Raw genomic sequence first — 144,179 nt, 5'->3', positions numbered from 1 at the left:
TGGAGAGATAGGCTACTGGGGCAAAAGTTGGTCCATAGTTTTGTCCAAGGATTCCTAAACTTTGGCCTCCTTTTTCATGAACATAGAGAAGAAAAGGTTTTTTTAGGTCCGGCAGGTGGAGGGCTGGGGCCTGGAGAAGTGCCCTTTTTAATATGTGGAAAGGCCAGCTGGGAGTGGAGGGTAATGGCTCATATTGAGGGCCTTTTTGCCATGTCAAATAAAGGCCTTGCTAGGAGGGAGTAATTGGGGATCCACGCCCTAAAATATTCTGCTAAGCCCAGGAAGGATAAGATTTCGGCTTTAGTTTTGGGCATGGGAAGGGAGCTAATGAGATGTTTCCTGTCAGTAGTGATGGCTTTCTTTCTGTGGGAGATGGAGAACCCCAGATAAGTGACCATGGAACAGGATAGTTGGGCCTTTTGAGGGGAGGCTCTGTAACTTTTACAGGCCAGAAAGTTGAGTAGGGATATGGTGTCCTATTTTGAGATTTCCATGGAGGGGCTGCAGAGGAGGAGATCATCTACACATTGAAGGAGAGAGGAGTCAGGGCAAGTTGAGTGGAAGTCCTTTAGGTCCATTGCCAGGACTTGTCCAAAGAGATGGGGACTATCCCTGAAGCCCTGGGGAAGGACTGTCCATGTAAGCTGTTGAGAGTGTCTGGTTTTTGGGTCAGACCAGGTGAAAGCAAAAATGTCTTGGGATTCAGGTGCAAGGGGAATAGAAAAGAAAGCATTCTTAAGATCTATTACAGAGAAATGAGTGGAAGTAGCAGGGATTTGGGAGAGAAGGGTGTAGGGGTTAGAGACTAGGGGGTGGATGGGAATAACAGAAGAGTTGATGAGGTGGAGGTCTTGCACTAAGCTGTAAGAACCATTAGGTTTTTGACTGCTTAGATAGGGGTATTAAAAGGGGAGTGAGTGGGTCATAAGTATTCTTTCTTTAGGAGATCCTGTATGATGGACTGGAGGCCAATTAGCGGGGTGGTGGGTAATGGGTATTGAGCCTGATTGGAAAATGAGTGGGGTCTTTGAGTTGGATCTTAATAGGGGAGCAGGCGACTGTGGAAGGGTTACAGATATCTCGGGCAATGGGGTTTATGAGGGAGGTGGGGATGGGGAAGTGCTTGTGTTTAGGGTGGTTTTGGGTAGGACCTGTGCAATCGGAGCAGAAAGGGATTGTAAAATCATTAGCTAAGAGAGCCATTAAAAAATGTGGTGCGGGGGACGATGGAGGCTGTATAGAAATTGTAGCCTTGAGGAGTGAGAGGATATCCCTACCGAGAAGTGGTACTAGATGCTGGGGCATTACAAGGAAAGAATGGGAAAAAGGGAAACCGTCTATAGAGCAGGTGAGAAGAGGTGTTTTTAATGGGAGTATGGTTTTCCCTCCTACCCTGACAATAGGAGAGGATGAAGGCAGCGTGGGTCCCCAAAACTCCCTCAAGACCGAAAAGGTGGCCCCTGTATTTAGGAGGAAGTTGATGCTGTGCCCATCTACTTGCAGTTTCACCCTGGGTTCCTGCCTGTTGATGGTAATGGCCAGGGGAGGAGGACCCAAGGCCCTGTCAGTCATTAAGCGCAAGGCCCAAGAGGTCAGTACTGGGGTTTGTGGTCACAGCTCCCCTTCAGGAGGTGGGAGAGTCTCAACCCCAGTGACCCATTTGCTGACATTTAGGGCAAGGCGTGTTGGGGGTCCTAGGAGTAGGGCATGCTTTAGCCCAATGACCCTCTTTGCCGCATTTAAAACAGGCTCCCAGGGGATTGGTGTTTCGTATAGGCTGTTGGCGTTGGCCTGAGGGGCTTTCTGTAGAACCTGGGCAAGCATCTGAAATTTGTTGTTTTCTGCTTTTTTGTACCTATGGTACTTATGGCATTTGGCTTCCTCATCCCGGTTATGGAAAACCTTAAAAGCCATAGCCAGAATTTCAGTCTGAGGTGTTGCAGGCCCCTGCTCAAGTTTTTAAAATTTAGCCTTTATGTTAGGGTAGCTCTGGGATAGGAAATATGTCATAAGGACATGCCTGCCATTGGGGGTTTCAGGATCTAAGTTGGTGTATTATTGGAGAGCTTTAGTGAGGCGATCTAGAAATTCAGAGGGGTTTCATCCTTTTTTTGGATTATCTCTTGGATGTTTTGGAAATTTACTGCCTTGCAAGTAGCCTTTTTTAGACCAGTGATTATACAGGCAGCAAACTGATCTCTTAAATGTGGTCCGGCTGCCTTATTATAGTCCCATTTGGATCTTGTTGGGGACCACATGGAGGCCAGTAGGATGGTTGGGGTTGATTCTGTGAGTGTCATCTGCGTGAGCTTGGGCTCGTTCCCAGACCCGTCTGCGTTCCTCAGGAAGTAAAGTGTTAGCTAAGAGCATGTAAATGTCTTGGTGAGTAAGACTATAAGCCTGTAGGACCAATTGAAATTCACGGATGTAATTAGTAGGGTCAGTAGTGAAGGAATCTAGCCGTTTTTCCAGTTGAGTGAGGTCAGTCATAGAAAAGGGAACATGAACCCAAATAACACCTTCGGGTCCAGCAATCTCTCGTAAGGGTGTCATCATATGGGGCTGGGTAATTTGGTTGTGGGTGCGGGACCTGGTGGCTGGTGGACTATAGGAGGCTGAAGGGGAAGAAGAAGGCGCTGCGGAAGATGATGCTATGGAAGAAGAAGAAGGTGGAGGTGGAGAAGAGAGGGAAGATGGTGATGAAGCAGAATCAGGCGATGAAGGGCCTGGGGAAGTGGGAGCAGAAGGAGGGAGATGATAAGGAGGGGGTTCATCGACTGGGTCAAAGGAGGAGGAGGATTTAGAAGGGGGAAGTGAGGGTTTGCAGGCTTGAAGAACTTGGTGAGGGTTACAACAGGTGCAGAGGTCAGGGTGGGACCAGAGAAGGGAGAAAGCCTCGATGTAGGGAACCCCCTTCCACTTTTTTAAGTGCTGGCAATAGTTAAAAAGATCTAGCAGAATTTGATGGTCAAGGGAGCTTTCAGGAGGCCATTTATTTTGATTATCCAAGTGATAGGAAGGCCAGTCCTGAGTACAGAATTTGATGAGAGTTTTTGACTTAATGTCTGGGGTCAGTGAGAGGTGAGCCAAATTGGAGAGTAAACATTTTAAAGGGGAATTGCTCGGGAGGGAAGAAGAGGCCCCCCATTGTCCTCTGAAAATAGAGGGAGAGAGAAAGAGAAGGGAGGGAGGGAGAGAGAGAGAGAGAGAGAGAGAGAGAGAGAGAGAGAGAGAGAGAGAGAAATCTCTGGGCCAGAAAAGGAATGGATGACTCACTTAGGCATCCCCAAGGAGAGAAACCATTCATGGGGCCCAGTAGGGTCGGGGGCAAAGGGAAAAGTCAGGTTGTTACCTGAGGATTCCCTTGCCGGGAAGAAATGCCGGGGGCCGCAGAGAACCTAGCGCTAGGTTTTCATTGGAAAATGGTGGAAGGTAGGAGAGAGTAGAGAAGAGAAAGAAAATAAGAAGGGGTCTATTGTTCCCTCCCACCTGATTGGATAACGGATGAGGCACCTAGGAGTCCACTGAGGCCATAAAGACCGAGGTGAGGTGCGATCTCCTCCCTATAACCAGGCATTGGGGGCTGCTGGACAATCACGGTCAGATACCCCGTGATAGTCAAGTTAAGGGTGGTTGCCTCTTGAGGGGTGAGGGGTGACTACCTAGAAATTAGCCAGTGGTGGTTGCCAGGTAGCCAGCATTCAAAAAGGTGGACATGGGCAAGAAGCTTTGACCGTGCAGGGAGAGGGGGTCCTCAGTAGTGGTTTTCCCCCTTCCAGGTTTTGGCACCAATGAAAGAATTCCCCACGGAGACACGGGTCAAAGCTAAGCACCAGAGTAGTTCCGCTTTATTTAGAAAGGAGTGTGTTTATATAGAGCCAGGTGTGGGCTTATTGGTTGGGGCATGAAATGGGGTGAGAGTTGATAGGACGAGTCCTGTTACCACGGGTTTCAGGTGGAGGTGTTGAATACTGATTGGGTGTGGTGTGGTGCCGGTGGAAACAGCGATGGGAGGTAGAATCCGGAAGAGAAAGCTGATCAGCGCCATGTTGGGAAAAGTAAGAGCGGTGACCTTATAGTGACAATATGAAATACATCTATGATATTTTACATATTTTGCTGGAAAGAACCACCCATCTATATCAATTAGTGAGAATTTGGTGGCTAATTCAGGTTTAGTTGTAACAGGAACACTGGACTTCCTAAACAGACAGAATAGATCTGTTTTGCTGACTTTTCCTTCTGCAAATCGACTAACTTCACTCGCTTGACAAATTTTCCAACATCATGTGCACCTAATTCAAGCTTTCATCTCTAGATGAAGTCAAGTGAAGTTGCTGATTCATTTAATCTCTACATGGATGAGTCACACAAAAACAAATGACATTTTTTTTCAACAATACATTCATTACCCAAACTACTGTTTTGCTCAGGTCCTTTGTCTATTTGGTGAAATCGAACTAGACAAGATAGTCAGAAATGTCAAAAAGAAGTAAGATTTTCCTGACTAATAATGAAAAAGAAGGAAGAAAAAAACTTTGTGTTAACTCTTCTGTCAAAAGCAGATTGTTCCCAGCAGAGACATATATCAGCATGGATTCAAAAGTTAACTTTTGAGATGATTTATAAAGCCCAGGTAGGTTATCACTACCCAAAGTAAATTCATTGAGAAATATTGACAAAGCAACGATTTCCTACCATTTTCATCACATCCTAGTGCTTAAAGGGGAAGCTGTAGTTCTCAGGAGGACACTATCCACTGAACTTCTGGTCCTTTGAATGGAGTTATTGCTTTGCTGGTGTGAACACATTCTCAGCAATGATTTGTTATCAGCTATGAATCTCCATTCACTTCAGGGAAGTTGTAGTTCTTGAAGAACTAGATGCTGAACTTGAATGGATTGCTATTGACAACAAATCTTTTGCAAGAGGAATAAAAAGAAAAAAAGAAATCTCCCCTAGTCAAAGTAATTGCAGCTTAGGCTTAGTATGACACTGAAATCTGTATAGGAGACTGAATATTGGGTTCCTATCACTCCATTCCAGAACGGATAAAGTCACTGAATTCTTGGACACAACTTTCCTGTGTTCCTCACATTTTTTCTTGGACATGTTTTTGTTATCAAATGAGGTGTCTAAGGTCTTTGGAGTACCAATCAAAAAAAAAAAAAAAAAGAGCAAGACATATAGAAGTAACAAGGAAACTACAGATTTTTTTGAGGTGAGGGTGAAAGTAGCACTCTAATGTAGAACAGAAAGGGCTGAGCAGGAGAAAAAGGCTCAAAACATGGATGTGTGGAAATAAGTATCTTATATGCTAGAATATGAAGCATTCTTTTCCCTCTATGGGCTGATTAAAAATCTTACCCATTTGTTCCCTTACAATACCCGATTAGAATAGTGGTAAATTTTACCCCATTGGTTACTTTAGAAAACCTAATTAGAATGCTGTCCACTTTACCTCACTGATCATTTTAGAATACTGAACCTGTGGTGGGAGTTATCATATGCTATAAGTCTTCAGTGATGGGAGTTGTCATGGTAATGGGACTCAGTGTAAACAGGGATGTGATGACTCCTCTCCCTATCTTGTCCTCCAGCACCATTTTTCTTGTACTCTGCCTCCACCATCTTTGAATTCCTGAACCTAAGTTTGCCCTCATATGTCCATCTTACTACACTTTCTTTATCATATTTCAGAACAGCTGCAAGTTCCAGATAGAGTTGTTTCTAACTCTTAGTAGGGACTACCTATAACTATAGTCAAAGGCAACCTAAAACATGGTCAGGTACTAGTACAATTTCTATTCAATATGGTAACTATGGTCAAAGATAAATAGGAATACCTCCAAAGCTATGCATTTAAACTCATGGAAAATTACTAGAATATAACAGACCATGTTTGAAAGGACAAATAACTGTATTTACAGAAACTATTTTGTTAAAATGAGTCAGTTTAGGATATTCAGAAGATTATGGGATGCCTCTTTATGCAATAGGAACTGTAATAAAACTATCAACTGTAATAAAACTAAGTAAGTGTCTACACTTACTTAGTGTAAAACATTTTCATATGCACCATTATCTCTTTGCATCTTTATAGCAACCTCGATGACAAGTTAAACTTTCTAGAAGTGACTTTAAAGCAGAGTTTAATAGACCAAAGTTTGGTAAATAATTTCTCTTGGAGCAACACACTTGGAAAAGATGATGAGGCAGCAAACCTGGCAAAGAGAGATCCCAGCTACACAGCAGACCAAAAAGCAATGCTGTCCAGCACAATGGTAGCTCATAAACTAATGTGACTTATCCAAATTCTCTCATTTGGGCCCCAAATGGACAGACCTTTATTTCCCTGTCCAAAATCACTGAGTGTGAGTTGTCCCCAAAATTAGTTGTCCTTGGATAAGGTAACTATCTGCCATGGAGGCAATTGCTGAAGAAACTGACAGCCCAATGCTACCTGCAGATGTCACCACCATTAATCATAATAAATCTTTATTCGATGAGGTATCTGGGAATTACTGTTGGGGGCTAAGCCATGCGGACTATGCCAAGATGGCGCCTGGTAGCCAGCCAGAAGTTGTTTTGATCACATCAGTGGTGAGGAAGTCGGTTAACATAAACACACCCAGGTGCTTTATCATTGGCTGTATTCAAATAAGTCCATGCACACAACACGTGCACATGTGTTCCCGAGTGCTCCTGCTTGTGCCTGCTCATTTTGACCTTTACCATGATTGGACAGCTAGCTCCTCGCCTCATCTTCACTTAACTAACGTTGGCCCTACCCTCTGCCTCCTGGAGGGAATATAAGCCGGCTGTCCTCGAGCGCCGGAGTTCTGGGTTCCGGGTTCATGAATCTTCAATAAACCACTTCAAATTCAAGAGGCTTGCTGCCTGTTTGTCTCCCATGCCAAATTGACTCTGCTGGACGGCGTCAAGTGGTGACCTGTACGGGGAGCTCTGCATTCGTCTCCCCTCCCAAGAACCCAAATGGTAAGTAGCAAGGTAAGCTGTAACCCCTGTCTCTAAGGCAGTTAGGTGCTCAGGTAAGCTGTAGCCCCTGTCTCTAAGGCAGTTTGGTGCTCAGGAGAGCTGGCCAGGTAGTGAAATACAAAAATAAATAGGATAGTAAATGAGCTCCAGAGTGCGTGTATTTTGTGTTGCTTGTGTGTTTGTACTACTGTTAGTGTGGTCTTTGTTCGTCCTGTATCAAACTTATTTAGTAGCAAAAGATGGGTTCAGAAATATCACGAAATCAGTCTGAAAGGATAATTCAAATTAAAGAGGAAGTTGGCTGGAGTAGCCAAAAACAGGAAGAAAGTTCTGAAGAGGAAGGAGACACTGGGGAGGAACTAGAAAATAAGCGAGTTAACATTGCAAAATTGCTAAAGGGCAGGAAAGACCATGAGATAATTACCCCCTTAGCTCCCCCTTATGATGAAAGGTGGGAAGACCCGACATTTTGTAAGCACTCTTGTTGGCCATGTTGTAGTGGAGTCCCAAGTGATAAACAGACCGGGGATCGCTGGGACCCTGTGGAAGGCCCATTAAGACTGTCCTGCCTTGTCTTGGCGGACAATCAGGGGCAGCGATTTCATCAGGCCCTAGAATTTAAAACAGTAAAAAAATCTTAAAGAGGCAGTCGCTACTTATGGGCCCCAAGCTCCGTTTACTGTGAGTATGGTGGAATCCATCGTAACACTTAATCTGACTCCTAGTGATTGGGCAAGTATGTGTCGAGCAGTTTTGCATGGTGGACAATATTTAATGTGGAAAGTAACCAATCAAGAGCTCTGTGCAGAGATGACTCATAGAAACACAGCTGCAGGTTTCCATCAATGAAACCTAGATATGTTACTGGGACAAGGACTATACGCTGAACAACAGCAACAAATTATGTATGATCCAGCGGTCTATCTTCAGATAGCTACCACCACTGTTAGAGTTTGGAAAACATTACAAGGTCATGGGGACTTGCAAAGGCAATTATCCAAAGTTATACAGGGCTCAAATGAATCATATGCAGAATTTGTAGACCATCTGTTACAAACAGCAGGCAGAGTGTTTGGGAATTCAGAACAAGCAATGCCTTTAATAAAACAGTTAGCATATGAACAAGCTAATAAATGGTGCAGGGAAGCAATTAGGCCATGGAAAAATAAGGATCTCAATACCTATTTAAAAATATGCAGGGATATTAATGAGTTAGCTATATAGGGTCAAGTACTAGCAGCTGCTGTTGCCCAAGGAGTAGCTCAAGCTATGGGGCCAAACCCAAAATCTGTTTTTCATGTGGACAGCCAGAACATTTTGAAAGGGATTGTCCAAACCCAGGTCATAGTATATACAAAAAAATGCCCAGAGTATGTCCAAAATGTAAAGAAGGAAAACATTGGGCAAGTGAATGTCAATTTGTAACTGACATTGAAGGAAAACCACTCCCAAAAATGAGATGAGGGGCCCTCGGGCTCGGGCCCCACAAATATTCCGAGCCCTGAAGGAAGGATAACCAGCGGCGGATCCCATCAGAGTGATTCCTGGAACCCATTATCCATCAATTCCCTCATCAGACAAACAACAGGAAGCACAGGATTGGATATCTGTGCCACCGCCAGAGCAGTACTAACTCCAGAAATGGGGGTTCAATTAATACCTATGGGTATCTATGGATCTCTTAAATTGGGGACAGTAGGTTTACTATTAGGGTGCAATTCTGCTGCCCTAAGAGGACTCCATATAACACCAGGAGTAATCGATCCAGATTATGAGGGAGAGATAAAAATAATGGTCAGTTCCCCAAAAGGTATTTCTGTTATAAGTCAGGGGGATAAAATAGCACAAATATTGGTGATACCCAGTGAACATGACAAATATTTAGCAAAAAGGAATAAAATAAATAAATTGGGGTTTGGATCCACAGGGGAACCTATGACCATGCTTGCCTTAGACCTAAACAATCGCCCCATGTATACTATAAGAATAAATGACAAGGAATTTAATGGGTTATTAGACACTGGAGCTGATCTTAGTATCATAACATTAACCCAATGGCCAAAAGATTGGCCTCTTCAAAAGGCTGACCAGACCTTACGAGGTTTGGGGGTTGCCTCAAACCTACCCCGGAGTGCACAGTTATTGAAATGGTCAGATACGGAAGGAAATCACAGTACTTTCCGACCCTATGTCTTAAGAGATTTACCTGTTAATTTATGGGGGAGAGACATATTAAGACAATTACAGATCAAGTTGACTAATGAACATACACATATTAACCCGACAGCTTGTAATATCATGGTGAACCAGGGATTCATACCTGGAAAAGGACTGGGAGCACATTCACAGGGAATAACTGAACCCATCCAAGCTATGAGGAGAAGTAATAAAGAGGGACTGGGTTTTCAGAGGGGGCCACTGAGCCAATAAAAATTACATGGAAATCACAAAAGGCTGTTTGGGTACCTCAGTGGCCCCTCAATACTCAAAAGTTACAAGCAGCCAGAGAGTTAGTAAGACAACAACTGGTCTTAGGCCATCTACAACCCTCTACATCTCCTTTCAGCACACCTATTTTTGTAATTAAAAAGAAATCAGGAAAGTGGCAACTCCTCCAAGATCTTAGAGCAATTAATAATCAAATGGTAATAATGGGAGCAGCTCAATCTGGACTCCCTCAATTGTCTGCTATTCCAAAGGATTGGAGAATTATAGTTTTAGACATAAAAGATTGCTTCTTTTCTATACCACTTCATAAGGAAGATACCTGTAGATTTGCTTTTACTGTACCAGCTACTAACCATGAAGGACCCGATCAAAGATATGAATGGACAGTATTGCCACAAGGCATGGCCAACCTATGTGTCAGGTCTATGTAGACAAAGCTTTACAGCCTATTAGAAAATCTGATAAAGACCTAAAGATCTATCATTATATGGATGATGTCTTATTAGCTAATTCTGATCAAGGCAAACTTTTCAGAGTATATGATGGGCTGGTCAAAAATCTTCGATTTGGATTAGAGATAGCAGAGGATAAATTACAGAGTTCTTGCCCCATTACCTACCTTGGTGCCATTATTGACAAAAACCTTAATACAATCCCAAAAGTTTACCTTTAGGATGGATAAATTAAAAACATTAAATGATTTCCAGAAACTTTTGGGAGATATAAACTGAATAAGACCATATTTAAAATTAACAACTGAAGACCTTGGACCATTATTTGATATTCTTTAGGGAAGTAATGATCCCACCTCACCCCGGGAAATTACCACAGAAGCTAGAAAAGCATTATGTAAGGTAGAAGATGCCATTACTAAGGCACATTTAGATCGGGTAGGTATAACTAAGCCTGTATTGCTGATAATCATAGCCACCATAGGAAGTCCTACAGGAGTGTTCTGGCAACAAGGACCTATTTACTGGGTCCATCTTCACTATAGCCAAAAGACAACTCTAGCAAGTTATCCAGAATTAGTGGGAAAGTTAATAGAAAAGGCAATAACTAATGCTATAGGAATTTTTGGCATTATTCCAAAAAAAATTATCACTCCTTATAAACCAGAAACTATAATTGAGCTCGCATAAGAATCAGAAGTATGGGCTACCATTATATGTAATTATAATCCAAATTTTAAGAACCACTACCCCGGGGACTCAATGATCCAAATGTTCATCAGACACCCATTCATATTTCCTAAAGTCACCAGAAAAGATTCCATACCAAATGTTATAACTTGCTTTTCTGATGGCTCCAGTAATGGAACAGCTGCTATAGTCACGCCAACACAGACATTTACTTTTCTTTGTCCTCCACAATCTGCCCAAAAAATAGAGCTTCTAGCCATTTGTCAAATTTTCCAAATGTTCCCAAATCAGCCATTTAATCTGTTCTCTGACAGCAAATATATAGTCGATGCTCTAAATATCATAGAAATTTTACCAAAAATATCCTCAGCATCTACCATTCATTCTCATTATCTACAATTCAAAAGTTAATTTGGGACTGTAAGGAACCATTTTTTGTTGGACATATTAGGGTTCATACCGGGTTACCAGGACCTCTCAGTATGGGTAACGCTTTAGCAGACTTAGCTACTAGAGACGTACATATTTTTTCCACGTTCTTAGAAGCAGAAAATTTTCATAAAAACTTCCATGTTAACGCTAACACTCTTCAAAAACATTTTAAATTGACTAAAGGACAAGCTAGAAGTATTGTCAAAAATTGTCAACATTGTGTCACTTATTTCCCAGTACCTCAAAATGGTGTTAACCCTAGAGGATTACAAGCCAACTATATATGGCAAATGGATGTTACTCATATCCCAGAATTTGGAAAGATTAGATACATGCATGTGTCCATAGATACTTATTCAGTATTTGTTATGGACTCCTTACAGTCAGGTGAGAAAACAAAAGATATTATAAATCACTGCCTATATATCTTTTCTATTCTGGGCGTTCCAAAAACAAAAACAGACAATGGTCCAGGCTATACATCCTTAACCTTTAAACAGTTTTGTTCTACATTTAGTATATATCATGTCACAGGTATTCCTTATAACCCCCAGGGACAAGGAATTATAGGAAGAGGTCATCTAACAATTAAGACCTTATTAATAAAAGAAAAAGGGGGAATAAGGGAGTCATATCCACCTAAGAACAGATTACCCATAGCCCTTTTTTCCTTAAATTTTTAAAATTTGGATAAATCAGGAAAATCAACAGCAGATTGACATGCTGCAGTTGACACTGACATAAAGCCACAAGTTTTATGGAAAGATGTTGTAACAGGAGAATGGAAAGGACCTTCCCTGGTCTTGATCTGGGGAAGAGGGCATGTGTGTGTATTTCCACAGGAAGAAAAAATGCCAATTTGGATTCCAGAAAGGCTAGTCCGAGCAGTTAAAATGGTTTATCAAGATGCAGCCAAGCCCTCTGAAGATCCTGCCGCTACTAATGATGATAATGAATTTCATCCAAGGTGAACAGTTCTGGACAATGGTCAAGGTATTGTCTTAACTAGTTCCAGTCTCTAAAAATGATACAGTCTTTCCTCAGTTCTTTTCCACTAATGAATCCACTGGGCAAGCTACCCTTAGGTACACACCACCATTGGACTCCAAATTTACCCTAAATTTATCACTAAAGAATATATTATGCCTCACTTTTAGCAATGGCACACCTTGTGTACAATTGATTGATCGTACTTTGGCAGGTATTACCCTAAATAAAGAAAACAACTCCAATACAAATGTCACCGGTTACATGCCCAAAGCTATTAGTAGTAAGACTGATTTTCATATCCTTTGGTATGGCATCACCAGTCCTTCAAAAGGCCTATTACTTGGCCTCCTTTATGGGAAGCTTGTCAGCACCTAGGACCTGATAAAAAGGTCTCCAGTAATCTGGCTTTTGGACCTTGGTATTTACCTAATCAAATATATATCACATCTCAAAGCACAGAAGATTTTATAGAAAATTTGGAATATAAAGGTAATTTCAACCCCTTATCCTTCTGGTCCTTATGCGGGCCTAAGGTATGTACGGATATAAGTCCCCTGGCTTTTGTAAAAGGAGGGTCTATAAGTAAAGGAAAGTGCACTGATCAAAAGGTAAATGGAGTTAATACCGAAATATGTAGAGAGAATGAAACAGTTGTTTTTTCATATACTCCTGTGTGCCTAGTTCTCCCTTTCCTTTTTGTGACTTCTAATGAGAACTTCTCTAGACAGTTATCTTCACAGATCGCACAACAACGGACAGATAGATTCGACAAGCTAGTAACAAGTCTTTGACAACAAATCCTCACCATAAACTCCACTAAGGTGGAAGTTAAACCGGGAGAACTTATCACAGGAGCATTAGATAAACTAACACAATTTGGCACCAAATTTGGGGGACTCTTAAGTCTCACACTAATAAGCTTGGGTGCGCTTGTGTTAATTCTATTCTACATTTACAAATGCCTCAAAACCAGTCAACAGGCTCACAATGTGATCATAAAACAGGTCATGGCCGCCCTTGAAGCAGGACAATCTCCCAACATATGGCTTAGTATGCTGGATCGGTAGTCAAAGACGGGTAACCATGGGAAAGCACTGTACCAACCTAAGACAGAAGGGCCAACCCTGCTTTGGTATCCTTTGATGATGGGTAAGGACAGGATGTTGATTCCCGGGACCTAAGACAGACACAATCGCTGCCAGTTTCATTTTCATTTCATATAAGGAAGGGGGAGATGTTGGGGGCTATGCCATGTGGACTACACCAAGATGGCACCTGGCAGCCAGTCAAAAGTTGTTTTGATCACATCGGTGGTGAGGAAGTCAGTTAACATAAACACACCCAGGTGCTTTATCATTGGCCGTATTCAAATAAGTCCACGCACACAACGCATGCACATGTGTTCCCGAGTGCTCCTGCTCCTGCCTGCTCATTTTGACCTTTACAGTGATTGGACAGCTAGCTCCTCACCTCATCTTCACTTAACTAGCATTGGCCCTACCCTCCGCCTCCTGGAGGGTATATAAGCTGGCTCTCCTTGAGCGCTGGAGTTCCAGGTTCCGGGTTCATGAATCTTCAATAAACCACTTCAAATTCAAGAGGCTTGTTGCGCGTTTGTCTCCCGTGCCAAATTGACTCCCCATGGACAGCATCAAATTACATCTCTGTTCATCACAACATAATTTAAAAATGGAAGGACATGAGAATGAGAGAGGTGAGAAGAAGTTAATACATTGAAGGTCTCATAACAATTGGAGGTATGGAAGTCATACCATTGTTTGTTAACTTTATTTACAGAGCTCCTCCAGAGTTCCAAGTTGTCTTGAACTCAAACAAATCTAGAACTCTTTAATAGGAACGTTGTAGCTTAAAACTACCTTCCTTTAGTTCTCTATCCCAGCATATCAGAATGTTCATCATGTTGACTTCTTTTTCTTGTAACACAATAATTACCTCTGCTCCTTTTTGAAAAATCCACCACCTGAACATTTCATTTTATCTTGCTCAGTTCTCATCATCTCTGAAAACTTGACCAATCACTTATCCTTTTCAATTTACCATCAACTTCTCCCTTGTGGCTTACTTTTCCAATACACTTAAAATACACCTAAGATGTTCTATTTCTCTTTAGAACTTCCATGAGAGCATTTGTCATTTTTAATTTACACCTCCCTCTGGCTACAAATTCACCTACTCAACAGCAATTTCTAGATTCTTTACAATCCAGCTTCATCTCCATTTTCTATATTCAAATTGTTTCTTACAGTGCAATACTGACATGGAAATTCTCTAATGCAATACCCCTTCCATTTGTGCACTGGATCCCACACTTCCTCCTGAAACATCAGTCACCCTCCCCACTTTGCCTATTATATCTCTGCATCTTTAGTTGTGCCCCCATCTTCTTCTAATTCCCCTGAAAGAATATTTAAATTCCCCACACTTCTGTTCAGACCCTGTCTTTCCCTGTGGTTATGTTTATATTATGATGAGTTAATTTTCATCTACATCTCAAGCTATGGTAGTATTTTTTTGTGTTTCTGACATGAATTCCAACTTTAGAGTAATAGAGTATAGCTAATTTTCAAGCAATGAATAGTCTTGCAATCTTCCTATTCATCAACTCAGCAATCCCCTCTCATGGTTCAATGTTTTATCATCCTTGTGGCTCTTTCTCAATATTTTATTATGCACCTGTCAAAGTCCTAATAATTCTTTAGATGCTGAATATTCCAAATCACTTATTCTTATTTTTAATTTTTGGAGTATTTAATGATTTTATAAGATTTTTAAACTCATTCATCTTATACTTGCCAGAGTATATATAATAAAAAAGGTATGAAAGTTGTTCATTCAATTATTTATAAAAATTTAATAATACTGATTCTTTAACCAAATGGAGAGTTTCCCTAACTGAAGTTAGATTTAGACATTCAACAAACATTTTTAGAGTCCCCAGTATGTGCCAGGTACCCAGCTAACTGCAAAAGAAAAATAAGAATTCTCCTGAAATTCAGGAATTCATGAGTAGGGCGGAGGTAGAAAAATAATATATTAAACTGGAGTTACATGGTAAAAAGAGTACTGAACAGATATGAAACTATCTTATATGCCAGATTGTATAGTCAGCAAATTTTCTAATTATTCAATGGCAAGTAATATATCACATTGCTTCTGATTTCATTGTATGATTTTGATTTTATAATTTTTAATTCAAAATATGTATCCAAAAATGTTTGAAGACATTGTAAACACTCAAACACATGTATGCATAATCACTGAAAATATAGGTTATGCATAAATATAATTAGATGGTATTCCAACATGCATTGCACAATACAACCAAAACAGGTAAAATTAATCATTGACTATAAGCACAAAGAAAGAATTGGTAAACTAGCAGTGTCTTCTGTATACTACTTCATATTTCAAAGCAGTATCAAAACTGGTTTACTTAATAAGTAAAATGCCTAAAAGACAATTGACTGGTAAAAAAAATGAAAGTTAATTAAACAAAATCTCCAAAATTTGAGAACATAAAAATCATCAAAAGACAACAATGTATAGAAATATAGAAATACATATGTATGAATATAGTTAATATCAGATAAATATTTTTTTATTTTCTTTCTTATTTTGCCTCAGACTTTCCCTTCTGTTTAAAAGTTAGCATGTAGGCTTATTTTCTCCAATAATGAGATGAAACATATGTCTTAATTTCAAAGACAATTACTTAAATGATAGGCAGAGCCACACACAGGTAGAACTAGTATCACCTGACAGAGTATCATGAAAGCAGGGTGAAGGCCATCTCTACAGAAAGGTAATCAAAGCGTACTTGTGTTAGCCCCCTAGAATAAGTAAAGACTGGAAGCTACAAAAGAGTTTCTTAGGCAGATATGCCTGACAACTATCAAGAGAAACTTCCAGAATCAGAAATCTGTAGTCAGTTAAAGGCCTACAGATCTTCCTAATCTACACAGGTAGGCTCCATCTATGTTTGTTAGTATGATTATCTAGCCCTAAGTAACAGAAATATAGAGATCTCTACTAAACACAGGTTATACCAATAAAAGGATATTTTACAAAAATCAGGTGACTTTAAGAAGTTTAACTATATTTTCTGGGAACATCAATGACATTAAGAATTAAATGTTGTGTTTACATTCCTGATAACTCTGACAATGTAAAAGTTCCCAAATAAAGGCCTTGTTCTCTCCAGCCTTTGTTAGGCCTTGTTATGGGAACAACTTCTCAGTTTTTCCACCTCCTGGTGAGAGATTATTGACTTCTATCATGTTAATGATATTCATTGACATGTTTCAGATGCTGCAACATTTACTTTGTATTAATCTCATTTCAGTACTCATGTCTTTTTGTTTCTCTCTCATAGAAGCACCCACACCCAGATGACTCTAAAACCTCTTCTTCTCCAATCAGACTTCTACTGTGGACCCCTCAATTGACCCGATTTTCTAAAAGGGAACCCCAAACTGCTTGCCCCACGTGGCCCCCTTCCAGCTCAAAGCAGCCAGAGCAATCTTTGCCCCTTTCCTTACAGCAGTAAGGATTTCCTAAAACTAGAGGGGGAAATGAAGCCAGAATTGGGGACAGGTAGTTAGTACAGAAATAGGGAATCTGGTTAAATTGAGAAAATGGATGCCATGAAAGCCATCTGCATCTGGAAGTTGGAGACTGCCCTTCGTGGAATGGAAATTCAAGTATCTCTGGAGCCCATTGATTACCAAATGTACCTGTCCTTGTCAAGGACTACAGGCAGGGAGCTGCTAATTAATGCCCCCTGGACCCTTACCTGCCTGAATCACTTTGGCCCTCCCCTTGCCATCTGCTGTTCACCTTTTTTGCTATGTCACTGGCAACTCCGGGACCTAGGCAGGAAGGAGAGATAAGGGGGGAGAGAACAGAACAAAGGAGACCCTAATCTATATGATTTGCAGGGCATGCTTACTTCTTGGGACTGTAGAACATCAGCCATGGCCCCCTTCTTCCTCCCCAGATAAGTCTGTTTTATTACATTTAAATAAAACCTGCCTAATACACTTACCTTGGCAGGCTTCTCTGATGTTGTGATGGCAAAATCAGAACTGGTTGTGAAATGAAATAAGAAAAAATGTTATGGTAAGAGTTCAATGCCTGGGGAAGAGGTCAGTTCCCCTCCCCTCTCTTAGGCTTTCTCCAGTAGGGTCCCTACCATTTGTAGTGTCAATAACTGCACTAAGAGTGTGACTACTCCCTCCTGAAATGTAATAGGTATCTGTTAAAAGAGCTGTTTTTTCTTATCTGTTCTGTGAGCATGCTTTATGTTAGAGCATGCTTTATGTTAGGCCTTCAGTCACAAAGATTAGGAATTAAAAAAAAGGGGTGGGGGTAGTCCCAATGATTGGACGGGTCTAAGATGATGTCAAATAACCTTAAAATATTGTGAGTAACCGTGGATCAGGGTTCAGAATTTCAGAGTGCTTATCTCCCCTGGGCCTGCTGGTGTAAAATAAAGTTTGGTTTCTTCTACTTTCCAAGTTCCTTTTTGTCATTTCCACAACATCATACTTCAACACCTTAGGAAGCAGAACTCATCATCGGTAAATGGCGGTATCATTACTGCTCCCCTTACTTGGAGTGGTGGTCCTGACCATCAACCTGTTTTATTTTCTCTTTTCCCCCAAGAAAACTTTTTTCCTACTTTAATCTCTGGTGGTCTAAATACACGTCGATATCCGAACCCCATAGCACATTGGCAAGCTTCTCCAATGTTCAAATTTCAACATTTGAGGAACCAAAACTAGTTACTGGTGAACAGTGGTATTAGTGGGGAGAAGTGAGGAGAATGGGGACTAAAATACAATTCCATACATATGTGATTTTTGTCACAATAAACCCAAGTACTCTGTATAATTACAATGCTTTAATAAAAATAAAGTATGCCATGAGAATCTCTTTTTCTTTTTTTGGTTGTGCTGGGGATTGAACCCAGGGCCTTTATTCATGCTAGGCAAGCACTCTACCAACTGAGCCATATCTCCAGTTACTCATGAGAATCTTTATAGGGAAGTAATATAGCTACTTAAAATAGTTACATAGCATTCCATCAAATTCCTCTTGACAGACATTTGAGATTCTCCACCTCATTTTACTAAACAGAGCTTACAGTGAAATTCTTTGCATTTATTTCATTTTGCTCTTAAATGAATCTTGTATTAAAATACAATTCTTGGAAATAAAATTGTTGTTCCCAGGTTGTGAGTTAAAATTTTTATACAAATTGTCAGTTGAAGGCAATCCATTTTCCCTGGGTCCAAGGGGTCTAGAATGACTTGGAAACTATGTTTATTGATGCATTTAAAAATCATTGCACAATATATCAATTCAGGAAAAATAAAAATTTCTACATATTTTTCTTGATTCAAAATCAAAATTCTGTACTTTCATTTATGTAAAGAATATATACTCTTGTAAAATTGGATATATGCTCTATCCAATAGAGGGAAGCTGATAAAGAATGGCTTTACTTTTTTTTAGCAATCTGAGTATTGTAGTAGTCAGGGTTCTCTAGAAGAAGGGAACCAAGAGGATGTGTGTGTGTGTGTGTGTGTGTGTGTGTGTGTGTGTGTGTAAATGATTGTGAAGAGAAGATTTATTAGATTGGCTGGGTAGTCCCACAGTGGTCATCTGCAGACTGGAGAGCTGGAGGAACCAGTGGCTGTGCAGTCCAAGTTGTTGAAGACTCAGAACAAGAGGGATCATTGATGCTACCAATGCTGGTATTTATTTAACTGGTCTTATTTTGGAAGCCCTTGGCTCTTCCCATGTCAAGAGCTTATGTTGTTTTGGATCTTCATTTGACTCAGTTTTTCTGTGTCTTTTCTTTCTACAAAGTCAATTTATTGAGAGCTTTCTCTCCTGAAAACTGAGTTATAAAAAGGGGTTATCCATTTTCCAAACATCTTAGAAGTATTTATCTCAATCAAATGCAATTTTACTAAGAGAAGCATGTACCCTCAGGAGAAGAGAATTCTTCAGTCAATACAATGATGAGCATCAAATATTTTCCAGGCTCCTGATTCCACACATTATTGACCTCCTTAGTGCCAGAGGGAAAATCACTTTTTTATTACCCCCAAAATGTTTAAAAAGCACATTTTTAATTGCTGTTGTAAGTTGTCACAAATATTGATTATGCACAGCAAAGGATCAGTGATTGTGTTTGATATTGGAACCTGAGGTTGTAGCTCAGGGGTAGAGCACTTGCCTAGCGTATGTGAGGTATTGGGTTTGATCCACAGCACTAAGTAAAAATAAATGAAATAAAGTTTTTGTGTCCCTCTGCAACTAAAAATATATTTTTAAAATTTTGATATTAGATTTCTTGTCCTCTGGCTCAAAATATGATTAATACAAAAGTTGAAATGAAGGGTTTGCCCATATCTTAAATGTAGTGGTGGATGACTGCAGTTGGTACATACCAAGATAGGCTATGATGCCACTAATGGACTCAGACAAGTTTCTGTGTGGGACACACATACACTTAAATAACAAAAATAAAGAAGAAAGATGGAGGAAATGACCACAGACTTCTTTCTGGGTGCATAGTGTGGTGTGGAGCAGCCCCAGTCCTGTGAATAAGCCCCCCTGACATGTTGGGCCTCCCTCCCCCTCTGTTCATCTTCAAAGCCACCTCTCATTCAAGTCAGTGTTCTCTCCTGAGGGAGGAACTGCCTTCTTTCACCTTTGTGTCCTGCAATCTGCATTTCTCAGAGAGGTCAAGCGTTAACATAACCACCTGATTGAAACCACTCCAATTAGTACTGTGTAGTAGAATATAATGCAAACCATAAATGGGAAACACATATGTAATATTATATTCCATGGTAGTCATCAAAATTCTTAAAAAGTGAAAATGATATTAATTATATATTTTACTTAGCTCTGGTCAGTGGGTTGTAAAACTCTCTAGGAAGGGACATAGAGACACACAGAGGAGAAGGTCATATGAAAGCAAAGGCAGAGACTTGAGGGATGCTGTTACAAACTAAAGAATGCTGGTAGCAACCAGAAGCTGGGAGAAGTAAGAAAGGGTTCTTCCCTGCAGTCTGCAGAGTGAGCATAGCCTTGCCAACACCTTGGTCATGGACTTCTGGCCTCCCAGACTGCAAGAGAATAAATGTCTGTTGAGAATTGGATGGATTTTCTTAAAGGCCTGGCAGTAAGGCCTTCATTTATTCCTCACTCATACTGAATAAACTTACAAGCTAGAAAATTTAATTAAAAGGGATTATGCAAAGTGCATCCAAGCAGCACTTGGTCCACCTCACTGCAGTTTAGCAGTATGAATGGGATCCCCCTCTGCATTTCCACCACAGTTAATTAATGAAACCACCATCCTAGGCTTCCCAGGAATAACCTTCCTAGAGGGTATATTTGGTCTCACACATTGAGTGTTGCTGTATGTAAAGGCAGAATTTTGTGGGTCTGTACTAGTAAGGTTGAGCTCATTTGTGACTTAGGGGAAAACCCAAAGTATCAATTTGCCTTACTTCTTAAGGCAAGGTAGTATTACCAGGACTGAGTTTGCACCCAAGTTCATTTCTACATTAGTCTCCATAACTCAGATGACTTTTTCCCCCAAAGATCTCTCCAACATACACATCCTTTTCCCTTTGAAAGCAGTGCAAAGAGACTGGGTGAAATGGTCCAGAATTCTTGATCAAGTATACCAAGAATGTGGTTTTTAGGGAAAACATTAATTTTTTTTTTTTGCACACTGTTTTCAAAGCCTTACTTTTCTTTTCAATTTTAAAAATCCCATCCAAAACTTCTTTTTTGATGAAAAAAATGACTCCTTCTCTCTGAGACTAAAGGGATTTTGCAAGGGTCAAGGACACTGAGTCCACATCTGTGCCTCCCCCAATCCTCTCAGGCTAGTAGTTCCTAGGACAGACACACAGGGAAGGGGAATCCCAGGGGAGATGAGAGGGCCACCTGGAAGTAGGAAACTATGTGGAGAAAATGTGCTTAAGATCAGATCTAGCTTAATAGTCCTTTTCAAAACAGAGATCTGGAGGAAGGATTCAAGCATGTATGGTATTACATTTCAAATGTTAGCACATACATGGCCTCCTTGGGTCTCCACTTACAGAAGAGGGAACTGGGACTTGGGGAAAGGGAGGAGTTAGCAAACTGCATATCTTGCAAGTGCCAGGGCTGGGTTTGGTTGCTGGGTTTTCTGTCTTCATCTTGTGCTTTTCTCAGTGTAATATCATGTCAGGACCTCTCAGCACTATACATAGAGAGGTTCTAGTGAACTTGAGGCTCTTCTTCCTCAGCCCTCAGGGTAGCTAAACAGAGAGCTGGGGCATCCAACGTGCCCAGGCTGTATGTTTGCCAGAATTGGGAAAAGTTGGTACATTAGTCCATTTTTTGTTACTATAAGGAAATACCCAAGGCTAACTACTTATAAAAAAAAAAGAGGCTTATTTATCTTACAGTTCTGGAGGCTCCAGGCATCTAGGTCTGGTGAGGAACTCAGGGCAGAGGCATGTATGAGAGGGGGAGATCACATCACCAAACAAAAAGTCATAAAGAATTTAGGAGTTGTGCTCACTCTTGTAGCAGTTCACTCTCTCAAGAACTAACTTGGGGTCCCCTGAGAACCATCTTAATCCCTTCTGAGACAGCACCCCAGTGACCTAGGGACCTCCTACTATGCTCACCTCTTAAAGTTTCCACCACTTTGCAACATTGTCACAATAGGGACCAGGATTCCAGCACATGAACCCTTAGGGGACATGCTCAAACCATGTTCTAATTCCATTAGTTGAAAAGTACTGGTGGAGAGAAATTAGATCTTAGTCATGAGGTCAGAGGAAACTGCTGTGGAAGTTTTCCAGTTAGGAGTGGTCACTTTTTTACCATTATCACACTTAGCACTGGTGGTTCTGGGTGACACTTTGTCCTGAGTGCTTTGAATGAGTGACCTGCTCTCACTGGGAAACTGCACAGCTGGGGCTGGAAACTTCTTGGCCTTACTTCTGAGGTCCCTCTCTCCCAGCTTTTGAAGTGCACCCAGGATATGAACAAGCATGCCTGGCCTTGGCGGTTAGTGATAGACATGACCACTGATACACTGGCTCAGAGTGCATCACAGGCTAAATGCTGAGTGGGTCATGTCTCCTTCTCTTCTGTGGCTGTTTGAGGGCACCTTGCAGAAGATGGATCCCCACCCAACACTGGGTTCAGCTGTTAAGACTGATAATGCACACAAAAACCAAGAGGATACTTAGTAAGGCTTTTTTGAGGAAAGCTGTGAAGTCCCCAAGCAGGTCCCAAAATGTTTTGAAAGAGCAGATAAAGGAGATTGGCTCAGGTTTTGTGGCATTTAGGGAACACCGTCTCGGTGAGGGTCATACACATGGACAAGTTCTTGAATTGTTTGAATCTCTAATAGATGCCAAAGTTGACAACTCTGGGGTTTCCTGACCAGCATTGGGACAGAGAAGATTGATGAGTCTTAAAGGTCATCAGGAGTTAACTATCAAAACTTGGGTCCATAAGAAGTTATGGACTCCTTTTCCCCACCTGACTGCCTGTGCAGTGGGTGGGGATTTCAGAGCTACTTTGAGGTGTTGCAGATAGTGTGCAGAAGATCTAAGTTTATTATGGGATTCCATGAGCAGCTGTGTTGAGTCTTAGAGAGGGATGACCTAGCAGAGGTGTGGAGGGATGTCCTTCTTCTCCATAAATGAGCTTTACAGGGGTAAATGGCAAGGGTACGATGAGATATGTCTCAGTCAACAAAGACCTTCTATACCTAAGATGAAGGGATTTTCAGAAAAATGCCTGGAGAGGAATTGGATGAAATTTCAATTAGGTTCCTGGAAGGTTTGATTAGAATCTAGACTCATGTTTGTTTCACAGAACTGAGAAACATATTGCCTAGAGAATTCCAAGTCTCTTTTTTGCAATCAGTTGGACAAAATGTACCCACATGGATCTTTTCATGTATAGATCATGGCCTCCTTTCCATTCATAAATCATCCAAGTTTCTGACTTATCTGCTGGTGAATATTAAATAAAGCACATGCTCACTACCTTGGGTCTCACACCATAGTCCTGCATGTTTCTGAGTTGCATCTGCATAGCAGACTGGGCATCTCTTGCCCTTTGTGGAAGACTATGAGTGTCACTGGTGTGCCATCTGTTGGGCTGGATCTTCCTCTGGCCTCACCTCATGTCTTTGAATTTCCTACCTGTCAGTGCTAAGAGAAGGGCCCACTGACAGGGAGCCTAATACTGCCTCATGATCCATGCCTACCCAAACTCCACATGTGGCCAGGTGGTCTCGCATAGGGTGGGTCTAAGCACTAATATCTTCTTGATCCTTGACCCAGAGAGGGTCTATGTGTCTTACCCAGTCCCTCCTCCTGAAAGAAGCATTTTTTCTCAGGAGCTTTGATATCCCCTTTGAAATCTTTCATTGGCCACTGCCATAATGAATATCAGATGGGTCTGCTAATGTCCAGGTGCCAGCTGTAGATGAAGACTGAGAGTATGCTCCACTTATTACATCTAGTCAAACACATTCCACAATCCAAGACTGCAGAAAAAAATGATGGAGGAAACAAATCTCAACTGGAATAAGGACGCAACCCAATTAGTATCAGACCCTGACACATCTAGAATGTTGTAACCACTATGGTGACCACTGGAAGATTGTATTGAAATTAGATATAAGAAAAATTGAAAACAAAGGCTCTCATTAATTAGATGGGCCAACCACTCTAATTCATACAAAGTTTTTAGGTCAGACAAAAGCACAACATGACTGTATGGTTTTCATAGATTCACATCTAAAATAGGGAAAATACAGAAAGTTCAAAATAAAGGAATACACAAGATGTAACATAAAAACACCAAAAGTAAACTGGTGTTTCTCTATTAATATTACAAATATTATTCTTTAGGATTAAGTGTAGAATTAATACTATCATCAAGAGAGATACTTCAGAATAATGAAAGGTTTAAATTAAATAATAATGCTTAAATTATGCATATAAAATAACAGCTTCAAAATAGATAAAGCAAAATTTTATAGATTAAAAGGGAGTAAAGGACAAATTCACAATTGTTTTGGGCGATTTTAACACATCCTTTTCTCAGATATTGGTAAAACAAAGAGATTTAAAATTAGTAAGAATATAGAAAGTATAAACAATTGACAAACTTGTCCTAAAAACCATGTGAAGCATTGTATACTCAACAAATGCAGAATACACCAACTTCTAAAGGACCTAGTGACACATTGATGATATGCTGAAGTCTCCAAAGATTCTAAGTATTAAAATCATACAGAGGGGAAATTTTTCACCTCAATAGATTATGCTAAAAAGATAATCAGAAAATTTTTATTTGTTTGAAAATTAAGTGGTATTTCTCTAATGTACAGGGGAACAGAGAAATCATAATGGAAATTAGAAAATAATTAAAAATTAATTATTGTGAAATATTTTGCATCAAACCTTAAATCTTAGCTAAATTTATGCTTGGAAGAAATTTTATAACCTTGAAGGCTTAAATCAGAATAGAATAAAGACTAAAATAAATGAGATGAGTCTCTCTAAAGAGGCTTGAAAAGGAACAGAAAAATAAAGTCAAAGAAAGCAGAAGTTAGGATGAAACCCAGAATAAAAGCCAAAGCTAATGACTTAGAAAAGTAAACATACAAAAGAGGATCAAGAAATCCAAAGACTAATTTTTTGAGAAGACTAATAAAACACATGAGTCCCTGGAAAGACTGCTGGGGGCAGAAGAAGAAAGAAGAAACATAAATATCAGGAATTACAGGGGAGAATTTTTGTTAAACATCTCACATTCATTAAAAATATGTTATGCAGATCATGCCAATACATTTGAAATTTTAGGTGCAATGAACAAAGTGAAATTCATAGTGCAGGTTCTGCATTTAGTGTAGACTGAGACCATAACTTGTTATGTGCTACATTGTTCATCTCATGGTGTACTCTGGAACATTGTCTTGGCAATGCCCGACAGATGTGTTTTACATAGAGGACAATCAATGCAAAGTTCAACCTACAAGATGGACATAGTCACCGTCTAACAAAATTCTCTGGAAGTTTAGAGGCAGGAAGAGATGTTTACTCTGTCCTTAAAGGGCTCATTGGCAACATCTACCATGGCCTGACTTGGGGGGGTATTAAGGGGGAACCTATCTAAAGTCAGTTTATAGAAGGAGGGAAATTGCCTAGAATAAGACCAATCCAACCTGGGATGCATTTTCATGAAGCATGTATTTCTGGAGACAAGGGCTTTAGACTACTTTCAGACTATTTAGCAGCACATGCACAATTTGCCTCAGCTAGTGTTGTGAATCTTGCACAGTCCACCTCATGGTGCTGGCTTCAAACTTTTCCAGAATGTAGGCTCCCATGCAGTGCCAGCTTGCAGAGTGCTTAACTGAATGTCTCTTCAGTGTTCCTCCAAAGGGCAGGCCATGCTGGGGCAGTGACCTCCTTCTGTTCTGCAAAAACTAAACATTGAAAGCCGTTGCTGGGAGTTCACTGTGAAAGTCATGGACATCCTTTTGTGCCTGGACTAATCTCCACCTGACCAGGTGCTTTGGTGGGAGTGGAAGGAGGCACTCTCTTGGTAGGGCTGCTGGTGGGAGCCCCACAGATAGCTTCAAATTGCTCTTTCCCTATCTGATGTTTTCAGAAACACAGCAGACCATGTTCTAGCAGCCTAAGACCATTTGGGCTACAACTTGCAAGGCTGTAGAAACAGAGCTGCTGAAGCATTTTGAGGTGCACATATTACCACATGCCACAGATGCTGGATGTGAGCTACCAAATTTAATGTTCTGTTGGGTTTCTATCTTACTTTGTTCCTATCCTTCTGTTCTATGCCATATTCCTCCTTTTGGGAATGGGAATGTTTACTCTGTGCCATTGCATGTTGGAAGTATAAAATTTGTGTTTTGAATTTTACATGGTCTCACAGTTAAGACTGCCTTGAGTCTTAGGAGACTTTGGACTCAGACTTTTGAGAATTGCTGAAATAGGTAAGCATTTGGTGACTTTTGAAGATGGACTAAACATTATCAGGGCTGTGACCTCCTCAGTGGATTAAACCATTTGATCAATTAATAATTTGAGTGGACTACTGGGTGGTAACTGAGTGCATGTGGAGCATGGCTGAAGAAAGTAAGTCACTGAGGGCATGACCTTGAGAGATATTTCTGTCCCTGGCCTCTTCCTGTCTTTCTATCTGTCTCCCAGCTGCCATGAGCTGAGCAGTTTTCTTCAACCATATCTTTCTGCCTTAATGTTTCTGCCTTGGGCCAGTCAACCATGGACTGAATCCTCTGAAACTATATATCAAAATGAATTTTATCTCCTCTAAGTTCTTAACAGAATTTTTTTTGTCATATTGATGCAAATATGACTAACAACAAATGAATAGATTATATACAAAAATGGACTTATAATTCAAGATTACAGCAAGCAGCCTGACACTGACACCTAATTTATTATAACCCAACTGGGAAACCAAATTAGTATCTAATAAGCCAAATTTGTTGGAAACCAGACCACTACTCTAATAAGGATCTGTTTAAAATTTCTTCTAAATCAACACATAATAATTGACATATTTGTGGGGTGCAATATGATAATCTGATACATCTACTAACCAAATCAAGGCATTTAACATTTCCCTCTCCTTGAATATTTTATAATTTCTTGGTTTTAGGAAGCTTTGAATTTCTCTCTTCTACCTCTTTAAAAAACAGAAATTGTTGTGAACTATAGTTACCTACTGTGATATAGAATGTTAGAGCTTGTACCTTCTATTGACTGTAGTTTGGTATCTGTTATGCACCCTTTCTCTGTCTACCAACAAAGCCAAATAATAACTCCTGAAACCACTGTCTCCAAATAATGAAGACTTGCCCCAGGCTTTCCATTGAAATCCTAGTGGAAGTCTTGTAGCTATTAACCTCAAGCATCCTGTGTTCCAGTAGAATGAGTAACACATGAATGATGTCAAAGTCTACTTCCAGCTGGTGCAATATATGGGCTTCCTGGAATCAGGATGGCTGTGGTTTGAGTGCATCCACAGTTAATCATGATAAAACAACTTCCTAGGACCTTGTGCTAAGAGGTTGCCCCATTATCTCTTCTCAAAGGAATTTTCTCTTCCGCACTCTGGAACCTGTAGTGGGAGTGGTTTTGCAAATTCCTGAGATGCTCTAAAGTCATCTTTCCCCATTGCCTGTGTGAAAAGTACTTTGCATCTCCTTAGGACTTGTAATCTCTTCAACAAGGACTCTTTATTGGCCCCAGTTTTATATTTAATTTCTGGTCAAACTGAAAGTTTTAAAAATCCTTTAGTCCTGCTCTTTACTCCACATTCTTAGAGTTATACCTGACTAAAAACTGACACTATACATGCCACTGACTGAATGCTGTGGTGACTTGAAATTTCTTCTGTCAAATAAATTAGCCCATCATTTTTAAATTTAGCCTTCCACAAAGTGTTAGGATATGGCAAAATGTAGACAAGTTCTTTTCCATAATAGAACACAAATGGCCTCTAGTTCACTTGCCAATAAGGTCCTTATCTATGAACCCTCAGGAGCACAGTCTGCATTCATGTTGCAATTTTGGTCTCCTGATCTCCCCTCAGAATTGCCCATCAAGCAATGCTTACAACATATTAAAGCTTTCTCAGCTTGTACCTCTAAACTTTTCAGCATTCCTCTTAGCACCCACTCCAAAGACTTCTAAACCACATGGTCATGTTAGTCAAAGCAGTGACCCCACTTCTGGTACCAATTTCTGTTTTAGGCAGGTTTTTCATTACTTTGACCAAAATGCACAAAAAGAATATCTTAGAGGAGGAGTTTATTTGGGGCGTCTGGTTTCAGAGGTCTCAGTCCATAGACTGCTGATTTCATTGCTCTTTGCTCAAGGTGAGGCAGTATGTCATGGTGGAAGGAACCAGTGAAGGAAAGCTGCTAAGCTATTGTGGTGTCAGGAAACAGAAAGGTAGAGAGAGCAGAGGCCACAGGAAAAATGTGCCTTTCCAGTACATGACCTGTGACCCTCCTCCTCCCAACCATGCCCCACCTGACTATATTTACCATCTAGTCAGTCCATGCAAACTAAGATGGACTGATTAAGTTAGAATTCTCACAGTCAAATCATTTTAGCTCTGAATATTTCTGCATCAAAAGGTTTATTTTTGTTTGTTTGTTTTTGTTTTTCCCCCCATGGGAGGGAGGATCCTTGTATCAAAACCATAACAGATTGTTCTTGTTCTCTGATTATCCAGTTCCTGGCTCTGGAGTGGTTTAAAAAGGGAAGGTAATATTTCAGACAGAAAAAAAAAAACTGATAAAAAGAGGCATGTAGGAATTTGGATTTAGGACTGATTTGTTTACAATTCAAAGATGTGATCACACACAAATTGTTTGCTCTTTCTAAGAATTCAGCAGCCATGCAAAGTGCAATTGCTTCCTTGTAACACAATATTTCAATGTCAAAGTATCATAAAATATAGGAACAACCATCATTAATATGATAGTTGTGACACATTCTGATTTTATTCTTCATTCCTCAAATGGCTAATGATTTGAACACTTCATGTAGTTTTTGCATGTGTATATGTTATTTAGTGAAGTCTATTCAAGCACTTCCCCCTCTTTAAGTTTGCCTGCCTTATTATTCCATTGTATGCATTCTTTATATGCTCTAGGTTAAAGTCCTTTATGAGCTATGTGTCTTAAGACTTCATATATTATGTGCTTTTCTAACTGAAGAGCAGTTTACTTTTTTATTTTGATCAATTACAATTTATTATTTCTTCTATGATTAATGCTCTATATGTTGTGTTTCAGAAATCATTACCAACCCACAGTCACTGTGGTTCCTTTACTTCATGTTCTAAAGGTTGTATGATTAACACCCTTACATGAGGTCTCCTATTGAAGTTACATAATATTTTTACATTGTATGGACCAAGGTTTTTCCCCATACATTGCAGTGTTATGTATTGAGAAGATTTTCTTTCCCCAAAAAACGTATTTGACAAGTTTTTTCAATAATCATATAAACATGATTCTACTCTGGATCCTCGATTGTTTTGCTTTACATTGATTTGTTTGTCTTTATGGTAATAGGGTTGTTTTCATTAGTATAAACTGGCAGTATATTGGGAAGCATAAATCTTTTTCCTTTGTTTGCATTTTTCACACTTTTTCCCTAAATTCCTTGCATTTGCATGCAGACTTCAGAACTTGTTTTCAGATTTCTACATAAAATCATCAGAATATTATGTAGGACAAAAGGGATTATCTAAAATCCATTGAAAAATCGGTGGCTAAGTTATTGGCCAACGTGACAATGAAGGAATTGGATGCTAGTTCCTGCAGCCATCATGGTGGCGAGATCAATGCTACCTACTTCCTTAGCTATGTGGGGTACTCTGCCCCAGGTGGGGTAAGTGAACTGGTGGCAGGGACAGGCCTTGACACCTGCCCAGCAGATGCCCAGAGACCTGCTGTCTCTGCCATCTAGCTGGTCAGGGGAGGCTTTCTCTGGTCTTGGATGACCTGATGGTGGCAGCAGCAATAGCAGACTGTGGAAGTCTGCACCCTGCAGACTGCTTGTCTCCAGACCCAATTCTGTCCCACCAGGCAAAGCTGAGGCCTTGGGGTGGTGAGAAGAGTGGCACCCACTGCCTAGGAACTCAGCCAGCTGAAGCCAGTGGAATCTGTAACCTGGGACCTGCCTGACCTGCCTTGACCCACAACCATAGGCAAAGGCCTTTACTGCTCCTGGAAGGTAAGAAAACCTTGGTTCACTGAATTTGGTCTTGGTTCTACTCAAAACAGAAATTGTAGAGGGACTCACCACATTTGCCACTTCCAGTGCCCACTATCCTTTGGAAGGTTTACTGCCCCTTCGTAGACCTGTGTCTATAATATGAAAAAAATGCCTGCTCTCCACTTTTCTCCCAGCTTTAAAAAGAAGAGGACAAGGAGAACACAACTGTGAGGAGGAGTAAGTTGTCTGACAGCCTGCAGATGGGTAAGTTATTTGACAGTACTATGTACTTAGTGAACAAATATAAGTCCTTATTTGAAATATCTAGTGTTTCTGCATGATTAGAAGTATACAAAGTGTGTTAATGATAGAGCATTTTGTAGACTAATAAAAGAAATTTGATGCATAAATATGGCATATATCTCAACATATTTAGGTATTTTATTTGAGGAACATTTTATGGTTTTTATTACATAAATCATTCATATATTTTATAAATGCAGTCATGAATATTAGTATAAAAGTGTTTTCTATTTTAATTTGTGAATTTGATGACTACTGAATAAGAATAAAATTATTTTATGTATATCAATCATATATCTTTGAATATTACAATCCACACATAGATTTTGTAACTTTTTGTAGGATGCTAAAAATTTCTACAAGGGCAATTATATTTCATAGGCATGTTTTTAATGTTGTTTGTCCTTATTATTTGCATTGGCTAATCCCTGCAGAGAGGTGTTGGATAGAAGTAGATAGCTTTGCTTTGTTTCTGAGATGAAGGGAAAATGTCTCTTCCTTTACCACAAAGCTTGTCGTTAGTGTTATGTTCTCTTGAGTCACAATCTGGTTCAAAAGTTTCCAGGTTTTGTATGCCAAGAATTTTAGATATGATTTGACCTAAGATCTTTGTCATGTCTTTGTTTTGCTTTTGTGGATATTCTTTGTTGTTTTCTTTTTGTAAACATCTTAAGATTGTGAATGACTTTGACTGATTTTCAAATGTTCCCTTGACTTTGCATTCCAGGCTAAATCCCCAGTTGTTCCAATGCATTGTTTGTATCCTTTATTGGCATAGATTTTCTAAAATTTTGTTAAAAATTGTTGCATCTAGAATGATATATGTACATAATGGAATATTATTCCACCATAAAGAATAATAAAATTATGGCATTTGCAGGTAATTGGATGGAGCTGGAGAATATCATGCTAAGTGAAATAAGCCAATCTCAAAAAACCAAAGGTTGAATGTTTTCACTGATAAGTGGATGATGATACATAATGGGGGTGGGGGAATGGGGAGGGGTAAGAGAAGAATGGAGTGGAGGAACTTCTGATTGTGTAGACGGAAATGCGGGAGAAGGAAAGAGTGGAATGAGATAGACATTACCCTATGTACATATATGGTGACATGAATGGTGTGAATCTACATCATGTACATTCATAGAAATGAAAAGTTCTATGCCATTTGAATCAAAATGCAGTCTGTAAAAATAAAAATAAATAAAATTATAAAAAAAAGAATCGTTGCATCCATTTTCATTTGGGTGTTGATCTGTATATTTCATACATTACTTTACAAACATTTTGAGAAACATGGTAATTCCAACTTGAAATATGAGAAGTTTTCACACCTCTTTAATTTTCTGGAAACATTTGCATAAAATTCTGATATTTTGTTCTTTAAGTGTTTGTTAGATTTTACCAATGAAACTATCTCAGGTTGCTAAAAAGTGCCATTGAAATGCCATTATATATTGCAATGTGATTCCAGACTTTTATGTTCTAAATCATAATCCTGAATCATTCTCATTCTTTGCCATGTTATATATGGGTTACTATTTAATAGACTATTGATATTTATTGGACAGAATAACTCCATTAACTCTGATCTTGGTCATCAAATGCATCTTTGATATTTGTTTTAATTATATATATATAATTATATATAATTTTTCAATATTTTTGGTGCATGATAGTTGTATATAATGATAGGATTTATTGTTACATATTTGTACATGCACACAATATGACAATATAATTTGGTCACTATCATTCCCCAGTATTTTCCTTCCCCCCTCCCTTTCCTGGTCCCCTTTGTGTACTCTATTGATCTGCTGTTTATTTTCATGATATCCATGCACAACGTGCAAGCTTGGCTTATTTCCCTTAACATAATTGTCTCAAGTTCCATCTGTTTTCTTGCAGATGACATACTTTAATTTTTCTTTATGGCTGAATGAAACTCCATTGTATATATACACCACATTTTCTTTAACTATTCATTTGTTTATGGACACCTCGGCTGGTTCTCCATTGGCCAATTGTGAGTCAAGCTGCTATACACATGGGTATGAATGTATCCCCATAGTATAATGACTGTTCTTTTGGATCAATAACAGGGAGTGATATAGTGGGGTCATATGGTGGTTCCATGGCTACTCTTGTGAGGAAACTCCCTCCTAATTTCCATATTGGTTATATTAATGGGCAATCCCACTGAGAGTATAAAAGTGTTTCTTTTTTCCAATTTTCTGTAGCATTTGTTATTGTTTGATTTTTGATGACTTCCATTCTGACTGATGTGAGATGAAATCTGAGTGTAGTTTTGATTTGCCTTTCCCCAATGGCTAATGGTGGTGAACATCTTTTCATGTATTTATTGGCCATTTGTACTTCTCTTTTTGAGAAGCTTCTGTTTAATTCATTTGACCATTTATTAGTTGAGTTATTTGATTTTTGGGTGTAAATTTTTTTTCAGTTCTTTTTGTATTCCACATATTAATCCTTTGTCAGAAGAGTAATTAGCAACATTTTTCTCCCATTTTTTTAGGTTCTTTTTCACATTCTTAATCATTTCCTCTGTCTGCAGAAGGTTTGTAGTTTGATGCCACCCCATTTATTAAATCTTGGCATTATTTCCTGAGCTTTAGAATGGTCCTAGGTAGAAGGTTGTTGCCTGGGCCTGTTTGCTGGAGTGTTAACTCTACATTGTTTTTTAGAAGTTGCATTGTTTTTGGTCTAATTCCTAGATCTTTGATCTATTTTGAGTTGATTTTTGTGCAGGGTGAGAGATAAGGTCCTAGTTTTATTTTGCTACATAATGATAACCAGTTTTCCAAGCAGCGTTTGTTTAGATGTCTACTCTTGTCTACTCCAATGTGTATTTTGGCATCTTCATCAAGGATCAGATGACTGTAAGTGTGTGGGTTTGTCTCTGTGACTTCTATTCTGCACCACTTTTACTTGTACTTTCATATGTTTGGTTTTTAATTTGTTCTAGTTATACATGACAATAGAATGCACTTTGACACATGATACATAAGTGGAATATCAATTCTCATTTTTCTCTTTGTACGTGGTATAGAATTATACCAGTCATGTAATCATATATGCACACAGGGCAATAATGTCCAACGCATTCTACTATTCTTCCTACCCCCATTTCACCTCACCTCCCTTCATTCCTCTCTGTCTAATCCAATGTACCTCTATTTTTCCCTAGCCCATCTTTATTATGAATAAGCATCAGCATATCAAAGAAAACATTTGGCCTTTGTTTCTTTCGCATTAACTTATTTTGCTTAGCATGATATTCTCTAGCTCTATCCATTCACCTGCAAATACCATAATTTAATTCTTCTTTATGACTGAGTAATATTCCATTTTGGATATATACCACATTTTCTTTATCCTTTCATCTGTTGAAGGGCACCTAGGTTGGTTCCATAGTTCAGCTCTTGTGAGTTGGGCTGGTGTAAACTTTGATCTGGTTGTGTCACTCTACTATGTTGATTTTAAGTCCTTTGAGCATAAACTGAGGAGTGGGACAGCTGGGTCAAATGGTGGTTTTAGTCCAAGTTTTCTGAGAAATCTCCATTATGCTTTCCATATGGTTGCACCAATTTGCAGTCCATCAACAACGTAGGAGTGTACCTTTTACCTCACATCCTCACCAACATTAACTGTCGATTCTTATAAATAAATAATATTGTTAATAAAGCAATAAATACTTATAAAATGGTATCATTATTTGTTTGATTGGCAAATCAGAATTATATACGTTTATGGAGTATAATGTGAAGTTTTGATATATTTACACAATATCTCTCATTAAATGAAGCTAATTATTTCTATCCTGTTATTTCCTTATCATTTTTTATGGTGAGAGATTTGAAATTACTAGGTCATTTGCAAATAAATAGACATTCTTATTGTCCATAGCTACCTGATATGGAATAGACTCCAAAGCTTAGTGCTCTTGTTTCTCTGAAGTATTATACCTTGATGGACTACTCATAACCTCATGTCCATTCCCACAGCTTTGTTCTTTTCTCCTTACACTAGTTTGACTGTATTAGATTCCACATATAAGTGAGATCATTTGAGTTTACCTTTCTCCACATGGCTTATTCTGCTTAGCATAAAGTTCTACAGAGTCTTCCATGGTGTTTCAAATGAGAGGGTTTCTTCCTGTTGGAACATTAACTAACATTTCACTGTGTATTTGTCACATTGTCTCTATGAATTCATTTTTTGATGGACACTTTAGTTACATGTAAAAGTTACATATAAAATAAGATAAGAAAGCTAGAAAAATGTTTATTTAGAAAATACAAAAAGGTATATGAAATGTATTTTAAAATCTTCTATAACCTTAGATATGACCAACTATGCTATTTTGGTATATTTTTCTCAACATTTTTTAAAATGTATGATTATGCTATATATACAGGTATGTAGTTTTATTTTGTTCTTTTTCCTTGAGCAATATAAATATGTGCATGAATGACCATTTCCTGAATGTGTTAGCTTTTCATTGCTGTGACCAAAAGACCTAGCAAGAACACCTTAGAGGGAAAAAAGTTTATTTTGTCTTATAGTTGCAATCCGTGATCAGCTTCAGTTCATGGTCAGCCAGTTCCATTGTTTTGGGTCCATGGTAGGAAGTACCATTTTGGCAGAAGGAAAGTATAAAGGAAAGCTGCTTACCTATGATGCCCAGGAAGCAGAGAGAAAAAGAAAGGGAAACGGACCACAGGGAGGCTGAACCTGTCCAAGGCACACTTCCAGTGATCTACCTTCTCCAGTCACATTCCACCCAGTTACCACCCAGTTAGGCCATTCAAACTAGAATGGACTGATGAGGTTAGAGCTTTTATATTATGTGCATTGCACCTCTGAATATTCCCGCATGAACACAGGAGATTTTGGGAAACACTTCATATCTCAAACATAACAATTTATTATTGATAATTTTTAGGAATATACTTCATAAAAGTTAAAGAATATTATCAAATTTATCTATTAGAAATTAAATCTCCCTCCTTATATATTTAAATTGGTTTTGATTTGGGAAATGATTTGAGCACAAGCATCTTTGTACAAAAATCTTTACCTAGATATATTGTTTATTATTTCCCTAGGATAAACACATTTAGCATTTGACACCTGTCCATCCAGCAACTTTGATATTATATAATGCTAATTCTAGTAAGGTTGGAAGTATTCAAAGCCTCTACAATGTTTATCCAGAGACCACAGTCAATACCAATATGCTATAACTTGGAGAACTGTCTAATAATCTCCATACATAGATAAGAAATGAGATATCCCAGAGGTAAAAAACCAAAACAAACAAACAAAAAACACCCAGAAAAAAGGTATTCATTAAGTGACAGTGAGTCTACACTAGAATTCATTGTGTTACATACTGTCATGGTTAAGTTCACCCATACCATTTCCAAGGGTCCAAAGTAAGAGGAAAATGGAGGCCCTTCTGACTGTGGGCTTATTGTTTTGTGGAGGAACAAGGTCAAGTAAGGACAAGGATCCTTTAAGACAAATGACCCAAACAGATGTCTTTTTTGTCAGTTTGTAAGCATAATACTGTTCATAACATTTCTGAGGGAGGAGAAATCATTGTGCTTAACTGCATTCTGAAAAGGCTTCATAAAAGAGTTGATTGAAATATTGAAAAATAACCAAATATCTGTTTCCAAAGGAAGAGAAAAGTGGTCAGATCTTCTTTAGTAGGTAGAATTATGGCCCTCCCAAAATGTTCATGTCCAAAGCTCTAGTGTCTGTGAATTTGTTATTTACAAGGCAAAAATGGTTCAAGGTAACAGAAGGGATTAAGTGTGCTCATAAAGTGATCCAAAAATGGATTTTATAGAATTGTACAGACTCAAAAGCATCCTTAAATGTGGAAGAGGGAGGCATAAAAGTAAGAGTCGGATGAATGCAATGTGAAAAAGACTCAACCAGCCATTGTCAGCTATAAGGGTAAAGGTGAGCAAATAAAGGAGCAGACACACAGGATGGCATACAGCATGAAATGACTGCCATGTGGGATAGCCAGTTTTGTTTTATTATACATTCCAGGGTTATGTCAGGTTACATTAGTTCAGTAAGCTTTGCCGCATGTGCAGATCATATAACTTGTTTGCCTCTCAGAGTCCACTAGTACCAAATGTTTTTAAAATAAGCTAATGTCTCCATGGCTCAAGGAGGGAGGAGTTGAAGAATGTTCCTAAGTGAAGAAAACAGAGGGCCTTTATCACCTGAGGAGTGTGCTCACTCAAGGATTTATGATCCTCTGTACTTTTCCATGGCTTGAAACTCTGTAGTTACCTATGAAGGGACCTAGATGTAAAGAATGAGGACAGTCTCTAGAGGCTGGAATGGCAAGAAAATTGATCTCCTCTAAGGACTCTGGAGGGGAGGCAGTCCTGCCTATGCCTTGATTTTAACCCAGTCAGTTAGGTGTCAACTTCTAGCCTCCAAAACTGGAAGATAAATTTGTGATATTTTAAGCTTCTGAGATTTTGGTAACTTATCATGGCAGTCATAGAAATAATATACCATGCATGAAAAACAGAACTCTGCAGCAATGGTAGAAACTGAGAATGCATATGAAACAGGAGATAAGCATGAAGATTATACATTAGAATAGCAAGTGACAAGCTAAGGAAAAAAAGATTGAGACTGGAAAGGAGGAAATTATGAATGTCTTTCAAAATAATTTGAATTTTATCATGCAGATGGTAGATAATGTTTGAATAGGATAGCAGTGTAATGAAAGTGTGTCATAGAGCAAAATTAACCTGACATTCTTTAAAGCATATCAATGGAGACTGAGCAGTTATGGTTCTGCAATAATCCAAGTGTGAAACAATAAAAGTCTGGACTCTGGTGGAAGCTTAAGTGGAAATGGAAGATTATCCATGAGAACCTAAAGGAAAGTCACTTTCATATTTCGTTTTGCATATAGATAATTTTATGAATTTTCCCTAATTCCAAATTGCCATTTCAATGATGATCATATAAATTATGAGAAATCAACTAGGCTATAATACATCCTCTTTGTGTGTGTATGAATTTGTATTTAGATTGAAGGATTTAAAAATACACATGTAAATACACATACAAATATGTATATGTATATGAGAGAGACTGAGGTTTTCTCTTTTGTTTTTCCCTGCAAATCCAAAGGACTAAAATTCATTATTCCCTAGTGAAAAGGAATGTTCAACAAATTGCCTGCTTGAATGTCATTCCATTTATTTAAGCATATAATTGACTCCAGGAAATGGGAAACTTTTTTTTTCATTAATTAGTTTAGTTAGAATTTGCCTTCACATACAAACTATTTTTCAAGAAAAAGAAAATGATAAAACATTTTATGGCTTTTCGAAAGAGCCCTTGATAAGATGAAATTGAATATCCATTTGTTCTCTTAGGATTTTTTTCCAGTAGATATTGTCTACATAATATAAATTGCTACAAATATTCTCAATTTCTCCTTGTGTGTGTGTGTGTGTGTGTGTGTGTTGTGCAGATACATACACTAAGTCTACTTTATTTATTAGCTAAATTTATTATGTAAATTGCTTGAGAGCACTTGGGTTTTAACTTGTGAAAACAATCATAGTTTCCTTAAATGCCTTTTCTCATATTCTAATTTTACCCATTATTCTATCCTTCCTGTAATGGAAATTTTCTCCTTATTGTGGAATGCTGCCCTGTTAGACTTTCATAAAGAATAGACATATGGATCAATTGATAATTGAAATAGAATTATGGCATCAAGTAATGGTTGCATAATGAGTTTGTTATATACTGACAAAATGTATTATAAAATATGATCTAATTCACTAATGGAGCATTCATTTCACTTGACTTTACATGGATTAATATTGACTAAATTATTACAAATCTGATATACCCAGTCATTGAATACTGAGATTAAATATTCTCCATGTTCATTAATTATCATTTTTATTTGCTGAATTGTCTGTTCATTTCTTTAAAAAAAATTTTTTTTAGTTTTAGATGGACACCATACCTTAATTTTGTTTATTTGTTTTTATGTGGTGCTGAGGATTAAACCCAGTGCATCACACATGCTAGGTAAGTGCTCTACCACTGAGGCATAACTTCAGCCCCTTGTTCATTTCATAGGCCCACTTTTTGATAGAGTTGGATACAATTTTTGGATGCTGTTCACTGTGTACACACTCTTTTAAAATAATTCTGTTGTAAAAAATATGTTCATCATATTAAAAATCATATTTAAAATAAGTGATTTTAACGTGCAAACATTCTACATGTTTATGTACTCAGAAATTTCAACCTTGACACACTTTTCCTGTCTCTCCTCATTACTTGCTGTTGTCTATTAGCCCTTTTCCATAGCTTTCAACAGTCCCAGTTCCAATCCACACACAATCTCTGCAATAAATGTTCCCTCCTCTGCAATTTTTCTCCATTCACCTCTTTATTCCTTCTTCAAATTGTCTTCTGCACACTTCATATCTCATCTCCAATGTTCCTTCTTCAGGGATACTTTTGCTGATCCTGACAGCTAGTTCAGCAATCTTGGTCAATAGCCTTCAGAGTACCTAAGTAGTCCTCCCTCAGGATTGCCTGGCCCTGCTACTGAGAGGTTCATATATAAAGAAGATGTGGAATGTGGAATGCATCTCTGGTTGGCTAAAAATTTCACCAGAAACACTTAAGGAAGAGTAGCAAGTACTCACATCCTAGACAACATGTTAGGGCAAAGTAAGAGATGGTGAAAGCTTTTGTGCTCCTGCGCCTATTCTATGGAGCTGAAGAGGGTACTGGAGGATTCTTCCAGGGCATGTGCTGTGGTAGCTCCTCATTGCTCTGCTTCCCCGCTCCTCTAGTCATTGAAAAGGGTCTAAGATTTTAGCATGATATGGGCTCCTGTAGGTTCAGGTGCAGAGATTGACTATATTTTTGAGGCAGTACAACAAGAAAAAACAGAGAGCTATAGTGCAAGGAAAGTACATTCCCAGTAATGACAAACTAACAAACTTTAAAATTTTACCAAATTTAGAAATGATACAAAAGAAAGACTTGAGAGGTTGTTTTAAAGGATACTAATTATAAAAAAGAAAAACCTAGGGTAAATAGCAGAAAGACCAGTACAATAGAGGAAAGGCAATAGGGGAGGAAGGAAGAAAAAGAAAGGAGAGATACTGAAGACTGAATTAGAACAAATTATATTCTATTCTTTTATAATTATGTCAAAATGAATGCTAATGCTACATATAATTAAAAATAACCAATAAAAATCTAAGAAATTACATGTTTACCTACAGATTCTTGTCCAGTAGAGATTTAATTATTTCTGTCTACTATAAAAAAAATCCTGAATTTAGTTTTATTGATCTTTAGGACATTAGCTTTGTATGTAAGCTATCATTTTATTTTATTTTTTTGTGGTGCTGAGGATTGAACCCAGGGCCTTGTGCATGTGAGGCAAGCACTCTACCAACTGAGCCATATCCCCAGCTCCTATCATATATTTTTGAACACTTTTCTTCAGTACATATGTACTTATATATTCTCTTTGAACTGGCTTTACAATCCTCTTTGTTCTCTTATTAATGAATTAAGTGAATCTTTCACAGGTGTTCACTGTGTAATTGAATAAAAGTCATGTTTATAACTTTCATAATATTCTATTCCTACCATCTACTCTTCTTTTAAGGTCAGCCTCGCAGAAAGTCTCAGGAGGTGGGGAAAATGCAGACAACTTCTTAGGCAGAACATAACACTAATGGCCTCTACTCCAATTTCCAATAGAGTCCTCCTCTGAACCCTCTTGAGCCCTGTCTTCGCTGTCCATGGTCCTATAGGCATTCTGGTCTTCTGAGCTCCCAGCAGAATTAGCCATTAAGCTCCACTTACAACAACCTAAAGCATTTCCAGCCTTTACTGCTAGACATCTTAAAATTCCTCCACCAATTTCAAAAAACTCACAAAGCTTCTGAACCAAATGGCCATGTTTGTCACAGCAAGGACCTCACTTCTCAGTACCAATTTCTGTTTTAGTCAGCTTTTTCACTGCTGCAACTGAAAGGCCTGACCAAAACAATGGTAGAGGAGGAAAGATTTATTTAGAGGCTCACAATTTCAGAGTTCTCAGTCCATAGTGGCTGGCTCCATTTCTCAGAGCTCGAGGTGAGGTAGTACATCATGGCAGAAGAGTGTGGCAAAGGGAAGCAGCTCACATGATGATCAAGCAGCAGAGAAAGACTCCACTCACCAGATACAAATTATATACCATCAAAGTCACACCCCCAATGTCCCATCTCCAGGCACACCCTACCAGCCTTCAGTTACCACTTGGTTAATCCCTATCTGAGAATTAATTCACTGATTGGGTTAAGAATCTCATAACCCAGTCATTTCTTCTCTGAACCTTCTTGCATTATCTCATGCATGAGCTTTTGGGGGACACCTCATATCCAAACCATAACATATTCCATCCTTTGTGGGGGCGTCTGGAATTCCATTCAGTGCTTGACAAAGATCCTCTGGAGGATGATTGCAAAGGCTCATCCTAAAAGGAATTGCCGGATGTTTTGCTCCGAAGCATGGTGTTTTTTCTGCTGTGTTTTTCTCATAATATATTACTCATTTCAGTCTGAACGGATTACTTAAGGGGATGAGGGGAATACAACAAAAATTCCAGAAAATATTACCTACAATCTGAAAAACAATGGGTCTTTACCACTAACAAAATTAAAAATAATTTTACAACCGTGCAATGAGTCCCTGAAAGCCTCTGGAGAAAATAGTTATAGATCTGCCTTTGTCTCCAACAGGCTGGTTAAATTCTAACGATGGTGGTGGGGTAAAAGAATAAGGTTTCACAACATTCCTTCCTTCCTACAAAGAATAGGTCACCCCTATAATAAACGTTGGTGCACAATGCCCTGTTCTGGAAAAAAAGAGCTACATAAGAAAGGTAATCTATTCAGTAAAATGAGAACCATTGGGACCGCTGCCCTCCTGTAGCCCTCAACTCAGCAATTTAGATATTAACCAGATGGACCTAGTAGAGATGGTCACATGAGATTACTTGTCTATCGCTTTAACCACAAGAATAATAAGAATAGTCTTAGGTCACATAGAGTTTAGATATTAAGGAAATAAACATTGTATTAGCTCATCGACATAGTTAGATATTCTTAAAATAATTGTGATTAGGTAAGGATAATCTTGTAAGGTTACTGTTTTCTCATAATATTTCTGTTCCTTGTTAAAAACAATTTCTGCCTATGCTTTGAAAACTTCTTTAATATTAACCACAAGACTGCCATTATAGCCTGAAGAAAAATGTATATAAACCCAGCCTTCCCCAGAATAAAGTGGGAGTGATTGCACCAGAACTAGAGTCCGTGTCTTTCATTCTCCATCCATCGCCAACGCTGTCTCCCCACGCCCCATTTACCTGTGTGGAACCCATGGACTCCTGCTAGGGCTGAACCCCAGCAATCCTTCCTGACATTAACTTTTCTTTCCCATGCTCAATTTCTATAAACCCAATATATTTTCTGAATAAATTGTTTGGCCTTAGATTTCTGCCAATTCCATCAACATTTTTCCACTATTATAATCATATATATTTAACTGATACTTAGGTTGTAAGATTAAGTATTTTTCCCCAAAGTCATACCTGTAGTAAGTGAAAAAAATAACAAGAATATAGAATATAATATTTCTTTGGACTGTATGACCTTTGATCTTCACAACTCTATATTGTAAAAGTTCCAAGGCATCATTGAAGTTTTATGGATGGGAGACATATTTCAGCGGTAGAAGAATTTAAAGGAAGTGGTTGAGAATCCTCTTGCCTTCTTCCTTTTTCTCTTTTATTCCTTTCTTCTCCCTTTTCTTTCCTTCTTTTCACTTTCAGAACAACTTCATCCTAATACTTATGTCAAATGGACAGAGGAAGTTAGAGAGCTGGCTCAGGATTACTGGCACGCAGGTGGAAGAAAGGGTAAATCCACAGAGAAGCTCCCTGCATGAGGAGTCAGACATGACCAGGGTGAAGAGGTGATGGGGTAGCCAGCACCCCAGCAGAGCAGGTTCCTGCTCAGGAGGTGTGAGCCACCTGGGAAATAAAAAATGTGAAGCAATCAGTAATAAATAAAGACAAAGTCAAAGATTAGATTTCAAAAGTGGGGCTGCTAATGGTTCTTCCAGCCCTCATAGATACTGGAACTGAATGAATGAGAAAGGCCCCAATTCTTTATTTAAGGGGAAGAACATCAAAGGCAGGGATAAGGTTTCAGTGTGGGCAGTCTTGTTTTGATGCTTGTTTCCTGGTGTGGCAGGGATCTTGTAGTAAGCAGGTTGTTTGGTGTTTGGCAGGTTATGCTCATCTCAGGAGGTTGTTTGATCATAAGTGTTAGGTCAGATTTTGGGCAGTTGTAGGAGAGGGAGCAGAGCAACTGAGACAAAGGGCAGTGTGCCAAATGGTGACCAATCAAGCAGACAGGAAAACTCCACTGATCCTTAACTCCACCAGTCACTCAGCAGGATCCCTGCCCATTCTGGCCTATAAAGACCCTGGGCAACCGGGGTCACACATGATTTTCTCCAACTCCTTACCTGACCTGTACCCCAGGGACGCTGGGAGCTTCACCTGAGAGCCAAATTCCAATAAAGCTTGCTTTGGCCACTTTCTGTCCAATTTTATTTGGTTGCTATCCATGACCCCGAGCTTACAATAAGGCTGTGAGATAAGACAGGGCACTGGCATAATCTAGGCTTTCTTGAACCCAGGAATTTCACCAAGGGGTTCCTTGTAGAGTGGTTTCCCTGCCTTAATGGTTTGAATAAACCCATAATCCATATACAGCTTCCAACAAAGAGAACTGGCAAATGAATAAAAACAGACCCCTGTTTCCCTTGCTTCAACCCATACCTCATTTGCCTTATTTTCCCTCCTTTTTTCTTTCATCCTTCTTCCAGATTTTAGCCAACCTCCTTACTGTCCAACTAACCTTGAAAAACTGTAAAAACTGCCAAATAAAGAGCATTTGAAAGCACTGTTCCAGCAGTTCTTGGAAGGGATAGACCCTAAGATTCATCCTAAGCAAGAGGCATGAAAGCAAGAATGATCACTAATCAATAGGAAGTTTGGCAGCAGTTAAAGATGAAGATTACCTCAAACTGGGCTAGACTTACAAGTACACATACACTTCTCCTCCCTTCACCTTCTAAAACTCCTATCCTGCTTTGTGAGCAGAGTTACCTGATCTTCAATCTTTCCTGATATGCACAAGCTGAATAAACTTTTAACTTCGATTTGACTTGCACCATTTTTCCTTGACAATATGCATATGGAAAAGGACATCATAACTCAGTGTGAGATTCCAGACCCTGGTGGGAGCAGCATGATGTGGGGCATCAGAGCTTGAGTTGAGTATAGAGGGTATCCATGCAGATTTAGGGTTCTGATTTGTGATTCAGAATTCTGGAGACTACAAAAGTAAGGGATTTTATATGTTGTTCCGATGCCTCTCAGCATCTAAACAGTGCCTGGCACTTAGTAGACACAGTTGCTACCTAAGTATTTTGTGATAAATGAATTAATGAATAAATAAAGCATCTGAGAGATGATTAAGAGTGTAATGTATAAAGCTGCTCCCCTGCCCATCAGGTATAGCCATTTTCCCTGCCTCCTAACCACTTGTCAATCTCTGAACATCCTAGCTAGCTATTGGTTCATCAGTCAGCTTGCAAGTATCCTTCTCCATTATTGGTCCCCTGTTAGCCCAGCAGAATTCAACTGTTTTACTGTAGCTTCCCCGCCATCTTTTCCATTCTTCTGTCTGTCCTACTCACTTTTCTCTATCCTCCTGGCTTTCCACTCTCTCTAGCATGTGCCCTTTCTTTTCCTTTCTCTTTCCCTCTCATTTTCTCTCTTACCCTGCAGGGAGACACTCTGTTTGCTTAATAAATTCCCTTATGTTATTTCCCGTGTCCGGCGTGGTTTTGTGGGATTTCCTTCCAAAGAGCATAAACAGTCAAGAACACCAATCATTCTATCATTGCTGATATTTCTCTTTCTATACAGGGAAAATATTTTTGTTTTTTAAGGCAATGACGTTCTTGCAGATGTGTTTTGCTTGATGAGAGAGCTCTGCTGTTCCAAGGATGTTAATCCTTGTTATACAAAATTCTACTCTAAAGAAATACTTAGCACCACAAGAGTAAGACAAAAGCCCAAGTAAAGTCAACATTCCAGACGCCTTGAGAGCTAAGTGGGAATCTGGAAATAATTATCTTATTTCTAAAAGATAATAACATATGGAAAATTTAAACAGTGGGGAAAAACTTCCTCTTTTCAAGCAGTTTTGTACTCTTTAATGATTTAGTTGACAAAATAATATTTAGTTAAAGTATCTTAAAATGTGAAATGATAATGATTCTTTGATACTGAATATTATTACTTTTACCATCTAGCTTTATTTAAAAGTGTTCACCACTATATTAAGTGATGATAATCTTATTAATCTTCTAATTCTATAATTTAAATCAGTTCACATTATATATTTAAGCATTAAATTTAATCTATAGGCAAATAGAGATTAGTATATGTTTTGATGAGGGGCAATAGTGAAGCCAGAATTGGGGACAGGCAGTTAGTGTAGAAATAGGGGAGCGGGTCAGATCGACCAAATGGGGGCCATGAAAGCCATCTGCCTCTGGAAGTTGGAGACTGCCCTGAGAGAATGGAATGTCAAGGACCTGCAGAGTCTATTGATTATCAAATTTACCTGCCCTTGTCAGGGACTACAGATAAGGAGATGCTAATTTATGCCCCCTGGGCCCCTACCTGCCTGAATCACTTTGGCCCTCCCCCTGCCCATCACTTCTAACTTTATGCATCTCACCTGCAAAACCAGGCCTAGTCATGTAGGCAGGAAGGAGAGATAAGGGGGAAAGAATGGAGAATAAAACCTACAAAAAGGACAAGATTTGCTCATCCTATGGATTCCGCCTTTGGTTCCCCTTCTTCCACCCAGGAGAAGTTTGCTTTTACTTTTCTTTAATAAAGCTTACTTTCTACTCTACTCTTGCCTGGGCGTGCTTCTTTGGCGTTATACTTCAACACCTGAGGAAGCAGGACTCGTCACCAGTAAACAGCAGTATCAATAGGTATATACATATATGTGTGTGTGTGTGTGTGTGACATGATCATACATATATATGGCCACACACCTATAGTCATAGTGTGTTATATGGGGATATAAATACACACATATATATCTTTTCAGGAAAAAATGACTGTATCCTATGGTCTTATTTTGTCTCTCCCTTTCAGTCTCCTTCTTTTATTACTTTCTAAGCTTTCTGAAGAAGGTGTCTAGAATATCACCATTTCCTCCCTTCATCTTCCTCCCACAGCAGTCTGGTTTCTGTCTGTACTGCCCCACTGAAACTGCTTTCACCTGGAGACTGTCTTCTTGGTCATTAAATCACAGGGGAAATATTTGGTTCTTAACTTACTGGACAACTAACAGCATTTGACATTAGTCTGCACTTCCTAAAACTCTTTATGCTCTTGATGTACTTTTAATGTATACTTCATGGTCCTTTTTTCCCATATTGCTTCTAATTATTTGGCCCTATCTTCTTGATTTCCTTTTTCTTTTCTCCTTCCATTTTCACAGTTGTTAAGTTTTATTTCTCCAAATAAGAACGCCAGGTAATCTTTGATGCCTCACTTTCCTCCTGCCCTCTTGGCCAACCAGCTCTAGGTTTATCTCCACCCTTTGTCCTCACATCCTTTCCCACTACTGCTACCTTAGTAAACACTCTCATTATCTCTCACCAAATGTTTGCAAGAGCTTGGTAATTAGTCTTCCTCTTTCCATGCAGTCTCCTGGAATGCCATCTATCATAACTGCCACCAGTGAGATGGAATTGTATTGCTCTCTGCTAAAAACTTTCAATGATTTTCTATTAAGGGCAAGATAAAGCCTAGGCTCTTGAGAAGAGCTAACACACCAGATATTCCTTTTACAAATGTGCATATAGCCTGCCTCTTTAGTGTTACACACAACATTTGGGCATAAAACTCCCTCTTCTCCCACATTCACCCTGCTGTTCTATGTGCCTGAGTATCTGGCTCCCTTTGCCCTGTGGACTTAAAATTTATTTGTGATCTGCTAACTTGGCTTTCTGTAGTCTTCAGTTTTCTCTCATACTCTCACTGTACATTCACCTCTAATGAAACATCAGGGGATGTGCTGTATGTCTAAAATTTACTCTCATGTCTCCCCAAATATTCTTGTCTTTGCTGTTCAGCTAATGACTCAATTGAATTGTCTTCTGTGGATAACCAGTACCCTCATTCATTTCCTCCTTTTCCTTACTTGTCCATAGCTACATTCTATTAAGTACTATTGGCTCTACTTTTAAAATAAAACTCCAATTATTAAACTCACAGCATCTATACTAAAAAAAAAAAAAAAAAAAGCACTATTCTTAACCAGTTCAATATCTTTCTTCCTTACTTTTTTATCACATGACTCCCTTAATCCATCTACAAACTGCAGGAAGAATTACATTTCTAACCAAAAAATGGAACACATTTTACCCCTATAGAAACCCTCCAATAGTTCCTTGTTATCATCTAATAGTATCTAAATTCATTTGCATGACCTTTAAAAGCTTTCTCATAAGATACTTGCCTTACTTCCTGGCTCCTACCAAAAAGAGAGCTATTCTTATACTTTTTCTTATCTGTTTCAGAAACGTATGCATGATCATTGGATGTTAGAAAGTTAGTTCTTTTTTCCAACTTTGTGGCATAGGCCTGTATTCCTAGCAATTTGGGAAGCTGAGGCAGGAGAATTGCAAGTTTGAGGCCAACTTCAGTCACTTACCAAGACTTTGTGTCAAGAAAAAAAAAAAAAAAGACTAGGGATATAACTCAGGGATAAAGCACTGCTGAGTTCAATATAATTATTTCAAAATTGCTCGAATAAAATTGTTCATTTTTATTTCTATAAGATTAATTTTAATGACATGAAACTATTTTTAAAAGTGAAGTTAAAATAATAGAGTTTTAAATGTAGACATAGATAAAGAAAAATTAGAAGATGGCAGGGAGTTCTTCCTGTACAGTTAACAAAAGAAGAAATTCTAAGACCTCATGAAATGACTTGATAATTAAAGAAACACTAATATTTCTTAAAAAAAAAAGAATAAAACAACATTTTGGAATATAGTTCCCAATTTCCAAAGAATTATTATTAGTTCATTATAAGTTTTTTTTCCTAAATTGATAACAGATCATTACACTAAAATAAAAAATTCTAAAGTTGTACAGGGGTTATATTTTTTTGTTTATAAACTAACTCAAAACCATAGAGTTTTAAGAGTAAACTTATTTCTTCTCTGACATTATCCTGTCTTCACAGAATATCACTTGAAGCAAATTTATATTTTATAATGTTATTGCAATGTTTGTTTGTTTGTTTATTTATTTATATGTGGTGCTGAGGATAGAACCCAGTGCCTCACACATGCTAGGCAAGTACTCTCCCACTGAGCTACAACCTCAGCCCCAACAAATTTATACTTTTGAATTTTGGTGATACTCCATGGATAATATTACCAGCAATGAGTTTTCTTCCAAAAACTCAGAAAATGCAAAAATTAGGGCTCCGTTAATTATATGTTCGTAAAGCACTCTGCTGGTCTTCTTTACCTCAGGTGTTTATTTTTAACACAAACACACACATTCTACCTGCTGCAGTGCCACCACAGTTATATCCTCTAAATTTCATGAGGATTTACTTCTTTCATTTATTTATTCAACATTCCCAATAAATATTATTGAGTCTGCTTGAGGCAGACTTAATTCCCACCTTCATGAAACTTACATTCTAATAGCACTTACTGATTATTTACTGTATACCATGGGTTGCACTAAATGCTCTTTTATTATCATCATGTTATTTGTTTATTTGTTCTAATTAGTTATACATGACAGAGGAATGCCTTTTGACTCATTGCACACAAATGAGGCACAACTTTTCACTTCTCTGGTTGCACACAATGCAGTCCTACAATTCATGCAATCATACACATACATAGGGTAATAATGTCTGCCTCATTCCACCATCTTTCTCACCCTCAGGCCCCCTCCCCACTCCTCTCTGCCCTATCAAAGTTCCTCCATTATGCCCCCCCCATTATGGATCGGCATCCACTTATCAGAGAAAACATTTGGCCTTTGATTTTTTGGGATTGGCTTACTTCACTTAGCATGGTATTCTCCAACTCCATCCATTTACCTGAAAATGCTGTAATTTCATTCTTCTTTAAGTCATATTCCAGTATGTACCTATACCACAGTTTCTTTATCCATTCATCTATTGAAGGGTATCTATGTTGGTCCACAGATTAGCTATTGTGAATTGAGTTGCTATAAACATTGATAGCATCATCTCATTTAAACCTGAAAAGTCACCATAATGAGGTATCTAATTGTCACTATTATTATACTTATTCTTATTGTTTTATAAACAAGAAAACAGAAGCTTAGAGAAATGCGTAACTAAACATGATTCTGATGGAGGAATAACTATGTATAGTCAAAACTTCAAAATAGTCTTTTCTTTATCCAAAAGTTTTATTGGTGAATTATAATTCTATAAAATATTGGGATTTGTTGTTACATATTAGTACATGTACACAATATAACAGTATAATTTGGCCAATAGCATTCCAAAAACAGTTTCCTTGAATATAGAAATGATAGTATACACAGTATTGACCCCTGAGTTGTGAAAGACAATTTTAGGTGAGATGTCTTGAATAAACTGCTCAAAAAGGGTGTGAGTCATCTGATAGTAGCTTTTCCTATTCATTGGGTTTCCCTTTTTCTTTCTACTGAAAATTTAAAAGACCAGATATCTGGAGCTAATATTGACCATGAAGAAAAAGATCCAAGGAATTGACCATAGAGAGCTTCAGAAGTTCAGACTGGCTGTCTCTTGATGTTGTGTTATGTGAGATAAAGAACACTATCTTATCTAAGTTACTGTTATTAGGTTTTTTATTGCATGCAGCTAAACATAGTCCTTAATTGACCCTCCCAACAATCCATATTCTCCACATCTCAACTGAGTGATCGTCTACAATGTGCATCATTTAAAAAGCTACCACCTACTGTAGTGTGGCTTCCCAACACATTGAGGACATTGAGAAAGAAATCCAAAATCTCCTAGCCCAGTGTGAACTGCATTCTTTCTGACCTATGTGACTGTTACCCCGTAGGCTCTTCAGCTTTCTTTCTGTTTCAGGAACATGCCAAGCAGACTCTTGGACCTTCATAACACCTACTGCCAAGTATGCTGTAGGTTCTAGGCTTCTTTGATTGGTTGGCTCCTCCTTGTCATTCAACTCTTAGTTTCCTGTCACTGTCGCGTTCCCTCTGCCCGCAGAGAGAGACACGACACACTGGTTGTTCATCAGAGCTCTTTATTGTTCTTCTGTTCTCCTTCATTCTTCTTTCTCCTTTTCCTTGTTCTCCTTACAAGGAAGTCATGGTCATTATATATGAATCATGAGCCAATCAGGTTACAGAGCATGTGGGGAGAGCATGATAACAATGTAATACAATAAGGGCAACAAGAGGGTACGCAGCGAGCACGAGTCACCTTGTCCAATCAGAGCAGTCCATTCTGGCACTGTCTTAGTGCCGGGGCAACTTCCTTAAGCAGTGTCAGCTGTTTGTTGCAAACCAGGTTGCCCCGGCTCAATGCCAGGTGCCACACTGAAGTCCTTGTCAGCTGTTTGTTGCAAACCAGGTTGCCTTGGCTCAGTGCCAGTGTGGAAGTCCTTGTCAGCTGTTTGTTGCAAACCAGGTTGCCCCAGCTCAGTGCCAGTGTGGAAGTCCTTGTCAGCTGTTTGTTGCAAACCAGGTTGCCCCGGCTCAGTGCCAGTGTGGAAGTCCTTGTCAGCTGTTTGTTGCAAACCAGGTTGCCCCGGCTCAGTGCCAGGTTCTGCACTGTTGCAAACCAGGTTGCCCCGGCTCAGTGCCAGTGTGGAAGTCCTTGATGTTGCAGTTGCAAACCCGGTTGCCCCGGCTCAGTGCCAGTGTGGAAGTCCTTGATGTTGCAAACCAGGCCGCCCCGGCTCAGTGCCAGGCTAGGATGGGGTCCGCGGTACCCCGACATGTCACCACTCCAGAGAGGTCTTCCCTAAGCTGAACCTGTTCTAAGGAAGCTGCCAGTAATTCACTATCACAACACCCTACTTAATTATTTTCATAGCACTCTATACTATATTGCTCTTTTCATTGGGTTGTATTTTGTCTGTGTCACTGGCCATACTTCCCCAAAAATATAAATTCAATTAGAGCATGTTTCTTGTTTTTGTTTTCTATTGCTCTGACATCTAAATAATGTCTGGTAAATAAAAATTTGATAAGTATTCGTTACATGAACAAATGGCTTAATAAACCTCCACCTAAAAATATAAAACCTTGTAACTAGAATTCCTTACATTTTTTATGCTGGTTATTTTATGCTTCAGCATATTTCAGTGTATGAAACTTTATTTCTATTTTTATATTCTTTATGCTTTATTCTGAGAATATTGCTGTAAGATTAATGGGACAAGATAAATTAGAGGTAGGTCAATAGTAATAAAATGTCTAGAAATGAGACAAATAGATGTTGGACACAGTGGAAAAGTCAATGTTCAATTTGACACATTTATTATGTAACAATTTCTATATTCCTATCTTATCTAAGTTGACTTTTCAATTAATATTGTAATTTTTGATGACTAATGAGAAAAATAAAGTTGAAACATTTATTTTTAAGATTTCTCACATAGTATCTTGGGTTGAATGGATATAGATAGCATGCTATATTTACTTAGGAGAATATTGAGAAGATTGACACAATTTCAGAGTCTCAGTTATTGAACAATATGTGTTGTTCCCTCTGAATTCCTGTTTAATGTAGTAATGTGGCATATCAGTGATGAGGAGCTCAGGTTCTAGGTCCAAATTACCTATATTGAATTTAGTTTCTGCTATTTCTAGAAGTCCTTAAGTGTATTATTTAATCTCTCTATGCTTCTGCTTCCCCACATATATGATAGATGAAGATAATATTTATATACCTCATAGGTTGTTTTGATAATTAAAGGAGTCAAGAGAGGTAAAACTCTTGAAAAAGAGCCTCACATATAGTAAACACTTGGTAAACATTGAGTTATAATCCTAGGAAACCATCTATGAAACATACCAAGATGAAACATGGCAAAGGATGAAATTTTTCTGTTTGAATTGAGGAGAAAGGAATTAAAACAGGTGGATTGTGATCTATTTCTCTCCTGATTACCATGCTGATATTTCTGAACTAAGAAAGAAGACCAAAGACAAATTTTGCCTCCTTAGAAATAGAATAAGTCTCTGGGCAAATAGTTCAAGAATATATACGAGAAGGCATGTCCTTATGTATGGAATGCTCTTAATAATATGTAACTATCCTAGGATTGCTTAGGGCTCCTGGGACAAAATCATGTGATCTCTACAACTCTCTAGCATGTGAAAAGTAAATATTTCATAATCTAGTAAAGCATTCTAGAATGCTCCCTGGTGTATGAGCAATCAATGTACTATTTAGGGACTTCATAAAGAACTGAGTCAGAGAACATGTGTTTGATACAAGAAGAACCTGAGTAGGCAGGTGTACCAGACTTTACTTCCTTCTCCTCTGCCTCATAATTGTGTATTTCCAGGAAATTATTAGTAAAACTTAATACCAGTAAGGTCTCTGATTTATGTATCATTGGGCTTTCCAATCCTTTGACTCAAAATGAGCTTTATCTATTAAAAATTTCTAGAATACCTTTAAATGATTAGCATTCACTTGTATTTTTTATTTATTTTTCTCATTATTCTTTTGCAATTAATATTCTCTTCTTCTTCTTCCTCCTCCTCCTCCCCCTCCTCCTCCTCCTCCTCCCCCCTCCTCCTTCTCCTCCTCTTCCTCTCCCTCTCCTTCTCCTTTTCCTTCCCCTTTTCCTTATCCTTGTCCTCCTTCTCCTTCTTATTTTTGTTACCAGGGATTAAAGCCAGGGGCACTTAATCACTGAGGCGCATCCCTATCCCTTTTTAATTTTTCTTTTATTTTGAGATAAGTTCTTATTAAATTGCTGAAGGCCATACTAAATTGTTAATGCTACTTTTGAACTATTGATTTTCCTGCCTGAGTCTTAGGAGCCACTGGGATTATAGGCATGCTCCACTGTGCCCAACTATTATCTCCATTTTACAGAAGAGAAAACTGAAGTGTATATAAATTGTTAATTTAGAGAAAGGAATGGTATCCTTAAAACCAGTAAGTCACTGAGAATAGTGGGTTTGCTCCTTGCCCATATCCCTTTGCTCACCAATTTACAATGGCCCAACTTCTGCAAATGTTTGCCTGAGGGCTTCTCTTAGAAGCCTGATATACCTGTGTTCAAATTTTTGCACAAGGCAGAATTAAACAAAGAAGAATTTATTCAGTCTATTGCAAGAAGGGTCAGAGCTATTAGAATAATTGAACTCAACTCTAAATACAAGGACATCTTGGGATTTCTAACCACTGAGCAGTGTGAGAGAGTCAGTGGATGAAAATTACTAAGAGGAATTTGGTCAGGTGTCAAGGCAGAGACAAGAGGAACTTGAATAGATATCAAGGATGGAGTAGCTCTCAACATATGACTGACAGATGTTGATGTACAAACACCTCAGTTCCCTGACTCTAAAGGAGTAATCACTTGAAGCACTGTGCTCTAAGTTGTCTCTCAGGTTTATACAGAGAAAACAAGTTTAAGTTACCACAGTAGCAAATTCCTAGGTAAAAAATTTCAACCCTTTATTGCCTGTCTTTTCTAGTCTGTCACTTCCTACTCCTTGAGAATTTATTGGGAATGACCTGTCAAATGAACCACTAGTACACAAATCTCTGTCAGAGTGAACCCATGTTGCTCCTGTCGGGCAACAAGGTCCAATGTACCTCCTCAGGGCCGGCCTGAGGAGAATAGGGGCCGAACAGGATGATGAGTGTCGGAGGCAAAGGAAACACACCAGAGCCGGGAGGTCTGTCAGCACAGGAGGCACAGCAGGAATCTTGTTTATTGAGGAAATCACACAGCTTTTATGTAGGGTGGGGGCTAGGCGGGAACCAATTAGCTTAAATATGGCAAGCACAAGTTGATCACGTTCACGGAACTGTTGTTAACCAATCCCTGTTCAGCCATCGTGAATGAATTATTTGTCAAATCAGAAAGGTCCTTGAGGCCTTGACCTTGCTCACTCGCCAGGGAGTAAGGAGTCAGCCTGAGTTAGTTAACATGTCATTAGTCCCAACAAACCCAGACCAACACATATATATTCATGTGTTCTTTCTTAGCAGTTAATTTCTAAATAATTCCAACTGGGAAAATATATTAATATCATAGCTATAAAGCAATATAATATTGTCAATGTTTTAAGTACATTATATATATAAAATGTATGTAAATATATATTATGTGTTATAATTTTTAAAGCATTTTTGTATTTTATCTTATAATATATTCACATGGACCTTATGAAGAAGATACGAAGTATCTTGAATTCAAGATATATATATATGCATATATATATGCAAATAATTAGAATTTTCAAATCAGTTAGCAACAGTTATTCACTGTTACTTCCAGTTGCTACTGTAACAATTTATCACTAACACGGTCTAAAGTAACACAAATTTACTTTCTTACACTATGGAGACCTGAAGTCTAAGTGGATCTTATGAGGCAAAATGCATCTGATAAACAGTGTCACATTTTTTCTGAAGACTAGAAAAGAGCCCATTTTCTTGCCTTTTCTGGCTCCTAGAGTCCACTTGCATTCTTCAACTTATGACCCCATCCTCCATCTTCAGGGTGTATCTTTTTAGTCTCTGCTTCTGTTATCACATCTTTCTTTCACTCTGATCTTCTTGCCTCACTCTTAAAAGAACATATTGAGCCCACTGAGATAATACAGTATAATATTAGCATTTCAGACTCATAATTTAATTAAATAGTCAAAATTTCCTTTATCATATAATATGAAATATGTATTGGTATGTGAGTATCTTTGGGGGTGGTATAGTATTATACACTTTATAAGAGTTATTTCAGACAGAAGATATCTTATTTTAAATATGAGATCATAATTTTATGTGAACTAATTGCCTTTTTATGATTTATTTCATGATTATTTTTAAAAGACTGAAATGCCTTAAAATTAAGGCAAATGAAAGTTTTGAATTTCTTCATCATATCGATTGAGTGAATGTCTAATTATACTTACTTTCCTTGAATAGTTTCTAATTTTTCCTTAGAAAACTTTTAGTTTTTTTCTGATTTGACAAATAATTCATTCACAATGGCTGAACAGTTTTTTAGCTTTACATAATAAAAAATAGTATAGAAATCACTTTTTAGAGCTTTCTTTCATTTATAGCTTACTTTTCTCATTAGTTATGTTTACTTGTGTGTTAAGATCCTTAACCCTTAAAAATACAAAATTTGACACTCTAAATGAATACTATTCTATCTACCTTTTTTGTACCACAATTATCTGCCTATGCAGTTCTGTCAACAGAAATACATTGTGAGCTACACATGTGAAGCATATATATAATTTTAAATTTCTAAAAGTAAAAGGAAATAGGTGAGATCAATTTTAACTATATTTATATGTATGTGTACATAGGTTATATATACACACATGCACACAAACACACACACACACACACACACACACACACACACTGGAGATTAAACCCAGGATCTTGTGCATGTCAGGCAAGAACTCTATCACTGAGCTATGCACCAGCCCAACATATTTAAATCAATATAATAAAAATATTATCATTTCAACAGGAATAAAAATTATTGAGATAATTTACATTCTTTTCTCATGCTAAATCTTCAAAATCAGTGGTGTGTTTTATACTTTGTACATCTGTTTGGACTAGGTAAATCTAATGTGCTTTGTAGCTGCAGTTAACTAGTGGATACTAAACTGGATAACACCAAACTACATACACTCAACTCTCACAAAAATTGGGCACAAAAAACAATGGTATTAAGGCAACTGACATTTCTACCACTCCATGTATTTTGGCTCAAAAATTTCCTATTTTATTTCCATTCTAGAGTTGAAAACACTGAGATCCAGAAATACAGAGCCTTTCCCCATGTTTATGTAGCTTGTAAGTGGTAAGGCCTCTGGTGTGAACCATCCAGTCTGGGCCACCACTGGCCAACTCTGTAAAGCAACAATCAGACCATACTTTATGTAGATGGCACCTCTACAGCATAGTTCCAGATATGACTCTGAACTCAGGTTCAATCTCTTCCCAATTATTCTGAACCAAAATTCAGGAAATGCAGATGTATCTTTGGAAGTAGGTAAACATAAAAGTGGTTACATTCTCCCTAAACTTTCTACTTCTCTTTTGACTATAAGCTATTTTGAAATATATGTCATTTTTGGGTTTTTGCCTACTCAAAAAATCCCTGTAATGGTTATATGCTAGTTATTTTTATTATTTGTTTCTAACCACACTTTTAACAAATTTACACTTTGTTGTTTAAAACAGACTACATCAGTTACTCCCTGGTTTGGTTACCAAGAACTAAGAGCTTGGGAGGCCATGTGATTAGAGAGAGGCTCAGTGGCCATATGATTGGTCCAAATGTCAGTCACAGAGCCACTTTTCCTACTTTAAAGTGATATTGCTGATGTAATTGCACTTTGCATAAAATACCAGAGGTTTGCTTTTTTGAGATAATAATCTGATTTTTTCTGGTTCCATCATTTTTGCATATGTTACACTCCCAAATGAAACTTCTGAATAAAAAAAAATACAACTGAAAATACTTCCATATAGAAAACAGTTTTTACAAACTCTATTAGTTTCAGAGAATTGAAAAAATGCTCCTATCATAGTTTTATGTATTATTAAATATTGTTATTTATGTTTTTAGTAGTTTATGGTTTTCAGAGAGGCATGTTCTTGCAACTCCCTGTCTTTTTCTCGCCTCTTGTTTACCTTAAGGAAGGGAATGTGTGATCTGACAAAAGGAAAGGAACTTGTACAGAGGAAAGGAACTTCGCTGATTAATTGACATTCAAGTCATACATTTTTATCTGTGTGTTAAGTCACACTTCCTCAAACACATAATAATTCATCTTTACAAAAATAATTAAGGAGTACCCCATATAATCCAGTACTTGAGCAAGTATGAAGTACCTTTTCTTGTATAAAAAGTGATAGTAGGTCTTGAAGACTTAAAGCAGTTAAAGATGGATATTGTTTAATCTCATTGTGCTGTATAGAATCTCCCTGAATTTTTTAACCTTTTTTTCCATTTATTTGAAATAATATACAAGAATACAGTGTATAAAATTGAGGGGCAACATTATGAAGAAGTATAAATGAATTGAAATCAATTTTACGAATGTGATTCCTAACCAGAGAAAACATTTGGGGAGTAACATGAAAAGCCATAATTGTAGATCAGAGCAAAAGCAGCTGTATTGTCAATATATTTGCTATAATTTTGGACAGTTGGAGAAAAAGTAAAGTGCAAGTGTTCCACTGCAATAAGAGCAAAGTCTGCCTCCACCATAAAGATGATGATGAAATATATTTAGGATACATGGCTGAGGAGACACAGAACACAAGGTTAAAAAAATGCGATGGTGTAGAATGTTTAATAGCACCATTGCAGTGACTATATCCCAATGCTGTTAATTAACTTTACCTTGGTCCAGGGTACATCGCCACTCAAATAATGGATGAGTGCTGCCACTGGATGCATGAACTCAGCATCCCTATGGTAACTGCTGCAGTTGGCATTTTTCACTGGGACAGCCCCACCATCCACCTTCCACATGGTATGTAGTCTGTTGACACTGGCCACATTAGAGCACCTGTGTTTGGTACAGATGCTGGGCCACATGGTGGGTGCTCGCTGAAAGGCCAACTCCAGCCTCTGCTTCATTTTATCCTGTTGATAATACAGGTTAATAAGCACTAAGGAGCCAATGTATAAATAGCAGTTACACATTTTTAAATTCTCCTTTCATACAATTTAAAATGAAACAAATACACACTTCTCTCTTTCCACTCTACTTTATGGCCACAGGATATCAATTTTGAAGCCTATATTACCTGACAAACCTATATGAAGTTTGGAAGGAAAATAAGGCAATTAAGGCAATATAGTTTGCAATGTTGATAATTTTAGCATTCTTAATGCTCTAATGTAGAAAACAAATTCTCACTCATATTATTTTTTATTTGTTCTAATTAGTTATACATAACAGAATGCATTTTGAAACATCATACATAAATAAAGTATAACTTCTCTTTTTTCTGGTTGTACATGGTGGAGACTCACACCGGTCATGTAATCATATATATATGATTATATATATATGTGATACACACACACACACACACACACACACACACACACACACACATAGGCTAATAATGTTCAATTCATTTTACTATCCTTCCTCCCCTCATGCCCCATTCCCTCCCTTCATTCCCCTCTGCCTAATCCAAGGTACCTCTCTTTTTCCCTAGCCCTCCTCCCCCTTATTGTGAATTAACATTCACATATCAGAGAAAACATTCAGCCTTTGCTTTTTAAGGATTGACTCATTTCACTTTAACATCATATTCTACAACTCCATTCACTTACCTGAAAACACCATAATCTAATTCTTCTTTAAGGCTGAGTTATATTCCCTTGTGTATATATACACATTTTCTTTATCCATTCATCTGCTGAAGGGCTTCTAGGTTGGTTCCATGGTTTGATTATTGTGAATTGAGCTTCTGTAAGCATTGTTGTGACTGCCTCACTGTAGTATGCTAATTTTAAGTCCTTTGGGTATAAATGAAGGAGTGGGATAGCTGAGTCAAATGGTGGTTCTGTTCCAAGTATTATGAATAATCTCCATTCTGCTTTCCATAGTGGTTGAACCCATTTGCCTACAGAATGGGAGAAAATCTTTATCACATGCAATCAAATAGAGCATTAATCTCCAGAATATATGAAGAACTCAAAAAATCCAACACACACCAAAAAAATAATAATCTAATCAATAAATGGGCTAATCAACTGAACAGATACTTCATGGAAGAAGAAATATGTTTGATAAACAAATATTAAAAAAGTTCAACATCTCTAGTAATTAAAGAAAAGCAAGTAAAAACTACTCTAAGATTTCATTTCACTCCAGTCAGAATGGCAATTATCAAGAATAGAGATACTTTATATTAGGTAGAGGGGAGCGAAGGGAGGGGAAGGGGTATGGGAGAAGGAATGACAGTAGAGTGAAACAGACATTATTACCTTATGTACCTGTATGACTGCAAAACTGATGTGATCCTGCACTATGTATAATCAGAAAAATGAGAGCTTATACTACATTTATGTATGATCTATCTAAAGTTATAAATGCATTCTACTGTCATGTACAAATAATAATAACAAATAAAAAAATTAAAAAAGAACACAAGTAACAATAAATGCTGGTGAGCATGTGGGGAAAATTTACACTCATATTATTAAATCATTTCAAGACTCAATGCTATCAGTATCTTGTAGTCACATGAATTCAGAACAAATGGTGGGAACTGAATCTTCTTAACTTTTCATCAAGAGTCAATATTTATGTAACTATAGATTTAAGAACATAAGCATTCTGGTTTAATGTTGTGAGCCTGAATTGGTTCTTTTCCTTTTCCAACAGTCAGTATTTAAACATTCTTGTTCTTCAGCCAAAGCCTTTGCTTCTAATGTATACGTCCTTCTCTCTTCATTCTTCATTTTCTTCCACCTGTCACCAAGGATCACACTTATGACTCTCTGTTATCTTTCCCTGGATACATCTGAGTATATTGAACTCTGTATTTTTTGGCAAAAAGCATGAAGGCATTTATTGGTCTCTTGCACTTATTAGAGGTGGCACTCACAGGTCCTGAGCTGTGTGTTTTGACAGCTTTAGCATACAAAGAATTGGAAGAGAGCTGTGATGATCCAAGTGAGCCACTGTCTTTACTGAATCCAGATCCTGCAAAGTTTTGACTACCAGGCCCTCCACAAGACAAAGATGCATGACACTGTTGAGCCATGGTACTTAACACATTAACTGCAGAAGAATACATAGGTGTGAAGTCATATATTTTAAATGTATCAAAAACAACTGAATCATCAAAATTAATGGCATCAATGTGTTCAGCAGATAGGCATACATCACCAATATGAATTTTACAACATGGAATACCATGCTATACCACAGTCAAGCTTGGATAAAATATCACCAATCTTTATTTTTAACATAGAAAGGGTGGTTCAGCTTACAGTTTATGGCAAGTAAGACATCTTCTACTGTACCAGGATCAAAAGTCAACTTCAGTATACAGACTTACCAAAAGGTACACTTCCTTCACGTGATAACAACTTTAGACCATCAGAACTTTAACCCTTTTAAGTGCCCATTTGGAGTTCCTTCTCATTATAACAACCTTACACTCTAGGAAAATCTTCAACATCTTGCCATTCCTTATTGCTTCCTTTATGAAAGCAGTCTTGTGCCTTTCAAAAAACAGTGCCAAACAATTGAAGGTCAGGAATTTAACCATCCCAAATCATCATCATCTGAGAGGAAGGACATGCAGAAAATGCCAGATTCTGACCCTCTATTTGCCCTTTCATGTCTTATTGGGGTTTCCTCCTTCCAGTGGTGGTGAGGGAAAGTTGGCTCACTCTCTGAAGAAGAGGACTCTGGTGGAGGGTATGCATGGGAATGTAAACTTTTGCTTTTAGCTAGGATGTGTATGGGGGATGATCTTTGTAGAATGAGCACTGCACTGAACTCAGGGAAATATTTGCTAATTCTGTTAGCCAATCCACCTCATTTTCATGGAAAGTATTTTCCAATATGGCAAGTAAGGATAAATTGAAAACTCCTCTTTTTTGATATTTCAATTGTCCCACAGTGAGCATGACCATATTATGAATTATGGATTATGCTATTGCTTTCTGAATGATGCAGACTTATGCCCTTTCTGAGAAACAGGAACTGTCTCATAACATGTCAGGGCATGCTGAAATGGCTGTCCTGCTTGTCCTCTTGTTGACCTTTACTGCCCTTTCCCAACTCTCCACTGTCTATACTTTTCTATCTCATGATCACTGAACTGGTTTCTTACTCTGGGTTCTAGAATCTTTATTCTAATTGGTTGGACCCACCTAATATGGCACAGGTTCCTGAACTCAGATGCTACTCAGAAACTTAGGAACCTGTTGAGAATGATGGAATCAGAACTGTGGAATGAGACATCTGTGCATGTTTGTCTGTGTCTCCCATCCCCAAATCCAGAGCCTTCCCCAAACTCGCTCTGAATACTCATGTTTTTCTCCATTATGATTTTCACCCCTGCTTCTGAATCTACTGCCTTAGTTCCACTGTTCTGATTTTCATCAAACATGTCTACTGCAGGAAAGGACCTTATAAATTGGTTCTACTCAATATTTAAAATTAGTTCATTTGAAAAGAGTCTCATTGTCAAATCAAAGTGTGTCTGCTGTCTTTGTGATTCTATCATGCTTTGGTGCCTCTCCCAAACCCTTCCAACCTGTGACCCTGGAACCAAAGGAAAGATGCCTGGAAAGAGCAATCCACTGCATTCTATTCAATAAAATACAGATATTTGATTGTGTGTGTGTGTGTGTGTGTGTGTATGTGTGGGTATCAAAAATATGAAAGCAACTTTTATTTTCTCCAAATTAATCATGATGAGGAAAATGATTTCTATTGTTTGCAGATCTAAATCCTTTATGAGACTGTACACAATGACCTATAGTCTGTTAAAGGTAACAACAGAGAAGGACGTATTTGTTCTCTTTTTCAGGCAAAGTGAGACCTGAAACTAGTTTCTTTTTATTATGGCATTTATAGCTTTCCTTATAATACCATTAAGCATTTCTGTATAGTATATATTCAGATGCATTACTATCAACTACTTCAAATTCTAATCTTGTAGGTGTCCTGAATTTATAATAGTTTATAGGTTTAATACAGCTCAATATATGGTCTAACATGGATTAAATGAATAACCTGAATTGCAACTAGTTTATCCTCAATGGAGGAGAGTAAATAGAATTTTAAAGTTAAAAAAATACTATATTGGAACTCTGGCTAAAGTGAATGCCTAAATTTTACTTCATTAGAATATATGGCTAAATTAAATAACCCAAATCAAATCCCAACATCATGAATAGAAGTTCAAATTTATTCTACAAGATAGGAAAATTTTGAAAGAGTAGGTCAAATAACAATTCTTAAAATAGAAGAACAATCTTTCAAAGTCTCCCCTGATCAAACTAAAAAAAAAAATTGTTTCCAATATTTGTACATATGTGTTCATCTTTGTCATTCCTGTAATTCCCTTGAGTCAGATATTTTTTGCTAATCTTTTGAACTTCACATGCCAGCATTCACAAAATGCTGAATGAATGAACATTATTAATTTAAAATTGCCAAAATTTTGAACTGTGAGTAATGTTTTCCCAAACACAGGTTTAGTTTTAGTTAGATAGCATCTCAGTACAACACTATAAAATATAACTATTGCTAAGTACTTCATTAGATTTTCAATGTTTGCCTGCCTGAGAATATGTTAAATAAAGTTAGAAACTTTGTAACAGTTTCCTGTAGAATTTTTAGTAACAGTTGTCCTCATATTTAACTTTCATAAATTAAAAACAACTTCAAAGTCTTTGCTATGCTTCCCATTGAGAAATGAAAACCAACTTCTCTCCCCTCAAGTCTAGGGTAGCCTTAGTAATGTGTTTAACTGGTAGAATTTTACATTCTAAGCTTCTGAGTACACATAATAAGAAGGCTTACAACTTTCTCTGGCTTCTTAGAAACTTCTCTCTGATAGCTCTGATCCATCACATAAGAATTGAAACTATTCTGAGACCACTGTGCAGTAGACACCACGGTATACTCTAGTTCACAGTCCCAATGATTCTGACCTTCCAGTCATTCCCCTTAAGTGAACAGAATGTAATACACCCCTTTGGTTGCAGCAGATCAGCCTAATACCAGCTAATACAAACTAACTTAGCTGATGTTATCAAGAGCAGAGCCCTGCCCCAAATCAAAAGATATAATAAAACAGTGGTTGACTTAAAAGCTGATAAGTTTTGCATATATTTGTGTAAGTGACTAAAGCATGCAGATCCCATTACATTGACACATTGTTGTAGCATGGATTGAATTTTATTATGATTAATATAAACTCTATTCTAATAATCAGTTTGTATTAATACCTTTACTCTTGGATTTTTGTTTGTTTCTCATTTCATTGTGTTTTGCTTTTCTTTTTGTTTAGTATCTGATTTCTCTCTTTTTTTATTGTAAACAAATGGGATACATGTTGTTTCTCTGTCTGTACATGGCATAAAGGCATACCATTTGTGTAATCATAAATTTACATAGGGTAATGTTGTTTGATTCATTCTGCCATTTTTCCCTTCCCCCCCACCCCTCCCACCCCTGCCCTCCCTCTATACAGTCCTTCCTTCCTCCATTCCTGCCCCCTTCCCAAAACCCAACTGCAACCCCAAAACTAACCCCTCCCACCCCCCATTATGTATCATCATCCACTTATTAGCGATATCATTCTTCCTTTGGTTTTTTGAGATTGGCTTATCTCACTTAGCATGATATTCTCCAGTTTCATCCATTTGCCTGCAAATGCCATAAATATATCATTCTTTATGGCTGAGTAATATTCCATTGTATATATATATATACCACATTTTCTTTATCCATTCATCAATTGAAGGACATCTAGGTTGGTTCCACAATCTGGCTATTGTGAACTGAGCAGCTATGAACATTGATGTGGCTGTATCTCTGTAATATGCTGATTTTAAGTCTTTGGGTATAGGCCAAGAAGTGGTATAGCTGGGTCAAATGGTGGTTCCATTCCAAGTTTTCTAAGGAGTCTCCATACTGCTTTCCAGAGTGGCTGCACTAATTTGCAGCCCCACCGGCAATGTATGAGTGTACCTTTTTCCCCACATCCTCGCCAACACCTGTTGTTGCTTGTATTCTTGATAATCGCCATTCTAATTGGGGTGAGATGGAATCTTAGGGTGGTTTTGATTTGCATTTCTCTTATTACTAGAGATGTTGAACATTTTTCCATGTTTGTTGATTGCTTGTATATCTTCTTCTGTGAAGTGTCTATTCATTTCCTTAGCCCATTTGTCAATTGGATTATTTGCATTCTTGGTGTAAAGTTTTTTGAGTTCTTTATAGATTCTGGAGATTAGTGCTGTATCTGAAGTATGATTGGCAAAGATTTTCTCCCACTCTGTAGGCTCTTTCTTCGCATTGCTCATAGTTTCCTTTGCTGAGAGAAAACTTTTTAGGTTGAATCTATCCCAGTTATTAATTCCTGCTTTTATTTCTTGTGCTATGGGAGTCCTGTTAAGGAAGTCTGGTCCTAAGCCGACATGTTGAAGCTCTGGACCTACTTTTTCTTCTATAAGATGCAAGGTCTCTGGTCTGATTCCGAGGTCCTTAATCCATTTTGAGTTTAGTTTCGTGCATGGTGAGAGATATGGGTTTAGTTTCATTCTGTTGCATATGGATTTCCAATTCTCCCAGCACCATTTGTTGAAGAGGCTATCTTTTCTCCATTGCATATTTTTGGCCCCTTTGTCTAGTATGAGAAATTTGTATTTATTTGGGTTTGTGTCCGTGTCCTCTATTCTGTACCATTGATCCACCTTTCTATTTTGGTACCAATACCATGCCGTTTCTGTTATTATTGCTTTGTAGTAGAGTTGAAGATCTGGTATTGCGATACCGCCTGCTTCACTCTTTCTGCCAAGGATTGCTTTAGCTATTCTGGGTTTTTTACTCTTCCAGATGAATTTCATAATTTCTTGCTCTATTTCTGTAAGGTACATCATTGGGATTTTAATTGGAATTGCATTGAATCTGTATAGCACTTTTGGTAGTATGGCCATTTTGACAATATTAATTCTTCCTATCCAAGAACATGGGAGATCTTTCCATCTTCTAAGGTTTTCTTTAATTTCTTTCTTTAGTGTTCTGTAGTTCTCATTGTAGAGGTCTGTCACCTCTTTTGTGAGATTGATTCCCAAATATTTTATTTTTTTCGAGGCTATTGTGAATGGGATAGTTTTCCTAATTTCTCTTTCTGAAGATTCATCGCTTATGTATAAAAAGGCCTTAGATTTATGTGCATTGATCTTATATCCCGCTACTTTACTGAATTCACTTATGAGATCTAAAAGTTTTCTGGTGGAATTTTCTGGTTCCTCTAAGTATACAATCATATCATCAGCAAATAGGGATAATTTGAGTTCTTCTTTTCCTCTTCGTATCCCTTTAATTTCTTTGGTCTGTCTAATTGCTCTGGCTAGAGTTTCAAGGATGATATTGAAAAGAAGTGGTGAAAGAGGGCATCCCTGCCTTGTTCCAGTTATAAGGGGGAATGCTTTCAGTTTTTCACCATTGAGAATGATATTAGCCATGGGCTTAGCATAGATGGCCTTTACAATGTTAAGGAATGTTCCCACTATCCCTGTTTTTTCTAGTGTTTTGAGCATGAAGGGGTGCTGAATTTTATCAAATGCTTTTTCTGCATCTATTGAAATAATCATGTGATTCCTGACTTTAAGTCTATTGATATGGTGAAATACATTTATTGATTTCCTGATGTTGAACCAACCTTGCATCCCTGAGATGAAACCCACTTGATCATGGTGCACTATCTTTTTAATATGTTTTTGTATTCGATTTGCTAAAATTTTGTTGAGAATTTTTGCGTCAATGTTCATTAAGGATATTGGTCTGAAATTTTCTTTCCTCGATGTGTCTCTGTCTGGTTTAGAAATCAGGGTAATATTGGCTTCATAGAATGAGTTTGGGAGAGTTCCCTCCTCTTCTATTTTCTGGAATACTTTGAGAAGTATTGGAATGAGCTCTTCTTTAAAGGTTTTGTAGAACTCGGCTGAGAACCCATCTGGTCCTGGACTTTTCTTTGTTGGTAGGCTTTTGATGACTTCTTCTATTTCATTACTTGAAATTGGTCTATTTAAATTGTGTACGTCCTCCTCATTTAGTTTAGGCAATTCATAGGTCTCTAGAAACTTGTTGATATCTTCGAAATTTTCTATTTTCTTGGAGTATAGATTTTCAAAATAGCTTCTAATTATGTTTTGTATTTCAGTCGTGTCTGTTGTGATATTTCCTTGTTCATTCCGAATTTTGGTGATTTGGGTTTTCTCTCATCTTCTCTTTGTTAGTGTGGCTAAAGGTTTATCAATTTTGTTTATTTTTTCGAAGAACCAACTATTTATTTTGTCAATTTTTTGTATTGTTTCTTTTGTTTCAATTTTGTTGATTTCAGCTCTGAGTTTAACTATTTCCTGTCTTCTACTACTTTTGGTGTTGGTCTGTTCTTCTTTTTCTAGGGCTTTGAGCTGTAGTGTTAGGTTGTTTATTTGTTGAGTTTTGCTTCTTTTATTGAATGCGCTCCATGAAATAAATTTTCCTCTAAGTACTGCTTTCATAGTGTCCCTGAGATTTTGATATGATGTTTCTTTGTTCTCATTTACCCCTAAGAATTTTTTAATTTCCTTCCTAATATCTTCTGTTATCCATTCCTCATATAATAGCATATTGTTTAATCTCCAGGTATTGGAGTAATTTCTGTTTTTTACTCTTTCATTTATTTCTAGTTTCAATCCATTATGATCTGATGAAATACAAGGAAGTGTCTCTATCTTCTTGTATTTGCTAACATTAGCTTTGTGGCATAATATATGGTCTATTTTAGAGAAGGATCCATGTGCTGCTGAGAAGAGAGTGTATTCACTCTTCGTTGGATGGTATATTCTATAAATGTCTGTTAAGTCTAAATTATTGATTGTGTTATTGAGATGTATGGTTTCTTTGTTCAATTTTTGTTTGGAAGATCTGTCCAGTGGTGAGAGAGGTGTGTTAAAATCACCTAGTATTATTGTATTGTGGTCTATTTGGTTTCTGAGATTGAGAAGGATTTGTTTGACATATATGGGTGAGTCACTGTTTGGGGCATAGATATTTATGATTGTTATGTCTTGCTGATTTATGGTTCCCTTAAGCATTATGAAATGTCCTTCTTTATCCCTTCTGATTAACTTTGGCTTGAAGTCCACTTTATCTGAAATGAGGATGGATACCCCAGCTTTTTTGCTGGGTCCACATGCAGGGTAAGTTTTTTCCCATCCTTTCACCTTTAGTCTTTGGGTATCTCTTTCCAAGAGATGAGTCTCTTGCAGGCAACATATTGTTGGATCTTTCTTTTTTATCCAATCTGCCAGTCTATGTCTTTTGATTGATGAATTCAGGCACTTAATATTCAGGGTTATTATTGAGATATGATTTGTATTCCCGGTCATTTGACTCATTTTATTCATTTATTTATTTATTTTTGACACGACTTGGTTCCTCTTTATTTGAGATTTCCTTTAGGATATCTCCTCCCTTTGCTGATTTGCTTCTTTGTTTTTCATCTCTTCTTCATGGAATATTTTGCTGAGAATGTTCTGTAATTCTGGCTTTCTTTTTGTATATTCTTTTAGCTTTTGTTTATCATGGAAGGATTTTATTTCGTCGTCAAATCTGAAGGTAAGTTTTGCTGGGTATAAGATTCTTGGTTGGCATCCATTTTCTTTTAGGGCTTGAAAAATGTTATTCCAGGCCCTTCTAGCTTTTAAGGTCTGGATTGAAAAATCTGCTGATATCCGTATTGGTTTCCCCCTGAATGTAATTTGGTTCTTTTCTCTCACAGCCTTTAAGATTCTGTCTTTATTTTGTATGTTAGGTATTTTCATTATAATGTGCCTTGGTGTGGGTCTGTTGTAATTTTGTGTATTTGGAGTCCCATAATCCTCTTGAACTTGATTTTCCATTTCATTCTTCAGATTTGGGAAGTTTTCTGAAGTTATCTCATTGAATAGGTTGTTCATTCCTTTGGTTTGTTTCTCTAAGCCTTCCTCAATCCCAATAATTCTCAAATTTGGCCTTTTCATGATATCCCATAGTTCTTGGAGATTCTGTTCATGATTTCTTACCATCTTCTCTGTTTGTTTGACTTTGTTTTTGAGGTTAAATATTTTGTCTTCAATATCTGAGGTTCTGTCTTCCAGGTGTTCTATCCTATTGGTTGTGCTTTCTATGGAGTTCTTAATTTGGTTTATTGTTTCCTTCATTTCAAGGATTTCTGTTTGGTTTTTTTTCAATATCTCTAACTCTTTATTGAAATGGTCTTTTGCTTCCTGTATTTGCTCTTTTAACTGTCGATTGGTGCGTTCATTCAATGCCTGCATTTGCTCTTTCATTTCATCGTTTGCTTCCTTTATCATGTTGATTATGTGCATTCTGAACTCCCTTTCTGACATTTCTTCTGCCATGCTGTCATTGGATTTTATTGATATAACAACCAGATTTGTTTGAGGCATTTTCTTCCCTTGTTTTCTCAGGTCGTTCAGGTGTCAGTGGACTGCAGAGATGTTGCAGATTTCCTCTATTGACTTATAATGTCCCTGAAGATTACTAGTGTATCCCCTCTTATCCTTCAGTAGCCTGAAGTCTTAGAGGAAGTTGATACTGCAGTGTTCCCCTAGGTAGCTGCTTCTCTAGGGGAGGTGGTCTTCAGGTGGGGTATATTCCCTGCTAGTGGGCAGAGGTGCCTCCACTTGTTGACCAATGGTCATCCAAAGGGGAACTAGGCTGTGGGCTGAGGCAAGGCCTGTTTGGGCCTGTGTCTCTGGTTTTACTGTCCTTGTGGGAAAACTTCATCCGGTGGGGAAGACTCACCCGGTGGGGAGGTCTCGCTAGTCAATTCCCCTCCTAGAGGTTCCCCTCAGTCCACAACTACCGCCTGGGCAGGGCAGCCTTCCCAGGCAAAGTTTCCAGGAGCCTGGACCTACCTCCTGGGCCTGGAGCCCTGCCCTTCGCAGACGTGTCTCCTTAGGTAGCCCCTCCTCTGAGAAGCTGCCCACAGTCCTGGAACCTTCGCTCCACCCCTCAGCTTGTCTCTGTGTAGCTCTTTCAAGAAAAGGTACTTAGGTCCCCGGATCGGACCATGCTTTGCACCTAATCACCTGGCTATGCGACCCCTCCTCTGAGCAGTCACTTGGAGCCTCGTACATATGCTCCAAGCCCCAGTGACCCGTCACTCGTCTCTTCCTCCAGGCAGTCACCCAGTGTTCTGTGTGGGTGCTTGGAGACCAAGCCACTCACTGCGCACCTCCACCTCCTCAGGACAGCCCCCTCCCCATTGTTCAGGCGGTTGCTGAGTCCAAATAGCTCACCGCCCAACTCTTTCTCTGGCAGCCACCGGAGCCCCAGCAGATTGCTCCAAAAAACCAAGCAGTGTGCTGCTCGGCCTCCTGTGCAAAGTTCCCGGCTTTCCGAGTTCACTGCTCCATTGGGGGGGGGAGAGGTGTCTTGCCGGCTGGGCAGGGCAGCCTTCCCAGGAAAGTTCCCAGGGGCCTGGACCTACCTCCTGGGCCTGGGAGCCTCACCCTTCGTAGACAAGTCTCCTTAGGTTGTCCCTTCTTAGAGAAGCTGCCCGCAGTCCTGGAACCTTCGCTCCACCCCTCAGCTTGTCTCTGTGTAGTTCATTCAAGAAAAGGTGCCTAGGTCCCTGGACCGGACCGTGCTATGCACCTAATCGCCTGGCTATGCGACCCATCCTTCGAGCAGTCACTTGGAGCCTCGTACATATGCTCCAAGCCCCAGTGACCCATCGCTCATCTCTTCCTCCAGGCAGCCACCCGGTGTTCTGTGTGGGCGCTTGGAGACCAAGCCACTCACTGCATACCTCCACCTCCTCTGGACAGCCCCCTCCCCGTTGCTCAGGCGGTTGCTGGATCCAAACAACTCGCCGCCCCACTCTTTCTCTGGCAGCCACCGGAGCCCCAGCAGATCGCTCCAAAACCAAGCGGTGTGTTGCGCAGCCTCCTCTGCAAAGTTCCCGGCTTTCCGAGTTCACTGCTCCAGCGGAGGGAGGTGTGTCTTGCCACCTGGGCAGGGCAGCCTTCCCAGGAAAGTTCCTAGGGGCCCGGACCTACCTCCTGGGCCTGGGAGCCTCACCCTTCACAGACAAGTCTCCTTAGGTTAGAGAAGCTGCCCGTAGTCCTGGAAACTTCAATCCGCCGTTTTTTCGCTCCGTTTTTTCGCTCCGCTTCGCTGTCCATGTTTACCGCTCCAGTGGGGGGAGGGGCGTCTTGCCCAGCCACTCTACTTCACAAAGTTCTCTGCATTCCGGGGCTACCGCCCCATCCGGAACGCCTCCCCTATGGGAGAAACTCACCCGGCGGTTTTGAGTTGGTCCCAAGTCACTATCTCCTCTTTTGAATCTTGAGTCCTGGAGCAACATGAAATGCAGCCGCCCTCTAGTCCGCCATCTTGAAAAACCTCTAGTCAATTGTCTTTTAATCATTTAACTTATTAAGTAAACCAATTTTGATACTGCTTTGAAATATGAAGTACTATACAGAAGACACATCTAGTTTACCAATTCTTTCTTTGTGCTTACAGTCAATGATTAATTTTACCTGTTTTGGTTGTATTGTGCAATGCATGTTGGAATACCATCTAATTATATTTATGCATAACCTATATCTTCAATTCATACATGTGTTTGGGTGTTTACAATGTCTTCAAACATTTTTGGATACATATTTTGAATAAAACAAAGTATAAGATCAAAATCGTACAATGAGAAATCAGAAGCAATGTGATGTATTACTTGCCATTGAATAATTAGAAAATTTGCTGACTATACAATCTGGCATATAAGATAGTTTCATATCTCTTCAGTACTCTTTTTACCATGTAACTCCAGTTTAATATATTATTTTTCTACCTCCGCCCTACTCATGAATTCCTGAATTTCAGGAGAAGTCTTATTTTTCTTTTGCAGTTAGCTCGGTACCTGGCACATACTGGGGACTCTAAAAATGTTTGTTGAATGTCTAAATCTAACTTCAGTTAGGGAAACTCTCCATTTGGTTAAAGAATCAGTATTATTAAATTTATCTAGATAATTGAATGAACATCTTTCATACCTTTTTTATTACATATACTCTGGCAAGTATAAGATGAATGAGTTTAAAAATCTTATAAAATCATTAAATACTCAAAGATTAAAAATAAGAATAAGTGATTTGGGATATTCAGCATCTAAAGAATTATTAGGACTTTGACAGGTGCATAATAAAATATTGAGAAAGGGCCACAAGGATGATAAAACATTGAACCATGAAAGGGGGTTGCTGAGTTGATGAATAGTAAGATTGCAAGACTATTCATTGCTTGAAAATTAGCTATACTCTATTACTCTAAAGTTGGAATTCATGTCAGAAACACAAAAAAATACTACCATAGCTTGAGATGTAGATGAAAATTAACTCACCATAGTAGAAACATAACCATAGGGAAAGACAGGGCCTGAACAGAAGTGTGGGGAATTTAAATATCCTTTCAGGGGAATTAGAAGAAGATAGGGGGCACAACTAAAGATGCAGAGATATAATAGGCAAAGTGGGGAGGGTGACTGATGTTTCAGCAGGACGTGTGGGATCTAGTGCACAAATGGAAGGGGATATTGCATTAGAGAATTTCCATGTCAGTATTGCACTGTAAGAAACAATTTGAATATAGAAAATGGACATGAAGCTGGATTGTAAGGAATCTAGAAATTGCCATCAAGTAGGTGGATGTGTAGCCAGAGGGAGGTGTAAGTTAAAAATGAGAAATGCTGTCATGGAAGTTCTAAAGAGAAACAGAACATCTTAGGTGTATTTTAAATGTATTGGAAAAGTAAGCCACAAGGGAGAAATTGATGGTAAATTGGAAAGGATAAGTGATTGGTCAAGTTTTCCAAGATGATGAGAAATGAGCAAGATAAAATGAAGTGTTCGGGTGGTGGATTTTTCCAAAAAGGAGCAGAGATAATTATTGTGTTACAAGAAAAAGAAGTCAACATGATGAACATCCTGAAATGCTGGGATAGAGAACTAAAGGAAGGTAGTTTAAAATACAAAGTTCCTATTAAAGAGTTCTAGATTTGATTGAGTTCAAGACAGTCAACTTGGAGCTCTGGAAGAGCTCTGTAAATAAAGTTAATAAACCATGGTATGATTTCCATACCACCAATTTTTATGAGACGTTCAGTGTATTAACTTCTTCTCACCTCTCTCATTCTCATGTCCTTCCATTTTTAAATTACGTTGTGATGAACAGAGATGTAATTCCCTGATACTTCATCAAAGAAAGACTTATCATTATTACTGGTGGTGGCATCTGCAGGTAGCATTGGGCCGTCAGTTTCTTCAGCAATTGCCTCCGTGGCAGATAGTTACCTTATCCAAGGACAACTAATTTGGGGGACAGCCCACACTCAGTGATTTTGGACAGGGACATAAAGGTCTGACCATTTGGGGCCCAAATGAGAGAATTCGGATAAGTCACATTAGTTTTAGAGCTACCATGGGGCTGGACAGCATTGCTCTTTGGTCTGCTGTGTAGCTGGGATCTCTCTTTGCCAGGCTTGCTGTCTCATCATCTTTTCCAAATGTGTTGCTCCAAGATAAATCATTCACCAAACTTTGGTCTATAAATTTTGCCTTAAAATCACTTCTAGAAAGTTTAACTTGTCATTGAAGTTGCTATAAAGATGTAAAGAGATAATGATGCCTATGAAAATGTTTTACACTAAGTAAGTGTAGACACTACATGGTTGATAGTTTTATTACAGTTTCTATTTCATAAAGAGGCATCCCATAATCTTCTGAATATCCTAAACTGGCTCATTTTAACAAGATACTTTCTCTAAATACAGTTATTTGTCCTTTCAAACATGGTCTGTTATATTCTAGTAATTTTTCCACAAGTTTAAATGCATAGCTTTGGAGATATTCCTTGACCATAGGTATTCTTTGACCATAGTTACCATATTGAATAGGAATTGTACTAGTACCTGACCATGTTTTAGGTTGCCTGTGACTATAGTTATAGGTAGTCCCTACTAAGAGTTAGAAACAACTCTATCTGGAACTTGCAGCTGTTCTGAAATATGATAAAGAATCTGTAATTAGATGGACATATGAGGGCAAACTATTAGGTAAGAGTTCAGGGATTCAAAGATGGTGGAAGCAGGGTACAAGAAAAATGGTGCTGGAGGACAGGACAGAGAGACAAGTCATCATGTCTCTGTTTACACTGAGTCCCATTACCATGACAACTCCCATCACTGAGAACTTATGGCCTATGATAACTCCCACCACAGGTTCAGCATTCTAAAATGACCAGTGAGGTAAAGTGGACAGCATTCTAATTAGGTTTTCTAAAGTAACCAATGGGGTAAAATTTACCACTATTCTAATCAGGTATTATAAGGGAACAAATGGATAAGATTTTTAATCAGCCCATAGGGCTGATATATGATTGTGTGTAAGGGTTTTCAAGCAGGAAGTGTGTTTACAAAAGCAGACTGGCTCCTCTTACAAGGCCTTTGGTAAATCTCTAGCCTCAGCAAGGCCCAGAGCTCTCTACAGGGGCATTTACACTTCAAAGGAGGTGGTTAGATCCTAGGGAAAGTCCTTTACATTCCAAAAGGAAGGAGTAAATGGTGCTAATTAGTTTTCCTGAAACCCTGCTGGCAGGAACTGGAAGGGAACTCCCTCTCCTGGGGACCTATTCCTGCAGACAGAGTCCAGGCCTGGGTCAGTTACCCACTACACCAGTGGACCTCAGAGGGCAGGGACATCTGACATTCTTCCTGCATCCTGACCTGGAGCCTGTCCAAATCTTAGGGGATGACATTTCTCTCTGGGCTCAACAAAGGACCCTCCACCACTGTTGCTCCTTCAAGGGGACCCATCTCAATCACCAGCATAACTAGACCTCAGTCACACCCTCCCAGAGGAGACCCATCCCGGAATAACTGGCCCCAAACACCCACACTCACGGCCCTTGTGGGCATGCAGGCAGTGTGGCTGAGCTCCTGAGAAGGCCAGCCAGGGTGCCTGGGTCCCAGCTCTCAGAGTTCCCAAGCAGGCAGCATAGTCTGGCACTCATGGGCCTGGAATGAGTCTTCTATCCATCACAGGGCCAGAGGCAGCTGTGCTCTTCCTCTTTAGATGACATCTCACAGCGCTATCCATGTGAAGGTTCCTCAGTTTTCCGGGCAGCTCTGGAGGGAGCTTGGTTGCCTCCCTCCCCTCTGCTTGCTGACCCAGCTCTGTCTCCACCCACCCAGCCCACACCATCAGAAGGAACAGCCTGAGGAATCTATGTGTGTGGAGCAAAGAGCACTGAACCTGGGGTCACAAACATGGGCATTTTGCATGAAAGGCCAATTCTTAGCTGTTACATGGGAGGATTCACTGAATTTGAAAAACCCAACATTGGACTGGGTTTCACTCAGGGCTTGGAGCTGTGGGGATTCTGAGAGCCCTGTGAGAGCTTTCTTGGGTTGCAGGATTAAATCCGCAAGGCAGGGTGTTTATGCTGAAGGGTGGGTAGGATCTAGCTAAGTTAAAGGGTAGTGTGGACAGAGAGAAGGGTGGGTAGGATCTAGCTAAGTTAAAGGGTAGTGTGGACAGAGAGGTACTTGGGGGAACATTCTAGATACAAGTCCTGGGGTAGGCAAACCCAGAGAGCAAAACAAACCTCCTATCACAGAGATTCCTCCTTCTCTTGGCAGCCAGTGTTTGGGGGGTTCCAGCAGAGAATAGGACCCCACAAGTCCAAGAGACCAGGTGATAATGACTCTGTTTCTGAGAGATGTATCATTTGGACAACTTATCTAGAGGTTCTGCTTCCTACTCTAGCATCCAGAAGTTGTACTTACTTCTTAGGACTAAGACAGGGATTCAAGGGGACAGTAATTAGAGTGATTAAAGAGGTTGCTAGACAAAGCAACACCCCAATGAATGCAGGCTGCTATGTCTTTTTGTCCTTTGCTGAACTGGATAAGTTGAAATTGTTCAATAAGTGGAAAAGACTCATGGTGTTATTTTTGTTGTTGTTGTTTTTCCTTTTGTTTATTGTTGTTGTTGTTTTTATGTGATCTAGATTTAGTAAAACCTGGAGAAAGCTACAACTGTGTTTACCAAGTGGCCTTTCAAAGGCTGTCTCACAATTTCCAGTCCACAATGATTCTCCAGTGCAAGCCTGGGCAGTGCCTAGGTGGGGCCTGGGAGCCACAGGAAGGGCCCAGAGCCAAGCAGAGCACAGAGGGGAGGGGAGGAGGGCAGGGTTGGTGCTGGGTGGGGCCTGCCTGCACCACCACACCCATCATCAGAGCCACCTGATCTGCAATCTGTAGTGAGAGTCAGACGTGTCCAGTCTGAGTTCAGGCCCAGCAGTGTCTCTTCTCTCCCTGGGAAAGGTGAACAAGATGGCCTGGTGGAAAGCTTGGGTAAGTGGGGTCCAGCAGGGCAAGTGGGTTCCCGCCTGGTGTTGGGTGTTGGCCACTTGGGGGGGCCTGAGACATCAAAGGCAGAACCTCTGATGCTGAGGTCAGCTCAGACTATACTTGGCCACCTGCTGTGTCAAGCCCTGGGGAGGAAGCTGAGAAGAGACTGCCCAGATCTAGAGGAGCCACCACAAGGATAGGACCAGAGTGGGGAAGATGGACTGATAAAGACACCTTGAAATGCAACAGGGAAGTAGGGCTGGGAAGAGTTCAGAGAAAGAACCCCTGCTGGGGTGGGGGTTCCATGTTGAGCTTCCTGTGTGAATGTGAGCAGGGTGTGCACTTGAGCCTGCCCTGGGGAGAATGCAGCAGAGTGTTCTTAGGGAGGGAATAGTATGTAACAGGTATGGAACAGAGGAGAGCTCAACTTTGGAGAGGCGTAGGTCTGAGTGACTTCAGGGCCCTGGATGGGTTGGAAATGCACCTGGAATCCATTGCCTGCCTTGTGAGGATCTTTGGAATCTGCCCTGTGGGCTTCTCCAGGCCCCATTTTTGTAGTGTGTCCTTGGTTTTTGGTGTGGTTTCTGACTTAAGGGTCAAGATGACTCTGTGCCTTTCTTATAAAGACATTTCTGTCTGCCAGCTTCAGTGGACAGCCTCGAGATAGGGTAAGGCAAAGTGTGGCAGCCCTTTGGTGCCCTTCATAGAGTGCAATACTGTTGTAGCCATAGGCCATGTAGTCAGCTTGTGGAAAGGTGCCTGTGTGGACTCATTCCCTCCTGGGCTGGCCCCAGCAGGAACCTGAGGCAAATCTGTAGAGGGCCTAGGATAGAAACCTACAGAGTTCCACACTAGATCATGTCCAGCCTCTGAGACCCAGAACATTGCCCCTGTTTTTCTAAAACTGGGAAGTGAGGCTCTGCTCTCAATGCAGCAAAACCAGAGCCGGGGAGTTAATAACAAATAATGCTCCCAACCCTATCTTCCAGTTGGGTCACACAGCCTGCTGAGTCATAGACCCTTGGATGCCAACTTGGGGGCAGGGGCAGAACTAGACACAGAATGCTCTGTTGTCCCTCAAGGTCCCAGACGATCTGCATTCCTGTGGGTGAGGACTTCTTCAGTCAAGTGTCCCAAGAAAACCCAGTGTCTGGGAAAGGTTGAATCATGAATTGAGTGGGAGAAGTAAATAGAGCTCTGAGTCAGGCCACAAGTAAAGTCCCAATACCTCTGCTCATTAGCTGTGGGACTGAGTCCAGCTGCCTCTCCTATAAATTGGGACGTTAACACCTGCCGAATGTGACTGTTGGGGAAGTTGATGAAATCCAAAGCACCTGACACAGGAAGGCTCTGGTCACAAACTCCTAACAGCAGTATGGGGCTCTAAAAGCAAGGGACACAGGTATGTGTGCACATAGTTGGGCCACATCTGGAACCACAGTGGTCATCTGGATGGAATTTACACCAAATTTATTGCCAACAAGTTCTGCTGTAAAATATGGTGCTAAGAAATGAGACAGATTTGTCATCAGACATTTGAAATTCAAGCAAAAAAAAAAAAATCTTTACTCAAAAGAGATAGCCTTACAGATATACAGTAGGTAGAAATCTACAGTGTTTTCAGGATCTAACAGGATTTACATAAAAGGGTAGATGAATGGATCAATGGAGGAAGGGAGGGAGGGAGGAAAGAGAAGGGAAGAAAGTGGAATGGAGGAAGTTGGATGAATAGATGGAAGAAAGGAAGGAGAGGGTATGGAAAGAAGGAAAGGTAGACAGATGTAGTGTTTGGATGGCTGAATAGAGAACGGAGGAATAGATGAGTGGGCAGATGGGGGATGATGAAAGAGATAGGTGGACAGGTAAGTGGAACATGAAACAATGTGACTGAACTCCTTTCCAGTTGAAGAATCTCTAAGGGTCCTTCAGATTCAATGCCTATCTCCAATATCCCTCACTATTCACCATTTCTCCCAGAAAACACCCACTCAAGAGGGATCCTTCGTCTCTTAAGTATCTGAGAAATTATGCCAGGCACAAATCTAGAGAGCCCTTAGTCAAGCCCTGGATTAGAGGTTTTCAAGTCAAGGGCCCAGATACTTAGGTTATCTGGTCTACTTCACAATCCTCACTCATCCTGCAGTTCCTTCTAAACCGCATCCTGAGACCCACATAAACCTTTGGATGTACAAATGCTCTGAGCTGCCAGGATGCTCAGCAGGGTCCCTGGTCCTCTAAATTTCTGTGAAGTACCCTCTCATTAGGAGAGGGTAGGCTGAGCTCAATCAGCCACTGGATACACAAAAGCATGCCCAGCTCTCCAGTCATCCAGCCATGTCTGCACTTTCAGGCAGCTATTCAGTCTTAGGAATGCTTTTTCTCTTTTTTTGTTTTGTTTGCAGTACTGGGGATTATCAAAGACTGTGTGTGTGTGTGTGTGTGTGTGTGTGTGTGTGTGTGTGTGTGTGTGCATGTGTGGTACTGGGAATGGAACCCAGGGCTGCACACAAGCCTGGCAAGCACTTTACCTCTGACTGCACCCAGGGCCCTTCAGAAAACCTTTTCTCATGCACTGATTTTTCACCATTCCTGCTGTCTGGTGATGGGTTGGAGGGAGTTGGGGATGGCAGGGCTTGTTGCCTGCCCTCAAATGGTAAGATGAGGTTGGCAGAGTTTTCATGACTTCTCCCTGAAAGCTCTGGTCCTGTTGGTTCCAGTCTGTTGGACAAGGAGTTGGAGGGCTCAGCTGCTGACCTTCAAGGTCCAAGCTGTTCCCAGTGTCCAAGAAAAGTGCTCACCATACTAGTGCAGTCTACCACATGGGCCAGGAGTCTGCACTGTCCCTGTCCTTCCTAGCCCTGCCTGCTTCCAAGCAGTCTTGGTTCTCTTGCAGGTTGAACAGGAGGGTGTCACAGTGAAGGGCAGCCCCCACTTCAATCCAGACCCAGATGCAGAGATCCTCTACAAAGCCATGAAGGGAATTGGTGAGTGGACATCCATGGCCTGCTACTGGAGGACTGGGCCTCTCTGGGGCTTTGCCTCTGCACTCACAGCCCTGGAAAGCAGATGCCAGTGGACAGCCAGGGATGTAGGGTTCCCCATAATACTCTGAGAGTTACTGTCATGCAGAGAATTACACTAATGCTAGCTTCCCCGTTAGTGGTCAGTACTGACCTCCCTACCAAGACTGGAGAAGAAGACAACAGATGTTCCTCCCTGAGTAATAGGGAAAGGGGAGGCTATTTGCTGTGTGCTCTTGTGCAGTCTGGGTTTTCTCACTTATAAAATGGCCCAAAGAAATCTGTATCACTTTGCATTTTGAATGAGATGATGATAGTACTGGGCCTGGCATGGGCAGTGGACAGGAGTTCAGTGGAGCTGAACCAAGGGGACATTAATCACGTGGGTTCTGCAGTTTGCTCCGCATTGGATCTACATGCACTGCTCCTTGCCTTTGGCCATCTGGGTACTGTAGAAGCATACTGTGTTGACTGGCCATGGAGTCGGCTTCCTTCCGTCTCCAGCATTGGCCCAATTTTGCCCTCATCACAGCTGTGAGTTGGAAAGGCCCATTTGGATGGCCCAGTCAGAAGATAAGCCCTGGTCTCTTCCCAGAAAGGATTTACTCCTTACTTGGCTCTGCCTGGTGAACTGGGGTATTAAGAACTAGCATTCTCATCAAGGCCCTGAAGCTTTCTCCCATAGCTTCCTGCCAAGTTCTTTGCTGTAACCCCACTTCCCAAATGAGAAAACAGACTCTGAGAGGTAAGCCTGCTTTTCCAGTGGCATAGGTCCATGAGCTGCTCTATGGGGTCTTAGATCCAGGGGTTTGGATATTCAGTTGTGACCTTCTCCCACTATGACCAACATGAGGGGTGGAGAAGAGATGGATATCTCACTTAACCAAGCTCCTAAGACCCAGGGATGATATCCAGAGCCACCTGGTCCTCAGATTCTACCCCTGCAAGGCTAGGCCTGAGCTCCACTCCAACATAATGTAGGTGGAAGGTGGATAGTGAAGAGGTGGATTCTCTACCTCTTACTCACTCCATGAAAATCATCAGAGCATTTGGTATGGCCCCACTGCTCAGCCACCAAGCAGTTGTTTTTCCACAACCCCAGCACTCTCTTGGTCCCCAGAAGCTAGTAGTGGCTTTCATGCTGTGTATCTACAGGGACCAACCAACAGGCGATCACCGATGTGCTCACCAAGAGAAGCAATGCCCAGCGGTAGCAGATCTCCAAGTCCTTCAAGGCTCAGTTTGGCAAGGTAAAGGGAGGACTGGGGACTGCAGCCTTAGAGGTGGCTCCATGCTGAATGAGTCCCTTCTCTACAATCAGCTTACTGGAAATATGGACATATAGGACAGTCTTACACTAAACAATTGTTCGTTATCCATCTGAAGTTCAAGTTTGAATGGCCATCTATTTTATCTTGAAAATCTATTTATAGCTGCTCAGCCCCAATCTTGTGTTGGTCTTCGACAGTCTGACCCCACTTCTCACATCTTCTCTCCAGTGCAGTTCTCACAGTTGTTCAAGCTGCTTGGGGTTGTTTCCTGACTCCAGGTTTCACTCATCCAGCTCCCCGAGGTGACCACTCTCTCATGGCCCCACAATGCAGGCCCACCTCCCTTCTGTTTCATGGCACAGGCACCTTCTCCCAACATTTGAACTACGTGCACTGGCCCCCCTGCCTTTGGCCACCTGGGTACTGCAGGAGCATTTCACCTCTCTGCTGCCACTAGAACAGAACCAGATAATTAGGGGTGTACTCTAACAGGAATAAATGCATACATAGCTACGGTGGCCTACAAATCTCCATTGGCTCAACTGTTATCTTTGGAAATTTAATCCAGAAGATCAGTGATAAAGTCCAAATATTCCCTTGGAGAAATTAGCATGCAGTTTATAATTCTTCTCCCTTAATCTTCAGAGCTGTGCATTATTCTTTGCATTCAACCTTTGGAGAAACTAACATTCAGAGAGGTTGGGTAATACTCAATGTTCTACTACCTGTAACCAACAAGGTTGTAATTTGAATTCAGGTCTAACAAAGCCCTTGGTCTTTCTGTTACTCTTATGCCAGTTAGCTAGGTGTGGCCTGGTGGTTCCTTGTAGAGATGTGTACTCTTTGAAAGAGACACATGTAAGACAGGACCCTTTTTTTCTTCCTTCCTCCCTCCCCCCACCTCCCTCCCTCCATTCCTTCCTCCCTCCCTCCCTCCCTTCCTTCCTTCCTTCCTTCCTTCCTTCCTTCCTTCCTTCCTTCCTTCCTTCTTTCTCCCATGCCTATGAGCCAAGTAACAGTCATTTAATTGTGAGAAAGCAGCACACTGCCACCCTCAGAGCTTGCAGGCTGGTGAGCAATGGCAGTTTTGCTTAGGATGTGATCATCACTAAACTTAGTGCTGAGTTGAGTCATCTGTCTCTCCATCACCCCTTAAGCAATGGTATGAATCAGGATTCTATTATTTGTTTTCAACAGGTCAAGATGCTGATGCTTAGACAGGCTAAGGAACTGACCCAAGAGATCCCAGGCAGCACATGGCAGAGCCCACAAGAGAATCCAGCCCTAGCCCCTGGGCCAGCTGCCACCTGTTGCCTGCACTCCCATGGGCCTAGAGGATAGTATAATCTTCTTTCCTTCTTTCTGCCTTAGGACCTCACTGAAACCTTGAAGTCAGAGCTGAGTGGCAAGTTTGAGAGACTCATCGTGGCCCTCATGTAGCCACCATACAGATATGAGGCCAAGGAGCTGCACGATGCCATGAAGGTAATTTCTCTGAGCCACCATTTGGAGTGACCACCTAGGCGTTGGATGAGCCCAGCAAGTTTGCTGCTCAGATGACCACCAAATACAGGACTTGACTGACCATTATGGGGTCCAACTCAGTACTTCTCAAAATGGGGTCAGACCTGGTGTGCAGTAGTATTAGTAAGCCAGTTTTATAGTCCCACACACAGTTTCTGGGGCTCACTTTAAACTTCTTAGCACACCTTCTGGTTTGGCATATTAGGAGGAATAAGGACCCCAGTGACAATGATCATTTCCACTGACAAGCTGCTCACTGCCTGGGTGGTGTCAGGCATTTTACATTTTGATCTCTAATCCCTCCTTCAGGTTGAGGGCAGTTTATTTTCCCTGTTTACAGATAAAGATGCTTAGGCTCAGCAGGCAGAGCCACCTATATGAGACCACCTAGCTAAGGAGGGAGAATTGGAACAGAGCTTGCTCACCATATCCATCATTGAACACAAATGTGAAGTTTCCCCTAGTAACAACCTCCAACAGAGGCCCCATTGAAGTGGGCAGAGCAGTAGCGGTGCTTTCTGAAGTTCAGGCAACTGGAGAAAAACTGGTGTGGACGGTTGGAGGTCATCGGTAGAGCATTCCAGCATACAAAGTTTTCTGTCCCCAGGGCTTAGGAACCAAAGAGGGAGTCATCATTGAGATCCTTGCCTCTCGGACCAAACACCAGCTGCGGGAGATAATGAAGGCTTATGAGGAGGGTAAGGCAGCTGCAAAGATGGGTTGGGGGGCCTCACAAGGAAATGTCACAGGTTTTGGCTGCTGGGCAGGTAATGAGAGTTGACAATGTACTAGGACACAATGGAAAGGACTTGTAGATGTAGCTAAGCACCTACATGTGCCAAGTTGTGAACCTGACAGTGAGACTGGACATGATTCAGATCTGATCTCAAGGGCTTCTGTGGGGAGGAGCATGGGCCTCACCACACTGCCCCTTTAGCATTGTCACCACCATCTGCTTCAGCAATAGACATGGTGGTTCTTTCCTGGCTGTGCGCAGGCTGCCCCAGGGAACAGTGGAAGATCATCTGCTAGGGTCTCATTGTCATGGGGCCACTGATCACTTATCCTGTGTAGTGACCAGTGCAAGGAAAGCAGAGACCAGTCAGGCCTCCATCTTGTGGACCCAGTGGGGAAGTTTGCCTGAAAGATTTGACCTTGCCAAACCTAGTGATGAAATGGAGCTGTATCAGCAGGTCCTGGTCTGGCTATTTCACCTTGTCCATCACTGTGCTTTGAGCTTGGTTGGGCATTTATGTCACTTCTGGCTCTAAACGATGTCAGGTGATTGCCACTTGGTCACCTAAGCATTGTATTCAGGTCCTAGAAGACTTTAATGGGGAGAGATGTGGGAGACAGGGCTGAAAGGAGGAGGCCCTGGGTCTCTTTCATGCCTCCTGGTCATATTTCCCTGCAGACTATGGGCCCAGCCTGGAGGAAAGACATCCAAGCAGACACGAGTGGCTACCTGGAGCAGATCCTGGTGTGCCTCCTGCAGGTATCACTGAGTTCCTAGGTCCCCATGGCTTAGGGATCCCAACAGCTCACCCCAGGGAGCAGCCCTCAAGTAGAGCCACTGGGGTCTGGGCAAGGTTGTGGGACAACCTAGATGCTTGGGTGTATTAGGTACATCTCGGCATGGTTGGAGGGGCCTGACTACAGAGCCCCTGTGCCTCTCCAGACTCATTCAGGTGAAGGCACCTTGAAATTGAGAGATGAGCACCCTGTCACGATCAGATCCTTCATCTAGGTCCCATGCCAGGTTCTTTATCTAGCTCTCTGAATCCCCAACCCTACGAGGCAGTGTTTCTTCTGTTATACAAATGAGAAATCCAGGGTTTGGAGAGGATAATTGACTTCCTAAATGTCCATGGCCAAGAAGCTTCAGAGTCCTGCCTGTCCTCTAAGCCCCATTGTCCCTTCAGCTCCAACTGTTCTGGTTGCCACCCTGTCTTACAGAGCTGTTGTCTGTGTTCCTAGGGGAGCAGGGACGATGTGAGTGGCTTTGTGGACCCAGGACTGGCCCTTCAGGATGCACAGGTGAGGCTGTCTGGCCTCTACTATCTGGACTTCAAGGGTTGACTTGGGTACTACACCTGGCTCCTTTTCCCATGGGGCGTTCTTTGACATAGGTGGGACCTGCCCTGCTCACTTCTGCCCTCTGGTGTCTGAGAAGGGAAGTGGAGGTGCTGGGTAGATGTGAAGGAAGAACAGTAACTTGGATTATAGGGTATGGGTTGAAGCTCTGTCCTACCAGGACAAGCCCATAAACCTAGGGGCACCAGGCCAGTGCCAGAAATGCATGTACAGATTTCCCTGTGCCAACCTGCTCAGTGCTGCCCAGAGGTAGGGGAGGGATTTGCTTTTCCTAAAGTACCTTCAGTCCCAGTATGGAAGAAAGATTTTAAGCCAGAGCTACTGGGATAAAAGGAAGATAGAATAGTGAACTCCTTATCATAAAAACAGTCATGCAGAGATACTGGCCTTGCTAAATGAACAGGACCTGCCCATCAGCCCCAGCTCTGGGGCTCTGGAGTTCTGTCCTCTAACTCCATTTTCTTCTTTGTGGGCTTGTTCTGGGTGTCCCAATGCTAGGATCTCTATGCAGCAGGAGAGAAGATTCATGGGACCGATGAGATGAAATTCATCACCATCTTGTGCACACGCAGTGCCACTCACCTGATGAGAGGTATGGAGCAGAGGAAGGCAATGCCAGGACACAGGAGCTGCCCTGGATTCAGGGGCTCTCCTTCTGTGGTGAATGTCCAGTGTACAGCCTTGTCAATTGTGGGGTTGGGGAGAAAGCCACAGAGCCTTGGACTCCCTTTCAACCAAGAGAGAGGTGAGGGTGAGCTCTCTGAGTGTAGTCTATAATCTGCAAGTCCCCTAAGTGGAGCCCTCTCTCCACAGTCTTCGAGGAGTATGAGAAAATTGCCAACAAGAGCATTGAGGACAGCATCAAGAGCGAGACCCATGGCTCACTGGAGGAGGCCATGCTCACTGTGGGTAAGAACAGGGGCACAGTGCTCAGATGCACATATGTCCATAGGCTGTGGGGCAACACCAGAGGGCAAAGGGCAAAGGTCCCAGGAAGGCAACAGCAAGCAACTGGACCCCATGTTTATCTTCATGGGTTCTCTACACAAACCCCATTCCCTCAGCATGTATCCTGAGATTGTTCCACCCAGAGAGTCTCAGTGTGTCCTGCCAAGGAATCTCAGTGCTGTCTACATGGCACCCGTATGAGGATGTGTCTATGTGTGTAAGCAGGTGGACATGTGTTAAAGAAAGAACATGAGTGTGATTGGGTGTAAATGTAAATATGTGAGGATGTGCATGAGTTATGAGTGGGAATGTGTGCATGAATGTGTGCATGCATGTGGAGATGTGTTTGAAAGGTAGTGTGTTTATGTGTGGTTATGTACATGTATATGCAAGAAAGTGAGTATATGCATGAGTGTGCAGGTGTGTGACAGTGTGAATGTGAGTATATGCATGCATCTATGCAGGTGTGTGACAGTGTGTTTAAGAGATTGTTTTTCTGTTTTGTTTTGTTTTGTTTTGTTTTGTGTGTGTGTGTGTGTGTATGTGGGTACGTGCATGCATTGCACATGCCCAGGGAGCATTCTCATTCTGGTTTGACCTTGAACAAAGTCACCCTTCTGAACCAGAGCCAGAAATGCAATTGCAGAAATGATGGTGTGAGAGTTGAGTGCCAGCAAAGGTTTGGTAGTCCAGTACCAGTAGTGTCAAGAACCTTCCTCACAGCAGGAAATCAGCAGGAAAGGACCCAGTCTAGAGCACATCTTAAGATTCAGAGCTGAAATCACAATAGAAAGTCATTGCAGAGTAGAGACCTGTGGCCCAGGCAGAGGGACATCTCCTGTACACCTCACGCAGTGGAGCTGAGGTCAGGGCTACTGGGCTGAGGCACTCATCACCACACCAGGCTGCCTCTGTGTGGAGCCCAGCAATGAAGGCGCTCTTTCCTCAACACTGTCTCTCTTGTAAATGCTGTTTTCTGAGATTCCTCAGACAGCTTAGAGCCTGGTTATAAAATCCAGTCTATGTTGGAGCATCTAGGCACACCCACTACCCCAACTCAGCAACACTGTCAGCCCTCAGGTCCTAAATAACAAAACTTCCTAATTAATATCCTCTGGTAGGGAAGTGTAGAGGTGTGTGGGGCCCCACTGTGCTGGGCACTTCCTGTTCATTTCTCCTCAAATCTCACTCTCTCACGTCACATATGAGTCAGGGTTGTCAAGCAAAGAAGTCACACCACACCATTGAGACGGGTTTAAACACATACCTATGTCCCTCAAATCCCACACTTCTTATGCAGCCTTGGCTTGAAATGTTACCTCCCCATGCAGATGCCAACTCTCTCCAGGGACATCCATGACAGATGCTTCATGAAAGAGCAAGAATGGGGTCTTCTCTCTCAATAAGGTGTCCACTCTCTCAACCAGGTGTTCCTGGTGAATTGGTCCCCCTGGGCTGAGCTGCACTCATCACATAGTAATTAAAAATGCAGGATTCCTGCTGGTAGGGCTCTCTGAGGTCCTGGCTGTCATGCTGTGATGCCTCTGTGGAACTGTGGAATTCTTGGTGGGTCTGGGTGAGAGCCTAGGGACAGTCCTGGGTCTAAGCTGTCCTCTGGCTTATCTAACCCTGTGGATGCCCAGTGGATTTCATATCTCACCATTTTACCTACCTGATCTGGACTTTGGATCTATGCCTAGTGTCCCAGTCTCCCTTTTCTGCCTCACCTCCTGGTACAAAGCTTTGAGGGATATAGGCAGGAGTTTAAATCCTGCCTCGATGGTGCAGTGTGACTTTGTTGCTTGGACTCATCTGTGACATGACAGTGAGTGAGACTTTGAAGAGAAATGATCATGAAGTGCCCAGCACAGTGGGGTCCTGCACATCTGCATTGTTCCCTGCCAGAGATTACTAATTAGGCAAGGCACAAACAAATATGCCGAGACTTGGCAATGCTAACCTCTAACACTTGAGACAAAGCATAATTAAATGAAGGTAGGTGCAACACTGCCTACAACCTTGAGATACTAACAGAGTTTTTCTGTTTTCCAGTGAAATGCACCCGCAACCTTCATAGCTACTTTGCAGAAAGACTCCACTATGCCATGAAGGTAACTTTTCTATCTATTGCCTCCCTTACAGTCTGCCATATATGTCACCAACTGGATAACCAGGAAGCTCAGAGACAGTGGATAACCACTGTCTTCAACACTGAGGTTTCTTTTATTCTCATCTCTTGAACATCAGAAAGATTTAAGTTCTCAGGGAAAACTGAGTCTAGAAAAGAGAAATCACAACTGCAGGGGAATTTGAACAGGTACATGCAAGGGTGTCCATTGTACTGAACTGTTACCATTCTAGGAGACCCATATCGTCATTGCCATCCTAAAGATTGTATAACTGAGGCTCCCACTCAAGGTTACCCAGTTGCTAAGTGGTAGAGCTGTGAATTGAAATTAAGCCTGTCCATTTGTTCTTTTCATTGTACCACATGGCCTCCATGACAGCAGATTTGTACTAGAGGTCACAGGCAAGAATTTCCAGGAATGAAGGCACCCTTGCCATGGTCAAGTTCAGAGGAAAATTGCCACACATAGTGCATTTGCCTGTGACACCTTGGTTTGCCTTTTGTACAAAAGGCTACCTGAGTCACAGAAACAGATGCCCAACTCACTCATCACAGTTTCTGATGTCTGGAACCTAACTGGAAGATAGTTAACTTAATTCTCCAAGAATAGAGCCAGTGCCCTTCTTCTCTGATACATGGTTACTGACACCACCTAAAATAAGAGGTATGCCAGAAACCCCAAACTCCAGAAATGAGAAAAGGCATGGGATTCCCAGGTAGCTTCATCTGATGTGAGACTGGTCTGGGATGAAAGAGTGGGAAAATCCTATTTATGAAATGGCCATTTAAGTCAATTTTGATGTGCTGCTTCTCTAGAAAGAAGTATTGCTTCTGGAGTTATGAATTTTTGTGTCTAGAATCTAATGTGGCAAACCAAACACACAATGCAATTTGGGGCACCTGACTTCTAGAAAGGAAAGAGGCCTGAAGAGTGAGTGAAAAGAGATTGAGATCCATCCTTGACTATTGAGGTGGACAGGAAAGGTGAGAAGTGATGGTTGATTGCTACTGTCTCATCTAGGGAGCAGGGACACGTGATGGGACCCTGATAAGGAACATTGTTTCCAGGAGTGAAATTGATTTAAATCTTATCAAGGGTCAATTCAAGAAGATGTATGGCAAGACCCTCAGCAGCATGATCATGGTAAGTCATGAGTTCCCAATTTTCACTCCAGTTTGTGACATAAACATTACTGAGAGACCTAGATGTTATGACCTATGTCCAAAATGTCCACCCCTTTCCTATGGGTATCACATGCTTGAATTGGTTACTTTGTGACATATGCAGGCAATAAGAAAGAGGGCAGTGTGGCTAGAGCCCAAGGGGAACCTCAGAGGGAAAAAACGGAGGTCAAAGCAAGGAACTCCCTCTATGTCTGGCTCAAGAAGTTGACTTTGCATATGAGTTATGATTATGCCTTTGAAAATACATGCAATCCTTTAGCAGAAGAATTCCTATTTGAGAAATCAATGAGAGCAAATCCTTTAGTAAATTGGGACTCTGCTCAGTCTAGATTTAAATAGTCCTGGCAGAAAATTTTGGGGAAATATATTGGATGGGCTCCAGTGAATTGCTTAACCAGATTTTGGTTAGTGAAAATTCTAAGTCTTCAAATGTAGAGTGATTGTTACATGACTACAACTATGAGAAAAATAGCTCATATGGCAATCAATGCAAATTGAGACCTTGACAATTTCATTAACATAAGTCAAATCATGATACACATGTGCCCAAGTCTTCATTAGCTACTAAATAAAGTCACTAGTTCTTCTACAAAGGTTGGTTGCTACTCTATTTTCTAAGAAATACATAGTTTGTAATATAATTTGCCTGTGGTCTCTTTGGATTCCATACCTTATGTTCTGCATCTGTGGATTCAACCAAAAGTATTCAGAAAAAAATTTCATCTGTGTTGAACATGCACAGGCATTTTTTTCATGTTATTATTCCCTAAATCATACAGTAAAACAACTATTGATAATGCACTTACATTGTTTTAGGTACTGTAAGTAACCTAGATATGATTATATAAGTATTCAGAAGAATGTATGCAGTTTATATGCAAATACTACACCATTTTATATAAGGTACTTAAGCATCTGCAGATTTTTATACCCATGGTGGGAGGAAGGAAGATCCTGGAATCTATTTCCTGCTGAAAGATGACTGTATGTTTAAAAACAAAAACACTTCTGCTTTAAGATGTTTCAGAATGGGGCAGCAAATAGGCAGGGGGTAGGGAAGAACTGGAATTATTCTTTGTTTTGTTTTAGACTTCCCAGGCAACTTTGTCAGGAGGCAGGAGACAGGAGGGCTAAGCACAAACCAGCCTGGGCTGCTACTATGTCACTCACAGGCAGTTCAAGCAGATTTTCATGAATCCTCTCAACCACACATGGTTATTTATGCCATTGGAAAGATTCCTTCTCAGCATTTTAGTTAGAGCCACAGAACATTTCCAAAGAACAAAAACTCTATTAGGTGAAATGATCACTTGAACCTAAGATGTAGACCCTGTGGTAGAAATGTAAACTTAGCAGACTAATGATTTCAGACAAAAAAAAATTTTTTAAAAAGTGCAGCTATTTATCCAGCAATAGATTTTGATTTTTGTTTCCTAATGCTGTCACTTAAGAAAAATTCAGTTTGGGTTGTGAATGAGAGAACCAAACATTTTCTTTAGAAAATGTAATTAAAAAATAACAAGATTCTTGGTAAATTTTCCTAAACTATCAAGGAATAGATATTTCCTGAGATTTAAACTGCTTCAGAGCAAAGCAGAACTAGCTCCAGTCCTTCCCCTTACCTACCACTACCCTCTTTGGGCCCAGTGTCCTTAACCACAGAAAAAGAGAACTGGGTGGTTTCCCCTTGCCTGTTCCCCTGGCTCTACATGCCATGACTAGGCAGTCCTATTAAGACCTGCTAATGACTAAGGAATGGAGTCATTGGATCTGTTGGGTCCATCTTATAGGGGAAGGAACACTGTTTGATCCTTACATGAGCTGGTTGCTGAGTAGGCAGGCTCATCTTCTTCCTACCATTCACTCCTCACTGCATCTCAGCAAGATGTCTGCCAACACTGATGGCATTTTGTAGGGGAGAGAATGTCTCACAGAGGTTAAGGTATGGTCAGTGTAGGATGACATGGCCACATTTCGTGTCGGTGGCCCAAAGCCTGAGCTCCTTCTGCCCTATGGCCTTGCCTCCAGCTATAGCTCTGGATACCCTGCTTTCCATCTTGGTGAACTTGTCAGCTTTGAATTACTGTGACCAAATACCTGAAAATAACAACTTACAGGAGGGAAGATTTATTTCAGCTCATGATTTTAAAAGTTGCAGTCCATGATTCACTGAATTCATTGCTGCAGACCTGTGGTGAGGCAGAGTGTCACAGCAGAGGGGATGTGGTGGAGCAAAGCTGCTTACCTCATGGAGCTGGGAAGCAAAGAGAGAAGGATAAAGGGGCGAGGGACAAAAAGTACCCTTCAGTGCACCCCCAGTGACCTACTTCCTCCAAATAACCCCCACCTACTACACTTTCCACTACCTCCTAATAATGCCATCAAATTATTGATCTATCAATGGATTAATCCACTGATGAGATCAGAGACCTCATCATCCAATCATTTCCCAAAAGCTGGACCTCAGAACATGACTGCATTGGAGACTAAGCCTTCAACACATGAACTTTTGGTGGACATTTCAGATTCAAACCATAGCACTTGCCTCCCTGAACTACAATAGCAGGTGTTGAAAGAATAACAGGTTGTGTTGAGTAAGTGGATGGTTGAGTGCCTGAGTGAAACATGGGAAAGAGCCCCGGGGCAAAAGATGGAGTAATGAAGTCACCCACACACCTTTCTTATTTAAGAGCACACTGTCTCTGTGATCCATTTTTTACAACCACCTCCCATGTAATTAGTAAGAAAATTTAAAAAAAAGAGATACAAAGGAGTAGTCTGAAATGAAGAACAAGGAAAGAAGAAAAGTAAGGAGCCTGTGGTGTAGGAACACCTAAAGAGCTGGGCCCCACCCAAAGAAAATGACTTCTAGTAATAATAATGGTAGGTGTTCTTGACCAGCCAGGTCAATGTCACAAACACCTCCCTTCTAACTCTACTGTGACTTCTGCCCTCAGGATGACACCAGCGGTGACTACAAGAATGCCCTGCTGAGTCTGGTGGGCAGTGACCCCTGAAGACACTGAAGAATGAGAGCAGAGGCTGAGAAGCTGGAGCTGCCAGCCCTGCTTGCACAGCCTTGGCAATGGATGAGGGTGGAGTGGGAAACTCAGCCAAGATTTTATATTTCTATCTCCTAGTTTCCAGTGCTTTCCAGTCAATATTTCTGATCCAGAGGATGAAACCAGCCTTGGGTTCCTCTTTCTACCTCTTCCTCCGGTCATTTGCAGGTGTATGTACCATGCCAACCTTCACATTCCTCTAGCCAGACAAATATGTCAGCATGAAGGGCCCTGCAGGGGCTCAGTGGTCATTCTTTACTTTCTAGACAGGTGTTTCTCAAGTTTTATTGGTCAATTGCGTAGGTACAGGTTACACAGATCCCTTGGCTCAGTCCCATCTACTGAACCAGGGTATTCTGAGGAAGAACTAGAGTATTCTGAGGAAGAACCAGAGATTATCTGTCTCAGCTGATATACTTCTCTATTAAGCAACCAGTGAGAAAGTCATGAAAACCCTTTTGTTTTAGAGCTCATACCATCCAGGAAACTGGTAAAGGGACACTTTTCCATGACAATTGGGATGCCTATAATATTCATTTATAAGCCTCATCAGAAAACTTGAAGCTTTGGATAGAAGAGAAATTCTCACGTCATCCTGTTAACAAATTAATTAGATTAGACTACAAATCAAAGTTCTGACCCAAGTACACTATGTTGAAAGAGGCTTAGATTTCTTCGGTTGCCAATGAACTCCTAACACAGCATGTAGCATAGGGCAGCATGCCAAACCCTGAGCACAACTCTCACCCTGACCCAAGGGCCACTGAGCCTGGATATCCACAGAAGCCAATGGTAGTCTTTCTAAATATATTTGGTTTGCAGAATAATAAACATTTGTACAATCAAAAAGCATTTTTGGATTTTTAACAGTGACCAGAGTAAGACCAGTTTCATTGATCAGAAATGGATCTTTGGGGAGCAATCCAACCTCAGCACCTCTGTGGGCATTTCTCTGAAGGAACACTGAGGGGGAGCTGTGGGCACTGTTGCCCCAGGGAGAAAACCTGTGAATGAGTACACTTCTAGTTACTTTCTGATTTGTAGTCAACATTTCAGGGTTGAAAGGAGCTTTAAAAGTCACCTTATCCCATTCCAGCCTGCAGCTTGACTGCTCTCCCTGGCATCCACCCAGGAGTGATCCTTGGTGTCCTAGGGCTCTGCTCGATGTGTGTAGAATGTACATAGCTGTCTTCAAAAATGGAGAAAAGCTGCCTTCTTGAAAGGTCAAATCCTTTCCAACTGAGCCCAAACTTACCCACTGCTCTCGACTCTCATCTAGAGCCACAACTTTCTTTCCTAATAATAACGTTTTAATATCTGAAGAAGGCCCACATATTCCAGTAAACCTTCTGCCAAAGCTAAATGTTCCCAGTACCTCCAACTATTTGTTGGACTCTGATTTGAGGCCATGACCTCTAAACATGCTCCAGTTTGCAAGCTCCAGAGTGTGTCTGCAAATGGTCAGGGCATGCTAGGGAGACGAGAGCAGTGTAAACTCTGAGGTCACGGGATGGGAGGCGGATTCTGGATTCATGACTCTGAGCTCACACTCTCTAAAACTCAGTGTGCTTGTATTTCAATGCAGGGTGGGGTCCTGGTTACAATTGCTGTCCTAGATCTAGTGGTGTAAAACCATAATTTAATGGTGTTCACAGATTCTCTAGATCAAGAATCCAGTAAGAACACATTGCAAATGGCTTATCTCTACTCCAGAAAATCCTGAACACTTTGATGGGAAGATCTAAAAGTCAGGGTGATTATAAAGCAGGAGACTTCAATAACATGGAAAATTCCTCATTCCCGTATGTGGTGCCTGGGTGAGATGACTGGAAGGCTGGGCTCAGCTGGGACTGCCCCGTGGAGCCCTGACATGCAGCATTTCCAACTGTTGTGATGTGTTAGAAATAAATCACTAGGTCAGTCTTGAATTAAGACATGGAATTTTATTCCCTGGCGGGTCAAGGGGCAGTGACCAAGTTGTCTCTGCACACCTCGATCCATTGCAGAAGGTAGGGTATCTCTTTTATAGCCAAAAACCACAAGCTGCCAGTAAGTCAAAACCATAGCAACATAGGAAAGTGGGTCAGAATGATCCAGTTCAGGGTATGGTATACTGCCCAAGAAAAATGGAAACTGAAAAGAGAACATAATAGTGCATTATATAAGAATAACAGAAACATTTTCCAACCGCTGTGCATTTCTAAGCAGGGTGTGCTAAGCAGGAGGTGGGTTACATAGGCGGGGTTTTCACGTGGGAGAAACATTTCTTACATGAAATGGAGACTTAGGGTAAAAAGGAATTTGTCTGGTCAAGGGACACATAGTTTGCCCATAACCCAGCATGTGACCTGGAGATGGGAGGGTGCCTCATGTGGCAGCTCAGGACACCCTGTTCATCTAGTGGACAAAAACTAGGCCGTATTGCCCTCTGTGATGTAGACTCAGGAGTCACATTACATCACTACCACTGTACCCTATTAGAAAAAAGTATCACTAGCTATCCAGCTTCAGGGAAGGACAGACCCCATCTGCCAGTGAGTGGAGGGTCAAGGACTTTAGAGACCATTTTTAATCAAAAAGTAGTCCTCAAATTATTCAACATTTGGGACAGCACAGCCCACTACCTGAATGGCTGATGCCATTAGGGCTGGAGCAGAACTTCAGAGGCCCCTCAGGGCTAGTCCTCAAGCCTTGGTGCTGGGTAGAGGGTTGTCTGTGGGACACCAGGGAGACAGGGGTGGGTGAGGAGCAGCTGCTGTGCACCAATATGTCTTAGTCTGCTCAGGTTGTCATGATAACATACAGTGGATAATTGGGTGGTTAAGCAACAGCATTTTTTTCCTCATACCTCTGGATACTAGGACTAAGGTCAAGGGAAGCCTATGTAGTTTCTGGTGAGTTCTCTCTTTCTAGCTTTGAAAGGGCTTCCTTCGGGATGTATCTTTACATGGCCTGTGCCCTATGTTCACACTCAGCTCTCTCTCTCTCGCTCATATTCTTTCTCTTTCTCTCTTTCTCCTTCTTCTTATATGGTCACTAAAGAAAGAAAGTACCATCCCTTTATGAGGTTAGATGACCTCCTCTAGCCCTAATTACCTCCTAAAGTCCCCTTTTACAAATACCATCACACTAGGGGCTGAGCTTCAATAACAAATATTCAATCCATAGCACAGCAGTGCTGAAGGTCCCAGAAGTTTCACATCAAACTTCAGCAGCTGTGCAAGGGTGTGGCACCTGGACACTGTCCTGCTGATGATTCTCTTTTTCCCTTTTTTAGTTCATGTCCTTCTCTGAATTTCCTCTCAGTGTTGAGTCACTGTCTGACCCATAATTGTATTCTGCCGACGTGCTTTAAGAAGAACTTGGACTCTTCTGCCCTGTATTCCTGTACACACAGGTTTTCAAGACTTAGGATTCTTTTGCAGCCCACCCGAGAAAGCCTTCATGTGGCCAAATAGGAGCCTTGAGCGAAGCCGAGTCTACTTAGACTGCCCAGGAATGACAGCATGTCCAAGTGTATGCCCAGCAACGGCTTCTCTTTTAGCAAAAATGTGACCCTTATACATCTCTCCCAGTGGACCACAAGACACTTCTGCCTCCTGAACAGAAGAGTAGAATAGAGTGAAAACAGCAGGTCCCCTTAGATTGGAGGAGATGTGTTCTCTCTCCCTGGGGTCAGAGCTAGAGAAATGGTGGATGGGTGTGAGCAAACTCTCTGTGGGGCGGCTCCAACTGAGTGCCATCTATGAGGTGACTCTCATGGTGGCCAGGAAGCAGAAGGATCTGGTCAGGATACAAGTAACACCCTCGGCACCTCCAAATCAGCTTTCCTGGAATAACATTTTGGATGCTTTTCATCAGTCACATTAGGAAGGTATTTGTTTTAGTCTTATGTTTTTAAAGATAAACTGGGGTCTGCTTACTGTGATTTTAGCAAAGGAGAAAAATGAGGGAATCCTGACAAAGATCCTTTGCTTAGCCAAACTTTAGTCAGTATCCTGAATCTTCTCCTAAGCAATCGGTACACTTCCTCCTAAAGTCCATTTTGAGCAAAAACACTTTGAAGTCAATGCAGTAGGAGCCCCCATCTTCCATATCTGATCACTATATCTGATCACCTTCCTCATATCCCCCATTGGTGCTGATGTCTGATCATCTTGTCCTGTCTTCAACAAAATCCTGTTTCAAGGCTTTAGAGAGAATCTCCCTTACCCCAAAGTTTCCTCTTAGTAGTTTTCCATCAACTAACCTCATCCCACTCCTTGCTGCGTCCCCCTGTCCTTGCTATATCCAGAACTGAGCTCAGCTCTATATGAAATCTCTCCTACTTTGATGCAACCATCCTGAATTCAATTCAATTTTCCCACTTTAATTATTGTCCAGCTCTGATTTTTCTTTGGCAGTGGATATTCCCTGCTTGTGGCTTTACCATGGCTCTATAATGACAATGGTTTGTGGTTGCATTATTGCCTTTTAAGCCTCTGTTAGAGAGTGTATTCTTGGACTCTCTCCATCCTCAGATCAAGCCTTTTATTCCCCAGGAGCTGGATCCTTTTATTTCCATTGAAATATTATTTCCACTAGCTGGTAGACAAGGATGGAACGTGATCCAGAGAATGGAGTCTGAATGTCTCCTATGGCATGATCTGAGACAAGGGTTTCATCCTGTGTGGGATTCTGTGAGCTTATCATAGACTTTCAGAAATTTCTCTTCTCTTTAAACTGTCCAGAGTGGCTGTTCTTGTTAGCAACTAATAACTCTCTTTACTACAGAGTTCCTGCCCTAATGGCATCTTATCTGGTTATATGTCTCCCTCAGAAAAGCTCTGAGTCCCATAAAGGTAAGAACTTTGCTTTATTCAGTTCTGAACATTTGGTTTAGCACATAGCAAGTACTCAGTGAATATTTTTAAATAAACAGTAACAACTAAGAGTACAGAATCTGAGGAGAAAACAATCTCTACAAGAAAGTGAGTTGGGGTCAAACCTTTCTGGTCACTGATTCTGAGAAGACTCTATAGGCTCTTTGGACTTCCCTGTGGAAGGAATTCTCAGCCAACCTCAATGAAAAGAGTTCTGGGAAGGATCTAAGTGGAGAGGGGAGCTGCTCTCAATCCTTTTGGCACAAACCTGGCCCCAGCCCTTGTTTGAGATTCTGCCACTTGCCAGTGCAGGACCACCAGCTCAGTGCAGCATGAAGGCAGTGACCAAAACATGCACCTAGCACTGATTTCATGCTCTTGGGAGGGAAGGGCTATAATGCTTAGCTTGACGTCTTTAGTGTGTATCCCTGAGCTGAGGAAGGATTGTCTTTCTGCACAAGTCAGGATTCTTTAGGAAGGGACAAAGCAGGGAGAACAGATTTGTGGTTAGCAACTGATTTGTGGTTGGTTTCTACAACCAAGCATTCTCCCTGCCCCCAGATTAGGGCTGGCCAGATCATTCTTCATAGGGAAGGTGAAGCTTGAGCATTTTTGAAATTAATGCTTATCAGGTTGACAGGAAAGGGAAGAACATTCCTGGCCGAGAGAGAAATGTAAACAGCAGAAGGAATCTGGTCTGTACCAGACAAATGAAAGGAATGGCATGCTTATGCCCACAGAACAGGGAGAGTTCAAAGATAAAGATACGAGAGGCCAAGTAAGGAAGGCTCATGCTGCCAGGCTGAGGAGCTCAAAGGCTTCCCAGGGTCAGGGGAGAAACATTGCAGGTGATGTACAGCAGGTTTCTTGACTGGATTTCAGTATGATTTCTGCCATCAGGAAGGATGGTGAACATGCATAGCTGAGTTTGGAGGGAGGGAGCCCAGCACTGAACCTGTTTCCACACTTTGACATGACATGCCACCAATTGCCTTAGCCTTATAACCCAGTATTTTGTGATCCTTGGTTAATTCCCTGGGAGGAGGCTAACCTTGGTCACGTCACCCTGTGTCCTGAGCCTGGGAATTTTTAAAAAATATTTTAATGTACCCAAGGTCACTGCATCTCTGTCCCCTTAGGAGAATTTACTGATTGTAACATCTCCTTCTCTGAGACCATGAATATCTGAAATTTCTCTTGTGAGCCCGAGGCCTGAGCTAAGGTTCCAGGCATTGTCACAGCCCCATGTAGGTTTCCAAGCTCCCTCATTGTATGGGCCCAGGTAGGCCCTGTCTGATGCTCCATTGGCTCATGACTACCTTGGTCCCCCTGCTAACCTTTCCCTGACTCTGGTCCTGACCCCTCAGGTTATCCTTTAGTGGAATTCTAAGGTTTCCAGCTTAGTGATTAGGGTTGTCCCTGTAATGTGCCGTGGAGCTAGATTGTCATCAGTCTCTCTCAAACCAGAATCCCAGGTTGTCCGATGCTGCCCCGATTGGCCATGCTGGGTTCACTCTGCCAGGGCCAGTCGGCTCCTTCCAAGTAGACACATCTTCCTCTCCAAGACTCAGTACCTCTTATCTCCCTGAATGCCTTGCTGCTGGAGTGAGTAGCTGGGCCATGGGTGAGTCATGACCTTTTCCGCAGTTACCCCTGTCTCTGTCTACAGGTCCTTACGGATAAGCTTCCCATCCCAACCCTTTCCCATCCTCAGTCATAACCTGGTCCTAACTGAAACAGGATTCAGTCATCTCAGCTCTGCCCCTGGCCTGGTGGGATGCAGGCCATCATCTTCCCAGCCTGGGGACTGCTGTCCCATCCTAGTTGCCAGACCCTGTCACATTCCCACATCCCTCTGTGCCAACTGGATCAAGGACTAATTGTCTTTGTTTTCAGCCCCACATGCTCTTCCTAGGCTCCTTTGTTTCCCTGATGGCTTTATTTCTGGTTTGTGTTATGAGGGAATACACTGGATGGAGAAGGTCCTTGCAGATGTGGAGTGAGGCCACCTTACCCCTGCCTCCCCATGTGTCTCCCATGGACAGGCAATCAGGGCCCAGGTCAGCATCCTCACATCAGAGTGGGGCCAAGCTTCCTGGAAACCTGCTCTCACAGTGCCCTCTCGTGGCTGACAGTCACCTGGAGAAATGCTAAATGGCCTGGGAACTGAGGACCTCTGAACTGGCCAGAGAAGGATGAGGGGCATTGAAGGCTAACCCTGGGCCGCACCAGCACTGGGTTGAGGGAGTTACGTTTCTCTTGTATTCAGCTTTATAGAGTGTGAGGTAATCTCACAGCTGAGCAGTTCATTTCTGCAATTATGTTTTAAAACCTCTTAACTGTACTGACCCTTGAGTGTCACTACTGCCTCCCTGTTCCCCTGAGGAATGACCTGACCAGATCACCTGACTGGAAAAATCCAAGACACTCCTGCAATAAAGCAGAATTTCTTCACTGCCTTGGATTATGGAAAGATTTTTTTAGCCAACACAGAAAGTAAGTAAAATAGAGAAAAAATTGAGAAAGTGGGCCTCATCTGAACTAAAACTTTTATCTTAAAAAATTAATAGATAAGTCACAATTAGAACGAAATACTCACAAAAAACTTATCTCCTGGATATTTGATAATTCTTCCAAAAATAATAAAATTCTAATTTAAAATATGGACAAAAGACTTGAGCAAACACTTCACGAAGTAATATCTTCAAATAACCAATAAGTACAGAAAAAAAAGTGCATTTAAAAACATCAAATTGGCACATCTCATATATTACTGGTGAGAAAGTAAAATGAGGTTAACACGTTTGAAAATTATTTGGTCACTTCTCATCAATTTAAATCTATACTCTTCTGTAAAACCTAGCAATTCCATTCTTAGGATTTTATCCAAAAATGTGAAAATTAATCTCTAAAAAAAAGATTAGTATCACAATATTAATAGCAGTTTCACTTTAAAAAGACAAAAACTGAAACAATCTAAATTAACATTAAAAAGCAAATGAAAAGACAATTGGGGCGTATCTACATGATTTAATATTAACAGGCAATAAAAAATAAACTATTGATATGCTTTAAACAGAAGAATGTCTGAATCATCTTCCTGAGAAAAATAAGCTGGACATAAAGGAATATGTAATATATAATTTCATTCATATGGAACCTAATGTATGATGAAAGAAATCAAACTAGAAATTGCTTTAGGGCTTAGCGGTGGAGTGACATGGCAGAGATTAGCTGGAAGAGGCACAAAGAAACATTTTGGGGCTTTAGAATATTCTAAATCATATAAAGGGTGGGTTACAGGAGCACATGCATTTACCAAAAATATTTAATGCAACATTTAAGATTTGTGAATTTTGTTTTGTGTAAATTATTCACCAATAAAAATAGCACAAAGCTACTATGATCATGTATGTGTATGTGTATGTGTGTGTGTGTGTGTGTGTGTGTACTTAAATATTAGTTTATCTGATAAATGCCCAGGACTGTGGTTGTCAGGTAATATGGTAAGTACGTGTTTAGCTTTTTGTTTACTTACTTGCTTTAAGGAATTGCCATCTATTTTCCATAGTGGCCCTATGTACCATTTCATGGTCCCACAAGGTATTAGGAATACAGTTTCTCTACATCTTGCTAGCATTTGCTTTTGTCATTGCCTTTTAATTTTAGCTGTTCTAATAGACATGTAGTGATTTCAGATGATGATCTTATTTCCCCAATGTCAAGTGTTGTTCAGCCTCATTTCATGTGCTTTCTTGCCTCTGCCATGAAATGTCTCTTCATCTATTTTCCATTTCTCATTGGATTACTTTTTACTATTGAATTTTAAGATTCCTTTATATATTCTAGATTGGAGTCCATTATCAGATATATGCTTTGCACATATATATATTTTAATATCTGTACCTTGTTCTTTCATCCTTTAGCAGAATCGTTTGCAGAGCAAAATTTTCATTTTGATGAAATCCAATTTATCATTATTTTCCTTTCATAGAACATTTTTTAGTGCCATGTCTTGAAAGTCTTCACCAAGCTCTAGATCTGGAAGATTATCTCCTGTATTTTCTCATAATAATCGCAAACTAAAAACTAACCAAAATATCCCTCAGTGGATGAGTAGTTAAACAAACTGATACAATCACGCCAAGATTGAGCAATAAAAAAAAGCATTATTGGTACATGAACAGATTTGATGACTCTAAAGGACATTGGGCTAAGTGAAAAAGGATTCTCAAAAGGTTGCATACTGTATGATCCTGTTTATGAATAATTCTTCTAAGGAAAAATTATAAAATAGATCCGTGATTACCAGACTTTAGAGCTGGTGAGAGGGAGGGTGGCATGAGCACAAAGCATTGCCCCAGGGAGATCTTTGTGGTGATGGAATCATTCTGTAGCTTGATGGTAATGCAAATCTACACGTGACGAAATGTCATAGAATAGCACACATCACGTCTATGTCAAGTTTCCTGATTTTGATGTTTGTAGAATGTAAAATGTAAACATTAAGGGAAGCTGGAAAAAGGATAACAGAACCTCTTCGCAATTTCCTATGAATCCATAATTATTTGAAAAAAATTAAATGTTCAGAGTCGGCACGGGAGCGGCCGGCGTGCCCGTTCGCGTATGTTGGGCGCTGCCGCGAGGCGGGGACACGAAAGGACAGCGGCTGTACGGGTTTTAGGGCGGCGGCTGCCACAGCAGCAGCAGCAGCGCCCCGGGCGGAGAGGGCCGAAGCGACCGAACGAGCTGGGGATGGGGAGCACTGGGTGCCGCACCTCTTTCGGGTGCGTGTGCGACTTCGGGGTCGCACAGTGACGGCCACGGCGCCCCTGGCCCGGCATTGCCGAGGCTGCTTCGCCAGAGAGCTCGCGGCCGGCGGCAGGCCGGGCCATGAGGAGGAGCGTCGGGGGCCGGGCCAGGCCTCGCTGACCTCGGCTCCGCGCGGCGGCCTCCCCCATTTCCGCTCCGGCCTTACGGCATGAGTGTCCGCCCGGGCCCGGGGCCGCGGCTGCCCCAGTCCCGCAGCCCGCGGGCGCGCTCGGTGTTCGCAGGCCCGCGGTGCTGATCCCGGTTCGCCGCGCCGCCTGCCCGCCCGCTGTATGCCCCGGGGGCGCGGCCATGGAGGTGGTGGGCGACTTCGAGTACAGCAAGAGGGACCTCGTGGGACAGGGGGCCTTCGCCGTGGTCTTCCGGGGGCGGCACCGCCAGGAACTTCAGCACGAAAATATTGTAGCACTCTTATGATGTTCAGGAATTGCCCAACTCTGTCTTCCTGGTGATGGAGTATTGCAATGGTGGAGACCTGGCAGATTATTTGCAAGCTAAAGGAACTCTCAGTGAAGATACTATTAGGGTGTTTCTACAACAGATTGCAGCTGCCATGCGAATCCTGCACAGCAAAGGAATAATCCACAGAGATCTCAAACCGCAGAACATTTTGTTGTCTTATGCCAATCGCAGAAAGTCAAGTGTCTGTGGTATTCGCATCAAAATAGCGGATTTTGGTTTTGCTCGTTATCTACACAGTAATATGATGGCTGCAACATTGTGTGGATCTCCGATGTACATGGCTCCTGAAGTTATTATGTCTCAACATTATGATGCTAAGGCTGACTTGTGGAGCATAGGAACAGTGATATATCAATGCCTAGTTGGAAAACCACCTTTTTAGGCCAATAGTCCTCAAGACCTAAGGATGTTTTATGAAAAAAACAGGAGCTTAATGGCTAGTATTCCTAGAGAAACTTCACCTTATTTGGCTAATCTCCTTTTGGGTTTGCTTCAGAGAAACCAAAAAGACAGAATGGACTTTGAAGCATTTTTTAGCCATCCTTTTCTAGAGCAAGTTCCAGTAAAAAAATCTTGCCCAGTCCCAGTGCCTGTGTATGCTGGCTCTATCCCTGGAAACTCCTGTGGCAGTTCTCCATCTTGTCGCTTTGCTTCTCCACCATCCCTTCCAGATATGCAGCATATTCAGGAAGAGAACTTATCCTCCCCACCATTGGGTCCTCCCAACTATCTACAAGTGTCCAAAGATTCTGCCAGTACTAGTAGCAAGAACTCTTCTTGTGACATGGATGACTTTGTTTTGGTACCACACAACATCTCGTCAGACCACTCATGATATGCCAATGGGAACTCCTGGCAGACGTGCTTCAAATGAGTTCTTGGTGTGTGGAGGGCAGTGTCAACCAACTGTGTCACCTCACAGTGAAACAGCCCCAATTCCAGTTCCTACTCAAATAAGGAATTATCAGCGCATTGAACAGAATCTTACATCTACTGCCAGCTCTGGCACAAATCCACATGGTTCTCCAAGATCTGCAGTGGTACGAAGGTCTAACACCAGCCCCATGGGCTTTCTCCGGCTGGGATCTGGCTCTCCTGCACCAGCAGACACAGTTCAGACAGTTGGACGAAGACTCTCTATTGGGTCTTCTAGGCCTTATTCACCTTCCCCTTTGGGTTCTCCAGTGCCACAGGCTCAGTCACCACAGTCTCTCTTATTGGGTGCTAGACTACAGAGCGCAGCTACCCTTACTGACATCTATCAGAACAAACAGAAGCTAAGAAAATAGCACTCTGACCCTGTGTGCCCATCTCATGCTGGGGCTGGATACAGCTACTCACCTCAGCCCAGTCGGCCTAGCAGCCTTGGAACCTCTCCCACCAAGCACATAGGATCCTCTCCACGGAGTTCCGATTGGTTCTTTAAAACTCCTTTACCAACAATCATTGGTTCTCCTACTAAGACCACAGCTCCTTTCAAAATCCCTAAAACACAAGCGTCTTCCAACCCGTTAGCTTTGGTTACTCGTCATGGGCCTGCTGAAAGGCAGTCCAAAGATGGGAATGACCCACAGGAATGTTCCCATTGCCTTTTGGTACAAGGAAGGGAGAGGCATCGATTTGAACAACAGAACAAAGCAGTGTTTGGCAGATCTGTCAGTACTGGGAAGTTATCAGATCAACAAGTAAAGGCATCTTTAGGTGGACACCAGGGCAGCACTGATAGTTTAAATACAGAACGACCGATGGATTATAGCTCCTGCAGGAGCCTGTGGTGTTGTACTGGCACCACCAGCAGGAACCACTGCAAGTTCCAGGGCTGTCCTCTTCACTGTGGGGTCTCCTCCACACAGCGCCACAGCCCCCACTTGTACTCATATGGTTCTTCGAACAAGAACCACCTCAGTGGGGTCCAGCAGCTCAGGAGGCTCTCTGTGCTCTGCTAGTGGCCGAGTGTGTGTGGGCTCCCCACCTGGCCCGGGCTTGGGCTCTTCCCCGCCAGGAGCAGAGGCAGCTCCCAGCCTGAGATACGTGCCTTATGGTGCTTCACCCCCCAGCCTAGAGGGGCTCATCACTTTTGAAGCCCCCAAACTGCCAGAGGAGACACTGATGGAGCGAGAACACACTGACAGCTTACGCCATCTGAATGTGATGCTGATGTTCACGGAGTGTGTGCTGGACCTGACAGCTGTGAGGGGGGGGAACCCTGAGCTGTGCACATCTGCTGTGTCCTTGTACCAGATTCAGGAGAGTGTGGTTGTGGACCAGATCAGCCAGCTGAGCAAAGACTGGGGGCCGGTAGAACAGCTGGTGTTATATATGAAAGCAGCACAGCTGCTTGCAGCTTCCCTGCATCTCGCCAAAGCTCAGATCAAGTCCGGGAAGCTGAGTCCATCCACGGCTGTGAAACAAGTTGTCAAAAGTCTGAATGAGCGATACAAATTCTGCATCACCATGTGCAAAAAACTTACAGAAAAGCTGACTCGCTTCTTCTCTGACAAACAGAGGTTTATTGATGAAATCAACAGTGTAACTGCAGAGAAACTCATCTATAATTGTGCTGTGGAAATGGTTCAGTCTGCAGCCCTGGATGAGATGTTTCAGCAAACTGAGGATATTGTTTATCGCTACCATAAGGCAGCCCTTCTCTTGGAAGGCCTAACTAAGATTCTACAGGACCCTGCAGACATTGAGAATGTACATAAATATAAGTCTAGTATTGAAAGAAGATTGTCGGCACTCTGCTGTAGCACTGCGACTGTGTGAGCAGCAGGCTTGTCCATGGACCATTGTGGGAGCATGAGGTGATAAGTTTGGGATTACAGCTTGGTTCTGTCACCCATCCCCAGGAAACTAGTTTAACTGGTGACTACCAAAGAACAAGCAGCAATTTCAAAAAGGAGAAACAATCCAAAACTACGTTTGTAGAAAATCTGCCTTACTGGAGAAGACACTCCCTTTTCCCCTTTTCTTTGTAGAAGGAGAAGAAAGAGTGTTCCACTTTGCTCCCTGTTTGAACTTGGTAAATAAACGTACCTTAGAACTAGAATTATCATTTATTCTTATGAATAATTAAAACATGAAATAAGGCAAGTGGCACTTCACTCAGTTCACAGAACAATGTATGAAATGCCATATGTTTGCTGAGGTGTATACAAGCAAAAGAATCTACATCTCCTCAGGCAGTTTGATGTTTGGGGTGAGTTTGTCTGAACCTGAGCGTGCATCTTTCAACAGCTCAGGAAGAAATAGTTTAAGAAGAAGCAAAAGATGGCTCTAGGAAGAAATTTTGAAATCTTCAATTTGATCTAGTATGGACACGTTAATTCTTCCAAAATCTTTCATGTTGCACTAATTTATTAAAACAACTGTGTATTATTGGATTTTGCAATTTAAAACTGAGATACAATGGACTTGTTTAAAGTATTTTACTTCATTATATACATATACCCTTTCCAGAATTCACATGTAATCTCTATTGAACTTTTAAATGGTCAAAACTTGTGTTCATGTGAACCTTTGCATTTTTTTTAGTTGTTTATTTACACCTCAGATCTTCTTAGTAATATTTTGAGTTGCTGGTATTTACTTTGCATTTTTCCTTGTGCATGCAAAATGTGCATTGATGCCTGCCACTTAGGTTTATTAAAGGATAGGTTTATTTGGACAGTATTAGAAAAACTATCATGAATCAAGAGCTACTCTTGAGAATTTTCATAGGGCCAAAACAAAGTTGGTGATCAAAGGCTTGTTAGTGATGTGGAGTTTCTACATGAAGTTAGTGAAAAATTAGGTTTGTTTTCTCTTAGGAAAATGGGCAGCTCTCTCCAGCCTAATGTGTATTTTTAATGTTAATCCTGACAGTTCACCAAATAGCTCATAATGAAAAAGCAGGCAGTTAACATCCCTTTAGGAATGGTTCCTACATTGTATATTATTTGGTTTCCTTTACTTACCTGCTTGAATACTTGAATAAACTGTTCACCAGTTTTAATCCTATTATTTTAAGCCTTTTACATAAAATACTCTGAACTGACAGTTGTGCAGAAGCTCTTTGGCATTATTCTAATTTTAATGTACTGATAAAAACAAATAAACATGGTTTTCTTTTACTTTGACAAAGTAATGTAATTTCTACCTAATTTATCTGTATGAAATTCCAGCAGTTAATTTGAACATTTATTTATATAATGTTTGTATTTTTAGGTCTTTAATACAGTGTTTCTACCTCTCATTTGTAAACTGCATGCATTATTCTTGAAACTAGTTAAAACTTACTGAATCATTGTGTAATAGCCTTTTTATTATTGCCTATACAAATGTATATTAAGGTAAAATAAAACTGACAATGTTTCTAGGTTACAGTTGGGTCCATATTAAGTGACATGTCAAGGCAGATACTTCCTTATTCTGGGGACTTGGTCATTAAGGTCCTTTGTCACATCCCAGGATTTAAGATTCTTGGTGACTGTCATTCAGGCTTCCATAAACTGATGATCCCTTCTCCTCCTTGCTTATTGGTACTGTCTTTTGTATAATTTTTTAGAGTTAACAGTGCAATTTCGTCCATGTTCTCTCCTCTATTATCTCAAATGATCCTCTACGTGGGTGGGTAGGTTTATTCTGCCCCCTTTCTAACTTTTTTTAAACACAGGATGAAACAGGTTCAAAGAGGGTAAGTGATTGGTCTAAAGTCAGAAATGAGGAAAGTGGTCAAGCCATGCTTTGTAACTTCAAGTTCTTTCTTCATCTTGTGTAGTCAAGGTCTTGTTATTGTTGGTGTGTGTGAAACAGTGAAGTCTCAACAACAGAGCAAACTGTAAATTTATGAGTAACGATTCTGATTATACTTCCATTATCAAGGCTGATCGTTTTAAGAGATTTTTGCCTTGATTATAGCAATAATAAACAAGTGCTTTATGTTTCCATGAAAAAAACAAACAAAAAAAATTAAATGTTCATAAAAATGAAAAAAGTTAAAAGCAAAATAAGTAATGCAAATGTTTGATAAAACTCAAAAAGTACAAAATGGCAAATGGTAAAATTATATATCTATACCACTCCAGAATTCTATCCAAAATCTCTCCAAAAACTTTCACAATTTATATTTCTTGTATATACTTCCAAAACTTCTGTTAAGAAAGTGTGGATATATGTGTTTTTCCCCACTTTTCCAGCTTTGATCTTATACTAGTTTAAAATAACCTAGAAAATAAGTCAATACTTCTTTTCATAGCAGCGAAAATTTTCTTGTGAATATGCCACACTTTACTGACTTCTCTGTTCACTTTGGCTGTTTTTGCTCATTTGCTATTGTAAATCACATTTCATTAAATATCATTCAACTTCATACAGTACAGTCATAGGAGAGACTCCTAAAATACAGTTTGTAGTTAAAATGGCATGTGAATTGTAGCTAAGAAAAATTTTGCCTAATTGCAACCCAAATAACATTCCAAATAACAATAAAGTACCAATTTTCTAACCTTTTTGCTAACAAGAGTAAACTTAGAAAATTTGATCATCACGAATCTGGTGAGTAAAATAAAATGATTCAATGTTTTAGTTTATCTTCCTATGATGACAAGTGAAATTTTAAACATTTTCATTTATTTAAAAGTCTTTTGCATTTGTTTTCCTATGAATTGTGGATTCTGATCCCTCCACTTGGCAGAGTTCAGTGAACCTGCCATGTCCAAGTCAACTCGCTCTCACACCACAGGAATGGAATACAACAACTGCTTATCCACTCATCAGTTCACATTGGGTTGCTTCTACCTTAACTATGATGAATAATGCTGCTACCAAATATGCCTGTGGCATATTATGTGTGGACAAATGTTTTTGATTATCCTGGGTATGGACCCAGAAATGGGTCTGCTGAGACACGTGGTATTTCTACACTTAACTTTTGAAATGCCAGACTGTTTTCCACAGTGACTACACCATTTTACATTCACACCTGCAATGCATAAGCTTTCCACCTTTTCCATATCCTCACAAACACTTGTTATTCTCTGTCTTTTTTATTAAAACCACACTACTGTCTGTGTGGTGATATCTTCTTGGGGTTTCATTTGCATTTTCCTAATGACTAATGATGGTGAGAACCTTTTCATATATATACATATAAATATACATGTATATATATTTTTTTGTCATGTGTGTATCTTCTTCTGAGAAATCTTTATTCAAATCCTTTGTCCATGTTTTAATCAGGTTATTCGTCTTTTTTTTTTTTTTTTTTTTTTTTGCAGTACTGGGGATTTGAACCCAGGGCCTTGTGCTTGTGAGGCAAGCACTCAACCAACTGAGCTACATCCTCAGCCCAGGTTATTGGTCTTTTATTGTTGAATAAGAAGAGTGTTTTTAAAAATATATTCTGCATACAAGTCCCTTATCTAATTCCCTTGCATGTATCTGATGAGCAAATGTCCTCTTCTCCTCCTGTAAGTTGTCTGTTGACATTCTCAGATTGTTTTTAATAATGTCCAGATTTTTTTTTTCTTTTGTCACTCATACTTTGATGTTATAGCCAAGAATTCTCTGCCATTTCAGGGTTATAATATTTACCCCTACATTTTCTTCTAAATTATAAAGTTTTAATCTTTACATGTAGAATTTTCATCCAATTAATGTTTCTATATTTAACTTTATTTTTTTTTGTATGTGCCTATCTTCTTGTCTCAACACCATTCACTGAAGGTATTTTTTAAGTCCCATTAAATTATCACCTTGATAACTTTGTCAAAAATTAATTAATCATAAATGTGAGGATTTAGTTTTGGATTTTTTAGTTCTACCTTGTTCCAATACCACACTGCCTAAATTCTCCAACATTGTCCTTCTCTTTCAAGATTTATTGACTTTTCTGGGTTTCTTGTATTTCCATATGAATTTCTGAGGGAAAATAATGCATGTTATCTTAGGGACCACATTGCATCTATAGACCAATTTGGAAAGCCTTGCCATCTTAATATTAAGTCTTCCAAATCCTTGAATATGGGATATCTTTCCTTTGATTTATTTTCTGTCAGTGGTATTTCATAGTTTTCAGTTGTATATGTTTTGCATTTCTTTTGTTAAATTTATTAAGTATTTTATTCTTTCTGTTGCTGTCGTGAATTGAATGATTTCTTAATTTGATATTCATATTGTTTATTGCTAGTTTATAGAATTACTAATGATTCTTTTATTGATCTTGGGCCTGCACAATTGCTTAACTCATTTATTAATTCTAAAGGATATTTTATGAATTCCTTGGATCATATCATCTGTGGATACAGTATTACTACTTCCTATCCAATCTGGATGTCATTTGTTTTTATTTATTAACTTATTTTTTTATTTATATAATTGTCCTAGTTCAAACCTTCAACACAATGCCAAGGAGAACTGGTAATAGAGTGGACCTCCTTTCCTTCTTCCTGCTTTTATTAAAAAAAAAAAAAAAACTTTCACTCATGTATATAATGTCAGTTATAGTTTCCTACAGATGCCCTTTATCAACATTTTACAAGTTCCTCTGGTTCCAATTTGATGAGTGTTTTTGTCATGAGAGGATGTTAATTGTGTTGAATGCTTCTTCTGCATCTATTGAGATTATGTAGTTTTGTGCTTCATTCTAGAACGTGGCATATACCTTTAATATTCTTATATTAAACCAAATTTGGTTTCCTAAATTCCAGTTAGTCATGATGTATAGTCACTTTCATATGTTGCTGAATTTGGTATGATAGTATTATCTTGAGAATTTTTGTACCAATATCCCTAAGAGGTATTGGTCTATTGTTTCCTTATGATGTCTTCAGTTTTGGTATTACAATAATAATGATGTTATAGAATGATAATAATGATGTTATAGAATGATTTGGGAAATGTTGCTTTTTCTATTTTTGGATGAGATCATAAGTAATTGAAAATAATTTTTCTTTAAATTTTAAATAGAATTAACTAGTGAAGCTGTCTGTCCCTGAGCATTTCTTTGTTGTAAATGTCTTAATTATTAATTCAATCTCATATTATATGTCTTTCAAATTTTTATATTTTTTTTAGTCACTTTTGGTAATTTATATCTTTCTAGGAATTATTCCATGTCACCTAGCATATAAAACTTACTGCCATACATTCCTTTATGACACTTTTATTGCTGTAAGCTTCATAGTGCTGTCCCTTCTTTCATTTCTCATATATTAATATTTTTCTCTCTCTTTTACTTGGTTGGTAAAATTAAAAATTTCTCAATTTTGATGATCTTCTTAATGAAACAACTATTTGGGCTTTCTTTTCTCCCCCTTTCATTTAGTGTTTTCTGATTTCCATTTATTTTACTTCAATCTTTATTATTTCATTCTACTGTGGTTGGACAATACATTTGGTATTGATTTTTAATATAACAAATTACCACAAACTTAGACCTTAAACAACACAAATTTATCATCTTACAGTTCCATAGGTGTGCTGTATGACATTAGTCTTAACTAAGTTAAAAACAGGTGTTATGAATTTACATTCTTCTGTGGAAGCTCTAGGGCAGTTCTTTGCTCCTCCTGGTTGTTGTGAAAATAAAGTTCCTTGCAGTTGTATGACCCAATTCCCGTTTGCTGGCTGTCAGTGAAGGGTTTTCAACAACTAGCCACTGCTTTCTTCATAGCCCTCTTCCTCATCTTCACAGCCAGCAATGGTGGCTCAAGTCCCCTGTTCACTCTGTCTCCTCTTAATCTCATTGAAGTGTGCCTGGACATGATGGGTTGTGTTTCTCTTGATGCTTTCAAGATTCTCCCTTTGCTCTTGACAGTTTTGATTCTGACACCTGGTGTTCAATGAACTTCTTGAGTATGCAAATTAATGTTTTACAAAATATGGGAAATCTGTGGCAATTATTTCTTCAAATACCCTTTCTATGCCTTTCTATTCTCTTTTCTTGTGTCCTCATGATGCATCTGTTGCTAAGCTTTATGTCGTGCACAAGTCTCTGCAGGGCTGCTCATTTTACTTTTTTCTTTCTGTTCCTCATACTGTATAATCTCAACAGATCTATCTTCAACTCACTGAGTCTTTCTTCTACTTACTCAAATATGTTGTTGAGCCATTCTGTGAATAATTCACTTCAGTTGTTCTTTTGAACTTCAAAATTTTATATGGTTCTCTATGGTAAAGAATGTATAAACACAGACTTCTTTCATTTTATCTGTGAAGGCCCGAGAAGGAACCTTGTTAAGGATAACCTTCCTGGGGGGGGTGGGGGTCAGAGCGGCTCAGAACTTAGGATAACACGCTTCACAAGCCATAATTTTACTTTTTCATTTACAGTCCTTTGTTATCTCATCCTATTTACTCTGTCCTTGGTCAGGAATCTGGTATCAGAAGTTTTACAGGACAGTTTTATAGTTCCTGCTTATCAGCTCCTGTTAGATCAGACATGCTCTGACTTTCCCAATTATCCTGCCCTTTCTTAGCTAAATCTTCAGATAAATTCCTTTAGCATGCCCCGTTAATAATTTTTCTTTTTCTCTTAAAATAGGCCTGAGCTGGTGGGGCAGGGGTCTTTTCATTTCCCCCCTTTTTCTTTATCATGGATAGAATCTTATATCCATTTGTTCATTCCCCACTTTAGCTATAGGAACTCCCAACTGCTTTAAGGAAAAGGGGGCGTCGGTCGTTCTGGCTGCTTCGAAGCTGAAAGGGGGCAGTGAGGGGCAAGCAGTTTGGAGTTCCTTTTTTAAAAATTCGGTCAATCGAGGGGTCCAAGGTAGAAGTCTGGTTGGGGAAGAGCAGGTTGTAAAGTCATCTGGGGGTGGGTGCTTCTATGATAGAAGAACAAAAAGACATGAGTACTGAAATGAAATTAGTACAAAGTAATGTTGCAGCATCTGGAGCATGCCACTGAGTATCATGAAAATGACAGAAGTCAATCTCTCACCAGGAGGTGGAAGAACTGAGAAATTGTTCCCATAACTAGACCTAGCAAAGGCTGGAAAGGACAAGGCCTTTATTTGGGAACTTTAACATTGTCCAGGTTATCAGGAATGTAAACACAACATTTAACTCCTAATGTCATAGATGTCCCGATGTCCCCAGAAAATATAGTTAAGCTACTTAATGTCATTTGATTCCTGTAAAATATCCCTTTATTGGTATAACCTGTGTTTAGTAGAGAGCTCTATACTTCTGTTACTTAGGGCTAGGTAATCATACGAGCAAACATAGATTAAGTCTACCTGTGTAGCTTAGGAAGATCTGCAGGCCTTAAACTGACTAAAAACTTCTGACTCTGGCAGTTTCTCTTGATAGTTATCAGGCACATTTGCTGAAGAATCTTTCTTTCATTTGTAGCTTCCAGTTTTTATTCTAGTGGACTAACACAAGTGTACATCTTAAGTTACATTTAATTATTATTTCTCTTAAATGCCCAAGAATGGTTATATTTTGGTTTTAACTGTTTTGCTGGGTGTCTAAGATCAAGTTGGTCAAATTGACCTGGTTCCTGTCTTGTTAAAGAGTCAGCTGAGTTCCCACAGGGGCCACTTGTAGAGAACTTAAGAGCAGCTTCTTAGCTCCACCAGTGCCATTGGTTAGGCAGGGTCTCCTTGATGAGGTGACTTCCTTTGGAAGCATTAAGGGGTGTCTCCCTTTTTCCATGACCCTCCTCTGCAGCAGATGCACTGAGTGATTTTCATCCTCTAGTCTCAACAATCTCCTTGATCAGGAGGTTGTGTGACACAGAGTTGCAAAGCTCCTTAGAGAAGTTCTCTTGTTCGTGGGTTCAGGCTGACTGAGGACAAAAGATCCAAATACTGGCCTATCTTGCCTTCTGTATTTAATTCCAATCTCTAAGTTTGATCTTAATTATCCAGCAAGCCAGTTTCACCAGTCATAAAGTAAGAGTACTGGGCTTTAACTTTAATGTCCATAACTTTACAGTTATTTACCCTTTTATCTAACTGGAGTCTGCATTAGTTCTGGAAGTTACCACTATCTGTTCTGGTATCTGTTACCACTATCTGTTAGGTGATGGCTTATTATCACAAGTTACCTAGGATGCGTGTTCTTGAAGCAGCTACTTCTGCAAAACATTAACAGGTAACAGTTTTACAAAATGAAATTAGCAAGAGTAAAAACATATTTAGCTTGTATAATAGCTATTTTGAATTTTGGCTGAGTTCTACATTATATTTTCTGTTTGAGATCACAGTAATTTTACAACAAAAACCAATTTTTGATTATAACTCTAAATAAGCTGAAGTCTGACTTATTTTGGAGTCACTCTAACATGCAGTAAGGTGGGAGGCAGAGCCTTATCTCAGGTAAGGTATGGCTTCTTACAAATCTTAAGTGTTCTAATTCTGATGTTGATCTTTGCTTCTTCCTTAAATATCATTAAGTAGTTTACATATACTGTTTCCTGAGTCTATACAAACTTTATAAATAACACAATTTAACATTGTATCTAAAACATGAATCAAAGAAAGGCTGAGAGAGCTTTTAACTTTCCTTTTGTGTGTCAAAGTGGCAAAATATTTTCATGTTTCACAAAATTAACCTTTAAACAAGTCAGGCTCTAACTTTTATAAATACATTTATATTTGAAATTCTTTATTTCAGTGTAAAATATAACCAATTTTACATATACCCTATTGATAACAGGTCCTATAATAGAACACTAAATGATAGAAATTAATCCCCAATAAAATTTACTCTTTATAAGTTTAAAATTACCATTACAGACAAGTTTATCTGGAGAATAGCAGCTCGATAAATTTCCTGCTTTAAAAACTTGTATACCTGGAAAATATGAACACATTTAATATACAACTAGTGACCATTTCACAATTACCTTGACACTTTTATCTTACCAAATTTAGTTTTTTTAAGAAAAATGTAGACTCTGTAACACAGTACAATACTCTTAACAGTTGTTTAACCATAATTGTATACACCCCAATTTTTAAGACTAATTGTTCTAAAGAATAAAACTTAATAGACACAAAGTTAAGAGTAAATTAGTGTTTCTAAGAAATCCTTGCCATTTTACCATGTAGATTAAACTTTGGTTTATATCAGAACATTAGTATTTCACCTTAGGAAAAACCTTAAATAGCTTTAGCTGTTTCACATACATACAACCAACTTAGTTACACACAGACTTGTTGAAACTTGCCCTTTACTTACACACAGACTTTCTTACCCAGAAACATTTTTTTTCTTTTTATTAAATATATTTTCAAACCCAGAACCTTTTATTTTCTCTTTCCTATTTGTTGACCCCTTTTTGTTCACATTCTGAAACAACTCTTATGAAATTTCTGAATTTAGATAAATTGCTATATTTTAATAAGATTAAATAGTTTGTTGTTTATAGTACTCTAATTGAAACACAGTTGAAACTTTTGGGATCCTTTGTATATAGAATTCCACTTGTTAGGACATAACTCTTAATAACCTTGTTTTTAGTTTAGTGATGACACAAAGCAAGTTTAAACCCTTTTATTTACCAACCTATGAAAACACCAATAAGGTTTAAGTATGATACCCCATGGAATTTGAGGAGTTAAGAGTACCTGATGTTATTTAACAATGGGCATTTTAATTTTGCAAATTAATCAGATGTCACCAACAAACACATTTGAGTAGTCCCATACATGTTAACTCTAATTCACTTATTCTGTAAAAACCAAGAAAGCAGGCAAGTGTCCTGAACAGTATTTGCTGTCTCTTTCCTGTTGAAGAAAAGTCCTAGGAACAATTGATATTAGACATTTTATTAACATCAATATTTTATTAGCTTGACCACCTAGAGACTTGTGAGTTATTTTCAAAGACATTTTACTTTCATTAGTTTACCCAATTTGAATTGAACCCTTTTAAATCATGTGAATAAAAGTATTTGGATCCATTTTTAAATTTTAATTTTAGGAGCGCCCAGTTTTGATACGGACAAAACATGACATTAGTACGACATACAAATAACACAAAATCAAAGACCTTGTAACTTTATCTCCATTGCAATGTAACAGATGTTTAAAAACTCTAGTTGAATAAAAATAGAACTGATCAAAAAGAAAAAAAATCATTAACCTAGGTATGCAGGATCAAAATTATGAGCTCAAAGATACAGCATTAAAGAAAAACAAAACAAATGAAGAATCCTAGAAAATAAGTTAGTTCTGTGTAGAAGTTTAAAACGGACACCTTTTTTTTCTTTTCTTCAGGTTACCCTCCCCCTTCCCACTGAGACTGCTGCAGTTTACATTCCAATGCAGGCTTTGGCAAGGCCAGGCAGAGGGGAGGGGGGATTACCCAGGACTTTTTAACCCTTTTTTTCCTGGTTGAGAAATCAGGTTAGGTTTGAATGCAGAAAATAACAAAACATTATTTCTCACTACTTTTGAGGAATGGACCTGCTGAGCTCTCTGCCTAGGGGGATTGGAGTAAACAAATCTCTCAGGAACAAGGAGAAGGACTGTAAAGTACCCTGCAATGAGTATCCCTAAGCCTAAGATCAGATTAACACAATGAAGAATTTAATAGAAGGCAAGAGTAAAGACCATATAGTACAATACACAAACAAACAGACACGTAGCACGCTAAATCAAAAATTGGCTAGCTGGTACTTTGTCAATAAAAACAAACAATTTCCAATTATATCAAAGAGTTGCCCAGGCGCAACACAATGCCCAAATGGGGCCAAGAGTTAACCAGAAGCGACAAGTTGCCAGAATGCAGCACAAAAGCTGCTCAGATGTGAGAGTCACTCAAATGCGACAGAGTCACAAAGACCCTTCTTTGGGCCAGCCTACGTTGAAGGTTGGCCATTCAGAGTGCAGAGGGTTACCCACTTCTTCTTTTTGATCTCCACCGACAAGTTGCCGGCACAATTCCGGACGTCTTGCCAATGGTCGAGGGTGAGACTCAGGGGGGTTACCATGGATTGCCCCATTTTAGTCTCGCTGGTAAAAAGGAAATTAAGAAACAGGCACAAGCACAAGAGAATGCAGACAAGACAACAGATTACAAATGCTGCGCGTCTTCAGTACACACTGAAAGTACTAAGCGGCGTCGGGAGCGTAAGCCCCTCCAGCCAAGAAACAAATTACTAACGCTGCGCGCTTTCGTTCTAACCCGAAAGTATTCAGAAGCAAAGGGATTCAAATTCAAAACGCTTTCGGCTTCGGCACGACCCAAAGTATCCAAAACCAGAGGTATTCAAATTCAAAACGCTTCCGGCACAACCCGAAAGCATTTAAAACCAAAGGTATTCAAATTCAAAACGCTTCCGGCACAACCCGAAAGCATTTAAAACCAAAGGTATTCAAATTCAAAACGCTTCCGGCACAACCTGAAAGCATTCAAAACCAAAGGTATTCAAAGGTGCCAACGAACTGGGGAGTTCTTGGCCAAATTTTAAACCCCTAGGATGTCTCCCAGGGTAGCAGGAGAGAAGTCAGAGTTCGTCAACTCCTTCTCAGACTGCCCAAACTACAAATGGAGCACGCGTGCCCCTACAAAGTACAATCGCTGCGCTTCAGAACTAACAAGACAAAGCAGCTACACAAGACAGACAAAGACAGACAATAACCCCCTGCTGGCCAGCTTAGCTTACCTCCCAGAGTATTTGGCCGTTCCTCGGGCAGGGGCTTGGGGTGTCGAAGGGAAATCTCGGTGGAACCTCCAAATGAAAGACCCTAAGACCCCCTGTCCAAGGAAGAACTCACGTAATCACTGGCTGCAAAAGCAAGAGGCAGTTTATTGTTATGTTACACAGGTGCCTGCGGGTGCTCAGTAAAACCTCAGCCGGAGCTTCGGTGAACTGGCACACCGGGCTTTGGGGTACAGGTTTTTTATAGGGTAAAGGGGCAGGTTTCGCACGCGGTAAGCAACAGATTTCTTATTGGTTATTTTGAATCCAGCATTTAGACATCCTTGGAAAAGCCATAAATTTACTTTAACTGGAGAGGGGGATGATAGATAGAGACACAGACAGAGACACAGGCTTCCCCAAATTGCCCGCAGCCTCACACTTCCGCACCTGCATAAACACAGGTTTTTCCCTAATTGCCCGCAGCACGGGTCATAAAAATGGTAAAGAATGTATAAACACAGACTTCTTTCATTTTATCTGTGAAGGCCCGAGAAGGAACCTTGTTAATTATGCTTTCTATCTCATTGACATTCTTTAGTGAGACATCATTTTCATACTTTTAATTCTTTTCTTTTTAAAAAATTTTATGATCCATTATACACAGTTTTTCTTTCCCTTATAAATGAGTCATACTTTGCTGTCTTTACACTTCACAAGTGTTTTTTTTTTTTTTAATGGACACTTTAAATAAACTAATGTGTCATCTTTGAAAATAAGATACAATGTTCCTTCCGGGTTTGTTGTTGGTCTTGTTGTCATTGTTAGTGCTGCCACTGCTGCTGGTACCATTTCAGTTGGTTTATTGACTTTTCTGAACCAATTATCTAATTACTTTTCTAGCTAGGTAATTATTATCTGTCTGGTAATCATCTAATTCTTTGTCATATGCAGGCATGAGAATCTTTTCTTGGTTAATTTAGTGACCAGCTAATGATGCACAGAGGTTTCTTTAAATTCCATGTACCACTAAGTCTCCGTCCCTTTGTTGAGGAACTTTCTGTACATTGAATCATGTCTTTAATGCTCCAGCAAGCACCTTACAAAGCCTCAAAGTCAATCAACACTCACTTGCTAAGCCCTAGTTAGGTATGTGTTGGGCATCTGCATGACTCTTCACATGAATGTGGTCTTCTAGATTCCCAGGAATATGTTGGAGCTTTTCCAAGGCCCCTCGAAAATCTCTTTCTCCAGTTTGTCCTTGTGATTTTTGTTGCTATGTTAGCCCAGATTGGTATTGCCCTCTCAGGGAACTGCAGTTTTAAACAATTTCTGCTGATTGATTTTAGGTTTTTTGCTCATTTGTTTCTTAGAAACTTCTCTTTGTTTCGCTTTGTTCTGTGATGCTGGGGATGAAACCCAGAGCCTCACACATGCTAGGCAGCTCTCCACCACTGCTGAGCTCCCCTGAGCCCAAGCTGATTGTTTGTGACAAATGCCCTCAGGATGAGGCGGTTAACACATGGAATAATCTCTGAACCATGTCAAATAAATCCCTGAGAATGGAGCTTTTCCAGGGAGCTGTCAGAAAGATAAACTGGTGAGAGTTCCCTGGGGATGGGATTTTTAAAGGAGCTCAAACCTGTTCTGTCCTGTGCAGTGGCTGCCAGGCTGCTGGACTGCACAGTGGCCAGGGCTGGGAGGCCTTTTGTTTTCAAGTCTACTGTGGACCGCGGGAGATAAGGGTAGGAGTAAGTCAAGTTAAAACACCATAACACTTGGGTTTTGGGGAGATTGAGTTATTTTTCATGAATAAATGCTACTTGAATTGTTGAGAGTCTTCAGTTAACTTCCAGAGCTCTGAAAAAGTTAATTTTGATGATTTTTGACAGTGTTCTTGATGTTCAAAGAGGAGGATTTTCAGAACCCTTAGTTTACATGCTTCAAATGCTTCTCTTGATGTGGGTGTCCATGAGGCTGTTGTGGAGGGTGGTCATTGTGGTCAGTTTTTGTGTGTGGGTGTTTTTGAGACGTGGTTTATCACTGGAAACCCTTAGGAGGATTCTTTTCTTTGTGTCAAACACTCATTTTATAAAGAGCAGTCTCAGTGTTGACCTCACTGTATCAATTCACCTTTCAGTCAGTAAATTCAAGTTTTCCTATATTTCAGGAAAGTTATTTTGAATTTCAATCTTAACTGTCTTTTTTTCTTCTTCTGTTCCATAGTTCAGGTTTCCCTAACCAGAAGTGGGACAGAATGTTTTACTCTGTGCTGAATGGCCTCGGTGCTTTCTACTGAAGGCCACCTGAGAATCACTTGCAATTCAAACCAGAGCCTCACTGCAGAGTCTTCTCTGAACCCAGGACAGTATAGAGGTCTGTGTCTGTGCTTTTACACCAGTACCAAGACTGGGAGATAGGCATCTAATGCTTCAATATCTGATGCCATGCAATGACCACACCTACCCTGAGATGGCAGTGCTATCTTCATTTTACAGACAAAGTTTCTATGGCTTAGAGCTATTAGGTGACTAGACCACTGTCACCCCAAAATTGTCAGAAGCAGGTTTTGCACTCAGGAATGTTCACCTGCAAAGTGCATATGCCAAACAGTGTGACGCTGATACCTGCACCTTCCCCAACCAGAGCACCACACGCTGACCTGAGAGCACGCGCTCTTCATCATCCTTGATACTCTGAGGACACCCAAGGGCAGTACATCCACTAACAAGGCTCAGGGTGGTCTGGTGCAAAGATAGAAAGTCATGTAACACGCATGCCCCTCTCTTTCCTGTAACTGTGGGAAGGCTGGTTGAACACTGTATTCTTTTCCACTAAACCCATTTAACACCTCAGAATCCTAGATCCAGATTTAAAAGCAATCGCCACCCAACTATTGGTGCTGACATGAAAGTTGAAAGATATTCCTTCACCTCAATAGTTCATAGGATGAGGATGCTGAATTCTGGAACAAATGTAGTCCATCAGAGAATTCTAGAAAGATAATCCTGACTTGTCACAGAAGTTTAGAGTGAGTGTGAATCCCAGGACAATCCAGAAACTTCTCATCTGATGGCATGAGGCTAAGACATTTGGCCCTTATCTACTAGCACAGTTGCATTTTTCTATGAATAAAACTGATTAAACCTATTTGAGGTCTGCTTTTTGTGTCATTAAAATCCCCATGTCATTACCCTATAAACATGTATGAAAAAATTTTAAAAATAAGTATTAGAAAAAAAAACCCATGTATTATTTTCTAGCAGTCTCTACTTCAATATTTCTTGTCAATAAGCAAACCAGGTAGCCTCACACCAAAAGGCTTTCTGGCTGGGTAAGTTTTGAAAATACACAGGACCTCTAAGACTAGGTGGGACCTGAGATAATGAAATGTCTCCTTTCACTAAACACCTGAAATTGTACCAAGTATCCCAGCCCCTGGAACCAAGAATATCCTGTTTCCTATAATTCCAACATGTGCATCTGCTGTGAGGAGCCCAGGAGGAAGTTTGCTCTGCAGACTTCAGGGAGCCTTCAGTCAAGAAGAGGGATGGTAGGGACCAATGCAAGGCTGCAGGAGGGATAAGAAATGATGCAGCCTCTAGCCTAATTGGATTCTAGGTTTCCGTGGGTTGTGCCATCAATGATTACAAATGGGGCCAGGCCTTAGAATTGAGTTATCAAATAAGCAGATTCCTGAAGCACGGATCATCCTGTCTGCCACAACATGATTAAAGAATTTGTGATGCTTACAAAGAGCTCTGCAGCTGTGGAGGAATGTGTTTCTTTCCTGCTAAAGTATTAAAAAAATGAGATCAACAAGTATTACCTTAGATTCTGGAGCATGCTTAGTAGCTTCACCAGTTTGAGCAGTCAGATGTGTGTTTGTGTATGTGTGTTTGTGTGTGCTCATATGCATGTATGATATCTCATGAGGGTGAGTGGGTGAAAATTGATTCCCTTTATACCCTCCCCAAACCACGTATATAAAGAAGGTTTTTTGAGATGAGAAAGCAGGAGGAGTACGTCACCATACTTCAGTGTTCATATAGTCAATTAGTAAACCTCAGGAGAGTGCCAATAATGCACAGGGTCCTAGTCTCAGCAAGGAAAGCCAGTTGTCATGTCCTAAACCTGGCAGCAGAGGGGTAGGGAACAGCACTCATGAAGGGCTTTCCACATGCCAGGTGTGTGCTAGCATTCATACTATACCACTAAGGCCATGACCATGCCACACACATCCTTCACTCCCATCATCTATCACATTACACCATTGGTGACATGTTTCTTTGGGTCTCTGTAATTTCCCCTGGTAGAGGTCTAACCACAGCAGAAGAAATAGCAATGGTGAGTGTTCAGGAAACTCTCTCCACGTCAGCTATGTGACTCTGAAAAAATTATCCACCCTTTTTGGATATGTTTCCTCCATTATAAAGCAAGAGGTTGATTTTCTCCAAATCTCTTTTAATTATGACTTATTCTTAGTCATCATTTTGCAAAGGGCAGGTCTTGCCCCTTAATGCACCAGAGAGGATTCAGCAAAAGGTCATGGTAGTAGGAAGGGGGGCAGGATCCTTGACTTTAAGAGTTATTTCTTTGAAAGTTCAATCCAGAACGCTCAGGTTCTGTCCTGCCTTGGGCCCCTTAACCTCCAGCACTGGGGACACACACACCCTGTTGTAGTTTCTGCTATACTGAGGCCCTGGTCCCAGTAGGTGAACATGGTGAGAAGGGTAAAGTGCAGAAGTACAACCTGTGAGCTGCTCTGACCAGCAGGTGTCCCTGGGTCAACAGCATCACTTCCCTAAGTTTAGTTGCTGTGGTCAGAACTAAGCTTTAGTTTGTTCCACCAAAAGTACTGCTGGAATTTGACTGTCATTTCAGCAGAATAGGTAAGTGGGATTTTAAGAGGTAATTGGGAGGGGCTGATGTCTTTCTCTTGGGACTGGATTAGTTAACACAGGAGCAGGTTATTTGAAACCAAGGCTGTCCCTCTAGATCATCTCTGTTCCTGACACATTCATTTGTTCTTCCACTCTCCCACTATGTTACAGCACAGCATAAGGCCACCACCAGATATATCAGCATTATATTGAACTTTCCAACCTTCAGAACTGTGAGCCAAAGAAACCTCTATTCTTTATAAATCACCCAACTCAGGTATTCTGTTACAGCAACACAAAATTGACTAAGACTTATCTTCTTTCTTCTCACTCCTTCTTAGAAACCACTCCTCATTTACCTTTCTAATCTCACTCCCACCATTATTATTCTCTCACCTCCCTTTGTACAGTACAGTCTTCAGTACAGTTACAGCATTTGACATACACTGTCTGTTTATTAGGGGAGGAGGTGCTTGCTCCCTTCCTGGAATGTGAACCTCATTAGGGAAGAGACTTTTCAGATGCTTCAAGTGGCATCTCCAGTGATATTCTCATGGAACTTCAACATGTACTTTCAACACTTGCAATGACACAACAGCAATAGTACTCATCATATTTCTGTATGGCTACACTCCTGGCTGCATACCTGGACCTCACTTTCAGGAGAGCATTAATCTCTTACTTAGACCTACTTGGGAAAGTGTGGCCATGCCACCTTGAACTCCAACTCCTGTTCCTGTACCAGCCTGGCCATTGCCCTGAGCTGAATGCTGGCAGTATCCCGTCTTCTTGGGCATCATACTCCCAAGTCGCCCACTCCCACCTGCCACATCCCTCCCAAGTCCCAACTGAACCAGCCCATGGCAAATAGCTGAAGCTCACATCCTCACCTTCTACTGCTCCTGATGGGTCCACCAAAGTGCTGCCTGGCTGGTGCCTGCTCTTTCTGGTCCTTGTAGTGGATTTCTAGATGAGTGCCCTTTGACCTTTCTTTTTCCTTCCCCCAAGGACTATGTCAGTCTATTCATACCCATTGGCATGAAGGGCAGATATCAGGCTTTAGCAATTTTAGAGTTATGAATGGGAAGATAAAGAGCTTAGGAATGTGTGCTATCTAAGTAAAGGGACAGAATCCTCACCCACAAACTGAGTACTTTATCTCTTCTCTCCCCTTTACCAAGAAAAAATAAAAGGTATATCTGACACATGTTCCCCCGAGTCCTTCAGCACAGTAGGCTTTCTCATGGTCTCAAGATCAAGATGGGGGTGTACATAAGAGTACACCACTTAAAGCAAATCCCATATCCTATATTTGAGAAAGGGGTTAAGAGATAGAAAACAACAAACCACAGCCTGATGGTCTTGCTGTTCCTTGAGATTCTAGAGATCAAAGGAACTTAGAACATTGAAGAACCAGAAAGGACATTTAATTTGTCTGAAATCACACAGCCCACAGATAGCAAGGGCAGGATTGTACCCACTGTCTACACAGGGAGTGGTCATCTGTGAGTCTGGGAGATCATGCCAGTTATGGCCTGGATACCATGCCTCCTGGTATGACTAGCATCCTGACTGACAGCCCCCTTAGCAAGTCCGGCCTCCATTGTCCAACCAAAAACAATTCTCAAGGCTGTTTTGTCTATTATTGGGTCAGAATACAGAGCCTTCTTTCCCCCCACTCCCAGGGCTAGTATATACTTTCAAAACATGAAAAAACAGTGAGTCCTCTAAAATACATAAAACTGCAAAAATGTCTTATAAATTTAATGTTTTGCAATATGTATGAATCTATGACATGCCAGCAATTTGTCAAATGCCTAAGATATGTAACATTATATCAGCTAGTAAACTGGTTGTTGCATATCATTTACATATGCAAATTTTGCAGTTATGTACACTTCATTTAAGGAGATTAAATGTGGTGTGTTTTATTTGAAACAGGATGAGTGAGTGGAGGATCCAAATGACAGTGTTGGATGGACAACTTTCTTAAAATAGTTCTTATCCACCTCAATACCACCAGGAAGCTCCCACCTCCAATGGGGACACACTCCTTTCCTGGGACAATTCTTGGTGCCACCTGTGGCTTAGTCAGATCCTTTTCCAGGGTTGCTGGTGAAAGAAGACCACAGTGGCCCCACGGGGATGAGCCACCTCCTCCCAGCACTCTGCTTTGACCAGAGCATTGATGACCTGTTGCAAGAGCAGTTTACTGGAAACAGGCTCAATATGAGGAAGATCTAGGGATCAGTGTGGGCACATGCTCACCCTAGGCCACACGGTGATGGAGGGAGCAAGCAGCCTCCAGAAGATTAGAAAAGCCCAGAACATTGCTCTCCACCAAAGCCTCTAGCACAGCCTTCTCTGGTCCTGTAAGCATTGTGATTTTAACCCCATTAGATTCATTTAAGATTTCTTATCCCTGAATTTGTAAGATTAGTTATATTTTAGGTAAACAACATATGAGTGATTTTCTATACAAAACTTAGTACAGACATCTTAGGTGTTAATTCTCATTATATATGGGGTCGAGTACTTAATAAACTACTATCATTCCTATATTGCTCAGAAAGCTAATACAATGCAGTGATGCTAACCATGAAATTTCAAGTTAATGTAAATGTGAAGATCACTAGACTTCAGTGAGACGGATCCAGCAGTCCTTCTCATCACCACAACTTTGTTTCTCCCATACAACTTCTTCTTTCACCTCTGTTGGCCTCCGGGTTGACTAAGACAAGATCTTTCCTCATGGAGGAGCCTGGAGGGACCCTCCGGGAGCCAACTTTGCATTTCCCTACTAGACATAATTCTGGAGAAAAACCAATGTGATCCTACAATATGTACAATCAGGAAAATTAGAAATTATACTCCATTTATGTATGATTTAAGAATGCATAAATGCATTCTACTGCAATATATAACTAATTAGAAAAATTAAAAATTCAAATAAATAAATAAAAAATAACAGTGTCTGTAGTGACAGTTCTGAAAGGATTGATTCTTAACAACCCAAACTAGGGAACATGCCAGTGTCCAGCAGTGGCCATTGCTGAGGGCACAGTGTACACTGACTGACTGGGCAGCCAACAGTCCAGGTCCATGTGGGCAACAGGAAAGAGCCCTTCCAAAAGAAAGTGAGAATGGATGGGAACAGACCCAAACTGTGCAGCATTCCACTACCTGACTGAGGCCAATGAAATATAGAATAAAAGTACAATTATGCAGTTTAGAATTTTTAAGGTAAATTACAGGAGAAATAAAATATTTTTATTCTAAAAATAATTAGAATAAAACAATAAAATTTTTGGAACATAAAAGAAGGAAGAGATGTATACATGAAGCTTTCTCATATTTCCCATTGTAGGAGGTCAATACACTTTCTGTAGATGAATCAAGAAATAAGAGGGTGTACCTGTGCTGTTTGGAGTTCTGGAGAACTGCTATAAATGGACATGTTTAAAAGAAGTTGACTCTGGAGGAGGAGGCCAGGATGGGGAGGGGTGAGGTTGGAAACTGTTTCCTTTCATCATAAACCTTCTCTTTTATTTGATTTTTTTCCCTATTTTCTTGCATTTCATTGATCACAAGACATCTGTGAAAGTGAAAGATTTTTAAATATTTGGATAAATGTCTTAAGCTTGGAATAGGAAGTGCTGATCTGATCAATATCTACTATTGTGATTCCATTTGAGATAAAATCTTAGGGTCATGGAGAAAAAAATGTAATTGGAATCACTGTTATTAGTGTTCAAGTTATGCCTTTTTTCATCAGATTTCAATAAAAAATAGGTGTTCCAAGTTTGTTTAAAAATTCATTCAATAATATCATATTTTTAATTCAACATAGCTAGAAGGGAAGATTCTGAACATTCTCATCACAAAGAAATGATACATGTTTGAGATAATGGATAATCTAAATATCCTGAATTGATCACTACTCAATGAATAAATGTACTGAAATATCACAATGGGCCCATAGAGATGTACAGTTCTTATCTGTCAATTAAAAACAATTTTAAAACTCAAAATGTACAATTGGTAAAATTCATGTGCTTCAATCAAAAAGCAATTAAAATGAATGAACAAATGAACAAATGAAGAAATAGATCTACTGTTCTCTCTCTCTGCAGGAGACACTAAGGTATCTGTGTCCTAACAAGAATGCCTGCCTCTGTCCAATCCATCTATTTCCCAGGCTTATGGATCACGTGTCCCCAGTGTTTGTCCACAATGTGGGACTCACCCTGCTTGGTCCCTACTTCTTTCTCCTACCTAATCCTGGCCTGTCAGTTTGGCCTGGTAGGTGACTAGAGTGAATCTGAGGAATATCTGCCTCAATCCCATTTCCCTCTGCTTCCTGGGGTCCTGAGCAGATGCACAGACTCCTTGCCTAGATCCTAACCTCTGCTTACAAAGACGTCCTGGTCTGGAGTTCTGGCATTGAGTTTCCTGTTGACTCAGGGCACAGCCACCCAGAGCCCAGGCCAGGAAGCCATCTGCTTCCATCAATATCCATCTCTGACATGTTCATCCTTTCTCTTTTTTAATTGTTATTATTTTATTTGTTCTAATCAGTTATACATGATAGTAGAATGCATTTTGACACATCATACATAAATGGAGTATAGCGTATCATTCTTCTGGTTGTACAGGATGTAGAGTTATATAGGTCACATAATCATATATTCACATAGGGTAATAATGTCCAATTCATTCTACTGTGATTCCTACCCCCATGCCCACTTCCCTCCCTTCAATCCCCTCTGTTTAATCCAAAATACCATTATTCTCTCCTATCTTACCCAATGTGAATTCTTTTTTTAAAATTTTTAAATTATTTTAAAATTTTTTACAGACTGCATTTTGATTCATTGTACACAAATGGAGTACAACTTTTTGTTTCTATGGTTGTGCACCATGTAGATTCATACCATTGAGTAATTATACATGTACATAGGGTAATGTTGTCTGTCTCGTTTCACCATCTTTCATACCACCACTCCTCCTCCCTCTCATTTCCTTCTACATAATCTAAAGTTCCTCCATTCTTCTCTCACCCCACCACCCCCACCACCACTATTATGCATCATCATCCACTTATCAGGGAAAACATTCGGCCTTTGTTTTTTGGGAATGGTTTATTTCACTTAGCATGATATTCTCCAATTCCATCCACTTATCTGCAAATACCATAATATTATTCTTCTTTATGACTGAATAATATTCCATTGTGTATATATACCACAGTTTCCTTACCCATTCATCTGTTGAAGAGCATTTAAGTTGGTTCCACAATCTAGCTATTGTGAATTGAGTTGCTATAAACATTGTTGTGACTGCATGATCCTATACACATGTTCACAAATCCTACAACAGCAGCTGCATTACTCTTGTTCTATGTACTTGCCTATAAGGTCTAGTGGCAGCAGGTAGTGTTCCCCATAGTGCCTAAGCCAGAAGTGGCCATCATCCTGAAACAGATTGCTTTTTTTTTTCTTTTTTTCAAATTTGTTCTAATTAGTTGTACATGACAATAGAATGCATGTTGACACATTGTACACAAATGGAACAATAGCTTTTCATTCCTTTGGATGCACATGGTGCAGTGTCATGCCAGTTGTGTAATAATACATGTATATAAGGTAATAATGTCCATGTCATTCCGCCATCCTTCCCACCTCCACACCACCTCTCCTACCCTCACTCCTTTCTGCTGTCCCAATCTTCCAGAACATCTTGAGCACCCATAGTGACAGAGACTCCATCTCTCCTAGTAGCCCCTTCTTCCTTGTATCTCCAGGTAAATCAGTACTCATTGCTCCAAGAGGAAACACTAGGTCCAGGATATGAAGCCAACAAAACCAATTTCAAGGCTCCCAGCCAGCTGACCCTGAGGCAGATAGCTGCAGCCCTCCGTCCTGACCAGCCTGTGCCCCAGAGTGGCCCTGCTGCTGTCCTGCCCATGACCAGGCCTGATGCTCATTGCAGAGTGCTCCTCCAGTCTGACTTAACTCCTGGACCTAAAATCCCAGCGGGATGGTTCACCCTCCTCCTAAAGGCCTAAGTCATTGACCAATGCAGGGAACTATAAATAACCCTTGTTGAGCCCTTTCCTGAGCCCACCCCTGCAACCCATGGTCACTGAACTAAGAGCAAAAGTAAGCCCTAGTCCCTCCCTGTCTCCCTGCCTCGCACTCCATTAGGCTCTGGGACTCTTCTCCTTCCAGTTCTTCCACCATTATGACAACATGCCCTTTTCACCATGCCCTTGGGAGTCCCATTTCAGGGTGTGAATCCTCTGCGTTGGCTCTTCCTAAAGCACCTTCCTCTGGGGTTCTCTGAAGACACTGTTCTCTCAGTCAGGGACTTTTCACTCTCCCACATTTAAATGAGGGGAGGATCAAGTGGGGGTGGGGAGCCTTTCCCTCATGCTCTTTCTTTCTGTAGAACTATCTTCCACTTTCTGAAACCAGGTCCTACAATTCCAGGCCCTCTGGCCCTCCTGCATAGTTGGTACCTCCCCCTGACCCAAATGTGCTCTGTGCTATAGGCTATCAGTGCCCACAGAACAGTCTCTCCCTGGCTGGCCCAGCCTCAAAGCTCCTAGACCTCCCCAGCTGCATGCCTGTCTCCCTAACTAGGATCCTCCATTTTTCTTAACTGCAGTTCCTCTCCTTGGGGAATCCTCCAAGAGAAGACTCAATCAAAATTTGGATTTCATATCTGCACTATTCAAGGTCATGACAAGAAATAATATTCATCCCAGATGGTTCACATAAAGAGATGTTAATGCAAATATTCCTTATGGAAGTTTGTACAGTTAAAAGAAAAAACAAGAGATGAAAAGAAACACAGAGACAAGTCAAGTAGCTCTAGGATTCATTATTACCCATTGGACTGAAGGCTCAAAGAGGAAATAGGGTACACAGAGCAAGAAAAACATGGAGAGGTAAAGAAGGAGCTGGAACAGGAGCTAGAACTTTAAAGTAATGCATCCTTGGATGGGTGGGGGAGCCCTGACCTCTCTCTTTCTACACTTTTGCCTTCCATCCAGAACTTCCTATTGGCTAATTCCAACTTTGACCAGTCAGTAAGAAAGCTCCAGAGGCAACCAAAGGAGCCAGGTCCCAAGGCTAGTGTGTAGACATACATGAACAAAAGGAGAATAACACCAGAGTCCAGGGTTCCTGGTTCTTGAAGCCCAACTTCCTCATTTTCTCAAATGGGAAAACTGAGGCTGGGAAAGATTGATCATTTGCCCAATTCACACAGAGAGTTTGTGGCCAGAACTCTGCTCACCTTGTCTCCTATGGCCCATCATACAACAAATTCTATGACAGCAAAACTCCCTTTTATATAGTCTCTTGAAATGTTTATGCAGTAAAAATAATTTTTAGACCATTTTAATCTGGTACATTGCATTGAATTCCTTCCCAGACAGGAAACATGCTGGCTGGCTGGCAGGAGGTTCAGCAACTGGCCTTGAACTCACTTGACCCTCCCAAAGCTGAGGTTTTTCATACAATGCTATTGTGGAGCTTAAGCCGCATGGAGCTGACTGGAATGAAATAAAAATAGCCCTTTCCAGTTATGGTTCTGTAGCCAGCAGCTGGATTGATATTCAGAGAGTGGATTCAAATATAATTGAATTCAAAGCATAATAAATTGAAGCCAAATCATTCGATTTATAGCAGTGTCTTCTGGCATCTTTTAATTTTGCGTCACATTCATTTGGAGGCAATCAAATTAAGGTGCTCATTAGTAGCTGACGTAGGGGAGGCTGGAGCCACATTCTTGGCAGTAATGAGATCTCTGCAGTGAGAATTCAGGAGTCAGTTGGGAGGTGGCCAAAAGGGCATAACGGTCATTTCTTAATTACAGGAAATTTTATGGAAGGAGCAAGAGATAGGTTTGGGGAAGGGGTAAGTGTGGACTTCAGCCTCAGCTACTTACGATGGCCTTGGTTTTCACCTCCAGCAGCCTGAGACTCCTTGTGAGATAACAGCAGCTGCATGTACCTTTCCACCTCTGAAAGGTACATGCAGTAGATACAAATTAGATGAACAGGTACTACCCAGCTCCTCCTCCAGATGTTCAAGACCCCCAACTTTTCCCCAATAACTCCTTAGCACCCCATTATTATTCATGCACATCTGGTTTGAATTACCATTTTGGACTCAATGCTGGGCTCATCCTGGCAGGTTGGCCCCCATATAACCTTGGAGTTATAGTCATTCCAAGCTTTCCTAATCCAGTCCATGAGACTGGCCTGGGACAACTGATTTGGGACCTGAGGAGGGCACCAAGGTAGTACCCAAAGTTGTGCCTTGCACAAATAAGTGCACACAAAATGTGGGCTCCCTCACTATCCCCTACACTGGACAAAGAGAACAGGCAGCTGTCTTGTCAGTTTGGTGCAACCAAATCTTTACTTGTTGAACATCTTGTATGACCATGGTACCAGGTAGTACATAAAATATAATTGCATTTCCTCCTTCCCAGACCCACAGAAAGCAAAAGAACTTTCTAATTTGCAGATGAGGAAGCAAAGACCCAGAGAGAGAAGGTAATTTCTCTCAGTCACAGAGCATGTAGAAGCAGGTAGGAGATGGTGCCAGGGATCAAGGGCAGGTCTGATGGATCTAGAACCTGCACTCTCTAGCAAGTATTTCCACAGAGCCATGGTTGCCCAAGCAGGTGACTCCACAGAGATTATGGAGTTTCCAGAACCTGGAGAGGGAAGCAGATTGCAGACCTACTGAGAATTCCATCTATGTTAATGTGAGTACTGGGATCTTTCCAATCCCACATTCTGCTGAGGGGATTGTGCTGCTGGAAATGAACAAAGACAGCCTCTTCTGTTTATTCAGACAGGGACAACAATGACCAGACCTGGTTGCTCACTCTAGTCATCAGGGAAGTATCAAAGTGCCCTGCCTAATCTCTGCTATTGCCTCCCAGGAAAGTCTGTGTGTAAGAGCAGGCCAGCATGCCAGATGCCCTGTAAGGGTTTGTGTATGCGCATGTGTGTGCAGGCACACACTTGGGAGTGGGAATGGAGGTACAGATCTCAGAGGTTCATGGTCCCACAAAACACCAGCTGCATTCTCATGCTACCTGTACTTCTGAGCAACTGGCTACAAATTTGGAGGTTCCTCCTTAGCACTTCAGGTTCAATAACTCACTAGAATGATACCAAACTCTCATACTTAGGATTACTGTTTTATCATAAAAGATATAAATCAGCCAAATGAAGTGACCCATAGAGCAAGGTTTAGGAGGATTCCCAAATTCAAAATATCCATGTTTGTGAGATGACTTATCCCCCTGGAACATGTATGTATGATTTCCTAGCAGAGATGCTCAAGAAAGCTCCCATTTCCAGAGATTTTATTTGGGTTTCATTATGTAGGCAAGATTTATTGACTCATTGCTCATGTGATTGTACTCAATTTCCAGTCCCCTTCATCTCCCCAAAGATTGGGCTGATATCAGGTGGTTCAATGACCCAACCCTCTAATCACAAGGTTGATCAACCACAACCTAAAATTATCTAGGGTCCTACCATGAATCACTACCTCATTAGCATAAATTCATCTGTGGTCCCAGGGACCCACTATGAATAACAAAGACACTCCTACCCCTCTGGAAATAGCAAAAGTTTGGGAGCTCTTGCTGGAAACTTGGGACTAAGAGCAACAAATTCTTTATTTCACAGCACTGTAGAAACCCTAAGATATTTAGTGGTTCCACATTACCTCTGAGTAAGGCAAAACTCCAGTCTCTCCAAGAAAGGTCTTTCCTCCTTCTAGTCCCTCACCTTCAACCTCTGTGGCCTATACTGGTCATCTTTACTCTCCAGACATGCAGACATACCAGGCTTTTCTCATTTCTTTTGTGAGAAGCTAAGCTTTGCATCCTCCCCAAGATCCTCCCTATCCTTTCTACTTTGATGCTTTCACATTACATTAACACTTGTGATCTTCATCTCACCTCCTAATAAAGACCTTCAGCTGCTAGCTTCATTAATATTCCTTCTCTGATTAACAGGTGAGCTGCACTGTTGTCAAGTCCTAAAGTATGTCAGTATTTGCATTCACCCTCATCTCTAAGGTTGAGTCAGCAGCTGACTCCAGGGTCAATGATTCTGCAGAGGTCTGCCCACAGGTGTTCCCAAAAGGCCTGCTCTACTGGAGCATGGCACCACAGGTGCCCAAAACTACAAGATGACAGGTCCCCAAGTGACTCTACCCTGAGATGATTCCAGTGAAATCCCAAGATGGCACACACAGCCTTATGGTTCCCATTCTGTGGTCATAACTGGGTCAGAGCACGGGTAAGTTTCTTCAGTGCTTGCAATGTTTAATTCTTCCATCTGGATGTTTGTTACATGGTTCACTTATCAAAAACAAGTCACATACTTGTAATTTGTGTGTATTTTTGTTTCTATATTTACTTGTATAAAATTGTATGAAAAATGTCCTATTAAAAAAACTTATCCCAGCTTCTTAGGCATATGTATAGAGTTATATTCAAAAAAACGTCTTATTAATCACAAGAGTATGGCAGATGTTTGGATAGGTTCTCAGAGAGATATTTGCCTTCAAAAAGATATGTGCACACTCAAATTCCTGGATCCCTGAGAAACTGAGCATATTTAGAAAAAAATCTTTGTAGACATGATTAAGTCTTGTCAAATGAGGTTGTCATGGTTTATCCATTTTTAAACAAGTTGTTTACTTTCCTATTATTAAATTGTAGAATTTCTTTCATTATTATTATTTTGGATACCAGTACTTTGTCAGATAAAAGTTTGAGCACAAAGTGTCCTTGTCAGAGTTGGAAAAAGAGAGGTCCACACCCAGAGAAGGTCCTGTGATGATGGAGGAAGACACTAGAGCGATGCATCCATAAGGCAAACCTGGAGACACCCAGAGCAGGAAGAGGCAAGGACACCTCCTTAAGTCTCTGGAGGGAGCACAACCCTGTGACACCTCCACTTGGGACTTCTAGTCTCCAGAACCATGAGCTCAATTTCCATTCTTTTAAACCATGATGTTTGTGACAATTCATTACCGCAGTCCTAGGAAAATAATGCAAATCCCCTTTCACATTTAAATGTATCTGGGTTTGGGTGATATATTGTGTGGATACCATGAGAGGGGTATGGGGAAAGAAAACAAGAAGGAGGTTTTCTAGGTTTTGTGCCTTAGGCCAAAGATCAGGGACTCGAGAGGGGTCCCAGAGGCCAGATTGAATTCTAGCCCAGTACAAGAGATAGATAGGAAAACATATGTTGGATATAAGTGCCTTAGGTCACAGGTCTTCAGGCACCCAGTACCATGAAGGTTAACTGGGGTCTTGGATACTGACCATTTTTTATCCTCAGAGACATACTGATGCATCCTTGGGTTCGAAGCCCTGAAATTATTCTCCTCTGGGAAAGATTTAGAATAAACTGAAGACAATGGCTCATTCACTGAGAATCTTGCTCCTCTGAGCACCACCAGATCCAATAAAGTCTGAAAATTAACAAATTGCAGCCTGTGGGTACTGGGTAACATATTCATAGACCAAAAAGCCTCTCTGGGGACAGTTGCTGAGATACCAGGGAAGAGAAACTGAAAAAAAAAGTAAAAGTATTTTCTACTTCATTCTCTTGGAGGAACTGCCCTTGTCCCTGTGTGTATCTGGAGCATACAGGTGAGTTAAAGCACAGGACAAATACAGATGATGCCCAGGCTGTAATCTCACAGAACAAACTCCAGCCCCATCCTCCAAAGCCAAGCAGATGTGGGTACCAAGACCCAGGAGGCAGCATAAGGAACTTGGTTGTGCAAGGAAGAGAAGTTAGAATACAGCAAACTTGTTAAGGTACAGGCTAAAACAAAACTCCTGCACACATTGGCACAGAGAAGGACTTAGCAGGCAAATGGACTGGGGATATCAGTGGGGATGGGAAGGGATTCTCAAGTCTGAAAAAGAAGGCAGCAAATACAGACATAGGAAATAAATCACAGTTGAGAGTATCAGATGTTCCCCACTTCATCTATATGAGTCCAAGTTCTCCATATGTATACAGTCAGCCCCCAGTTTTTAAACTTCACAATGGTACAAAAGTTAAATGCACTCAGCAGAATTCATACATCATGTTTTGAATTTTGATCTTTCTCTAGCCTAGTTGTGTGGAGTACAATATTCTTTTGGTGCTGAGCAACAGCAAAAGAGGGGAAATGACCAATATTCTATGTTGAGCTGTGTTGCTAAGCTGGGCTGTTTCATACATTGGGAGTAGTAAACACATTTTAATTGACACATAATTTTTATGCATATTTGTGGGGTACAATGTGATATTTTAATACATGCAATACAATGTGTAATAATCAGATCAGTGTAATTTCATGTCTATTGCCTCAGACATCATTTCTTTGTTTTGGGAACATTCAAAATTCCCTCTACTAGCTGTTTTGAAATATTCAACTAATGTTGCCAACCCTAGTGGATGTGCTATAGAATATTAGAAGTGCTTCCCCTCTGTCCAACTGTATCCTTACACTTGCCATCCTCTCTCCACCATCCTCTTACATCCTTCCAAGTTTCTGATAACCATTCTTCTATTCCCTTGTTTGACATCAACTTTTTAGCTTTCATGTATAAGTGAGAGCATGTGGTATTTGTCTTTCTGTGTCTGGCTTATTTCTTTTGTCATGGTCTCAAGTTGCACCCATTTTGATGTACATGACAGAATTACATTTTTTTAATGTCTGAATTGCTGAATACATTATTCAAACAAATGGATAAAAGTAAATGTGAAATATTTATATTTGCATAAATATAAATATATATACATTCATTTGTTTATTGATGGACACATATCTTGATTCCATAACTGATCTATGGTGACTGGTGCTAAAATAAACACAGTGTGCAGGTATCTCTAACATGCTGACTTTCTTTCTTTGGGTATATATGCAGTAGTGGGATTATCAAATTATATGGTAGCCCTATTTTTTGCTTTTGAGGAATCTTCATATTGTTTTTGACAATGGATATACTAATTTGTATATATTCCCAACAGTGTATGGGAATACCGCTTCTACAAACTCACTAGCATTTGTCATTTTTTTTTTTTTGTCTCTTTGATAATAGTCATTCTAACTGGGGTGAGAGAATATTTCATGGTGGTTTGGATTTGTATTTTCCTTTGTACATTCTCTTTTGTGAAATGTCAATTCAGGCCTTTTTCCCATTTTGAGTTCATTTTGTACATTCAAGATATTCAGTTTCTTTAATTACTTTTCATTTGTTGTACATGACAGTAGAATGCATTTATACATTTTGAGAGATACTCAGTTTTCACAGTACATTATTAAAAGAATTGCATTTCTCCAATGTATGTTCTGAGTTTGGCTTGTTTCACTTAGCCAAGTCCTATTTAAGGAAACCCCTATTAGACTAAAGTCGATTTCTTAGACAAGACCTTACAGGCCAGGAAGAAATGGAATAAGATATTCAAAGTGAAAAAAGAAAAGCCAGTCAGTCAAAAATAGTATACATAGCAAAGCTGACTTTCAGAAATAAAAGAAAGCCTGACACAGTGGCATACACCTGTAATCCCAGAAGCTCTGGAGGCTGAGACTGAAGGATTGCAAGTTCAAAGCCAGTCTAAGCAAAAGTGAAGCACTACTTGACTCAGTGAGACTCTGTCTCTACATAAATTGCAAAATAGGACTGGGAATTTTGCTCAGTAGTTCAGTGTACCTGAGTTCAATCCCTGGAACAAAACAAAACAAAACAAAACAAAAACGTTTCCAAGAGGAGCAAAAACTGAGCAAATGCATCATTAGTTCAACCTTACAAGAAATCCTTAAAGGAATACTCCATCCAGATGTGAAAGGTTGATAACTATCATCATGAAAACATGTAAAAAAATAAGATCCATCGATAAAACAGACACAGAAACTAAAGAGAGAAGATCAAGCCTTAACATGACACTACAGAAAACCAAACCACACAAAGCAAGCAAGCCTCAATGAATTATTAAAAAACTAAAATTCCATCATGTATTTTCTCTGATTACATATGGAATAAAACTGGAGCTGGGCTCAGGAACAGGAGCATGAACCACATGCCCATAGGCAAAACAGTTGCATGCAGGCCAAAGAAGCACAACAGCAAGGTCCCCCAGACCCAGGGTAAAAGCAGCCCAGTCTCTCAAATCTGAGGGGCAACATTTCCCCCATTGTGCCTCACCACCAGCTCCCTGAAGTTTGGGGCTCTGCACTGACTCCGGTGCTGAGGTAAAAGTTATACTACTGGGTCTAGCCATGCTGCAGGAGCCAGTCTTCTGGAATGGACATGAAAGATAATAAAAGTACATTCTCTAAAGTAAAGTTACTGTATGGATCCAGGTAGCTACCTTACGGGGATAATAATATAAGCATGAATCAACTGTGGAACTCTCTTGTAGCTAGGATTGCCAGCATCTATGTCTATGGGGTCCACTGGAACTCTCCTGGTTATCTTTTTACCTGCATGGAAATTCTTTCAGACCATGGAGCCAGGGCACGGTCACTTTGTTCTTCCCTGTGCTACTATCCCAGTTCTCTATGTCTTACAGGGTTCCTGTGTCTCCCTTGCTGAGTTCCAGTGCCCTCCCTCAGTCATTCAACTTGAAATGTAAATATTCATTTGCAATTTTTGTCCTTCCTTGTTGAGGTGGAGGGAAGCACTGGGTACCACTATTCACCCATCTTAGAATTCCCCCTTTTCTGATTTTACTTTTATTGACTGGTTTTTCTTCCTAAGACGGGTTGCATTTTTATGTGTCTTTACATGCATATTTTTATTTGATGCTGAATATTTTAAATTATATATTGTTGAATGCTGTTTTTTGTTGTCCTTTTCAAAAGAATGTTAGGTGTTTTCTTCTGATGGGCAAATGAGTTTCTTGAAAATCACTCTGCTCCTTCTGAGGCCCAATATTAAGCTTTGACTGAAGGAGAGGGTTTAGAATAGACTATTCTAGGGTTAACTGAGTCCTACTAGTAATACATAATTCACTGGGTTTTCTAAAATACTGTCCACCCTGCATGGTAGAAATGCAGATGTTCCCTACACTGTATGAGTTCTGGACAGTGTTCAGGTCACTGGTTGTAATAGTTAATTTGAATCATCAACTTGATTGGATTAAGAGATGCTGAAGTTTAGGAGGCCTCTGGGTGTGTCAATGAGGAGTGTCTAGGAATGATTGGAATGTGGGATAGTGAACTGAAGTGGAGACCCTCCCTAAACATGGATGGCACTGCCCAATAGGATGGAATAGAAGTTGGAAGAACAAGGAAGCAGATGCAGATGCAAGCTGGACTCTTCTTGAACGGGATCTTGATTGCCGTTTCGGTCATCTGAGGATATTGGCCTCTCACTTGTTCACTCTTCCAAAGGGAACACTGCCAGTGATTCTCTACATAGTTTCCAGAAGCCTTGGTCTCAGACTAGGGTAGCAATGTTGATCTTTCTTGTTCTGTTGCTTCTGAGTCTTGGACTGCGCAGCTGCTGGTTCTCCCAGCTCTCTAGTTGCAGATGGTCATTGTGGACTATCTAGCTTCTAAGGTCGTATAAGCCAATCTAATAAATTCCCTTTTTATAATTATACTTCCTGTTGATTATGTTCCTCTAGAGAACTCTGATTAATATATGGCTCTCTAGCCATTCTTTTCCCAGTCTTTTGGAGTCTCACAATATAACCACACACATTAAGATTTAGAATATATCTGAGAGGAAATGTAGATGGAGAATGAAGTCTTCAAAGAACTGACTCATCCACCGCCATTCCTAGGGAGAATCAGGCCTTGTTCAGGTGGCAATCTGTAATGGTCATTGACCTAGTCCTGTCCACTCTGAATACCAGAATCTTGACCTTCCATATTCTAACTGAAGTGTTACTCAATTTTCCTCTTCTGTTCCACCCTCCCCTAAAACTCTGTTGTGTGTTTACTTCAGATGGGCAGTGTCCCAACTTTTCCTATAGCTACCAGAGCTAGGATAGACTGTCCTGGTTCAGGCTGAGTCAATCCTAATCCCTCATCTAGGAATTTGCAACTGGAATTCTAGTGACTATTGTCAGTCTCTGTTTAATGTTCAAACTCTGAATTGTAAGATTTGTTGACTCAGGAAAGCCAGAATGCAGGAAGAAAGAGAACACAAAGAGAGAGAACAGTGAGGCAAAGGCAGAAAAGAGAAAAAAAGAGAAGCCACAGGGTTTCATAAGTGGTGAACAAGACACCTCAGCTTCCAGTACAGTTTCCACTTCCACTCTTCATGTGGCCCTGTGACATACTTTTCACTCTTGGCATCATGGGAGGCCATTGCTCCCTTCTAATAAATGCCCCATATATTCTTAATGGAGTGTGAGTGATGCCCCATTCTTTGTAATTAAGAAATTTCTGATTAAGGAAAATATCCAGGGAGCCCTCTCTATCCCAAACACAGGCAGTTCTTAGCATGACACCAAAGGTTGTCAGCCAAGACTTTTCACAATGACCCAGGAATCACTGAGACTGACTGACATGATCATTGTCCCTTTGCTCTAATTCAGTCTCCAGTGTCCATCAAGCCAGTCAATGAGATCTAGACTGAGTCCCTCTGTGTCATGTCTAGGAACTTTGAAAGAACACTCCAATAGATGCAGAAACAATTCTCATAGCTCAGTGCCCTTCTCCCAGAATACCCTAGGACTTGTGCCATGGCCACAGGACACAGGAAGGCTGAGATAAACCATTCCTCCCCCTATTTCTTACCCATATGGAGCCTTGGTTTTCTGTTAAGCACCATCTGGTAGAGTCAGAAAGAGAGAAGCCCCTTTCCTCCTTTCTGCCAAAGCCTCAGAAGGGGGTCAGTTTCTCCATGGCTACTGATTCTATTCAGGCAAGAAGCACTTACCCTTACTGTGCTTACCTTGGAGACAGACATTTTGGTCATCATGTGTTTGAGAATTGACATTCACTCAGAACCAAGAACTCAGGGGTTGACCTCAGCTTGCTCTTGAAATTAGGGGAAGGGAGCAGAGTGGTGGGAGGAGTGCTCTGCAATAACTGGAGGAGTCTCAGCCTCCAAGTGACATCGGGGTCCTTCTAGGTCCATTTATTCTTAAGTAATTTGAGATGTTTGATCTAGATAGATTCCAATCCTAATACTTTGAGTTCAAAGAACTTAAGATCCTGGATCCAAAAACAAAGAAAAACTTCAAATGACACTGAGAAAACACACTCAGGAGTTTATCCAGGTGGTGGAGTCACCCTGAGAGTTCACCTGGTGTCTGTTATCTCAGGACATGCAGAATGGTTGGACATTTAAGAGAAGGACACTAGAATGCATGTCACAGGTAAAGATCTGGTGGCCTAGGACATGAGGTCGCATGCAGGTCATTTGGCTGCCTGGTTGCCCACTGCCACAGCCCTTTGCTTTATGTTACCTATAATCTTAGTGCCATCTTAGTGACGGGGACAGCAGCTGGAGTGGGCAGGCTTCCTGGAGATAACAATTCAATTCAGACACACCCAAGCCCTTCCAGCCAACACAGACAAGGATCTCCAACAGTAGCAGGGCTCAGACTCTCGGAAATAATGCTGTTGGTGGCTGATTAAAATGTACTCCAGTCTCCTGTCCAAGTGCATGTTATTTCTCAACACCTAACCAGGTGCTATAGTTTAAATATTAAGTTGCCCCCCAAAGTTCATGTGAGAGACAATGCATTAGAGTTTAGAGGAGAAATTATTGGGTTATGAGAGCCTTTACCCAATTGTGAATTAATCCCTTAATAGGGATTACCTCAATGGTAACTGAAGGCAGGTAGGGTATGTAGGGTATGGCTGGTGGAGGTGGGTTATTGAGGACTTGTCTTTGGTGTATATATTTCTATTTGGTGAGTGGAGTCTCTCTATGCTTCCTGATGTCATGTCTTGAGCTGATTTCCTCCACTATACTCTTCTACCATGATATTCTGCCTCACCTCAAGCTCTGAGGAATGGGGCTGGCTGTCTATGGACTGAGATCTCTGAAATGATGAGCCCCCAAACAAACTTTTCCTCCTCTAAAATTGTTCTTGTCAGGTCTTTGGCCACAGCAGTGAAAAAGCTGTCTAAAACACCAGGCCTTACTGAAGGTAAGATCTGAACAGGAGCCTTGGTGACTAGATCATTCCGCATCCTATAGGAGAGAAGTGAACTGCCACCAAATGTCCTCTCAGAATCAAGCAGTCTGCTCCAAAGCCTGTGCTTCTCATGCCAGGGGGGAAGGTGAAGCAGCACAGCCTGGCAGGAAACTGATTTGAGGAAAAGTATCAGAAGCTTAGAAATATGCATGTTCTCTTACATTTCTCTTCATTTCTCCTGCAAGAATGATTAGAACGCAGCTGTAATGGCAGAAAAGCAAGAACCCAAGGAACCCTAAGAAGCTTTCTGAATAGGCTTTTCCATCCAGCCATGAAGAATTTTTTTAAAGTAGCTATTTCTGACCAAACATGTAACATCTGCTTATTATAGAAAACTTGGAATATGTGTATATTATATGGGAAAAAAACAAACAAGAATATGACTATAATCCCATAATCCCTGGGATATTTCCTTACAGGGTGGTGGTTGTGGTTGTTTAACATGAATGTGTACACTTACAAATAGTGGTGCATGTATCCCAAGATTTACTATACTTAAAAAAAACATGTAGTGGCTCATGAGCATTTTCTGTGCTATTAAAATCTTTTCAATATCATCACAATAGCCTGTCATGCATAGATTATTTACCCTTTTCTCATGGTCATTTGATTGTTTTTCTATTTCACTGTATGATATGGAACATGGAAAAGGGATTTTGTACAGAAATCTAATGAACAATGGGACTGAAGATGTAGCCCAGTGGTAGAGTGCTTATGCTTAGCATGCATAAAGCCCTGGGTTCAATTCTTACACTGCAAAAACAAACAAACAAACAAAAAACCTCTAAATGAACAATTAAAAATGTCCCAGATAAGCTCTGAGCTCTCACAGGGTGCCTTTTCCATCTTTGTAGTCCTACTTTCAGCAGCTCCAAGAGCCTGGCCCCCATTCACTAATGACACACAGAATCCATTCCCTTTCATTGTTAAGTGAGAGAATGAATGTATATAGCAGATCATAAGTAGTAAAGAACATGTCAGCTTTAATGACAATGACCCAAAGACAATGACCATAGAAATGACCACAGCACAGCAGGGGGAACTGAGAACAGAAGGGTCAAGGCCCCTGGGCCTCTGGAGGAGGAAACACACCTTGCATCTCATCTGGAGCAGTTTTTTAAAAACTATTTCTAAAATCATTGCCAAAAGCCTATTTATCCAGTCCAAAGAAGGAAGTTTGCACATTTGCATAGTAACACAAGCCTTGATTAATAGTTCTCTGTATTGATATATAGAAATTTCATAGATTGCTGTGTCAACAGTTTTGCCTAGGGAAAAGGAAGTACATAAGATCAAGTGATAAAATACCAAGCCCAAGTCAGAGAACTGGCTTCCATCAGAATCCGCTGTTCCTCTGCACCCCTCTCTTCCTACTCTTCCTCTTCCTTATTCCCCTTTCTCTCTCTGTGTGTCTCTCTGTCTTTCTGGGTGTCTGTCTTTCCTCACTGAATTTATAGTACAACATTCTACTTTCTTAAATACAGGCGGATAAGCCCCATTTCCCTAAAACCCAAAGTCTAGTTTGAATGATTTGTAAGGAAAGTTGCCATTTTCACACAGTTGCCAGCAACAGCTATAGCCTTGATTAGCTGCCGCATAGGGCAGATGAAGTTTCCAGCCTGACTCTTTCCCATTCCCCTCTTGGAGGCCCAACTCATCTCCAAGTTTCTACATTTATTTTTCTGTTCCTCATGGTGTAAACCATCACAATGTCCTTTCGTGGGATATTTACTCTGGGCCAGGTATTGTGCTGATGGATGCCCAGGAGACAAATGTCTAATTCTTTGGCTTAAGAGGGTGAGAGGCAGGTGAAAAGACAGAGACTTCCTTTCTTCTTCCCAGTTCCAAGACTTCCTAAGGGACTAATGGAGATATTGCAGAGTGTTCTGCGGATGCAGACAAAAAGTAGGGGAATCAGAGAAAGTTTCCAGGTAAGATAAACTTAGAATTGGAAGAATTACAGGAATTTTATAGGCACCAAGCTGGGCAAAATGTGCCATATTTGAGGAACCAAAAACAAGGAATATGGTAGAATGGAGTTAAGAAGAGAAGTTAGATCAAAGAGAATGGAAAAGTCATCTGGAGAGGGAGACATGCCTAAAAGCCCCTGGGCACCACCATGAGGCAATGACCATGCCATTTGTGATTTTATGGAGGGCAACTGCAGCAGCAGTTGAAGTCAAAATGCATGTTTGGACGTGCTTGAAGTATGTTTGGGATACCCATGATTGTCCAGTCAGCAAGTAAACAGGGTGTGGAACAGTTGCAAATCTGGAACCTTAAACCTGTAAATGACAAGTAAGTTCATAAGCACATGTGCAATTGCTCACAAGAAGGATGTGGAGTGGGAAACAAAAGCCAAGGCACACCCTGGAACAGTCCGTGTCTCTCATACATGTCTCCAATGTATGAGAGACAGAGGTGCCAACCACAAAATACAGACAGATTCAAGAGGATGAGGCTGGAGTCATGTCGTGAAGCTAATGTAAAAGGGAATTTCAGGAGGTGATGTCAAGAAGGAAGTGCTGCAAAGTTCAAGGAGGACAAGGACCCAAACTGTGTGTTGATGACCATGTCATTTCAGCAGCTATAGAAGTCAAAATGCCACCAGTTGAGAAATAAAGGACAAAGGAGAGTGGTGGCTGTGAGTATAGAATACTTTGCAGGGACTTGGTTTTGAAGGGCATTGACAAAGTCATGAGATGGGTTTTTAATATGGTGCCTCACTGAGGTTGCAGGCTTGCAATGACAAAGACTGAAGAGGGAGAAGGAGTGCAGATCTCTTTGAGGATGCTGGGAGACTAGGGCACTGTGAGGCCATGAATTATGGGATAAACTCTCCATAAAGAAGGAATCCTCATGTGCTTTGGATGTGTCACTTCCCCAAGGCTTAGACACTTTGACACTGCCCAGTCCTGAGCTCTAGGCCAGCTCAGGCAAAGCAGGAGGGAGGAGGAGGCCAAGAGTTCCCTAAAGAAGCTGCCTGGGAAGGCTCAACACTGACATTCTGATACAGGGACTGTGTCACAGAATGCATGGCTGGACCCAGGCCCAACTGCAGGACCCAGTGGCAGGCTGGCAATACCATGATGTGGATCACTGAACATTACGCATTTTTTCCTCAACATTTTGTATTTTTATGGCTCATTATTTAGTACCATGTGCCAGTAAGTGTTCAGTACTATTTGGAAACAATGAAGCTGTTATCTGGCTTTTAACAGTCAATTGAGCAGCTCTGACATGCAATGACTAACATTAACATTAATGAATAAATTAACTAATTGAACCATCAGAAAAATCAGGATGGTGCTCATTAAAATGAGACTATGATCTTATGAAAAATTATGGACCTTCAACTGTACACTGGGTATTCCACCTGTTGGTACTGGCACAGATTCTGTCATCAAGGGTCTTTGCTTGATTCTGAAATGCCAGGGGTCTACAAAATTATTCTATTTCCCAAAAAGATAAAGGAATGGGCTCTAAGGATAGCACAGATTCCTGAAAATATTCTGGTCTAAATACCCAACTTGACTACTCTGGACACTTTGACTCAGAGACAATTAGTAACTTCCAAATCTTTCACTGAGTAAAGAGGTGACATAGAGCTCATTAAACAATGAGAAGACAGCCAACAGGCTAAACAAGTTTGCTTGAATGGCCAGTTCCCACTTCTGGACAAACACTGGATATAAAACCAGACACAGAACTCCATAACTTCTGGGTTGTGAGTATGCCTAGAAAATGCATTATAGGGCCAGGATAAGGACAGTGAAGGAAGGAGTAGGAGGATGCAGCCTCATCAGGATTCCCTATATAGTTTCATCCTCTTCCAGATTCCTGCATTCAACAGGACTCTATGCTTGTGGATGAGAGTGGCCTCTCCTTAGCAAACTAAAGCAAAACTTCGTGGAAATGACTGTAGGCCCCCAAACTCCTTACATAAACAAGGAAAAATTGCTTGACAACTTTCACACTGCCAGCTGGAACAGGGTTTATTGGCAGAAACCCATAGAGATAAGCTCAGGAACAACTATGTTGACCCATTCCAGGGCAGTGTACAGAGACTAAGCTGGGCTGAGGTCAGACTCCAGGAAAGTGATTCTGGACCTTGGGCTTATAATGGTCAAAGAAGCAGAGCCTCTCATCAGGTGGGACCAGGACTTGGAATCCAGTTATAATGAGGTGTGTAAAAATCTGGTTATCTGCCTCATTTCTCCAGCTCAGTACACACAGTCAAGGAACAGCAGCCATGCTCTGATGTGGTCAAGGGCCCGGGTCCCAGCTGTGTCCTACCAGGACTGATCATCTTCTGGATTTAGCTAGAGCAAGCATCCATAGAATTCTGCAGGAGATGAACTTCTCCCTGAGGCCAACCTGCAGAGAAAAGAGGAAACCAGGAATCAGTTGAACACTTTAGTTATCACTCTGCTCCTTCTCACTGCAGCCAAAGGCAGCTTCCCAAACTTCAAAGCTAATCATGGCATTCCCCGCAGGAATCCCCTGGAGCCCTCTCCTCACCTATATAACAGAGCCAAACTGCTTAACCTGAGATGGGAGAACTTACACACCACATCTCATGTCTCCATCTGGGTTCACCCTCAGCCACCTTCACATCCCCAAATGCACCAGATCCATTCCTTTTAGGTTCTTACACTTGCCAGGTGCACCCCCTACCCCACCATTGCTCATGTGTGTCCTCTGACTTTTCCTAGCCTGTTTACCTGGTTAAGACCTAAATATATCCTTTCACACACCCTCATGGAGAATGGCGCTTCACCAATGTTCTGGCTCTGTAATTAAACTCCTCATCATACACTGAAGTTGTTTTGGACCAGTCCATTTGCAAGGGGTCTCAGTGACACTAGGCACAGAGGAAGGGCCAATGAATAATGAGGTTGAAGTGCACCAGCTGCATATACCTCTCCCTAAGGCTAGGTTTCAGGACTGTTGGCCCTGCCCACAGCCATGGACCCCCTGATCTCATAGGTGGTAAAGACCCAGCTGCTTGAGTTAGAGATGAGTGGACAACATGCTGAAAGCTTAAAGGGCTCCTTTGTTCACTTCATACCACATGGATAGTGAGTGGCTTCATAGCAGCACGGTCCAAAGAATGGAACACAAGTCACAGTATAATCAGAAATCATCTAGTAACCATATTTAAAGAACAAAAAGATGACAAGAATAAGAAGCAAAACACAGACTGGGAAAAAATATATCCGGGAGACACAACTGATAAAGGACTTGTCTCCAAAATATACCAAGAACTTGAAAACTCAACAATAAGAAAACAAACCCATTTTAAAAATGGCAAAAGACTTGAATAGACACCTCACCAAAGAAGATGTACAGGGGCAAATAGATACATGAAAAGATGCTCCACACCATACATTGTTAAGGAATGTCAAACAATGGCTTCACATCTACTACAATGATCAAAATTCAGAATAGTGAAAATTCCTAATGCTGGTAAGGACATGGAACAAGAGGAACTCTCATCCTCTGCTGGTGGCAATGCAAAACGGCACTGACACTTTGGGAGAAAGTTTGGAAGTTTCTTCCAAACTAAAAATACTCTTACAATATAATCCAGCAACATTTCTTCTTGATTTTTACCCAAAGAAGTTGAAAGTTCATATCCACACAAAAACCTGCATGTGGATATTTATAGCAGCTTTATTCATAATTGTCAAAACTTGGTAGCAAGGAAGATGTTCTTCAGTATGTGAGTGACAAACTTCAGTAGATCCCAAAGATGCAGTATTATTCAATACTAAAGAATCAAGCCCTGAAAAGACAAAGAGGGAACTTAAGTACATATTACTAACTGGAAGAAGCCAGTATGAGAAGGCTACATACTGTATAATTCCAACTACATGCAGTGCTTGGCTAGGGTTGGGAAGAAGGAGGATAAATAGGTGGAACACACAGGAATTTGAAGGCAATGAAAATACTCTATATAATGCTGCAATGGTGGACACACATCATTATATTTTGTCCAAACTCAGTCACAGCCAAGACTGAACCCTAATGTAAACTATGGGCTTTGGATGATTATGATGTGTGATTAAGATTGTAACAAAGGCACTGCTCTGGAGGGAGATCTTGGTAATGGGGCGGGGGGTGCTGCATGTGAGGGGGTTGGGGGATGTGGGATATTTCTACTTTTAGCTCAATTTTGCTAGGAACCTAAAGCTACTCTAAAAATAATCTATTTTTTAAATGTAAAATAGAAAAATGACATTAGTTTTTATAGTTCAACCTGATATATCTAAAATGTTACATTTCAACACATTTAAAAAAG

General features: G+C 40.4%; 1 protein-coding gene and 2 pseudogenes across 1 annotated transcript; 2 read left to right on the top strand and 1 right to left on the bottom strand.

The window, feature by feature from the left end:
- Positions 1–58,993: 58,993 nt before the first annotated feature.
- Positions 58,994–60,298, bottom strand: LOC124985622 (HMG box-containing protein 1-like; annotated as a pseudogene).
- A 14,381-nt stretch (positions 60,299–74,679) lies between these two features.
- LOC124985430 (annexin A8-like) lies at positions 74,680–94,800 on the top strand (annotated as a pseudogene).
- Positions 94,801–96,555: 1,755 nt separating this feature from the next.
- On the top strand, positions 96,556–106,318 carry LOC124985429 (serine/threonine-protein kinase ULK2-like). Its single transcript, XM_047554120.1, is given in 5 exon segments — positions 96,556–97,404; positions 98,903–100,149; positions 100,151–101,031; positions 101,033–101,951; positions 101,953–106,318. Coding segments are annotated over 4 exon segments (2,934 nt in total). The 5' UTR covers positions 96,556–97,404; positions 98,903–100,029; the 3' UTR covers positions 102,967–106,318.
- Positions 106,319–144,179: the final 37,861 nt, after the last annotated feature.

The sequence above is a fragment of the Sciurus carolinensis genome, chromosome 5, assembly GCF_902686445.1.
Source record: "Sciurus carolinensis chromosome 5, mSciCar1.2, whole genome shotgun sequence".
NCBI classification, from domain to species: Eukaryota; Metazoa; Chordata; class Mammalia; order Rodentia; family Sciuridae; genus Sciurus; species Sciurus carolinensis.
Note: the sequence above shows the minus strand (reverse complement) of the source record. Positions and strands in the feature narration are given on the sequence as shown.